This window comes from Polyergus mexicanus, unplaced genomic scaffold (genome assembly GCF_030449975.1).
Source record: "Polyergus mexicanus isolate NDT 795.1 unplaced genomic scaffold, iyPolMexi1.0 SCAF_4, whole genome shotgun sequence".
NCBI classification, from domain to species: Eukaryota; Metazoa; Arthropoda; class Insecta; order Hymenoptera; family Formicidae; genus Polyergus; species Polyergus mexicanus.
Window position 1 is genome coordinate 6,553,402 of NW_027223324.1, and position 123,816 is coordinate 6,677,217.

The 123,816-nt window shown below is 32.4% G+C and overlaps 11 protein-coding genes across 25 annotated transcripts; 8 read left to right on the top strand and 3 right to left on the bottom strand.

Moving 5' to 3' along the window:
• The first annotated feature begins 2,741 nt into the window (after positions 1 to 2,741).
• Positions 2,742 to 14,566, top strand: LOC138932517 (uncharacterized). 2 transcript variants are annotated; one of them, XM_070294429.1, is made up of 6 exons: positions 2,742 to 2,807; positions 3,814 to 3,846; positions 4,092 to 4,243; positions 5,464 to 5,670; positions 5,822 to 6,199; positions 14,502 to 14,566. In XM_070294429.1, exons 3-6 carry the CDS (start codon positions 4,139 to 4,141, stop codon positions 14,511 to 14,513), a joined length of 702 nt encoding a protein of 233 aa, XP_070150530.1. In that variant the 5' UTR covers positions 2,742 to 2,807; positions 3,814 to 3,846; positions 4,092 to 4,138; the 3' UTR covers positions 14,514 to 14,566. The 2 variants fall into 2 exon arrangements, with proteins under 2 accessions (XP_070150530.1, XP_070150529.1); XM_070294428.1 differs by lacking the exon at positions 14,502 to 14,566 and adding an exon at positions 11,501 to 11,911.
• Positions 14,567 to 18,543: 3,977 nt separating this feature from the next.
• Positions 18,544 to 23,876, top strand: LOC138932743 (uncharacterized). Its single transcript, XM_070294867.1, has 4 exons — positions 18,544 to 18,621; positions 21,507 to 21,743; positions 23,427 to 23,569; positions 23,789 to 23,876. Exons 1-4 carry the CDS (start codon positions 18,544 to 18,546, stop codon positions 23,874 to 23,876), a joined length of 546 nt encoding a protein of 181 aa, XP_070150968.1.
• A 13,611-nt stretch (positions 23,877 to 37,487) lies between these two features.
• Positions 37,488 to 50,772, top strand: LOC138932840 (uncharacterized abhydrolase domain-containing protein DDB_G0269086). The gene is made up of 3 exons (XM_070295031.1): positions 37,488 to 37,583; positions 45,640 to 45,842; positions 48,648 to 50,772. The coding sequence occupies exons 1-3, from the start codon at positions 37,562 to 37,564 to the stop codon at positions 50,625 to 50,627; spliced, it is 2,205 nt and encodes a 734-aa protein (XP_070151132.1). The 5' UTR covers positions 37,488 to 37,561; the 3' UTR covers positions 50,628 to 50,772.
• A 2,190-nt stretch (positions 50,773 to 52,962) lies between these two features.
• Positions 52,963 to 54,650, top strand: LOC138932744 (uncharacterized). The gene is made up of 3 exons (XM_070294868.1): positions 52,963 to 53,168; positions 53,725 to 53,987; positions 54,570 to 54,650. The coding sequence occupies exons 2-3, from the start codon at positions 53,742 to 53,744 to the stop codon at positions 54,648 to 54,650; spliced, it is 327 nt and encodes a 108-aa protein (XP_070150969.1). The 5' UTR covers positions 52,963 to 53,168; positions 53,725 to 53,741.
• A 328-nt stretch (positions 54,651 to 54,978) lies between these two features.
• Positions 54,979 to 58,524, bottom strand: LOC138932442 (tropomyosin-1). The gene is made up of 6 exons (XM_070294305.1): positions 57,712 to 58,524; positions 57,555 to 57,619; positions 57,400 to 57,458; positions 56,700 to 56,867; positions 56,151 to 56,354; positions 54,979 to 55,548 (listed from the first exon to the last, which is right to left on the bottom strand). The coding sequence occupies exons 2-6, from the start codon at positions 57,580 to 57,582 to the stop codon at positions 55,240 to 55,242; spliced, it is 768 nt and encodes a 255-aa protein (XP_070150406.1). The 5' UTR covers positions 57,583 to 57,619; positions 57,712 to 58,524; the 3' UTR covers positions 54,979 to 55,239.
• Positions 58,525 to 63,815: 5,291 nt separating this feature from the next.
• LOC138932185 (antifreeze protein Maxi) lies at positions 63,816 to 66,509 on the top strand. Its single transcript, XM_070293765.1, has 2 exons — positions 63,816 to 64,107; positions 65,569 to 66,509. Exons 1-2 carry the CDS (start codon positions 63,846 to 63,848, stop codon positions 66,225 to 66,227), a joined length of 921 nt encoding a protein of 306 aa, XP_070149866.1. The 5' UTR covers positions 63,816 to 63,845; the 3' UTR covers positions 66,228 to 66,509.
• Positions 66,510 to 66,679: 170 nt separating this feature from the next.
• LOC138932183 (probable cytochrome P450 6a20) lies at positions 66,680 to 86,642 on the bottom strand. Of its 2 annotated transcripts, none has more exons than XM_070293763.1 (8): positions 86,557 to 86,642; positions 79,143 to 79,332; positions 77,055 to 77,424; positions 72,515 to 72,852; positions 70,633 to 70,863; positions 70,259 to 70,510; positions 67,493 to 67,723; positions 66,680 to 67,396 (listed from the first exon to the last, which is right to left on the bottom strand). In XM_070293763.1, the coding sequence occupies exons 2-7, from the start codon at positions 79,309 to 79,311 to the stop codon at positions 67,560 to 67,562; spliced, it is 1,524 nt and encodes a 507-aa protein (XP_070149864.1). In that variant the 5' UTR covers positions 79,312 to 79,332; positions 86,557 to 86,642; the 3' UTR covers positions 66,680 to 67,396; positions 67,493 to 67,559. The 2 variants fall into 2 exon arrangements, with proteins under 2 accessions (XP_070149864.1, XP_070149865.1); XM_070293764.1 differs by lacking the exon at positions 86,557 to 86,642 and adding an exon at positions 80,808 to 80,826.
• Positions 86,643 to 89,512: 2,870 nt separating this feature from the next.
• On the top strand, positions 89,513 to 101,823 carry Ref1 (RNA and export factor binding protein 1). 10 transcript variants are annotated; one of them, XM_070294022.1, is made up of 8 exons: positions 89,513 to 89,679; positions 90,082 to 90,169; positions 97,808 to 97,917; positions 98,478 to 99,069; positions 99,604 to 99,741; positions 100,011 to 100,158; positions 100,435 to 100,575; positions 100,918 to 101,823. In XM_070294022.1, the coding sequence occupies exons 4-8, from the start codon at positions 98,863 to 98,865 to the stop codon at positions 101,028 to 101,030; spliced, it is 747 nt and encodes a 248-aa protein (XP_070150123.1). In that variant the 5' UTR covers positions 89,513 to 89,679; positions 90,082 to 90,169; positions 97,808 to 97,917; positions 98,478 to 98,862; the 3' UTR covers positions 101,031 to 101,823. The 10 variants fall into 10 exon arrangements, with proteins under 10 accessions (XP_070150123.1, XP_070150120.1, XP_070150125.1 ...); XM_070294019.1 differs by having other exon boundaries at positions 97,808 to 97,898; XM_070294024.1 differs by having other exon boundaries at positions 90,082 to 90,149; positions 97,808 to 97,898.
• Positions 101,824 to 102,086: 263 nt separating this feature from the next.
• LOC138932462 (ubiquitin-conjugating enzyme E2 S) lies at positions 102,087 to 104,773 on the bottom strand. Its single transcript, XM_070294340.1, has 5 exons — positions 104,177 to 104,773; positions 103,850 to 103,991; positions 102,882 to 103,072; positions 102,689 to 102,817; positions 102,087 to 102,615 (listed from the first exon to the last, which is right to left on the bottom strand). Exons 1-5 carry the CDS (start codon positions 104,195 to 104,197, stop codon positions 102,463 to 102,465), a joined length of 636 nt encoding a protein of 211 aa, XP_070150441.1. The 5' UTR covers positions 104,198 to 104,773; the 3' UTR covers positions 102,087 to 102,462.
• On the top strand, positions 104,492 to 107,030 carry Arl6ip1 (ADP-ribosylation factor-like 6 interacting protein 1). Of its 4 annotated transcripts, none has more exons than XM_070294343.1 (5): positions 104,492 to 104,858; positions 105,016 to 105,165; positions 105,613 to 105,856; positions 106,467 to 106,551; positions 106,624 to 107,030. In XM_070294343.1, exons 2-5 carry the CDS (start codon positions 105,041 to 105,043, stop codon positions 106,722 to 106,724), a joined length of 555 nt encoding a protein of 184 aa, XP_070150444.1. In that variant the 5' UTR covers positions 104,492 to 104,858; positions 105,016 to 105,040; the 3' UTR covers positions 106,725 to 107,030. The 4 variants fall into 4 exon arrangements, with proteins under 4 accessions (XP_070150444.1, XP_070150445.1, XP_070150442.1 ...); XM_070294344.1 differs by having other exon boundaries at positions 104,493 to 104,858; positions 105,032 to 105,165; positions 105,613 to 105,763; positions 106,624 to 107,029; XM_070294341.1 differs by having other exon boundaries at positions 104,493 to 104,858; positions 105,032 to 105,165; positions 106,624 to 107,026.
• Positions 107,031 to 111,494: 4,464 nt separating this feature from the next.
• On the top strand, positions 111,495 to 112,694 carry LOC138932749 (uncharacterized). The gene has a single exon (XM_070294879.1). It carries the CDS (start codon positions 111,495 to 111,497, stop codon positions 112,692 to 112,694), a length of 1,200 nt encoding a protein of 399 aa, XP_070150980.1.
• The last annotated feature ends 11,122 nt before the right edge of the window (positions 112,695 to 123,816 follow it).

The window sequence follows — 123,816 nt, forward strand, 5'->3', positions numbered from 1 at the left end:
GTAGTAATAACATCACGTTCACATAAAATCTCAATCGCGAGAAAGCGAAAGTGTTCGCGAAGAATCTAGGCAATGCGAACAACCTGATGGATGATTTGATACAGGCGCGAATTTGACGCTTGCGTTATTTAATGTGATTTAACAACAAAAAATCAAATAGTTCATCCTCTCGCGCGAAAGGCAATTTAAATTTGCTTTTATTTTGAATCACAATAAAGAAATCTTGAGCCTATATCAAAATTAAACTTTAAATTATGTAAATATATATTTCTTCGTTATTCTCAATTTTCAAAATAAACCTAAAATATGCTTTCTTTAAAATAAAACTTTAATATTTATATAATTATTTTAATATGATACTCTTGCAGATTAAACTTTTTTACATTCTTACTACCAGTCTATCGTATTCTTAATGTATTTTTTCCACTTTATTCTAACTTTACACAGTAACGCTTTCTATATTGATGTTGTTTCAATGTATGTATATCTGAATAAGCTTACCATAATTATCAAACGTCGTTGACAACGACAGAGAGTCTATGACTGGGAATGGAGTGGATTTTGTCACATACTTGCTCCTTTCTACATTTTTATTATTGCTATATAATGTACTTTTATTTTTATGAATTTTGTCATAAACAAAACTTACCCTGCACATAACTATAAAATAAAATAAAATTACATACTATCCTTTTTGAACACAATATTACAAAATATTATCAAACTGCAAAGTTAATATGAGTTCAACTATATTAAACGTAAACTTTGCGAAATTAAATTAAAGTTTAAATATTAAAAGAAGCATAATTTGAAAAAATTTGTATAAAACCGGGTAGGCGGGTCAAACCGGGTACCTCTGTTTTTTCGTAATAAATGCTGCTAATCTATGGCTAGTTGTAAATTGATGCCATTATTATTTTAAAACAAACCGTATCCCTGTGCACACGATATTTTTTTTTTAATAAAAGTTCAAAGTATTTAGCCCATAAAAGATCAATATCGAGGCAAGAATCGAGTCGTCGTGCATTTTTTCTATATAGAGCATCTGTTTTGGTAAGTGCATTGCTGTACATATTAGAGAGTATATCATATTAGTTTTGATCGGTACTTTGTACGCCGGAATATGTAACCGTCGTATTTGTTACTTCTGTTGGGGCAAAACCAGGTACTCATATAATAAAAAAAGAAAGAACTTGTTATCTTGATCTTGTGTCCCTACAGAAAGCAACTGGAAACAAAAACTAACGCTCAAAGAAAGAAACCACTAAAAAAAAGGTTTTTGAGATCCCTAAAGTTAAAAAGTTAAATAAGGAAATCTTGCAGCAATGTCGAACAAAAGGATATCTTTATTTTTATCAATAGAATACATCTTTATATTGTATTTTGCTTAAAATAAATCTAGATTTTGTAATTACATAATGTTTTGCATATTTTCAAATGGATACCGTGTTCGATCCTACCGGTAGGACAAAACTTTGACTTCTCCACAAAATCTTGTTATTCTTGGTAACTAAAATTTTTTTTTTTTCAACAACTAACCTTATTTTTTCATAATTTAAAGTTCACTAAAGACTACTAACGGTCGGCAAATTTTTTTTTACTCTCAGATTTTTTATAGGAAAACAAATCCAAAAAAGTATCCTACTTTCCCCTACTCTGAAAACTTTGATTATGTAAGATGTAAGTAATTGATGCTTATGCAACGGTTGTAAAATCTCACAATTTTACTTTTTTTACATCCGTGAAATGGTACGTTTAGGAATTCTTAAATGCATTAATTCGAGTAAAACGAATAGAGAGATATATTTTTAACGATCTTTGCTTTACTTGATTTTCTTTCTTCGATAGCCTTTTCAGCCATTTTTTGTATAGAAAAAATTCTTCGATATAGTGATTGTAAAGCACAAATAAGTAGTAGAATAAAAATAATTATAAATAAATTTTTTTTGTAATGTAAGACAGATGCAAGGCTTGCGATTGTTAAGCATTCATCAGAATGACGTCACAATTTTGGGTTGCGCGTCATTTGGTGACATATAATTCTAATATATATATATGTAATAATCATCTAAAGTCTAAAGGCTTTACTTGTTTTATTCTAAAAAATATCCAAAGAAATCTAACAACATGTAGAACAAAATTAAATACATTTTTGCTCGTTTTACATATCATATTAATGATAATAATAATAATAAATTTTTATTGAATACAATATACAGGGTGTCTCTTAAAAACCGTCCATTAACAATAATTACATACAATTTTTCCTTATCAAAAAATGAATCGGAAAGTCCTGAATCATTTTTTTCACAACTTAACACTTAATAAAGGAGTAATTATTGAGTAAAGTTAGGCCAATCAGCGCCGATCTTTAGCCGCGCATCCGGCTAATAATTACTTTTTTATTAACTGTTATAGAAAAAAATGATTCAAGATTTTTTGGCTCATTTTTTGGTAAGGAATAACGCTATGTACTTAGTGGGTGGTCTTTAAATAACACTCAATATATGTATAGATAGTCTATACATATATAAAAAAGCGTCTTTTTCTCGATCAGCGTAGCAGGCAATTTTTTATGTAAAGTGCGCAATCTATAAAATGTTTGTCAATCCGATCAATTCCTATGATCAGAATATTGATGAAAAATATTGATAAAAAATATTGCAAATATGCAAAATCTATGAAAGATAATTTAATAACGCGTCAATTCGATATGTAGAATTATATTGAATTATATGTAAAATGAAACACTATTCCATAATGTCAACATTTTCGGAGGAAGGAGGAGTTACAAATAAATGCGCCAGGTACAAATAAAAGTATCACGTAGGACTTTCATTGTGATGAAAAGAAAGGTGAATGAAAGGATGCGATCGCACGAACAAATTCACTCGACCATTACAGATGCGACGAAATTAAACTTGTCCATATAATAACATAGCATCATTGATAATAAATTGTTTATTTGCTGTTCGAAAATTAGTTTCAAGAGAATGGCTCCTTTCAATTCCTTTCATTAGTGGTAACTATTTTACTACATATTTATTTTTAAAGTTGAATATATTTCTGCAATAACTATAAAATAATGCGTAGCGTTAAAGAGCATTTAACATTATTTAAAAAAAGTTTTAATAATATATTTTAATATTTATTATTATATTAATTACGTATCTACTATTTAGCGTTATCAAATTGTTTTTTTCTGTTTGTAAAAAGTTCAATTTAAATACAAAGAGAATTCAATTTGAAATAATACCTTACGCTTTACATCCGAAAGTTTTTTGCCAAATAGCATACTTTATTTTACTATTGTAAAATAATGTGGTCATAGAGAAATAATTGAACAATAATAATCCCAATATCATTTTCGTGCTTCTCATAACTATCTACTCGCCGTTATATGAAAGTCGAGAGATGACGATTGCACTAGCTTATCTCGAGAACATAATTAGAACAAAGCTAAAAGAAAATGGTGATTGTGACGATAGATGCTAATTACTAAATAAAATCGTTCAATTCGCGCCATATATATAAATCTTTTTAATAAACCAAAAAAAAAAGGAAGATTAAATACTCTGTTATAACGATTTGCGCAATTTCTTGCTATTATAGTTTCATATAAATTTAAAAAATGTTACAATTATGAGAATCAAGGCATGATTTACTAAAATATTGTACGAGTCTATCTATTACTATAGCTTATAGCTTGTATATCAGTCGTGCGTATCCCTATTACGCAATGTACGCGAGTCTTTCTCAACTAATAGAAAGATACATTGATATACCTATATGTGTGCTAAAATATGGTTACAGCGACCTGATGAAAATGCCTCGGCCATTTTGTATGTATGTATAACTCTATGTACATATATACTACTATACATATATATATTTTCCTATAGCGCACCAATTTTCAGATATAATATAAATCTTAATATGTATAATTAGTATGATAATAATGATAAAATCGTTTACAAAACTTTTAGAAAATTCTTTGAAGAAAAGAGAAAAAATATTAAGATGATTCGAGCGAATATACCATATACTGCGATTGAAAAGATGTTTTTTATGAAATATGCTTTATGTTACAGATCGAAACAGTCATATTAAAAGGATGTGCGTGACAATATAATTGTAGATGTCAAATGAAACGTTCATCGTTATGATGATAATTAAACAAGGATATTGGTATCGATTGCTATTGGCAATCACGATTTTGTCGGGGCATGTTAAAGCAGAAAAGGTTAAATACTTAGATAATTATAAACAATCTTTTTTTAATATGTAACATTTTCCAAAGTTATAATATCGCATAATCTATTGTTATATTAATAATCGACAATTGTTATAAATATCGCAATTTGCAATATGCAATATATTATCATCAAAAATATGTATATATGAAATATCCCAGTAAGCAATTTGATAACAAATTGTTGCCAAATTGGCATCAAATTCGCTCAAAACTTGGTAACAAATCCAGTGCCATCTGTGTCCGCATTAAGCTTTTGTTTTGGTGACAAAGCTTGTTGACATAACCTGACAGCAAATTGACGGCAAAAACCGAGCAAAGCTTGACATGATTTGACGTCAAATTGATGGCAAAAATCGAGCAAGATCTGCGCAAGACAATCTGATAGCAGATTGTCAGCAAAAACCGTACAAATTCTGCAGCTTTTGGCCATTCATATAAACGTATAAATTTAAATAGATTTAAAGCCTTAACCCTAAGTAACAAAATGATGATAAGTTTTGGTCATAAAATGACCATTAGATAATTAGACATTATATAAAATCATATATTAATATGTTAAAACATATAGGTAAATTCAAATAACTTAATTTATAAAATTAAAGATCTTTTTGGACAGAAATTGTTTGAATAAGTGAAAATCGAACAATTTCTGTCCGATTTGCAAAAAATCAATTCAATATCTGAATTTCCTGTATAAGAATTGTGTCAAAAATTGAACTGATAGAAATATATATATTATAATATTATTAGCATTTTGTAGGCTTTATATACACTCATAACAAGAATTTGAATACGGGTATAGATAATGAATAACGCGCCGCATAGCGATAAGCGACTGAATTATTTTATAATACTTTGTAATAAGCTGCAGATTTTGTTCGGTTTTTGCTGCCAATTTGCCATCAGATTGCGCACTCTAGATCCTGCTCAGTTTTTGCCGACAATTTGATGTCAGTCATGTCAGCAAGCTTTGCTCGGTTTCTGCCGCCAATTTGCTGTGTAGTTATGTTAGCAAGCTTTGCTTGATTCTTGCCGGCAATCTGCCAGCTTAATCGGTAATAACAACTCTTGTACCAAATTTGTAGCCTTTTTGCTGACAATAATTTGTAGCAAGCACTTGGCAATATCTGTTAGAACAGACCTGGCTGACTGGGATATTATGATCGGGGTTACAATTAGCAAATTTTGTGTTTAATTGATAAAAATAGTCGTTGCAGCAAAAGCGGCAGATTTTTCGAGAGCAAGTGCTACCAGCATTAGGTGGTAAAATTCCAGAGGAAGCTTTCAAACCGGATCGCTTGGCATTGAATCGATTGAACAAAGAAGGTATTACTGTACCTGATGGTATCATCTTAGATGCTCGGCATGTTCATAAACATCCTCATTTTGATCAAAGAACGCCGGAAGTAATTAAGGCATGTTTATATATACATTATTAATTATAGAATGACATTTGTTTCTTTCAAATACTTTGAATTATTACCTCTAATTATTTTATTAAACTTTAATGTAAATTTCACACATACTTTTTATAGCTAATGATTTATTGATTCTAATCTAATCAAGGTCTATCTAACATCAGACGGTCGATATGTACCGCCGGAAGGTCGACCTCACTATAATCATCCGAAAACAGTCGATACAACTTACATTATACGAAAACCGTTTATGCACTCAAATTACGAAACGTCGAACAATTTCGAAAACATTAAACTCCGAAGTTATCCAAAGCCACAGATTTATTCGAATTATAGACAATTTGTACCGATTGTACCACCCGTCAAACCAGGCATTTATAAGCCTATTGTAACACCTTTAATATTGCCGGCTGATAAGGATTTATTTGATTTATCAAAATGGAGAATGGGATATGATTGGGACACCATATATGAACCATTTGATGATTACTTTGTTAATAACATCGCGCTCTTCAATTCACATCAGGTAAATGTCTTATATTATACTAATAGCTATTTTTATCGTATTACTATCTTATCTTCTATAAAAAAAGTATCGATCCTGTGTGTGTGAGTCAAATTTAACGTTTTAATATAGTTTTAATATAGATGTAAAATTTATATACATACATATATATACGTGTATATATGTATTTATATACATACATATACAGGGTGTTCTAGACCACCAGTACGCCCCTTTTCCTTAAAAAATTAAGCATTTTAGAGAAAAATGTTTTAAACAAAAATTGTATGGTTTTGAGAGGAACATAAAATGCTGTCATTAGTTTGACCTTGGATGGCATCGTTAAGGGCAAGTCAAGGACACCTTTAATTTCTTAAATGGAATCTCCTATTTTTTATTACATATTCTTATAGCTTACCTCGAGAGCTTTCCAAAACACTGTAATAAAGTACTTTTTTATTAAGTATTTTTTGAGTTATTTTATATTTTAATCTGACATATTTTGATATAAAAAATTAAATATCTTGTAAAATATTTAATTTTCGATAATTTTATCGTAATACTTTTATGTACAGAATAATGAGACAAATCAATCAGTACAAAAAAAAAACAAATAATAATTGTTTAAAAAAGTACATTGTAAATAATTTTCTTAAAAACAATTATTTTTTATACTAATTGATTTGTATCATTATTCTGTACATGAAAGTATTACGATAAGATTATCGAAAACTGAATATTTTACAAGATATTTAATTTTTTATATCAAAATATGTCAGATTAAAATACAAAATAACTCAAAAAGTACTTAATAAAAAAGTACTTTATTATAGTGTTTTAGAAAGCTCTCGACATAAGCTATAAGAATATGCAATAAAAAATAGGGGTTCCATTTAAGAAATTAAAGTTGACTTTCACATGACCTTCAAATGATTTTCCAAGGTCAAATCATTGTCACCGTCTTATGGCCCCCTTGAAGCCACACAACTTTTGTTTGAAACATTTTTCTCTTCCGGGCTTGGTTTTTGAGATATTCGACTGGATGGATTAAAATGGGCTACCTAGTATATATATGTGTGCGTGCGTGCGTGCGTGTGTGTGTGTGTCTATATATATATAGTTTAGTTTGAGTGGCAATTTTTAGTGAGACACCCTGCGCGCGCGCGTGTGTGTGTGTGTATACAGGGTGTCTCACCAAAAATGGCCACTCCCTTTTATCTTTTAAACTAAAAGAAATAGATCTAACAAATATATGTATATCAAATTAAATGGTTCAAACTAAACTCTATCATGAGCATAATGGTTGCTTTCAAAAGCTATCTGTGTTAACGAACGAAGAGGTATGGATAATTTTTTTATAATAATGTGAATATTTTGATATGATAAAAGTTATAGCACTGTTTGAAACGAATACAATGATGTATAATATAATGTAAATATTTTACATATTATACAAGTTTTATCGAAATTTATTGAAATATCGCGGGCGTCGTCTACTTTTTCACTTTCTGCCTTGCGTTATAGTCAACTTCTGGCTCGTGCATTCATCATCTCAGTCCTTGACATCTTGACAGATGTGTGGTGACTATGTTTGTTGTCTTTTCAATCCACTGATGGGCTCCCTCACAGTGTCCCGCCATTTGTCCCGACTGGCTGTGGTCCTTGTTGCCTCTTCCATACTTGTATTAAGAAGTTGCTTCACGGTGTCGATCCACCGGGTCGGTAAGCGTCCTCTTCTTTGTTTCCCCTCCGGCTTACCTTGGGCTATCAGGTGTCCGAAAAACTTCAGAATTCGGCCGTACACGGAGCTGGATAATCTCTGGGGAAGGTCTATCTCAGCTAGAATCGATGCGTTTGTTCTTTTTGCCGTCCATGGAATGCAGAGCATCCTTCGCCAACACCACATCTCAAATGCGTCTACACGTCGTCTGTCGGCTGCCCGCAATGTCCATGTCTCGGATGCGTAATTGAAGACCGAAAAAACCAGCGCTCCAACCAGATTGACCTTAGTGCGGTGCGTGATGTTGTGGCTCTTCCATACCTTGGTTAACTGGGACATAGCCGTTGTTTCCAGCTGGATGCACCTACGGATTTCTGTCCCGCAGTCCCCTTGGTTATCCACCATCGCCCCCAGAAATACGAACTTACTCACCACCTCGAATCCACCGATATGCAGGGTATCTGGGAGATTGTCATGTTCCCGATCGATTATCATTACTTTTGTTTTGGCATTGTTTAGACGTAGGCCGTACCTCAGACTAAGATCCCTGAGTTTGTCCACAAATGTGACAAGCTCCTTTTTGCTCTTGGCAATTAGCAACGTATCATCCGCATATCTGAGGTTTGATATTCTTTCTCCACCCACAACTACGCCACCACCCCAGTCCTCCAACACCTGTCTCATTATGTGCTCGCTATAGATGTTATATAGCAAGGGTGACAGTATGCAGCCCTGTCTCACCCCTTTCTTGACCGGGCTCTCACCTGAGATGTTATTGTCAAGTCTTATAATGGCTGTATTGTTTTCGTACAGGTTTTCTATCAGATGGATGAGGTGAGGCGGAACGCCCATCTCCCCTAAAATCGACTACAGTAGGTGCCATTTAACGTTGTCGAATGCTTTCTCGTAATCTATGAAGCACAAGAACATCGGCACGTAGTGCTCTCGGGCCTTTTCGATCAATTGTCGCAAGTTCAAAATTTGCTCTCGTGTGCCCCTTCCAGTGACGAAACCGGCCTGTTTTGGAGCTATCTGTTGGTTCGTAAACGTCTGCAGCCGATCATGTATGACATAGAGTATGATTTTGCTGGCATGCGTAATGAGCGCTATTAGGCGATAGTTCTCGCACCTGTTCGTTGGACCCTTCTTGTGGAGTGGAATTATCATTGAGGTAGTCCAGTCCCTGGGCCACATGGCACATCTGTCAACCGGAAGGTGTTGGTGGAGATCCACACTCGGTTTTTTTCGTCTTCCTTCGTTCGTTGTGTTTCCAATAAGGCGGCCGTGGTCGCATCTCTGAAACAGGTTCACAAGTCCGCCGACGTGGATAGCCCTTCCATACTCATTGATGTAATTTTCTCATCCAGTCTAACCGCGAAAGCTTCCCGGTCAGCAATCGATGGTAATCTCTCCTCTTGCAGCTCTTCTGCAGACCTTTGTCTTTACCTGGAGCTTACATGTCAATAACCTGTGATCTGTACCACAGTCGGCTCCCGGGAGAGTCTTCGTCGAACGTATGGTCGATCTTCACCGACTGCAGATTAAAATGTAGTCAATTCGGTTTTTGGTACGCATGTCTGGCGAACGCCATGCATACATCTTTTTTATGTGTTGTTGGAAGACTGTGTTTGCTATCGTAAAGTTGTTGTCAATGCAAAACTGAATGAGTCTTTCACCTCTCTCGTTCTGGTCCCCGATTCCGCATTTTCCAACTACATTTCGAATGTGGGAACCAAGGTCAGTGCGTCCCACTTTAGCATTCTAATCGCCCATGATTATAGTGATTTCTCGACTAGGTATCTCGTCTATGACAGTCTGCAGAGAATTGTAGAAGTTGTCTAGTTCGTCCTCGGATGTCGGTGCGTACACTTGGATGAGATTCAGCGTACACGGTGCTGCCTTGATGCCTAAGGAAATTATGCGATCGCTGGCCGCGTTGTAGCCAAGAACGGAACTAACTATTGTATTGGAAATTATAAATGCTACTCCATTGCGACTTGCGCCGTCTGGGCCAGAAAAGATTGTGTAGTTATCACTCCGAAAATGACCCTTACCACGCCAGTGTGTCTCAGAGATCCCTGCAACTCTCACCCCACATCTTGACAGCTCCCTCTTCACTATCTCCACCTTTCCTACTTGTAAAAGTCCTCGCACATTCCAGGTCGCCATTCGGGACACGATTCGCCCTCTATATACATTGCGCGCTTTGGTCGCACATTTCGCATGTGATGCCCAGCGGTCCACATCCACATGCCCGATAGCCAATTTCCCACTGTCCACCCCGGACGTGGGACAGCGCCGATCGTCAGTCGGATCGCCAGACATACTACCTCCTTTGGTCAACAAATTCATAGTGTTCATGGGATTAGTAGTGCAGTAGATTCCCCTGCCTTTCTGCACCGCAGCACCTCAACCGTTTAGACTGTTCTAGTCGCGCTTGAGACTTTTTATATCTAGGCCATTCCGTGAAGCTTCTTCCTCTGCCCTAGTACAATACTGGTGGAGCTGCTGCCCACCACCAGGTTTCACCATATCTGGCTACCCTTGCTTAGTTTAGCCTGCAGGTCAATGCAGTTTTCCGGGGTGTGGCACAAGGAGCCATAAGCAAGAGTTTGGTTCCATACGAAGTCCAGTTACCTTGAGCCATCTCACAAATATGGGACGTGACCGCTCTTAGTTAAAGGTGATAAACCCATCTCGTGCATTAGAGATTGACATATATCATGCTGTCATTTGATCATAATATTTAATTCAAAGTTGGTCGTATCGCAGGGCCAAAAATGAAAAAGTAGACGTCGCCCGCGATATTTCCAGTTGATAAAACACGTATAATATATAAAATATTTACATTTTATCATAAATTGTTGTATTCATTTCAAACAGTGCTACAACTTTTATCACATCGAAATATTCACATTATTATAAAAAATTATGCATACCTCTCTGTTTGTTAATATAGATAGCTTTTGAAAGCAACTTTATGCAATAGAGTCCGATTTGAACCATTTAATTTGATATATATATATATGTTATGGTCTATCTCTTTTAGTTCAAAAGATAAAAGGCGGTGGCCATTTTTGGTTGGACCTGCATATACAGAATGTTTCAGGACTCTTGTTACAAACTTTGAAAGATGATAAGACTCAGTAAAAACATCGTTTTTTATTCAGCAACTGCTGTTCTCTGAGGCGTCCTTAAATGATAGGGAGAGGGGGACCTGTTGCATGGCCTGCACGTTTTCCTCAACCCTCTTGATTTTTATCTCTGGAGACATGTCAAAAGTACTGTGTAATCACCTCCACTCCTCGTTGACAGGAAAGAACTGATTAAACTGCCCAAGTCTGTGCCCTTCACCGTTAGGTTGCCTATCGGCAGGTGCCAGGATTCCAGAACACGTAGCTCCTTAAGGTCGGAGGACAGGGATTGTTTAATAAAAAACGATATTTTCATTGAGTTGTATCACCCTTCTTAAAGTTTATAACAGGGGCCCTAAAATATCTGGTATATATATTGTACATATAATATATAATGTGTACATAATGTGTGTGCGTATCAGCAATTGTTGCGTATTATTAATAAACTAGTGACACATTGTTTACTAGATTATAGAGGATTATCAAGGATTTCTCAATGAATTTCATAAACGATCGTCGAGGCACGTGAATTCAAAAAGTAGCAACATGAATCAACAATATAGCCAAATCCGGAAGTACCAGGATTCGAAACTATCACCAATATTTTACCATAAAGTCAGCTCGAATATCGCCAATTCTCATAATTCTGGCTACAGTCGCAAGTATATCGTAAACTAGGTTTTCTTGTCACGGAAGGAAAGAAAAATTTGTCGATATTGAAACCAAATGTTAAGCTAATCTGGCTCATTGGCCTTCGTTTCATATCTATATGTATCCATTATTTCAAAAGCAAAAAAAAACGTGAGTTTTAAATCATAAATTTGAACCAAATTAAGAGATATAAATACATAAAATTTAAAATTATAATTAAAGTACAACTCTTTGAATTTATCTAAAACAATTACTGAACATCAAATTGACTCTATGCTTAGTAAGCACAGATTTTTAGAATATAAAAATGTATAAAAATTAATTGAAACAATTTACTCTATACTAATTAACAATCTATCCATAAAGCAATATAATAAATATTACAGTATGATACGAGTTATCTCGTGCGCTTGCTTATCTGTGCGTGCGATTGATATATACATTGTACATGACTTATCATCTCTACATATTCATTAATTGATGAGATTTTATAACATTATTCAAAGATCAATTATATACAAACAGAAAGAATATCTTTGAATCTTGTGGGTTATCCGTAATACATCTTTGATGTAGATGCTTTATTTCTCTCGCAAATTTCTCTTTCTCTTTATGTGTAAACGTTTTGCATGAGCAAATCGCTAGATCTTATTTTCTACGATATGTAATTTGCAAAGACATATGGCAACGGCGTTTGATTAATCGCGTCATGATGTTATTTCCAACTCAACAAGTGATTTCGCAACTTCACGGCACTGTGTACTATCTATTTAGATTTTTACATGCAGTGCAATGTAATCTATATCAATGTGTTTGTCTGTATGTTACTCCTTTAATGAAGCAACCGATTTGAATTACGACATATTGTAAAATTGCGATCATTGAACGATGCTGCGTCGATTTTCTCCCATACGACACGAACATAGAAAAAGCGCTTATTACCATGCGAGCTATATGGTATATGTAAAAAGAATCCGTGCAATCATGAGTAAATTAAGCTGTTATAATTTGTCAATTATTTGATCAACTGCTGTCGTAAGCAAGTTATGGCGATTATAAGTTGACAAACATAATTTGTAACATATGTCCATCTTTGTTTGGCTATTATCTATTTCGCAAAATAAAAGATTGTAAAGAGAATTATATAATAAAACGAAGAGAGAGAGAGAGAGAGAGAGAGAGAGAGAGAGAGAGAGAAAGAGAGAAAGAGAATGGAAAGGGGAGGGGGAGGGAGAATCAAGTAATATTAAGAAACGCGAATGTTTTTGTCGAGCAATATCATCTTATTTTAATTTATACTAATTGCGATGTAACACTTCTATTCATGTATATATTTTATTAGATAGATTTCTTATATTTGTTTCTCTAAGGGCCAATTTCACCAAGTCCGGTTAGATGAACCGATTAAAATTAGCAGGGTCGCCAACAGAAAATAAAGGTGAAGGGAAATCATCGCATTTATTTTATTTCTGTTAACCACCTTATTAATTTTAACCGTCGGTTCATTTAACCGGACTTGGTGAAATTGGCACTAGAGTTACAAAGGAGTAACCATTTCAACATATATGTATAATAAAAAAAAATACAAAAAGATACCTTAGAACTGGACTTAATATTACCGTACACACACACACACACACACACACACACACGCGCGCGCGCACATCTCCTCAACACAACATATAAGGAAGATACGCAGTTTAGGGAGCACACAGGGATCATTGAGATCATCCTTTTTTCACTCAGTTTCACTTGCTGAAATCAAAAATCATAGTCAAAATAGTCTTGGTATTCAGGAAAAATTTAGACATATTGTAAATAGAAAAAAGCAACGGTTGATTTTATCATTTTCTCGAGACATCTCAGCAAATTTCTTTTATCGTGTTTTTATTAAAATTATGGTTTTTATTTGTATTAAAGAATAAATTAGAGTTCTTTCTTTTTTTATTTTAGAGGGCTTGTTTTTTTATAGTGGCGGAAAAGGAGAGAAATAAAGAGTATTGCATATATGCATATATCTCATACAATACGAAGATTTTTTTTTTTCAAATACTCAAAGTGGAAATAATTGTTTCGTCTTTATCATTGTCAACTATTCCTCCTCCTTCCTCCCCCCATTCCTCAGCGTATTAAACATGAATAATAAATATGAGAGAATCTGGATATTGATTTTAGTTAATACTCACGAAGATCCCTAAAAATTTGTTATCAAACTATTGTATTAAGCCCATATATCTTTCTCATTGCATAGAATTAGGATATTAAAATTAAAACATTTTTCTAAGTATTTTTCTAAATTCTATTGATATAATTAAATTTCTTCTTTTTTGATATAATTAAAAGTATCTAAATTCATAGATATTTATAGTGAACTAGGTGAAATCTATTCGTTAGATATTGCAATCCAAAATCATTCACTTACAAAAAGATCGTTTATAGTTGGAACTATGATAATATAATATTTTAAACAAAATTACAAAACTGATACATTCATTTTTGAAACATTTTGTTACTATTTAACACATTTTCAGTAACATTTGTCTTTTCTACACTAAATATAGCTCTTAACCATAATTAATATACAACGTATTATTTTTTTTAATTTTATATCATTAACATTTAAAGTGTCTTTTGAATTGATACTACGAGGGCGGGCTAAAAAGTACACACGCTCGGTTATTTCAAGTACGAAAAGAGGTATCTAAAAAAAAAAAAATGTATGAATTACAAATCTATATATTTCTTTTAAAACATATAAACGCATATAATTAGCTACGACTATACGACTTCAAAATCAAATCCGTAATCTTTGTTACAGGAACATGCTTAGGCATAGTTTAGGATGGGCTACTCGGATCATCCATAGAGGCTTCACATTTTTTCGTGAGCAACCAATCAGCCCTAGTATCTGGGCTTACATTCTGGAGACGTGCTGGGCATGTCGTGTCTCCGTGGCAGTCAGCACTTCATCCATTAAGTAAGATTTCAATATCGCTCTGGAGTCGTATAAATAGTGGTCTAGTTTCTACCGAAGTATTAATTCGCGTCTAGTGCGGCGTAGAACCAAATTTAAGTCGATGGAAACACGACTGACTGCGTTCATTTCACTCCCATTTCGATCGAAGCTTTGTCGGAGTGGCAGCGAATTGACACGAAATTTAGTTGGTGGAAACGGTTGAGACTAAATGGTGCCAACTTTTATTTTTCATTATTTTATAACCATCAATATATAATCGATATATAATCTATATATCGATGTTCGTAACAGTTATCGTTTGTTCGTATTAATCATCAAAACGGAAAATTAACAAAAAGATTGTCAAGGCTTATGTTTATTTACATTCACAAGCAAAAGTTAAGTTGGATCTACTGAAATATCGATCTTTCTCGCTTCTATTCTATTTCCAGTGGAAACAGTACGTTAAATTCGATGCGCACCGAAACAGAATCGGATTGACGACTTCGGTGGAAACTAGACCAGTGTTAAAGTGGAATAAGGTGTGAGGTATGAATAGCTTAGTGGTAAGAGCAGTTTCCCGGAAAGCGAAACACTCGAGTTCGATTCCCGATTCGGCCACTCATATTTCGCATATTTTTTCAGATCCGCAAATATTGTTTTCTAATAATTATTTGTCGGGTTGGAAGAGTATGTAAATGTTCTATACAGATACGACAGTGCCGCTGCCAGGCAAAAGATGGATGCTTGGTTTGTTTGCCTTCTGCCGCCTTAACCCCCCCCCCCCCCCCCTTGTCGCTTATGTAAGAAACATTTATTTGTAGGGCCTATTATTCTGATCCATAGTATTCCATTTCATAGATGCTCTATAATATATAGTATGATAGGATTGTTCATGCATTGGTAACAGTTCAGCATACTTACCGACTCAGAAAGACGTCTCGCGGTCATTGATATGACCAATAAGATAGAATACGATGAGTCAAAGAGAAATAGAAGTATTGTATCAGACGGCTTGTATGAAAAGTGTGCATAAACATATTTCAATTATACTTAACAAAAGAGGAAAGAGTTCTTAATTATATAACCACCTTCCAACATAATAGCTTTTACTATAAAATATTATATATTTAATGCAAAAGTAAAAACCACGATTTTAATAAAAATATGAGAAAAATTTGTTGGTATGGCTCGAGAAAATAATAAAATCAACCATTGCTTTTTTTTTGTTTAAAATGTCTCTCAAAATTTTTCCTGGATACGAAAATTATTTTAACTATGATTTTTGATTTCAGCAAGTGAAACTGAGTAAAAAAAAGGTAAACCCAACAATCTCTACGTACTCCCCTAATTGCTTAAAATGCATACCCTTCTTTACAACTAAGTCCCCTTAATATTCACTTTATCCAACTTAAATCTAACTTAATATCTACTTTTATCCAACCGCACGCGATCCTTCTCTGGGATCTTTGTTTCCTTCAGAGCTATTTGTATTGATAAACGATTCTTTACACTAACTACAAATTTTTATTTTTTATCCTGTCATGCCATTTAAATCCTTCTTTTATCATTCCATTCTCTCTCTCTCTCTCTCTCTTTCTCCACTCCTTTACCTCCAGTAAACTTCCTTTCCACCCACCTTCCCTTACCTTTTCCAAAAATAATTATTTTTAAGAAAAAGTATGTAATTATTTACAATGCATTTTTTAAAACAATTATTTGTTTTTTTTTATACTAATTGATTTGTCTCATTATTCTGTACATAAAAGTATTATGATAAGATTATCGAAAACTAAATATTTCACGAGATATTTTATTTTTTTATATCAAAATATGTCAAATTAAGATATAAAATAATTCAAAAAATACTTTATTATAGTGTTTTGAAAAGTTCTCAAGATAAGCTACAAGAATATGCAATAAAAAGGGGGGTTCCATTTAAGAAAACATCGATCACATTGACCTCACCTTGAAAAAGTCAAATCCATATTTTTATTATGTGGCCTCCTCCGAACCCTATAACTTTCGTTTGAAACATTTTTTTCGATACAGCTTACGTGAACTTACTTAAGTGAACACTTCACTTTCATTAATATAAGCTACGCTCCTTCAACGATATTATATTATAATTAACGATAATAGTCGGGTAATTATTAGAGAGTTACCTCATTATGTAATTACAACGGTCCGGAAAATTACAATTTATAGAAACAGAGAAGCGCCACAAGAAAATATTGTAAAAACGCGTTAACATTTCTTTGATGATGGCAAAATTTAATGACGTACAGAAAAAAATGGAATTTTCTGATTAATATTACAGATCTTTTAAAGAGAGTTTCTATTTTGTTAGCATTGAAAAATAGGCAATTTTTTGAAATTTTTAGGAAAGGAATTAATAAAGATAAAATAATAAAATTTCATATCTACAAAAATATATCTTTATTGAATAAAAGAAAATCGCCTTGTTATTTGGAGTTAAAGAAGGAGGGGGAGAGGGAAGGGGCAAGCAGCCCGGTAAGATGAATAGACGGTGGAATTTCCAGAGCCTCCAAAAATTATCTGAAACAAAAAAATCGACTAGTTTTATAATCTGTAGATGTTGGCGCATAAAGTAGACTAGAATAAAAAAAATATAAAAACTTTTGAGTGAGTTATGATTACTCAAAGGTCATTCTTTGTAGAAAAAATGTTATTCTTTCTTTGAATAATCATAACTCACTTGAAATTTTTTATATATTTTTTATTGTAGTCTACTTTATGCGCAAACATCTACAGATTATAAAATTGGTCGATTTTTTTGTTTCGAATAATTTTTGGAGGCTCTGAAAATTCCACCGTCTGCTCATCTCACCGAACTGCTTGCCCCCCTCCTTCTACAGCTCCCAATAACATGACGATTTTTTTTTATTCAATAAAGATATATTTTTGTGGATACCAAAGTTTACCATTCTATCTTTATTAGTTTCTTTCCTAAAAATTTCGAAAAATTGCCTATTTTTCAAGGCTAACAAGGTAAAAACCTCCCTTAAGCTTGCAATTTATGTTGTACAACATCCTGCATTTTTCTCTATTAAATTATAAACCGTGACATATATCTAAATGTGCAAGATATTCTAAATCGCTCAGAAAGATTAAAGAGACTATCTTTTATATTCTAATATATTATATTATAAAAGTATTTTTTTCAATATATATGTGTATAAGATAGATTTGATTCACGTTTCCATCATAAATTTTATTTTTGCAAAAAATTTATGTAAATTGCATGTAAAATATAATAAATAATAATTGTATGTAAAAAATATATCTCTCTCTCTTGTGACAGTAGTGCTGTTTCTTTTTCTTTTACTATAAAGTCTATACACACACTATTTAATATGCATTAAATATTGCAATATTCCATCGTATTATATTTTGTTGATACTTTTAGTATTTTTAATTAATATTGAAATCTGTTTTTTGCAAAAAAACATTGGAGTGTTTTTGATATGTGAAGAATTATCAAGAGATATGTATAATAGATAAAACATCAGGTTTTTATCTTTTTAGCGAGATAAAAGATTTATTTTCTTTCATAGCAACATTATCATCAGCATCTTATGTCAAAGAAAAGAGTTGTTAGACAAAACTTTGTTTTATGCATCTGTATAATGCATTACATTGTATCGAGTTGCACTAATATTCATCAGCGATGCACGCGATGTCGACAATCATCTAAATTTCTGTTTTAAGATATAATTAGCTAATGCACAGATATATCTCATAATGGAAGGGGCTTGATATCTCGTATTATGTGTAGTTTAGACTTTCTCTTGCTCTATGTGACATAATTTCTCATACACCTAGCACAGCATCACGGCTGAAACTTGGTCCAGTTTCGTTTATATTCAAACTCGGTACGGTCATGTCAAGAAATCGCTGTATCCTTCCCGTATTTTTGCTCGCCACTATACTGGCAGTGTCCTATTCGGCCATCGTACAGGTATATATAAATAACAATTTTACTAGGCCAAAATAACTTTTTGTTGTAAACTATTTAAATAATATAGGATATCCGAAATTTAAGATATATATATTGATTTATTGAATTTTGACGTTTTTTATGTTAATCAGTCTTTTTACTTAGATTCTGCATTTCTTCTCTTTCTCTTCCTCTTTTTTGGAATTTAATGAAATATTGTGTATGCATTATAACAATAAAAAGAGTCGCAGATCAACTCTGAAACAAATTCATTTCACAGAGACTGCATTATAAAATATCATTTAGCCTTGATATTAAATTTAAAAATTATTATGCCTTACAAATGTTTAAATTTAAAAAATTAGATGCTATTGTTTAATAAATAAGTATTTTTTCTTTTGTAGACACATTAATCTATCGCTAAAGAATTGTATTGCATGCTATGTGTAAAATAAACTATCAATTTGTGAAGTGTGATATTTAATAGGATATTAAGTGTAATATACTTCTGCAATATATCAAGATTCACAAAGATAGATTTAAAAATAAATAATAAACATTTTTTTATTAACTAGGGCATATACAGGGTATTATATCAGTACCCCTGCTAAAAATTTTGAAGAGTAGTAGAACTCAATGAAAGCATGGTTTTTTTTAAGCAACCGCTGTCCTCCGATGCGTCTTTAAGGAGCTACGCGTCCTGAAATCCTGGCGCCTGTTAGTAAGCAACTCAACAATGAAGGACCAACAATATTACAAAAAATGTTCAAAGTTTCTTCCTCTTAAGGAAGAATGTCCCTACAGATAAAATTCAAGAAAATTGAGGTCAGGAGAACGTGCACGCCAAGCAATAGGTTCCCTTCTTCCTCTTCATATTTTCTCAAAGTAGCTCCTTAAGGACGCGTCGGAAGGTAAGGATTGCCGAATAAAAAACGATGCTTTCACTAAGTCCTACCACCTCTCAAAGTTTGTAACAGAGAAACTGAAACCTCGTGAAACATGTATGTATGTATATATATGTATGTATGTATGTATGTATGTACATTGTCCGACAATAATTCGTTCCGTTTCCCTAACGAGGTGAATATATGAGGAGATATGCTACGTTCACCATATGAGTATTAATGAGATATTAAGAGAATATATTTCACAAAGAGGTATGGTAGTAATAATTTGCAGGTCACAAGTATTAATTTTGTGTCTTTAAATGTCTTCGAAAATGCGCGTTTGAATTTGTAGGATATCTCTCCGCGAAATATATTTTCCTGTTAACTCCTGGTAATTCAGAATCGAATTTTTGAGCGCTCTAAGACACATTACCGCTAGTGAACGCCATTACTGTACAACCTCTTCGTAAAATACATTATTCTCCTACAAACTCAGACTCGAATTTTCAAGGATATTTAATTGACACAAAATTAATACTCGTAATCTGCATTACTACTAACATACCTCATTGCGAAATATATTCTTCTAATATCTCATTAATACAGTGAACGTAGCATAGGTATTCCTATTCCTACGTTCACTTCGTTAGAGGAACGGAACAAATCATTATCGGACAGTACATATCATAGACATAGTATATCTAGACTAGAATCGTATATAATCAGAGAAGCGACAATGGCGTTCCGCTTGCTGATTGGCTGACCGCTACGAGCCCGTTACACTTAACGACCGCAACGCTCACATATCATTTCATCTTTGTTGTTCACCAAAAGTTAAACAAAGACAGATAATGCTCGCGAGCATTGCGGTCGTTAAGTGAACGCGTCCTATGTTGGCGATTAGTTTGCACGTAGAGAGAGAGAGAGAGAGAGAGAGAGAGAGAGAGAGAGAGAGAGAGAGAGAGAGAGAGAGAGAGAGAGAGAGAGAGAGAGAGAGAGTGGATCCTACGTGCAGACTAATCGCAATCGGCGTATCGTAAGTGAGAGAAAAGTATATTTGTAATGTCATTTTCTAAAAAAAACCATTTTGAATATCTCTGAAACATTTTTAAGACATTTTATATTACACATAGACAGCTGCGGGACCAACATGGCGATTATGGGAAGCATAGAGGGGGTAGCGATGTCGCTTTTCTGATTATATAGGACTATAGGACTCTAGTCTAGAGTGGTTGCCTTTATTTAAAATTTAAAGAGTAAAGATACACATAGAAAAGGACATACTCTGTTTCGTGCTCCTTGCGTTCTCTCTCGCTCGCACATAGCATAACGCTCTCTTTTGTCAAGCTACGTGCGAGCGAGAGAGAACGCAAGGGGTACGAAACAGAGTATGTCCTTTTCTACGTGCATCTCGGCTCCCACTCCTCAACACTCGGTCTAGATATACTATATATATGGTACGTATATATTGTATAAAAAACCATATGTAAAATATATATCTCTGAGAGATGCCTTGTATCGTCAGATTAAGTTAAAGTTGTATTGAATCGATTTATTTCATAATATGAAAAAAGTGGCAGTATAAAAATAATATGAAAAAACGTCCTTGGCTTTGAATTAATCAAGATAACATTTCGTGAAGGTTGGTTACACTCTGTTGGACTCCAAACTTTTTCTGGACTATAGAAGAAAGCAAATTATGAATGATCCGATACCTTTTCTCTTTCTCTCTCTCTCTCTCTCTCTCTCTCTCTCTCTCTCTCTCTCTCTCTCTCTCTCTCTCTTTCTCTCTCTTTCGCTCGCTTTCTCTCTCTCCATCTTGGAAAAGATTACTTTTTATATTATTATATGCGTTTTTATATTACAATATATACGTTTCATCGACCTAACTTTGTATTTAAATTATCAATGTTAAATGCTTCCATAATTATATTTTTTACATCTCATGTTATTGTGTTTTGTTTTGTTTGTTTTTCAATAATGTTAATAATATTGCTTCAATTTTTATAAATGAATTAGGAACAAGTTCCAGTGGATAACTATTACGATGAGTATCAAAATTTTCAACCGGTAGTGGGATTTCGTCGACCCATTATCGTAAAAGAAGAGTCGAAGAAAGAACAAGACTTAAGTAAAATTCCTGGAATTCCTGGGGTGGATTATCCCATTTATCATACAGTGCCGCTTACGAGTTTCTCTTGCGCATATGTTCCGATCATACCAGGAATGTATGCAAACGTGGAAACTGGTTGTCAGGTACATACTTATACATATATACTATATATATTAACACAAATTTTATATAAAAATAAAATTAGAAAAGAGACAGAAAGAATCACAGTAGTAAAATTAACTATACAGAGTGAGGCATTTAAAACAGATCACCCGAATAACTCCCATAGTTTTGGAGATAGGAGAAAATTTTCGAAATAAAAGTTGTATGGTATCGAGGGGGAAATCTTGTGGAAATGAACATTTTTTTTTAGATAGAGGCGCTTAGGAGATTTGAAGGTCATCTTCATTTTTTTAAATAGAATTACCCTTATTTTTTTTATACAAATTGATTCCTCGCAATATTTGGCACAAAAAATTCTAATAGTAAGATAGCCAAAAAGTGAATAGTTTACGAAATATTTTGTACTTTTCGGCTTGTCTTAGATGCTTCACCCTGGATATATATGTTTATTTAAAAAGTTTTTAATAATTCTTGCTCGAAAAATGTTTACAAAAGAACGAGATATTAAGAGCAATAAATGAATAATAAAGCAATTACATTCATTTCAATAATAATAGTATAGGAATGAAGCTTGTCTATGTCAATTGCGTATTCTCATACAATTGTTTTTAAACTTTAAAAATCCTTTTTGGCTCTTTTTTTTCTATATAAAAGTTGAGTTGTGAAAATGTAGATATATACGCTATTATAATAATATTTAGAATAAATTAAACAAATTTTATACATATTGAAGATAATTTTTCATAACACATTGATCTCTCCTCTTCCTCCTACCCTTTTTTTACACCGTATATACTTCTAACGATATATTTACAAAGTGATTATTATATATTGCGTACTTTATGTCGTATTCTGTATAAAACTGATAACGCTGCTTGCAAAGTAAGGAAAAATTATTTTACTAAGTTCGACGTAGCGTGAGCGGACAAAGTAGAGCGGATTTATTATGTAAGAGAACGGACTGGCATTATTAAAACTTCAAGGCAACGCGAGAGTAAAGACCAATCTTGTCTTGGTGAAAGACAAACTCTACGAGAGAACAGTCTCGGCAAATTGTTATCGTAATTGAGTTTGACTCAGATTCTCTCAATGTATCGAATATATGTTCAATATAATATTGCCTTTGCTCGACAATCTTTAACATTTTGAACAAGGTATTTTGCACTTCTGATAAATTATATTATTTTTTATATATTTGCATTTAATATACTATATTAAACTTGAAAACGATAATTGTCATAAAAATATGACCAAATAAGCTATTGCTAAATTTTACATGAACGATAAAATGCAATAAATGTATATAAATGTCGTTACGTGACTGAAATGTTCCGTTATGCATTGCAACTTGATTTCCAGAGCGTTAAACTTTCCTTTTCAAGAATGTCATTCACTTCCTTTATATTTCCTTAAGACTGATTTCTTTTTACCGTGTTTCGTATTGTTTTCAATATTTTTACCAAACTTGCAAATTTGTGTTTTGCATTAATTTCTTAATTATCATATTTATATAAAACATAGGAATGCATTTATTATCTTTTGATTTGACTAATTTATACCGAATAATTTTTTGTATATTTGTATTATAGAAATCAAGATTATAATTGCTAAAAAAAGAAAACACAGTTATTAAATCTATCAAAGTTTCTGTAAGACTAATTATGCTGTTTTTAATTTTGTGTATCAAATTGATATTGTTATAGGCATATCACATTTGTCATGACGGACGTGAAGGACACCAAGGTGCCTCTTTCTTATGCACCAACGGAACACTTTTTAACCAGCATGAATTTGCATGCGATTGGTGGTACAATGTTAATTGTGCCAATGCACCATCATTTTATAGGTAAATCTTTCGAAAATATTCAATTTGAAATAATTTCACCACACAGAGATATATATTAATAAAATATGTTAAAACATATTTTACAATAATAATAATGATTTGTTAATTATCAGAAATTTGTTAATCTACTAAATATAAAATCTGATAATAAAAAGCGCGACGTTATATTGTATATTACGTACATAATCTATGTTTTCTTTTCCTCTTTCATATTTGCAGACTTAATGCAGATCCATTAAAAAATCCATATGTACCAAAGGAAACAAAGGACGAAATTCGAAGAAGATTGAAGATTGTCGTATTTTAAATATAATTAGCTAGTTAATTAGACTTATATAATTTCCCATTTTTACACAAATGTAGTTAAGTATAATTGTTTCATTAAGTTTTTAGCCATATATAAAAAAAAATAATTTAATTTCTTTACGATTGAGAATCAACAAATCATGTTTTTTAATGATACAATTAATTTCCCACTTTAATTTCGCAATTCTCGACATATTAATTCTTCAATTTCCACGTCAATGTCGATCGCAATTATCGCAGGGACACAAGATATAAGGAGAGAATACAACAAAATTTTGAGAAAAGTATGGCAAAAGTGAGATTGATGCGTGAGATTAATCGAAAGAGTCATTAGCTTTCTTTTCTCTCCTTTTCAAAAAATATACAAGATTTCCTCGATTTTTTTTCCTACTAAAAAAATTCGGCATGAAAAAACAAAATAACGTAAAAAACAATATAAGGAAATAATATAAAAAAGAATAAATAATAAAGAACAAATTTTTTTCCATGAAACTTTGTTTTCGAAAAAATCACTTCTATTAAGCTGGATCAAATTAGCAGAATCAAATTGGACCTATCAGATTATTTAGTAGCCAGTTTCAGTTTTTGAAAGATACTTTATTCTTGAGACTGATAGGGATTAGGGATAGTTTTCGAAGGAATGGCGGGGGTACAAAATCTGAAACTTTACATTTTGACGATACAAATTATGTTGCGTCGAGCGTACAAGTAGCGATTGGTTCTGCTCGTGGTAAAAGGTACTTTACTTTTGAGCTCAATAGAGCTGAGTTCAATTGCGGGTTGTTTTAAGCAGAAGGGATAAATATATTAAGTTTATTTGGATGGTACAAATTAGTAAAAATTCAGCCCTTTCGATTTCTAGTCTTATTTTTATCTTTTCGTTTTGTTTTAGTTTGGTCTTGCTAGTTTAATTTGAAGGTAGCAACGCCACAACTTTTTTAAAAATGGCACGAGGTACAAAATTATTATTAGTAGTACAAATTAGTACAAAATGGGCACTAAATAATTTGATAAATCCAATTTGATTCTTCTGATTTAGTCCTACTAGCTTAATAAAGGCGAAAAAACCTTGACTTTAACAATCGGAAAATTAGTAATATTATATTTTTGGATAAAAGCATCAACGGCATGCGTCATTTGTCATTTATTACAATGGCAGAGGCTATAAAAAAAAAAAAAAAAAAAAAAAAAAAAAAAAAAAAAAAAAATGCATTTAAAAAAGCAATAAGAAATTGTTTGTTTTATTCTTTAGATATTATGATTACAACTATCGAGATATACAGGGTGTACAAAAAGTATCGAAACCCCTTGATATCTCGGAAAACACGCACTTTAGAAAAAAATGTTTTATACAAAAGTTGTAGAGTTTTATGTGGCGCATTACATAGCGATATTATTATGACCTTGAATAGCGTTATCAAAGTCACGTGAAGGTCACCTTTAATTTCTTAAATAAACCTCAATTTTTCTTTATATATTCTTGTAGTTCACCTCGAGAGCTTTTCAAAACACTATAATAAAGTATTTTTCATTAAATATTTTTCAAGTTATTTTATATCTTGGTCTGACATTTTTTGATATAAAAAATAAAATATGTCGTAAAACATTCAATTTTCAATAATCTTACTGTAATAGTTTTATGTACAAAATAATGAGACAAATCAATTGGTGTAAAAAAAACAAATAATTGTTTAAAAAAGTACATTGTAAATAATTACATACTTTTTTTTAAAAATAATTATTTTTTTTATGCCAATTAATTCGTCTCACTATTCTGTACATAAAAGTATTATGATAAGATTATCGAAAACTAAATATTTCACGAGATATTTTACTTTTTTATATCAAAATATGTCAGACTAAAATATAAAATAACTCGAAAAATACTCAATAAATAAATAGTTTATTACAGTGTTTTGAGAAGCTCTCGAGGTAAGGTACAAGAATATGCAAAGAAAAATAGAAGTTGCCATTTAAGAAATTAAAAATGACCTTTATGTGACCTTGACAATGCTATTGAAGGTCATAATAATATTGCTATATAATGCGCTACATAAAATCCTACAATTTTTGTACGAAACATTTTTTTTGAAAATGCGTATTTTCCGAGATATTAAAGGCTTTCGACACTTTTGTACACCCTGTATATGTATGTATATCATAGTTGCTATCAAGAATTATCTGTGTTGCGCGTTCACTTAAATATAATATCGGTAGTCCGTAATATGCATCTAATTATTGAATCTTTGCTATCGACACGAGAAACTTTCGATGAAATTTCAACAGACATTTTTTGACTTTTGTATGGCACTTGTCTTGTTGGCAATGATCATGTCTCACACATGTAAATATCTGATTGCCGTTAATTATATGGCGAGGAAGATGAAAGTCGTACATAACAATTTGAAACGAGTATTGTTCGCAGATGGTATTATGTGAATGAAAAAAGTGCGGCGAATATTGTATTTTTCTTTTTTTCCGCAAGATAAATTGTATGATTATCAAAAGGCGCAGTTAAGCATATGATTACGATAAAAAATAATTTTAATAGTATTTTTGTAAATTTTGAGTAAATTTAAGTAATTTTATTATAATTTAGAACTGAGTAATTAAAATTTTGTTATGAAGAGTATCATGCATAGTATAATTTCATTAAGTAACGCATGATTGTATATTTTCGCTAAGCAATAGATATTATAAGAATTTAATTAAAGATATATAAATATATCATAATTAAATATTAAAAATGTTAAGGAAGAGAAACTTGGTCGCAAACTCTTGCGAAAATCAGAAAGAACGTTGGCGTCTAGTGAGAAGTAAAATCAAGGACGTTACCTGGTTCGCTTTCGTTATCGAAAGGCTGTGAACATGTAGCGAGACAGTTGCACGTGGCGGATACGAATTGCTCTTTCCTCTAGTCTAGGATGTTTGAAGCTAACAATGAAGTAGATAACGACAGATAGGTCAGTCACATGACGCACTGTCTTGCACGGAACTGATTACAGTTCCGTATTTTATTTATACACATCTACTTTACAAAATTTCTGTTTATATTTTTCATAAACTTCTGACTTTTTTTTTAAATATTTGTATTACTCGTAGCTGTGTGATGTTAAAGTTCAAAACTATATTAAATTGTCCCTTTATAGTTTTGAACTTTAACATCACACAACTATAAGTAATATAAATATTGAAAAAAAAATTAGAAGTTTATGAAAAATATAAATAGAAATTTTGTAAGGTAGATGTGTATAAATAAAATAAAAATATAATACGTTACAAAAAAAGGACAATTCTATAATTTGTTACTCTTAGTTAATGCGCGATATTTACTACTAGCATTTTTCTAATTAAAAATTCAATTATACGATGCATACAAAGATGCAGTCACATCAAATTGCATAATCATGCGTATTATGTGTATTATGAGTATGCGCATATGATAATCGTACTATTATGCATGTTTATCATGATTACGTTTCACTTACAACGTAACAACCGCTTTTATTATTCATCTTGGGATGGTTGCATCGTAGAGAAAATTATTGTCGTCTTCAATAATAATACTTCATTATAATATTATATATATTACATACACACATGCACAAAAAAAGAGAGGGAGAGGGAGAGGGAGAGGGAGAGAGAGAGAGAGAGAGAGAGAGAAATAAAATAAAAAGAAGAAAAAGGAAGAAGAAAAGAAGGAGGAAAAGAAGAAAAGAAGAAGAAAAAAGAAAAAAAAGAAAAAAAACAACAATCATTAGAGCCAACAATATAAACTTGTATATAAAGTGCATAATTACTGTAATAATAGTATACTAGATAAAAATTTTATCAGGAATTGATGTCCAGACATAGTAACGCAGCGAGAATCTTTTTAAAAAATATTAATACATTAAAACAAAAATTATAGTTTTCGCATAGCTTAATTAAACAAAATTTCACGTACAGATCTATACAAGATACATACAAGATAAAGAATATGCTTTTTTTCATACTTTTCAGTAATTTCAATACAACTAAAAAAGTGAGTTTTGAAACATTCTGCCCAGATAGTTGTGCACAGCTTGATTTCCTAACAACCTGCAATACATCCATAATAAGAGATGCTAATAATAAAGTCACACATGAGCTAACAATAAAGTTTAATTGTACAAATACAAGAATAGTTTATGACTAGACATCGGTTTTTTATATAACTGCATATTTTTTTAGAAAGCAGATTGGGAAGTAAAATCAAAATAGAAATTTGTTTTATCGAAGAAGCATCTTAAAAATGTATATTTGATTGTGCATATTGTGCATATTTGCATATTTCGTGCATATTTGCATATCTTTTTGCATATTTTAAAATATTTTATATATTTTAAACAATTTTATGTAGTTTATATTATAAAGTTGGTAGTTCCTTTTTATTTTCTAGTTCATTTTCTACTTACAAGATAATTTTTTTGTCAGATAAAAGTCACAAATTTACAATCTTCAGTTTTGAGAAACTATTGTATTATTGTTTATTGTGATTTAAATTATAATTCTCTTAAATACTATTTTATTAAAAAAATTATAATTTATTTTGTATAATTTGTAATGTTTTTCTCATACACTTTTTTATAAATATATACATTTTTAAAGTGATTGTATTAATTAAAGTAATTTTAAAGTAATTTTAAAGTAATTGTATCAATACACACGTGGAACATTTTTTGTTGTTGTTAAAAAAGAATATGTTGGTTAAAATGTTTGTATTAAATATTTAATACATTCATATATTAATTAAATTTATTATGTTACTGTTGTATAATTGAACTCAAATGTTGAATTATTAAAACAATTGAAAAAAGTGTACAATTAACACAATGTCCACATATTTTTAATTTTACACGATAGATATGTTCCGTATTATTAATGACAAGATTTATCTATTAAAATTTACAGAAAAAAAATATTGATTTCGTTCTATAATAAGAGTGAGAATGATTGCAGACTATCAGTAACTTTTTTCTAAATTTCATTATTAATAGTATTGAGAGAGAGAGAGAGAGAGAGAGAGATTTCACATAAAATTTATTTCAGATTACTACAAAGTTTGCATTCATTTTATGTTGAAATATTAGCATAGTATTAATGTCACCATTTAACATATATTATGTGTATATTTATATATATATATATATATATATATATATATATATATAATATTAATAAATATGTATATATTATCATATATGTATAAATACCGAGTGGGCCAAAAGTCTGAATAGAGTCGAATATCTTGTAAACAATGCAATTTTGAAAAGAAAGTTTTAGATAAAATTGTAAGGTTTATAAAGACGAATTGAACAATAATATCTATTTTATTTTATTTTTGGTGGCGTTATCAAGGGCAGATCAAGATCAACTTATTTTTTTTTAATGAAACGCCTTATTTTTTATTGCAGTTTTGTAGCTAATTTCGAGAGATTTCCAAAACACTATAATAAAGTATTTTTTCATTAAGTACTTTTTAAGTTATTTTATATTTTAATCTGACTTGTTTTGATATAAGAAATTAAATATCTCGTAAAATATTTAGTTTTCGATAATCTTACCGTAATACTTCTATGTACAAAATAATGAGACAAATCAATTAGTATAAAAAATAATTGTTTTTAAGAAAATTATTTACAATGTATTTTTTTAAACAATTATTTGTTTTGTTTTTGCACTAATTGATTTGTCTCATTATTCTGTACATAAAAGTATTATTACGATAAGATTATCGAAAACTAAATATTTTACGAGATATTTAATTTTTTATATCAAAACATGTCAGATTAAAATATAAAATAACTCGAAAAGCACTTAATAAAAAAATACTTTATTACAATGTTTTGAACAGCTCTCGAGCTAAGCTACAAGAATATGTAATGAAAAATAAGAGGTTCCATTTAAAAAACGGAAGTTGACCTTCAAATGATCTTGAAAATGACCTTTAATGTCAAATCCAAAGTCACTATTAGATAGCCTTCTTTGTTCCCTACAACTTTTATTGGAGTCGTTTTCCTTCAAACGTTGATCCTGAAAAGTTATGAGGATGGAACTTTTAAAATGGGATAACCTGTATATTACATATATTATCTATCAAATTATAAAAATTTGTGTGGATCATTTGAGACATGCAATAAGTAGACATGTAGAAATAGACATGTTGAATTTAACATAAACTCTCTCTCTCTCTCTCTCTCTCTCTCTCTCTCTCTCTCTCTCTTTTTGACTGTGTATAAGTAAAATAATGAAGAAACATTTAAAAATGTATTTACTCAGTTTCAGGGAATAAATACAACCCAATAAGCAGACAAAATTTTTAAAAACGTTCTTAAAAATTTTTTAAAAACATTTTTTAGATAATGGGATAAGTCCTCTTTTAATCATTAAAAAAATGTTTATATTAGCGGTTGCTATTTCAAATGAATATTTCATGTAAAATTAATAATTAATAAACATTAAATAAATATTATTTTTACAATCAATTGTACAATGTATAATTAATGAATAATAAATGTCAATAATACATTAAAAAAATATTGTCTGCTCATTGAATAGTAACATAGATAAGCATTATAAAAGACATTTTTTTATAAGAACATATTTTTACATGTACTTTTCATATATAATGCATATTATTTTACATACATTTTGCATTAAAAATGCATATTTATATATGTTGCAATATAAACATATTGCAACATATATAATAATATTATAAATAACCTAAATCTTAATTATAAATTATTTTTTCTAATAATAAATTTCTGCATAAAAAACCCGATGTCTATTTATGACAAATATAAAGTAACTCTTAAACATGCGATTCACTTTTATTTCTATCACTCATTGTACAAATCATAGTTAATGACTTAAGATGCAATTATTAGTTAATACGTTAAAAGTAGCATGAAAAGTATCAATTTTTTCAATGTTTTTCTATTTGTAGAACGAAACATCTTTCAGAATGTAATTAGAAAGTTGCTTATAAAATATGTTTGGCTCATTTATGTAAATAAACTCGTGCACGGCTTCCTTCGATCCTCGTCATTTATGATTGTTTCGGTTAAAATGTTTGTTTACACATATTATCGGATTGATTGATAAAGCATTAATCAAGTTGTGAAAATGTATTTGTTGCGCGAATAATACAATATCCAGACAATTCCATCGTGCCATTTCCGGTTATATGTATATTGCACAAATGCAGTTGCCTGACATGCATGAAGTGATACTCGCTAAGCGTCATGCTTGAATAATGAGATGACGTGTATTACGATAAGTATGGTTTGTGCAATGACATCAAAGTAATCTCCAATTTAATATTTACTTTCTCTCTCTTTTTTAAGTTCGAGTACAAGAAATTAAAATATATGATTAAACAGTAAACGATTAATAAGATTAATATATAATATTTTATAAGATAGATTATACGAATTGAAACTATCAAAATATGAACGATTTATCAAAGCGTATTAATAATTAAACAACATCAAATTAAAAAAGAATCTTATAGTTCATTATATATTAAAATCATATGGCCTGTTGTATTGAAAGACATTCCATACAGCACCGCAAGATTGCAATAACATCGCAGCAACATTTTTCTGCAAGATTGCAATATTGCAGAAACATTGCGAAATGTTGCTGCAACGTTGTTATGATATTGCAGCAACAGTAAAATGTCCGCCTACAGAAATGTTGCAATATAATATTGCAGCAACATAGCAATATAATATATATGCAATAATGCTTTATGTATATTTATCGACATAATATCCTTAACATATGAAAAAAATAATAAGAAATTAGGCCTATAAGAGTCAGGATCTAGCGTGTATATAGTTTTTCTGTATTATAATAATAACGAAATTATAAAATGTAAATTTTTCAATACACATTCGACTTCCTTCAGTGACAGAGAATATCTAAGAGAAATAAGAAAAAACTCAATTTGCAATTGCGTAAATTCACAATTTCTTTGTATCCGAAATATTCTGATATCCGGATGTAAAAAGATTGTGGTGAATTTACGCATACAACGAGTTTTTTCACATCTCTCTTGTCTTTATATAATCTCAAAATTTATTTATTAAGATCTGAAGTATCTTGCATATTAGAAAATTATTATCAAATTTTTGATTTTATATAAGAATGGAAACTATTAAAAGAATTCTTAGTCCAATGTCTCAGTCCCCTGTGTTGGGGTCACATCATACGTCTTAAACTAACAAAAATAGTTATTATATCTTTTTAATCTTACTTGCCGCTCTTTGTAAACTTTATATAATCATCGTGACTAAAAATTAAATGCGGAATAGATAGAACAACATGCGCTGCATAGTGGTAAACGAATGAACTAGCGATTATTGAATACCTTTTTTATATTATTTTCGGAATGTTGTTGTAACATTGCTAAAGTTATATTGTAAAATAATGTCTTTGCAATATTTCTGCAACATTAAACTGCAATATGCAATATTACAATGTTGCAGCAATGTTGTTGCAAGCTTCAGTGCTGTATGGGATACATATATGACTCGCAAAAACATAACATTTCGGTATACTTTTGCTTTCTCAATTTAGGACAACTACTTTAATTAACATCGACTCAGGACAAAGATCAAAATACACGAGACAAGAATATCATTATTATATATTAGACAATAATAAAAGTTTAGAATAATTATAGATTTTTTCAGAAGAAAATATTATAATATACACATAAAATATTAGAGTGTACTTAACTAACATATGTTCACAAAAATTAATTCGATTTTGGCTAGCTTTCTCACACATCTAACAGATTTGCATTCTCAAAGAAACCATAACGTTTCGTCAATCAAATTTTTCATATCTTTGCGTTTCACGATTATCTAGAGCAAAACAATTTAATAAAGTTACAATCTCCGCTTCGTAATACAAAATAATACAAATACATAATAATACGAGTTTAAAATTTGTTTCGATAAAATTTGATTTGTGCGTATGTGAATTTTAAATTTAAAGGCAAGCTAATAATAAAAAACATTGTCATTCAATAAATAGAAAGGTAAATCTAGAAAAATTGAAAATAATTAATATACTTTAATTCAGATAATGAGAAACATTATATCATTGACACTATTTTATCTACAAGATAATTATCGATAATAAAATTGGTGAAATATTTGGTTAGTCGACGATTGCATTTTTCTGCCATTTTGTAATTACCCGATTATTACCCGATAAACTAGAGCAGGGTTTCATTATAAGCGCATTATACGCTCGTTTGTGGTTAATAAACAGCGTGAGATTGCAATGCAAAAGCGCGTGTTGATATCACCAGCATTCGGTATGCCACAGTTTCGTAAAAAACAAGATCAGACAACCAATATACTGATAGGGTGTTCCAGGTGTAATTAATGAAACATTCGGATTTTATAAGAAATTGAATTTGGAAAAAAAAGTTTTTATGAATATAGGTCCGGAAAGGCTTTGTAAAAAAATTATAGCTAATAAATTTCGTAAAATCATGTTTTTTTGATGATTTTTAAAAATAACTTCAAAATAAATAACTTTCATTCATTTGTAAAAAATAACAAAATAAATCTGATGAGTAATTAAATAACAAACTAAATTATATCAATTTCATTTAATTCTGATAAAGCATTCAAAAGAAAATAAGCTCAAAACGAAACAAGCAGAAACTTGAAAAAACCATCATTCAATATTCTTTGTATAAACACTACATTTGTAGTGCAAACATTGCAAATGCAAATATAAAAACTTATTAAATTTTGATTATAACTAATTACCAGGGTTGGGAAAGTTACTTTATAAAAGTAACTCGTTACCGTTACCGTTATTTTTTCTAAAAAGTAACTCATTACCGTTACTCGTTACCAATTTTAAAAAGTAACTCGTTACCGTTACAGTTACTAAAAAGTAACGAGTCGTTACAATTTCCGTTACTTTTTTACAATACAAACTAATAAATTATTTTGCATAAGAAAAACTTTTAAAAAATTGTAAGCAAGATTTCATTCAAGGTTTATTACAAAATAAATGATTAAATTTTATCGAAATTCTTTATTAACTTTTAATAAAATTTGTTGCTCCATAGTATCATCATTTAAATGCCCTCTTTGTGGTGTTAATACAGAGCCACCGATGCTAAACATTCTTTCTACAGATGCACTGCTTGGTAGAGCTGTATTATATTTAATAAAAAGTTTCTTAAGTTTTGGATAGTCGTTTAACATTTCTATATTACAATTATTTGATTTTAAAAACCGTTGCAATTCTTCTTGTTCAGAGTCATTTTGCACCGTTTTTTGCTCAAAAATGAAAAAATCATCATGATCGTCAGATTCTCCAGCTTTTGAAGAATTTTCAGTTGATCGGATTCCCAATAAATCCTCCAAGTAATTTTCAGCACGTTTTCTTTTTTCTCCGGTTAACCAGTTTAACTTAAATTTTGGATGTAAACATGCTGCTATTATTAATTCTTCTGTTTCAAATATTGTACGAAATCTAAAATCAAATATAGTAAATTAAGCGACATTGTTTGTTTTATTGAAATTAATACTTTTGAATCAATAGTTTAAAATAAAATAATATTTTTCAATTAAATCCTTATTTAAAATTAAATAACATATGTATTAATCAAATTAATAAGTTACCTTTTATTTAAACCTTGCTGAATAGCTTCAACTAATGAATGGCAATCTATAAGGTCAGATTTATTGAGATTTTCTAATTTTCGTTGCAAAGTACTTAGAACTGGTAGTAAATGAGAGCTCTGCTTTTCCGAAAAGATAAAGCTCTCATTGGATATCGCGCGTCGCGTCATCGCACTGGTCTGCAAGAGCCATAAGTTGATCAATCACATTCAAGCATTTTTACAACATAATAAGAATGCTAATTGGTCGATTTGCTTACGGCTTTACGGTTAAGATAAAAATTTTATCACGCACAATAGCAAGAATAATATCTTAAATAAATCAAAAAATTTGAAAAAAGTAACGATAAAAGTAACTGTTAAATTCGTTACTCGTTACCGAAAAATGTAACGAAGTTACTTTTTCCGTTACAAATAAAATTTGTAACGCCATTACCGTTACAGTTACTGAAAAAAAGTAACTGTAACGGTAACGGCGTTACAAGTAACGCGTTACTTCCCAACCCTGCTAATTACTTACAGAAAGTTTATTAGCTATAACTTTTTAACGAAGCGTTTCCGGACCTATGTTTATAATTTTATAAGAAGTTTTTTGTTTCAAATTCAATTTCTTATAATACTCTGAAAATTCATTGACCTGACTTGGAACACCGTGTATATACAAATCAATTGGTGCAAAAAAAAACAAATAAGTGTTTAAAAAAATACATTGTAAATAATTTTCTTAAAAACAATTATTTTTTATACTAATTGATTTGTGTCATTATTTTGTACATAAAAGTATTACGGAAAGATTATCGAAAACTAAATATTTTACAAGATATTTAATTTTTTATATCAAAATATGTCAGATTAAAATACAAAATAACTCAAAAAGTACTTAATGAAAAAATACTTTATTATAATGTTTTGGAAAGCTCTCGAGATAAGCTGCAAGAATATGTAATGAAAAATAGGGGTTCTATTTAAGAAATTAAAGGTGTCCTTGACTTCACTTTAACAATGCCATCCAAGGTCAAACCAATGACACTATCTTATGTTCCCCTCAAAACCATACAATTTTTATTCAAAACGTTTTTCTCTAAAATGCTTAGTTTTTGAAAGAAAAGGGGTGTACGGGTGATCTAGGACACCCTGTATATGTCGTATATAGTCTGACCCCACCTCTAGATTTCGGAAACGGCTTTAAATATGGCAAAATGTTTTAGACAAAAGTTGTATGGTTTCGAGGGGGACATAAGGTGGTATCATTAACTTGACTTTGAATAATTGCGTGAAGGTCACATAAAGGTCACCTTTAATTTTTTAAACAGAACCGCGTTCTTTTTATTACATATTCTTGTAGCTTATCTCGCTTTCCAAAACGCTATAATAAAGTATTTTTTTATTAAGTACTTTTTGAGTTATTTTATATTTTAATCTGATATATTTTGATATAAAAATTAAAATATCTCGTAAAGTATTTAGTTTTTGAAAATCTTACCGTAATACTTTTATGTTCAGAATAATGAGACAAATCAATTAGTATAAAAAATAATTGTTTTTAAGAAAAAGTATTTAATTATTTACAATGTATTTTATGAACAATATTATTTGTTTTTTTCTTTACACTAATTAATTTGTCTCATTATTGTGTACATAAAAGTATTACATTAAGATTATTGAAAACTAAATATTTTACGAGATGTTTTAATTTTTATATCAAAATTTGTCAGATTATAAAATATAAAATAACTCAAAAAGTACTTAATAAAAAAATACTTTATTATATTGTTTTGAAAAGCTCTCGAGATAAGCTACAAGAATATATAATAAAAAGTTAGCAGTTTCATTACAAAAATTGAAGATGATATTCACGTGACTTTCACGCAACTATTCAAGGTCAAATTAATGACATCACCTTATGTCCCCCTCGAAACCATACAACTTTTGTCTGAAACATTTTTTCATATTTAAAGCCGTTTTCGAGATCCAGAGATGGGATCAGACTTTAGAGATGCTTTGTGTATTATATAATATCTAGATCGAATACCGGCACATTCAAATAACATTATAATAATAATTTTTACTCTTGGAAATTTTTATTCCTTTTGAAAGTTTCTTGTTTATAATCTCACTTTAAAATATCTAAAATTTACACGAATAGGAGGCATTGATATTAAGAAATATAAAGATATGTTCAAAATTTTTCTTTTTTGGCCTAGAGTTATATCTTTTACTGTACATATGCATATACATATAATCTTGTATACCTGTAAAAAAAATTAATATAAATTTATTCATGACGAATCAAAAAGGGCTTGGAAAACTATATATTTATTTAATATATATCCAGTTTGTTTTGCTCCAGTCAATTATTTTTTCCACGGCAGTTTATAGCGAGTAGAGCAATTGCATTTGTATAATGGTCTTTCGTATGTGTTTATTGTTAGTCATACCAGCTCGCGTGTGCACGTGCATCACGCAAATTTAATATATACAACGTAACTTAACAATATAAATTTACATATAACATATGATGTGCGTTATGAGAAAAAAGTCTATCGATAAATGCGGATGCGGATGCACAGTGCAACTGTAATATTGCGCTCGGCATTGGGCCAGTTTAAAAATCAAACAAAGAGAATCGGGAAATTACATCTCTACGATAAATGTGTACTATCTTATTTTTTACTCTACCTATTGGTTCTTACTAGCGATATACTGTCAATAATCGACATTTATTGCTACATCCTGCATCTCATTAAAATAACGATCAAGTTTTCCAATTGTGTGTGTGGGTTAGATAATTGAAGCTGACGAAAATGAAGAAGTTCCATGCCAAGCTTACATATATGCCTAATGTGCACTTGAGTGCACAATATGCCATGGAAAAGTAGCGGATAGAAGAAAACCCCACCTAATCCGGATTACAGGCGCGGCCTTTCTCCTCGGTCTATAAAGCCACTAGAAATTCACATTTACTCAACATTCGCACAGCGCTCCGTCACTTTGCTTTCGCTATGTGGCTGCTTATTTTTACAGGTGAGTGCGATACATTATGTTTTAACAGAAAAAGAACAAATTTTTTTTCACAGACTATTTCTCTGTAAAAGTGCTTACGACTCATTGTTTTCATTGTTTTTTTTTTCATCCTCTCTATGGACAATATGTTACGGAGTGTACGTGCGACGATATTTCACGAGTGTGCTTCTTAGCCTAACAAAACGCGTATGTGAATCTTGTGGGGGAAAAAAAAAAAAAAGAAACCGATTTTGCTATTAAATGGGAGTTTTCGCGAAAAGTTTGGAAAAATGAATTTTGGATTCTTCTACTGCACGATATAAATATTTTTTTTTATATACTAAAAGGACAAGAAAATTACGCCCTTTTTACTTTTACATCGTTTGATAAAAACTATATACGCATATGTGTGTGTATTCTTAGTGTGTTATAAATATTTAAGTAGGAATAAACATTCTTACAGAAATTTTACATAAGATCGCTTATGTACACACACACACACACAGCACATACATGTGCATATTACGCGCGCGCGTATGTGTGTGAGTGTTTAGTTCTCTCTTAAATATTTTATACATTTTATATAATGAGATGTATATAAAAATATATAAACTGTTAGAATTTGCTAACTTTGCTATAGCTCTAACAAAGATTATCCATTACATCAATTAATTATAAGCATAGTTGTAATGTATTAAAAGCCATGTTAACAATTGATGCTTTGCGTATTCTACTTGATACAAAAAATCTATAGATAAAAAAAGAAAATAATACATTAATACAAAAAAAATTTATGAAAGTGGATATCGACGCTTCCCTATTCGATAGGAAAGTCAATTCGTTTTCAAAAGTTGTAGATGAACATTTTAATTAACTATAATGAAAGGCAAGGATGTATAAGCTGTCATAAATCACCAATTGTATTGACTTGGAAAGTCAATACAATTGTACCTTCCAATTGTACTTCCGGTATTAGATTTATTATACTTTGCGTAAAGCTAGTACTATGCTTCATATGGTAAAGTTTATTTAGGGGTGCATCTATGTTTTATCACATTTTAATATTGCAAAATTTATAATTTATAAAAACAGTGAAATTATTCTATAATAATCAATGAAACTTTTTACAATATTTATATACATATAGAAGTTTGCGTTAAAAAATACACATCATCATTCTTTTCTGTGAATATATCACCGATGGCAATGTTTATGTATTAAATGAATTAGAAAGTTGCTCTTTTCACATATGTTTACATAGAAGCTGCATACTGTAAGCTTTCAATCTCTACTCGATATTTTTTGCTACGAAGTTCCATTCTCTTTTATGAGTTTTTTCGTAGTTTCTTCATAACACCACTACAAAACATCACTCTCATAATGTATGGTTATCGGATTTTCTCATCTTTGAAAGAAATCTACGTAATGATCGTGCGAGAAACCGGAAGCTTTCTCTTTCTCTCTCTCTCTCTCTTTGCCTAATTTCCTTCTCGTTATGCTGATACGAAAACTCAAATCTGTATATCTTTTATGATCTTTTGCTTCGCGAAGCATCAAATTAAGAAATGCGTTTTTTTTAGAATATCGCCTGTTATATCGTTATCTTGCACGTCTCATGTACATATGATACGCATCTTTGATTGGTATCATGCTAATACATTCTTGATTTTATCAATATAGGTCGTATTTTTAAAAATAAAATCTTTAATAATTTAAATTTTTTTGGAACTTATTAGGAGTTATATACGTACAATATATACAATATATAAATATAAATATATATACAGGGTGTTACAAAGCGCCCGTATCAGCAGTCTTTTGAGAAAACAACGCATTTTCGTGAAAAATACTTCATGCAAAAGTTGTAGAGCTCTAAGCGGCGCATTATATAATAATATTGTGACCTTGAAGCACCGTCAAGGTCATATAAAAATCACTTTGAATTTTTTAAAAGGTATCCCCTATTTTTCGTTACATATTCTTGTAGCTTACCTCAAGAGCTTTCCAAAACACTATAATAAAGTATTTTTTCATTAAGTACTTTTTGAGTTATTTTATATTTTAATCTGACATATTTTGATATAAAAAATAAAATATTTCGTAAGATATTTAGTTTTCGAAATATTTAATTTTAGTTTTCTTACTGTTTTCTTACCTAATTGTTTAAAAAAATACATTGTAAATAATTTTCTTAAAAACAATTATTTTTGATTTGTCTCATTATTCTGTACATAAAAGTATTACGGTAAGATTATCGAAAACTAAATATTTTACGGGATATTTAATTTTTTATATCAAAATATGTCAGATTAAAATATAAAATAACTCAAAAAGTACTTAATGAAAAAATACTTTATTATAGTGTTTTGAAAAGCTCTCGAGCTGCAAGAATATGTAATGAGAAATAAGCTACAAGAATATGTAATGAAAAATAAGGGGTCCCATTTAAAAAATTTAAAGTGATTTTTATATGATCTTGACGGTGCTTCAAGGTCATAATATTATTATATAATGCGCCGCTTAGAGCTCTACAACTTTTGCATGAAACATTTTTCACGAAAATCCACTGTTCCCTCAAAAAACTGCTGATCGGGCGTTCTGTTACACCCTGTATACATATTGTATGCACATCATATAAAAAAGTTTACCTCACTCTTCATCTGAACAATGAGAAACACATTGATAGATATTACTAAACATATTTCATAGGACAGATAGTAATGGAATATGATTTAATATTTAATCTAACAAAGATAGATATATATTATATATACTTTTTATTTAATCTAACAAAGATAGATATATACTATATATACTTTTTTCAATACATTAATCTTGTTAACTGCTTTATATAATTTTTATACCTATGTAATTATGCAATTGTTCTCATTATTTACAGAGATTATTTGTTTACTTTGAGAACAAAATTATTTGTGATATAGATCACAGGTATGCGTATGGCGCGATCAAGATAAAAAATCTCACGTTTTATATCGCTGTCGATTGAGAAATCCGCGTCAAATGTACTGTGCAAACGACTGGTATCGCCTTTCTAACCAATACACAGTTCGAAACTGTGGCTATAGCAAGCAGCTTGCAAACCGAAAGTAATAGAAAGGAAGATACCTCTGTACGCATATACGTAAATGAGTGTAAATTTTATTAACCGTGAAAATATATTTATTGTTTCGCGTCGTTGTTTTGTGTCAGGATGATTTATGCATGTAAACATCTAGATATTGAAATTATAGATGTATATTTGCCACATATATGTATATATGTATCATTCGAGCGAGCAAGTATGGGTACGATAACCCGTACTCAAGGCGGAAGTCTACGCGCAGCTAGAACGAAAGCTAGAACGGAAAGTGAAAACTGTTAGTAATAGTATATACGACAATATATGCTGCTGTAATGCATACCATCTTTTTAGAATATTTCAATCAAGGCTCCTTTACAACATTTTTAATTTCTAAGCATGCTTTTGTTTTTGTTCTCTCTCTCTCTCTCTCTCTCTCTCTCTCTCTCTCTCTCTTTCTCTCTCTCTCATCCAATCTTATAAAACAGTTAGAGAGAGAAATACAATCTTATAGTAAAATATAAAACTTTTATTAGGTCTGAAAATTTTTTTATATTTTATTTTGTGAATCAATAAAGGCTATTATTGATACATTTAAACATTTCGAATAATACGAAATTGTGAGTAGAAATGGAGAATATATTAGGTGTACAACTTAGCTTCCGCCGTTTTTTTTCCGAAATTTGCTTCTGAATCATTCCCATGTCTTTGAGGCGTTTTGAAATTGCTTGTTAAGTCACTCCCAATAATCGTGCCAATTCTTTTTGACTTTGACTCGAGTCTTCATTAAGTAATGCTTCCAATTCTGCATCTTCGAAAACCTTCTCTCTTCCACCGCTATGCCGGTCTTCGACGTGAAAATCACCGTTCTTGAAGCGTTGAAACCACTCGCGATACGTTCTTTCACTAATAGCGGCTTCACCATAAGTATTTGAGAGCATTCGATGAGCCTCAGCCGCAGATTTCTTTATATTGAAGCAGAAAATTAAAACCTCCCGCAAATGACGAGAATTTGGCTCGTAAACTGACATTTTCAATCGAGAATAACTTTATGATGCAGACACAAATCGACTAATGTTTCTATGAGGTTATGTTGACAGATGCCCAAGTTTATTGCATGACGTCTATGATCTATTTATTTCGACCACAACTTACCGCTAAAGCCATCTATAGGAAAACGGCGGAAGCAAAGTTGTACACCTAATATATAGACAAGAAATGAAAATTTGATGATTATACATTATATTTGATAAATATAATGTATAATATATTTCTCACACTTCTACCCCACCTCTCCTTCCCCTTACCGTGTGTGTGATATCTCGAATCTTATTAGATATTACTTTATAATATCTATTGTAAAATCATAATTTTATTAAAACTTTTTCCCTAGTCATCTATTTGCAAACAAGATTAAAAAGAGTGAATGCTATTTTAAAATATTAATTTGCAAAGGAATTTTATCTAGAATTTTTCTTACCATAATAAAACCAAAATATTATACGATCTTGAGAAATCTCGATTCAATTGTATAGAAAAGATTATCCGAGAATAAAAGGTTGATGAGATATGAGAGATCTCGCATTGTTTCAATTGCATTACTAATTTCATTTTTAATCGTTCGACGTAGCTCGATAAGATTGACTTTAATGTCATAGTTTTGAAAGACGGCTTGTGTTTGCGTAATGTTGATCAAGCTTTTGTTTGATGATAATTATACAGGGTGAGTCATCTAATTTGACGATCTTAAATAAATCATAAAATACTTGCTATATGAAAAAATTGTTCAAACAAAAGTTGCATGGTATGAAGGGGGTTATTACATAATACATCAACTTTTTTTATAATTGGAGATGTTTTTACAGATTTAAAGGTCAAATTAGTTTTCTTAAACAGAACCACCCTAATTTTTTTATATAAATCGATTCCTCGCAATATTAGGCGTAAAAAGTTATAAGAATAAAATAGCTAAAAATTGAATACTTTACAAGATATTTTATACTTTAATTTGATATAATTTTACATAAATTGTAAAATAACTTGTAAAATATTCATTTTTCTTACCTATACTTTTATGCACAAAATAATGAGAGGAATCAATCGGTGTAAAAAAAAACACTGTTGTTTTTAGAAAAAATTTGAATTTGAACGAGCAGTTACATATTTTTTCTTAAACACAATTATGTGTTTTTTTACACCAATTGATTCCTTTTATTATTTCGTGCATAAAAATATTGAAGTAAAATAATCGAGAAATAAATATTGGTAATAATCATTATTCTTAGATACAATTATTATTTAAATACAATGGAATATATAAATTATGAATAAAGAGAAAGAGAGGAAAGAAGAGCAAAAGAGAGTAATCAAGAGAGAAAAATAAGAAAAGAAAAAAAAAGACACAGAAAGTTCTAACTTTGTAGATTGCTTTATATATTCTTCTCGTGTGCATAATGAGAACTTTAGACTTCACTTCCGATGTTAGGCAAATATAATAGTTTGAAACGCAAAGGAGGTCAAATAATTAATATTTTTATGTGGGAGCACAATCGAGAGAGAGAGAGAGAGAGAGAGAGAGAGAGAGAGTTTGTTAATTAGAAAATATCTTTTTTTTTTCTCAACACATTCTTATGTATCAATCTTACGATGTAACAAGAGATCTGATTAGAGCTATGTCACAGTTTGTTGATTATAAAGCTAAAAAAATGTTTTTGTAACAGATTTAACATATTTAAAAGATATAATAGCAATACTAATATAATATTCTTATTTAAAAGATATAACAGCAATAATAATATAAAAATCTATGATTTATATAAATTATTAGAGAAATTAATGTAGAATTTGTTGATTTTTGATATTGAACACATTTTTATATTTCAATTCTCATTAAAAGTAATCTCGTTCATTTAATTTAAAACACAGTAAGACAATATCGTCTTGTTATTTATTTCCACAAGTTTTTAAAAATTATATAATTTATTATAATATAATATAATATTATAAAAGTTATTATAATTTATAATTATCAAAAACATATATATATATATATATATATATATATATAACGTATACACATTAATTTTATTGGTATAATAAATAGATATCTAACAATTTATTTGAGAGAGCACAATAATAGCATATAAATAGAAATGGTAGAGTAATAATAATACCCCGAGTAACATTAGATAAAAGATCTCACAAAAAACCTTTATACAAGTACGCACATTGTACATATACATATTATATTCTAATTTTTAAAAAATTTGGTTACAGGATATAATAAAAATAATAAACAATATATATATATACGGAAAAATAGGGTATTTTTTATATTGAATAAGTTGCAAACCGCAATGACTATAATAAACATTTTCGCAGCAGAGATGCATACTCCACGAAGCGTTAATTAGGTAAGATTTGTTAATCGCGCGGGCGCGCGCTCGCGGAATGACGGATATTACTTAACCGCACCTTCCACCTAAGGACGCGTACGTAGTATTACTCAACGCAGGAAAAATTACTCACATCCGCGGAATCTCATAAACTAACAAAGGAAGGAAAGCTGACCGGACTCTGCATGCACACTTTCCTCTGTTAAGTAATTTCAAAAGGATCTGCACGATCGCGTCCAAACATAGTAATTACGAGAGAATAAGAGCGATACGGACGCAAGAGATGTTCTTCTCTCTAATTATATTATTACATTTTTTTATAATAAAATCTGAAAAATGTTGGTCTCCCTTTTTATAATAAAAATTTTATATTATTTTATATTATATTGGTTGAAACTTTGTATTCTTTTACGTCACAAATTAAACGTCTTTTTAATTAAGTATTAAATTTTCTGATAAATTAATCAAAAATTTGCATAGGTTTTAATAAAGATCTTGAATCGGCATTGAAGATAAAAAAATAATTCAAATTTCATTATATTTCAAAAAAACTTTTATGATCTTTTACTTTTAAATCAAAATCGAACGGATTAAGGGAGAAGTACATATTGATAATCTTACTGTAACGCAATGAATTTTGAAATACGTTTATCAATTAAAATAATTAGAAAAGTTTGTTTAGACTAAACATGGAAAACACTTTTATTATTTGATCCCTTACTTAACCCTTTATAAATTTTACGCATTTGTAAGCAAACATTTATTTTTGCGCTAGTGATTTACATAATTTCAATTTAAGATCGTTCTTGTACAGGAAGATTGGGAGAGAAATTTTCAGATTGCTTGTTGTTTTATTACAAGCTTATAAATTCAGTATGTGTACACGAAATAACGATGTGTATCGAGCTTAAAATCTGGCAAACCTGTTATCATCAGTCATTTCTCATGATTTTTATTGTCAGACAACGAAGAAAGCGTTACAAACCAAAAGGTATACACACATAATATGCTAAATATAATGCGTTTCAATTTGCAATCAAACCGTTTATAAATTTAGCATATTGATCTTTATTTCTTTCGGCGCTTGAAAGTAAAATCCATGGGAAGAGTTTCTTGAGTGCACGTTCGATTGTAACTTTCTCTTTCTCTCTCTCTCTCTCTCTCTCTCTCTCTCTCTCTCTCTCCGCATTGCTTTCTCAGCTCTATTCTGAGCATTCGCAGTCAAGCAGAACGATATAAAAGTCATTTCCACATTCAATTATTCAACGACCATATTCAAATCCCAAAATAATATTTGAATAGAATTCGACATCTCTTATGCAATAAACGATGGGAGAATTTTTAATAAATATGGAATAATCGCGCTCTATACATATTACGCGCAAACGAGAAATGTCAATAAAGAATATATATTTTTTGGTACAAAACACATTTGTGTTAAAGAGAAAAAAAAATTAATTTGAATAAAGTAATTTTTTAAATTAAATAAGATATTTTTAAAATAAAAAAAGACGCTTTTATATATTCCGCCACTGCTTGTTCCCTTTTCCCCTTTATCCTATTTTTCACTCTTTTTATACGTTATGATATTTAAAATGGACAGGTCTCTTGACGGTCTCCGTTGGTGAAGAAACCGTCGCTGATGTCGCTAAGAAGACGGTATCGTCATCAGCCAACATCGATGACATTGTCTTGCTAGAGATCGACATCAAAGATCCTGTTAAAAGATCACCAGTTTCTGATAGCGCCATTTACGAATCTTCATCCAGCGAATTTGTTATTCGGCATGGTGATGATTCTAAACAGGTATGAAATAAAATGATACTATATCCGTTAAATTTTGACCTCTAATCTCTCTCCGTTGAATGTTCAGCATCAGACATTTCATCGAGTAATTCAGCGTCATTATTGTCGGTCAACCATGACTATTGATCGCTTATTATCCATTAACGTGTTGACTAACTAGCCATGAACGGATTATTTTTCTATGGTACCTGAAACGAATGCCAGCGCACAGAGTAGAACGCCTAGATCCGCCTTCAAGATCTAGGCGTTCTGACGCAATGTGCGATAGTAGTCATGGCTCGACTTACTTTCGCTACTTCTACGAGGATTTCCATTTCACCAGTGTACTTTGAAAGTAGCGAGAGATTGTACATTCCATGCTACAAGACTCATAAAACGTCAAACACCTCTCTATTCCGTATCAAACTCTTTGTGTGATCTTTTCTCAGAAGAAATTAAGCTCATATAAACTTGAAATATATATTAAAACAATTATATTACCGATTTATGTTATACTTACAAACATTTTGCAATGCATTTGAAATTAAGAATGAAAATAAATAGAGTGGAGATATATATTTCAGAAAAATCTAATATACATTTAAAGTTTATCGAGTAAGAGTAATATTTTGGAATATTGGATAAAGATATAACAAAAGAATATATATACTTTATAGCACGCAATATTACTTTTTTATAAAAATATACACTAGATGATAGCATTTACCAGTTTCGATAAAATGTCTATTCAATCGTTTACCAATTTTTTCAATATATATATATATATATATATACAGGGTGTCCCAGATCATTTGGGACAATACTTGTGTGCAGATAGAGCGGACCAAACTGAGTCGAAAAGTCTTGTATCATTTTTTTTTTATAACGCTTAATAAAGGAGTTATTATTGAGTAAAGTCTGGCCAATCAGCGCCAATCTTCTTTCGGTGAGCCGCGCGCTTAATAGTTGCGGCAGTGCACACTTCACGGCGCGCGGCTCACCGACGTGCGCCTGGCTAAAGATTGGCGCTAATTGACCAGACTTTGCTCAATAATAACTCCTTTATTAAACATTATAAAAAAAAATGAAACATGACTTTTCGACTCAGTTTGTTCTGCTCTATCTGCACACGAATATTGTTCCAAATGATCTGGGACACCCTGTATACAGGGTGTAACAAAGCGCCCGTATCAGCAGTTTTTCGAGGAAATAATGCATTTTCGTGAAAAATGTTTCATGCAAAGGTTGTAGAGCTCTAAGTGGCGCATTATATAATAATATTAGTATGACCTTGAATAGCACCGTCAAGGTCATATAAAAATCATTTTGAATTTTTTAAATGGAACCTCCTATTTTTCATTACATATTCTTATAGCTTTCCTCAAGAGCTTTCCAAAACGCTATAATAAAGTATTTTTTCATTAAATACTTTTTGAGCTATTTTATATTTTAATCTGACATATTTTGATATAAAAAATAAAATATTTCGTAAAATAGTTAGTTTTCAATAATCTTACTGCAACACTTTTATATACAGAATAATGAGACAAATCAATTAATATAAAAAAATAATTATTTTTAAGAAAATTATTTACAATGTATTTTTTTAAACAATTATTTGTTTTTTTTTGCACCAATCATATTAAAGAATTTTACAACAGTTGTGCAAAGCTGCTTTTTCTGCTGAACGCAGCCATTGTTTACTAAATTGATGTAATGGATAATATATCGACATTTCGGACTGTTTATTATATCGACATTTATTCATGTTTTGCGTTATCTAATACACCTTGAAGTATCTTTCTTTAGATTTATGAAATACATTTTTGTTTATTATTCTAACTTCTAACAATATTTAAAATCTCTTTGTCTATATACTATATACTAAGATACTTCAAGGTGTGTTAGACAACGCAAAACATGAATAAATGTCGATATAATAAATAGTCCGCGAAATGTCGATACATTGTGCATTATATCAATTTGGTAAACAATGTTAAATTAATACATTCGTAGATTTTCATATATAGAGATAATATTCTGTTATATTACGATTTAAAAGACATATATCTTTAAATACTTCCTACGCGCTCGCTCGTGATCGCTTGGCAATGCCGTACACTCGAATGCAATCGCTCGCTTGCATAACTCGGCAAGTTTACACGCCTTCTAATCGCTTTGACCTGACAGTACTGGTACAGCCACACCCACTTATAGCCTATATAGAGTGTAGATTTCCAATTTCATCAAGCCGCGAACGATTAATATCTTTACCGTGGCCTTGCGTTAGCAAAGCGTTATGAGTCGAGGCGTTACAGTTTACTTTCGTGACCATAACTTTTTTATGGATTATTGGTTCATCTGTTGCACCAATATGCAAGCAAATATTCTTTCACGGAGCGATAACCTTCGATGACTCGCTTGCCGTCTGTTTGTAAAATCAAGTTCAATAGAATCAGATTCAACCAAACGACAGTACTTATCTCTGATTGCTGTTTTCTTGGGTTTGTGTCACTTTTGATTTATTTGCAACTCTTACTTATCTTTAGTTAAAATTACAATATTTAGGAAAATCCAATCAAAATGATGATTGCTATGTTAAATGACGGCTATGTTACATAAAATATCTATCTTGTTTATCTATATTCTGCTTAATTCTGCTTAATTTTAAATTTTGTATAATATAATTTGTCTATTCAATATTACTTCATAACTTGTGCGTGGCTACCTGCTGACTTTACATCACTAATTGAAAGCTTATATACCATTCGTATTATTATTTTACATAAACGTTCCACCAAAATAAAAAAGCTTTGTAAATTTCAGCTGTCGCCCGAATATTTAGCTGTTTTGCGACAATTTACCGGAAGTGAACCGCAGCCGTACACAAGCTCAAATAATGTGGCTCAGCGCAGACCTCTTCCAGCTTATGCCAAACAGCAGCAGGCGCTGCAACAGGCATATTACAATTACCGTAAGCCTGCCGTGGTTCCTCCCAGACCGAGAGCTCAGTTGCATTCTCAAGCATTGGCTCAAGTCGAAGCCGTAGCGCAAACTCAGGCACACGTCGATGCGCAGAATCGTGCTGCGGCATTGCAGCAGGCGCGCAGTCCGTCCGGAGCATCCACATATCAAGTAGAGTCTTACACCTCACCGAAATTGGGTACTTTTGAGCAGGAGTTGCTGCAATTGGTATCCGCCAATCAGGCTCAGGAGTTTAATTTGATTCCGGCGCAACCTAAAAGCGACTATTTGCAACAAGGATATATTAAATCGACGTCGGTAGCATCGGCATCTCAATTACCCGAGCAATACCATATTGAGACTAGTCCGCCCCCTCGTTATCCACCACAGCAGCGAGTTGCAGCGACATATCAATCGATCGAACAACCAGTTCAGCTTCAGTACCAAACAGCGCAAGCGGTAAATTACGCAGCAAAGGGCGTTCAAGATCGACCTTTCAGACCGTCTCCGCAATACGATTATGTGGATAACGGTGCTCAGCTGAAAGCTCATCAAGCGCAAGTTCAAGACGAAGCTGAGGCGAATGCCAGGGCTCAGGCCCACGCCGAGGCGCAGGCCTTAGCTTTTCAGAAGATCGCCCAGGCGTCGTATCAAAAACATCACGACGCCGCTCTAGAGCAGATCAGGATCGACCACGAGAGGTACAAACAGCAAACCGCTTTGGAGCAAATTCAACAAGGAGATCATGTCAGTGAGGCTGGACAAGCTCATATCGAGGGTCGGCTGCATCCAAAGGATCCAGAAGCCGCTTATAGAGCCAAATTGAAGGCACAGGCGGCTGCCGAAGCCGCTGAAGCCAGAAGACTTCAAACAGATGCTGAATATAAGGCTCACGCCGATGCCATACGTCAAGTCGAAGCTCAGCAACAGGCCCATGTGAGAGCCCAGGAGAAGGCCCATCATGATGCTTTAAATTTTGAGAGAAATCAATTGCGTGCTCAGGCTCAAGCGCAGGCGCTGGCACAGGCTCAGGCCGAGGCTTTGTATAAAGTTTATCAACAATCGCGCGCCAAAGCTAACAGCGAGATTCTGGCGGTTGCCAAAGCCCAAGCCGAGGCTAAGAAAATAGATCCCGATGGCACGCCAGTCGTTCAATACCTTCTACCTAATACTCCCAAACTTCCATCACCCAATAATTATTTTACCAATGATGACGTAAACAAGTATCAGGTTTCCGGCTCCACTTATGCTCCTAGATCAGTGACTAAGCCAGAATCTACTACTACATCCACCAACGGCGATTCTAACGTTGAAGAACAAGTTTACGTCCAACCTGTTATCAATCAACCTCGGCAAGTGCACAAGCTGAAGGTTGCACCGACTCAATCCTCTATCTACATTTCTCAGTCGGGTCTCTTGAAAAAGTCACCCGTTAAATCTCTTACCATCGAAGAGATTATCGATCATGAACAATTAAACAATCCTCAAGTTGTACGTACACCTTCATTTAAGGATCAACAGCCGCTGAATCAAGAAGAATTGTCCGCCTTTATTAATGCCGGTTATAGTGTTACTCCAATACCTCAAACAGTTAAATCGACACAGCAAAGCTACGTGCCGGAAAATGTCTCTGCCATGTACTATTTGAAGAAACAACGGCCAGTAGCCAGGCCGGAATATGTTACGTATGAAGAGGTCGTACAGCGACCTCGAAGACCCACTAGGAAGAATACATCTGATTTCAAACAGGATAATATCAATGCTAGCGAAAAGGTTACTTACTTGGTACCCTTGGAGCCCAGTTTTGGTACAAGGCAGCCGTCACTTAAGAGTAACGAGTAATAGTCGCATAGACATTCTCATTGTCAAAAAGTGATGACAAAACATTAGAAACTCTTTTTGCACAAAATTATTTTTTTTTCAAATTTATTTGTTTTGCGTCACGTATAATATTATGATTTTGTCTTTCTGTCTCAAACTTATAAATAGTAAATATGTACATGAGAGGTTAGTCAAAAAGATAATTCTATAAGAGTATTCTCTAAATTTTTTCTTTCTCTTTAATTTTTATAGTTGTTTTTTATAGTTTATGTTGTTTGGGCGGTTGTACGGACAAGTCTATTTTTGTCAATTGCTGATTTTAATATTTTCTTCATTACTCTTTGCGATTAATAATTTTTTTCCAAACCTATTTTTCAATATTGTACGGTTCAGTCAATGAACTTGGTAAAAAAAAGAAAACATTCTATGTGTACTTTGTATATAATTTTGATCCTGAGCGCTAATTTATCATTAGATATTTCCTGGATAGCAGATTTGTAAAATATATTATGAATAATTTATATTAAATTAACTACTAGCATCTCGTGCTAAAAAGTTGAAGAATGGAAAGCAGGTTTTTGTAAAATGCTGATTTTGCCTATTTTACTGAAAAGTAATATAAATTATTATAAAATTGCATTGATTACAGCAATTTTTTCAAAAAAGTCAATGTAGCATACATATGACAATAAATAGCATATAATTGGAAGAATTTTGTAATGAATATTACGCAAGCTTATGATAGATTTACTTGTGTGCGACAGTATTGAATGGAATAATTTTATTAATTTATATTCTTTTGTACATAGTAGAATTTTAGCTAATAAAAATGTTCAAAAATTTTGCTTCCTGGTACACGTGATATTCGTCATATTTTTGATTTTGTCTCTTCTATTTTATGTCTCTTCAAATATTTATTAATACGAAAGTGTACGGAGTGCTAGTTGCAACGAGAGAAATATCTTTTTATTAAAATTTCTTATATTGTCTAAATAAAAAATATGAGACTAAAGGCTAATTTAATAAAATTTATTTTTATTATTTTGTCATAATATAATTTAAATAATGTTGCATGATGTTGATAAGATTTACAATCTTATTTGTTATTCATATTACCACAAGCGTATCATATCAATTTACTCATTATCATTATTACAATCATTAAAATCTAACTAAAAAAAAATAGACAAAAAAAAAGATAATATCAATAATTTCAAAAAAATATTTCAAAGTACGATTGTGTGTACATTAAAGGGTCATGTTAAAGCGTATAATAAATATAGCATGCCCTTTATCCTGTTATATGAAAAGATATGATTTTTGTTATCATTGTTTAACATTTAATGACCTTATTCATTAAGCACGTTGATCATGTGCAAGTTCACCAATCCATACCGATTGCTAGCAAAGCTCTTGCACTTGCAAGAATTTATGTCGTAATTTTAGTTTATAAGAAAACCATCTTTTCAATCTACTAATATTATTATGGAATTGAGAATATTAGCAAATTTTAATTTGCGTCACAGCTTTAACAATAATTTTACGACAAGTATCTTTTGTTAAGAAGAAAGAGAAAAAAGAGATTGAACAGAGTGCCTGTGAAATGTTTCAAAAACGATAAAAAATTACGTTTTGTAAATAGTTTTGCTAATTTTGCTCATCTTGCTAATCTTGATAAAAATAAGTCTACATTTAGTAATAATTAAGTTATTGGATATTGAATATAAGCTATATTTGACTATATTCTTTGATAAAAAAAATATTTATTTTTCTCTTGTTTCAAATTCAATGGACTTATTTTAACCTGTAATAGGAAGTAAATATTGAATGATTTTCTAAAACTTGTTTGCGTTGAAATCGACAAGGGTAACTGCTCTGTTACTTGTAAGGTCATAACATTGACCTCAATAATACAAGTTCCATTCTCTTATTTCTCTATTTCAATTATAAAATTTATTTCAATTAAGAAAATTGTTATGCTGGTAATACAAGCAATAAAAGCACGAACATCTAATGTTGATGAAAAATAGCAAAATCAATATGATTTTAAATACGATAAATTTTACGAGATATATAAAATTCTTTTTTTCTATATTTCTTTTAAATTATTTGTGATATCGCTTCAATATTTAAAATTTATTCAATAATCAAATAAAAATTAATATTTAATGCATTGAATTTTACATTATAATGTAAATTTATAAATAAAAATTGGTATAAATATACTATATATCTATAAATTGATGAATGCTATAATATAAATACTATACTTGCTCGATATTTGATTAAAATAGCGATTGAAAAGATAGTCGTCCTTGACTCAGTTCAACGAAAGAATAATGACCTTGTTTGAAGGTAAACATGAAAAAAGCAGTCGATACAAGTCTCTGTGCTAGTGAATGATCAAGAGATATCGCATTTAATTTGAACTTGTACTCCAAGAAGCCTGGTCGACGACGATGTATATAAGCTTTGCTGCCACGGATTTTGAACTCAGTTAGATAGCACGAAATAAAAGCGCCATTGTTGCAAAATATTATAAATTTCTATAACGTTTGAAAGGTGAATTGTATATTTAAAACGTTATAAAATCTGACGACTTTTACATTCATAGTGCTTGTGGTGCAATATGTGTGAAAAATATGTGTTACAAATAATGTTATAATTGAATTACTTATAATTAAATCAATAAATTTTATATTTATATAAGTAATATTTGCAGTATAATATCTTAAAACATTAAAATGGCACTGCTTTAAAATGCGTGAAAATCAGTTTATAGATTCTGTAGCACATGAAAAAAACATGCAATTCTTGCATGAGGACAGTGTTCAGATTAAATTAAAGTACAATAACGCAGCAAATTAAAAGCGTTGAGAATGAAAACCATTACAATTTTTATTTTTATTATGACATATAATGTTACATATAACGATACATTTTGTCAAAGCTTATATTTTATTTGTCCAATACTATAATCTATAATGCAAAGAAAGCCTACATTGTCAATGTGTGATAAAGAAATCGAGCCGTATTTTAACAGAGATATTTATTTCAATAATAATCATTATTACTCAGATTGTATATTCTTTTAAGTAAAAACATTCTAATTTTACAGAAAAGTGTCAGGAAAAAATGCCGACTATCAGTATGAATGTTATTATCCTGTTCAGTTTAATGTCAACTTGCGTGGCTACGCCGATCTTTTTTGTATCGCCTGAAAGTGCGATACAAGATACAGTGCTAACCCATCCAGCTGTCTTAATTAATTCTGCAATGGAAGACAGTTTGCCCAGTCAATTACGAAATGATTTTTATAAAAAACCGAACGTTGCTACTGGTCTCGCCAAGGAATCCTGGTTTATCGATAAAGAAATGCAGGTACAATATTTTCATTATTTATCCTGTCAGGTAAAATTTAACGAGTATTTATTTTCAATCATTTGAAGCTATTTGTTTATTTCATTAGATTAAAAACTTTCGAGATACAATTACTTCAAATGTTAAATTTTTAATGTTACATATGAATTTCGTCAGCATTTCGTAGTGATATTGATACTATTTATAATATTCAATTATTTAATAATATGAAAAAACTATATGAACTATGTGCGCGGATGTATGCACGTATTGTATGTGTACGTGCGTGCCTGTGTACAAGAATTTGTGTGCATTAATGTTATAGTATTATATATACTATAATATTATGATAAATAAATAAACAAAAATAAAATATATAATTTAAGAAACTTTATATATATTACACAATTCTCTCCAGAACTATAAAAAACTTACTTTATTATACATTTTATTGAATTATTCTTTACCTTTTATTATATAATATTAAATAAAAAACAAAATTACTCTCTTTACATGCTCTAATTGTCTGATTTTTTAATAAATCTAAATTAAATGGTAAATAAAGTTCTCGTAGCTTTCTATAATATTTACATGCTTTTACAGGTAATTGATCGAGAAACAGACAAAATTTCCAGAGAAAAAATCTACAGCATACTACATAATGCTGGACTAGCTCGCAAATAATATTGCGACAATAAATAAGAATTACATAATTTTATCCCCAGTCAGTAAACATTTCAATTAAGACTGTACAATAAAATTAAATTAAATAAAAAAATAATTTTCTGTGAATTGTTTCCAATACTTGGAAATTTTGAGAATATATATTTACTCGCTTGCGATTTCTTGCAGTTTCTTTTTTACATATGTACAATTAGATAAGCGATAAGAACTAAACAGAACTATTTATACGCGTATACGTAAAATAATTTTTGTTTTATAATAAACAATGCAATATCTTTTAACTATATAAATTTACATAAAAGTTAGTAATTAGCTTACACTTTGTTAATATGTGGTATCCTTTTCATTTATTGTATACTCATGTACAGGTTATCAAACATGATTTGTCAAGTTAGTGTACACGTGCAATCTCCTAAAACTATACGATCTGCATTTCTTCCTCAATCATTTATTATAAAGGATATGTATAAACGTGAAATCTGTATATTTGTAAAAAAAAAGTCGTTCAAAATTGTTAAAGTGTAAGCATGATCTTATTAGTATTAATCGTGATCATATTAATTTGATAAGTCTTCCTGCATGTCTTATCTCAAGAAGTAGCTCGCATCGCAGTTGAGTGTGTCATCCGCAATCTCCTAAGATTCGCCAATCTCCTTTTGTTTCTAGCGTTCACTTTCGCTTCGTGCGCAGAAGCGTTAGCTTTGGCCGCTGCACGACTCGTGTTCGCGAGATCCTGCCGAGCACTTCGTAATTGATTTGACAATTCATCCACTCGTCTTCTGGCCGCTTCTAGTAGTTCTTCTTTCTCTCGTAGCGATCTTTGCACTCCGCTCGCAGCCGCCTGAGCATTTGCCGCGTTTGATTTGGCTGTACGCACTGCATTCGTCAATGTCTTCAACTGTAGTTTCAAAATATAACGCATAGCATTTATAAACTGTATAACATAAAGAAAAAGAGAAATTTTCAGAACAATTTTCATCTTTTTGCACATTTAACAAACTCAAGGCCAGCTTTTTTTAAATTGTCAATAAGCGGTTTCATTTCTATATACAATATGTATGTATATATATATATATATATATATATATATATATATATATATATAATTATACATAAATACATACATAAATAAATAAATAAAATAATCTGTAACATTGGAGAAAAGAACTACCATTTCTTTCCATATTTTGATAAAGTGTTAGAAGTAGTTTTCAGTTTTTCTTGAAATCTTCGACAAGGATATAAAGATATGTAAGACATACGAAAGAGTATAGAAAAAATAAAACAAATTATAAAAAAGATCAATAGAGTCAATATTTAAATAAAAATATAAAAAATATTCAAAGACGAACCGTCATAAATCAAGTCTTGTTAAATTTTGATCTAAATAATTCAAAATAAAACGTGAAATATCTTTTTAGATTGCAATTTACATATTCGGGACACATTCGTCTTGTTATTATCAGTCAACTTGTGACTTCACCTCGGTTATTAATGTACCTGATCTTGTGACTGCCGCGCTGCCTGGATCGCAGCATTGACGTTAGCTTGCGCTTGTTGCAAAGAAGACGTTTCTTCCTGAACCACCGATTGTGCTTCCTTTATTTCTTCTAGCAGCTGTTCGACCATCGCCTCTTTACCTGATAAGGCCGCTTCAGCGGCTTTAGCAGCTTGAACCGCCTTCTCCGCCAGTTGCGTCTTTACCTATAAGTATACGATGGCATATTTGCTGAACAAAATATTAATCTTAACATGCAAATATATACAAAGACAGTTAACGAGGCAAATCATTCTCGTGCTGCTAATTCTACAGTTTTACGCGACACATTCCATTAGCAATAACATGCGCACAGATCCTAATCTGACACAGATAATTATATGTCAGAATATTGGAGAGAGAGAGGAACTTTTTTATTACTATGTATGCACATATATATGTATGTGTGTGTGCGCATGTGTATGTACATATGTGTAAATTCTGCTATTAATAAATTTTTTTCAAAAAATATGTATTATATAAATAAAAGGCAAGAAAACATTTTTGAGTACTTGACGCGCTGCTTGTTGACCAGCGATATTCTGTGCTTCAGACGCGGCTTTTGCTTCTTGCGCCGCTTTCTGCGCGATGTTGCTTGCGTTTTCAACGGTCTTTTTCTGAGCATTAGATAAAGCGCTACGACAATTTCCACTTTCAGTATGACGCATGTCTACTCGATTCTGTAATTGTTTATCATATATTTATAATATAATACAAGATAAAAAATAAGATAAAAAATATTCTTTTAGTAAAGTTTTTTTATATGATAATTAAGATTTACGCGCGCGCGCGCGCGCGTTTGTGTGTGTGTGTGTGTGTGTGTGAATGTTTGTTAAATTAAAGAAAATTTACACTATACGTGCGCCGGTAAATGTAAATCGCAAATAAACATAAATGTGCTAAACTTATAGTTAAAAATTGCCACGAATGGCTGTAAATAGTTCATTATATTTGTGTTCCAAAAACTGAAAAGATAGAGCTCTACATAAATATTTACAAATTTATTTTATACATCTTGTGATGATGAAAATATTTGTTAATTTCTAATTCAAAAATAAAATAATAATTAATAATCGTAAATTTATAATCGATCAATATTGGCGACATAATGATAGGTTATTAATAATATTTAGATGTTTCAGAGAGGAGAAATTAAAACTGTTCAAATCTGATGTTATTAAAATTTTTGAATAAGAATGAATTAAAACTTACCTCATTAATCGGGACTTTGTGAATCCGGCCACAATCGGATTCTACAAGTATCAGCATGACTAAAAAGCAGCATATTGGTTATAATTGAAATATAAATTATTTGACACGTAAAATCTTGATACGAATATTTAATTAAATATATAAGTTGCACTCACTGATATAAAAAATATGGGATACGTCCATTCTGAGGAATAAATTTAAATAAGCACGTTGTTTCTTTCTGTGGAAAAAAATTATAACAAACCATAATAAGTTTGTATCGACCAAATGCTTTTTATCTATTATATATTTGACAACAAAAACAGTTAATACTTTCTTCGAGATATTTAGGCTGCATTCGGGAAGCACGCTATTGGCGCAAATTATCGTCGGAGATCGTTCGAGGAGACGCTTTTTGGCGTTATGAAATCGATGATGACGTCATTCTAAAAAGCGGCGTGACGTCATTATTCGAGCTATTATTCTCGAGGTGAGGCACGAGATGCTATTAGCACTTAGCACTGATTGGCGCTTATTCTCTCCTCGAACATGCTCGAACACTTGATTGCGCAGGCATAACCCCCCCAAAAAAACGAAAACAAGAACGAAAACATTTATTGCTTTATATTTGCACCAACATCGGCCATGTTGCGAATTTTATTCGGCTGCGTTTGAGGAGCTTACTATCGCTATCGTGCTATTGGCTCCCCGAACAAAGTTTGTAGCGTTTGCGTTTATAGCGTTAATAGCGTCTCCTCGAATGCAGCCTTTAATACAATTAAGTGAAGTTATACAATATCATATATGGCCCGCTCTTTTCCTCATTTGTATAAAAAAATGAAAACTTGATAATATAATACAAATATTTTCTAAAAACATCTTTTGTCAAACACAATTATATACTTTTTTGATACTTTCGAATGTGTAAAAACATTTAATAAATAAAATCTATTTAATAATCTTATATAAACAGACGATAGATAGAAAATGTGACGACTCTTTTTACAGTTTTATATAATTGACATTTCCTTAATTCCACGAGAAATCGTACAGATAGAACTCATTGTTCAATCGGACGAACGCCTTTATATATCTACGATTTTAGATATATTGCAATGTCTCGCAATTATAAATAACTATACAGAGTTCAAATGTAGATAAATCTTTTTCGAAATAGAATTTACGGTAGAAAGTAATCGCGATTTTTCATCAGATTCAGCTTTTTATTTGTAGATATAAAAGTAACATCTTATTTTTTAAAATTTACATGTTGTAAATTTAAAAAAAAAATTATAGAAAATTATATACATATACATACATACTAAAACAATAAACATAATTCATGATATTTTGACTGATTATAATGGACCTTTTTCCCGTGTAACTATTTCTTCTTTTTTAAATAATTTTATTATTTTAATTCTTGAAGAATTAGTGGAATAATATCGTGATGTCCATGCAGCATTCCGCTCTACTTCAGCTAACCTTATATAATAAAATAATTTCAAGTACTATATCATCCAACTCATTTGTTATGCAGATGCAATCTCAATACATGCGCGATATGTTGGTATATGTATTTTCTGTATGATATTATTCCAGATGATTTTCATATATCTCTCTCTTCCTACAATATTATATATTTGCTCATAGCTTTTATTTACGCGCATTTGCATTTCTATTTGTCATATACAGGGTGCCCAGTAAAGATTGTGCCAACGCTTGTGAGCAGATAGAGTACAGTAAACTGAACAGAAAAATCCTGTAAAATTTTTTTTTTATAACGCTTAATTAAGGAGTTATTATCGAGTAAAGTCTGATCAAATCAACGCCGATTTTAAGCCGGACGTACGTCGGTGAGCCGCCTGCTTGGGGCGCGTTCCACTTAACTTTATTGATTTTATTGTTGATAATAATATTTGTTATAATATATAATTGGCATAATATGAAAAAAATGGTTCAATAATTAAAGTAATAATTAAATTTGTTTCTCTTAAATCAATGGAAAGCGCTAATAGGAAGAGAGAGAGAGAGAGAGAGAGAGAGAGAGAGAGAGAGAGAGAGAGAGAGAGAGAGAGAGAGAGAGAGAGAGAGAGAGAGAGAGAGAGAGAGAGAGAGAGAGAGAGAGAGAATAAAACATAATAGGTAGAAAATAATATTAGCAGAGTGCTATTTTAAAGGTCTTACAATCCCTTCCGTAGATTAGTTGAACCAGACAAGACTATAAGAGGTCTGATGAACGAGTAACTGGTATCAGTTCTCAGCTTTCTTTGCGCAAGGACAACTCCTATTCTCTAAGCGATTGACTGTCTATCTTAGTGTGTGTCTATATGTCAAGTAAGTACAGACATTCTTTGTCATTAGTTTCGAAAATACTTGCTTTCGTGATTTGTTCGAAAGTATGAAATCAAAACAAATTTTAAAAATAATTCCTGAATAGCAGAAATCTTGCTTTAAAATATATACAGAATGTATCTGAAATGATGCACTAAACTTTAGGAGCGTATTTTAGAGGTCAAAATAAGACTTTTTTTTCTTATAAACATGGGTCTGCAAATGAACCCCCCTCCGAGCTTGGCAAATTATCGTTTTCATAATATATGTTTTTATTTTTTCATTTTAGTGGCTTACTTTACTTCATAATTTACTATACCAAATTTCAACCTTCTACCATTCTTTTTCTGAAATATAGCCAATTTTTAATTTTTTCCCCAAACTTTAGGGGTCTCTAGCTCGGGAGAGGGTTCATTTGCGTACCTATGTTTAGAGGAAAAAAGTCTTATTTTGTCCTCTAGAATATGCTAAAGTTTAGTGCATCATTTCAGATACACCCTGTATATAGTAAAAACAAACAATTTAAAATTTAGACAAGGTAAATCGGTGATAAGGAAAATGAGAAAAAAATTATGACTAGTTGGAAAAAACAATAGGTAAGGCGCGATAAAACATCGTTCTTAATGAAAATATTTTTTTATATGTAAGAAAATAGTTTTGCAATAAAAATATTTTGATCTGTAAAATTTGATGCTTTGAAACTTTGAAAACTATAAAAAGAACTATAATCATTTAGAGATATTTGGTAATATCAAAAAATATTTATAAATATTTGAAACAATTTTATAATTATGATTTTAAAATATATATAATTTTATTCTAATACACATACACACATACACATTTTTTTATTTTATATTTTTATAAGATGTTTTTGGAGATCATTTATATTTTTCACTTTTAAAATTAGAACTGTTTATTTTATAAATTACAATGCAACACTGCAATATTTTTAATTTTAGAATATTTAAGATCGGTCTGTGGACATACATAAATCATTTATTTCCACATTGAGCAAAAATCAATTGCGTTATATAATTCATTTCGCAAGTTACTCTTTACAATAATTTACACTTCTTAAGGATGTATATGTTATATATCAAAACATTGACAAAAGCATGAAAATTTTGTAGACTGTGCTACTATTTCTTCTGAATATGTGTGCAAAACCTGCACAGTTTCATTGAACACAATTCTCTTAACGGTTGGGAAATTATTTAAGTTTAAAGTTTGTATTGATTCTTATAAAAAAGCGCGTATTGTAGCACTCATTGACAAATTTGACAAGGAAGAAACATTGTCAGCAAAATAAAAATTTTCACATATATCAAGAAAACTCTAAAAAATATTTGTGCTTAATTTGTGATCCACTTACTCACATTTAAAAGTTGTTTACTAAAAATTGTACCATAGAGGAATATTTATTGTAACCCGAAATCTTTCTGTAAATTATTCGTTTTTTTGTTTCTTGCAATTGATTTCAGGTATTTACGTTCAAAAGTTTTCGTCATAAATTAGGAAAAATCTTAATTACAACTATTTTATTTTACGAAAACATTAAAAACCTTATTATTTTGTATTTCAAACAATATAAACGTAAGAAATATGTTCTTTTTAAATTTGGACAGCTTTTTGTATTGTACAGCTTTTTACTATTGCAGTATCATTTCGTTTCGTAGTCTAATCTTGACATAAATAATTCATATTAGTGTAATAAAACCAATAATAATAAATCAATTTTATTATTGATTTGCTATGCATTATTAATAAATTTTATCCACCTAATTATAAACATATCTTTGCTGTTGCTTTGTATATTTAAATAAATAGCTGTAAAAAATATTACATATTGATATTCTTCAAATTTATGGTTTCCTTGTTACTTTTTTAAAATTAATCGCATCTTTAATAATAAATAAAAGTTTTTTTTTATACAATTCAAAGTGAGAGAGTTATTTTTAGCTGCCATTAAAAAGTTTACATACAATTCAGAGATATTACCTTATAATTTGAATAATTAAATTTTTTATAACATGTGTAATGTAATTCCATAGAAATTGTATGAGAAACGTCATATAAATCATATAAATCGTCATATAACGTTATATAAATCACACACATGAATCAATTTTACATTTTTGTTAATAATCAAAATAAGAGAACGTAGATTGATATAAAATATAGTTAATGTAATCAATTTGTTTGTGCGGAGAAGAATTAAGTTTTTATACGTTTCAAACTTTACTCGCTCGAAAATGTAAAAAACCCAGTGTGTTTCTTAATTTATGCAAAATCATATATCGTATAATGATATAACTAGAATCTGTCAAAAATGCCTTGTTACAAAGACAAAAATGAAAATTGACAATATTGGGAGAAATTATTTTATTATATATCTATTAATTACATTTTGTTGTTTACATAATTATTTTAAATTAATATCGGAGAAAATAAAGAAAATGCCCATTAGTTATACATATATATATATAGATATATATATATATATATATATATATATATATATATATATATATATATTTATATTGTTATATATAAAATGTTATATAAATATAATATTCAAATATAATATTATATTTTTTATTATATATATATATATATATATTGTTTATATAAAATATGTATGTGTGTGATCAAAACGTAAATTTAAAATTTAGATTATAATCGTATTTGCAAGCAACTTCAATTATGGTTTTATAGCTATCTATTATCTATATAGTGTTGTATCGCTTACGTTAGGTCAGATCTCATATAAGATAAAAATCTCATAATATACAAATGACGTACACGAGCGCTTTTCAGAGCGAAACGAAACCGGGTTTTCGATTTTAAGTGATCGTGATGTATAATTGCGACACTTGGAAAGGTGGTGCCTGCGTCATAAGCACGTGTATATACATACAAGTTATTCTAATCATTCATGCATCGGCATTTCTATTTTTAATTTTTTTTATTAAATAATATATGATGTAAAGAGATTAAATTCCAAGATACAGTCGTGTAAATGATCATCTCGTATCAGTTTAATCTCTTATCCACTGTGTATCGATCGGTATGATATATCGATCTCTTTCGTGATTTTCTTTAAGTTTTTATGCGTCACTTTCTCTGGCCGCTTAATCAAAGCAATATTGCAGTACGATCAATTATTATGCAACATGATACCGTATCATCGCCGCGGCACAATAGTTTTCTTTTTTCACGCCTGAATTGATTTATACTCAACCAATCAGTCTCATCGTGCAGTCATGCGCATCGTTGACGGAACTGGAAAGAAATTTTCGTGATAGAAACAAGCCAGGCAGAGAAAAAGCAATTACGAAACTGAATCAACATAAATAATAAAACCTGAAATGCATCGCCGCACTTTAGAGATTTCCAACATTTTTCGATATACGATGTAGTAATTTCATTCTCTCTTCTTGAAAAAAAGAAAAGAATGAATTTTTCTTAAAGAAATAATTAATATACAAAAATATAGTAAGAACGTAGTTCAATATTTATACAAATCTCATCCAAAATTTATTCACATATGCATTGATGTAGTCATGCAAACGCTCAACTAATTTTAAAATTGAGTCCGCAAATCGATTCCATTGATATTGCGCTATGTTATATTTTTTTAACGTAATCGAATATGTAAATGAATATTGATTATTGTGATCAATTGACAAATTCGCTTCTACGTATGTAGACCGCACGTCAATGAGAGAAAAAATATCAAAAGAAATAATTGCGGGACACGAAAGGAAATTCAGTATCATCTTGCATATCCGCTGTTATACGTCTAAAAAATAAATTATAAACTCGAATATTATTCTTATTTTTTTTCATAGTTATAATATAAAGATTTATACTGAAGCAATATAAGAATCGTTCGCTATGTGAATTCTTTTACATATTTTATGTTTTATAGAATTCATTTACCTGTATAGAACTTTAAGTCAATGCAAAAAGATTTTAAAATTAAATAATTAAATAATTATATCGCAATTTACATTTTTTATAAAATTGATTAATCAATTTTAACTTTGTTTTAGCTTTGTTTTAACTTTCTATTAATTTTTGGCTTTTACAGATATTTATTAATCGCAAGAAAAATTCAATACTTCAACATGAAGATCCTGTTGGTGTTCCTGGTTTGTGTGACTCTCACGTATTGCAGCAAAGCTAAAAAGCAGATTCACGATCAACAAATAGTTGATAATTATGAGTTTGAATATGTGGATCACGGTGCACCCGCATTAGGATTGATTGAGTCAAATTCTCATTATGTCGAAACAGTACCCGTCGCGACAGTAGCTGCGAGTGGTCATCGCTCAAGTCTTATTCGGCCTGGTTATAGTGTGGGTGGACCTTTAGCCAGTATAGCTAAAGGTTAGATATGTTAAACTTGGCAATCATTCTTTTTTTTTCATCCCGCGCGATAATGTCGATACGAGCAATAAGTAATTGTAATACTCGTAAATAGAGATAATATAGCATTGCGCGGTGTACAATATTATATACATACAGGGTGATTCTGAAGGTTACGACAAACTTCAGGAGCGTATAGAGGGGTCCGAACATAGTAACTTTGACTAGGAACTCGCATGTTCTCTGAAGTAATCCTGAATTGATATAAACCTTTGAATGAAAGGAACTATATTATGAACCACGAACTTATGTATAAGAACAGAACACATGAAGTTTATAATTGATTACGTAATGATGCCGCTCATTACGTGGCGCTAGCAGGATATCTTGGCCAGCTTATTTCAACTTACCCTAATATACGCAAATATTAATGTACGCATATTTCATTCTCAAATACAATTAATCGAAACGCGGATTCTGAATTTTGAAATTGAAGCGGACAAAGTATTCTACTAGCGCCACGTAGTAGCCGACATCATTATTTTGCCACCATTCAGTATAGGTGGTATAGGAGAGAGTTAGAGCCGTGTTGTGGACAACATTCCAATGAGAGAAATAATCTTAATTTGTACAAAATTTAATAATTAATCAAAGGTTATATGGACACAATAATATTGTATAGTATTACAAAAAGTGTTCAAAGTTCATCACAATGCAAGCATTCATCAAACGAAACTTTGGCGCACTTTATTAAATACTCCAGGCATATCCCGGATCACATTGAATGCTGCAAGTGTTTCTGGATCGTTCACCGGTGTCTCGTAAACGAAGCTTTTAATATGCTCCCAAAAGAAGAATCTCTTTTGCTCCTTCAAGAAGCATCAAGATCACGATGGTATATACAAGTCTTGAAACTCCAATGGTGGGGCAAAGTCGCTTAATAAAGCAGTTTTTAGTTTTCTAATGATCGCTAGAGTCGCTGCAATAGGATAACCGCTATGACGAGAGACGTCGGCGGTCGGGGGGTGGAGGGGGGGATATCTCTCTAACTCTATTTTCGAAAGGGGAGAAAAAAAGACAGCGAGATATTCCCCCGATCTCCGGCGTCTCTCGTCATAGCGGTTATCCTACCGCAACGACTCTAGCGGCCATTAGAGAACTAAAAACTGTTTCATTAAGCGACCATATCCCCACTACTGAAATTGTGACCTGTTTCAAGACCTGTATGTACGACTGTGGTTAAGATAGGCTTGTACCGATTACTTCAAAAAACATGGAATCCTAGTCAAAAGTTGCTATATTCCGACTCCTTTATACGCTTCTAAAGTTTGCCAGTAATTTTTAGAATCTCTCTCTCTCTCTCTCTCTCTCTCTCTCTCTCTCTCTATATATATATATATATATATATATATATATATATATATATATATAAAGTGAGCGCGTTTCATACTCCATTTACGTGTACGGATACCTTGGTTATAGGAGCCGCTGATCAGGCTCACACGCAGTTGAATCAGCAACCATCAGCGGCTGGACAGGCGGCATATGTAGCCAAGAATACGCTAGCTCAAGCGGCAGCGCAATCCGCGGCGACAGCCGCTGCAGCTTTGGCCGGCAAACAGATTATCGTAATGGGTCTGGAACAACAGTCGAGGGACGCACAAGTCGCGGTAGACGGTGAGAAGCAACAACTTCAACAGGCCCAACGTGCGGCCACAGCCGCAAGAAATGCGGCGCAACAAGCAATGCATCAAGTGCAAGTGATAACCACAGCGTTAAATGCGGCGCAAGCGACCGCCGAACATGCTGCACAAGCGGCATCGGAAGCTGCGGCCGAGCTGGCCGCGCAAACGACAATGGTGGGCCAAGCTAAAGCACGTGCTGAAACGATAGCTGAACAACTCGCGGCGGCGCGCTTAGATTTTGACACAACGCAGGCGGCGGCGCAAAAGGCTGCCAATGCCGCCCAAGCCGCGCAGAGCAATGCAGCGGCTGCAGCCGCGCACGCGGCCAACACCGCGGCTGCGACTGCGACCGCAAATCATCCGGTCTCTTTGCACGCCGTCCCCGCCGACGAGCCTCTCAGTCTGGCCAACACCTTGCCCATAGACGCATTAAGTTATAAGGGTTATCACCTTTAAAGGCCATCCCCGCTTCGCGCCTCTTCCTTTGCAATTCATCCCTTTGCATGTGTACTGCGTCACTTACTCATTGATATGGCGGCGCTATACACAAAGATGCCTGGGTCTCTTTTGCTCCTTTCTAATCAGTCAGGCTCAGCGATTGTGCGCATTATCATCATTTGTGCGTTTACTTGCCAGACTGCAGAATAAAATATTGTTGCCATCCTAAACTGTACGTTATTCTCTTTCTTTCCCGAGAAATGTCTAAACTTATTCTTCAGTCGTTTCGCGCGCACAAACTTTCTGGTGTATATACATATTACGTTAATTTTTCCTTAATAAAAATTTAATGAAAAATGCCTGATTGTGTAGATCATTATTTAACATCGAGGATTGATATGTTTTAGCAAAGTAAGATACTGAAATGATTAAATATATAGATGATATAATACTGTATCAGTTGTTCAAAATATCAGTCAATTAAACGCTACTTTATTTCATCGCGAATAAATTTTATGCAATCCGATCAGATGTGTATAGACACCCACATATGTGTGTCTTGTATCGTGTGTGTACTTAATATATAGCTAGTGTGTAATGTATTATAAAATATAACATACACATGTGAAAAAACAACACATTTTCGAAAATTGTCTAATTAAAAAAGATAATTCAAATATGATCAATTTATCGCAGCTTATTTATAAAACAATTAGATGAATGAACAATTAAGTATATTAACAAGTTCAAAAAAGTATATTTTTAATTAATTATCATTAATAATATGTTTCAAATATACAGGGTTGGAAAATTACTTTATAAAAGTAACTCGTTACCGTCACTCAAAAAATAACGAGTCATTACTTTTTTTATGTATAAACTTTACATACAATTTTTTTAATACAAAATCAAATAAACACTAAAAATTTTTAAACATTGTCGTATAAAGTAGAAAGAAACAAGATACCAAAATGAGGTTTCAGTAATTTTCATGTAATACTGCATTCCAACATCCTTATCAATATGCTCCTTTTAAAAATTATATCGAGTAAATTCGAAAAAGTAACGATAAAAATAACTGTTAAATTCGTTATCCATTATCGAAAAATGTAACAAAGTTACTTTTTCCATTACAAAGAAAATTTGTAACGCCGTTACCATTACAAGTAACGCGTTACTTCCCAACTCTGCAAATGTACAATATTGAATTGCAATTTGATATAATAGTAAAGCATATATGTATAAACAACAAAAATAAACTATAATACAAAAAACAGGCTTACACTTTGATTCAGCAATATTTTTTGGACGGATCAAACAGAAATTTCACTTCAACTCAAAAATGTTATTTTATCGCGGCTCGATGATAAGATGGACACCGCCTTTGACTGTAAGTACAATGGGCGCTTCATCAAAAGTAAGCGGAATCGGAGTTCGAGGATGAAGTTTAAACTTGTACTTTGACAAAAGACTTACGAGTCCAATTTTTGTTTGCATGTAGCCAAATCTAGTACCTAAGAATTAATGATGTTGAGACATTGGCAGCGACGAAATAGCTTATAATCTAGGATTTTTAAATTGTATCACAGATATTTTGGTACAATCTAATAAAAAGATTACTGATTCGTACACGAATATTATAAATGCATATAAAACTATACATAAGATCAATATGTTATTTTAATTAAATATCTCTCATAAATGTATTTGCGAAAGATTATATCACAATGCAGACTTGAAAGTAATATACACATGTATATGGCATTTCGAATAAAATGTGTTATTGCATTAAAATAAATATGACACACTAAAATATTTTAATAGAACAATTGATAGATTCAATAAAAAATATTAAAATAATCAAATCAAATATTGAAAAAAGACCATTTTTAAATATTTTTTATTATCGCAAGAAATATCTACTATAAATATATAAAAAAAACATTTAATACAATTGTAAATTTTTGAAAATATAAATATTAAAATATCCAATCGCATTGCTAATTTATATCTCAAATTACCATAAAAAGTTTATATAAAAAAATTGTACATTTAAAAGATTGATAATGATTACAAGTACACAAATAGGCTTAAGAGGATGTCGAACTGTGCTTTTTTACTGACAGAATGCAAATATTAGTTATTATGCAAAATCTTTTTGTTGATTATAGATATCAACAAATCATTTTCCATAATTAAAGTATACATAATAACGGAGTGCGGAGTTTACGATTTCATATGAAAAGTGAAAAAAAATATATAGACGGAGTCGCAATCTTACATGACAAGGACAGACATAACCATACTATCTTTGTCTCTTTCATGTGTGTGAGAGTAATATACATGTAAGCACTAACATTATTGCAATATCTTTTTTCTCTCGATCATACGCTCTGTCCCTTTCTAATCACTCGTTCGCTATGTACTACGTATCGCTTAGCTTCATGCTCCTCGCATATTCACTTACGCATTCACTCGCGCTTCTCTCTCTCTTTCTCTCTCTCTCTCTCTCTCTCTCTCTCTCTCTTTCTGCTCGTTTATTATTGTATTCTTTTATTCTCATTATTATATTCTTTTATTTGTTCAACTTTTATTCTTTCTATTTTCGTCTCCCTACATGAAAATAAATAAATAAATTTATTTATTTCGTCTCCCTACATGAAAATAAATAAATTTATTTATTTACCTAACTTAGAAAGATAAAGTGTTTGGAAGTGTAGCAAGAGCCCTCGATTCGAAATCCCGCAAAATAATATCCACAATAATAGGAGAAAGAGAGGAGCCCATGGGTGTGCCAAAAGTCTGTTTGTAAATTTTCCCGTTGAAAGTGAAAACTGTGGAGTTCACAACCAGTGTATTGGAGAGATTTATTTCTATTACAAAAAATAACGATTTACGTTTGGCTTACATTTGTCTTGACAATTTAAAGCGTTTCATAAAGATACAAAAAGACTTATTGCCTCAATCATATCATAATAACGTAGTATATAAAATTGATTGCAAAAACTGCAATGCTTCTTATGTTGGCCAAACGAAGAGATTGTTAGAGACCCGTATAAAGAAACATCGAAATCATATAAACAAAGCTCGTTTCCAGAATTCTGTGATATCGGAGCATCGAATCAATGAAAATCATGATTTTGATTGAGACAATATACTTGGGTTTTGGACAATGAGCCTTGTTATACGAGAAGACTTATTTCCAAAATGTTATTTATAAAAAGACAGAAATCAGGTTTAAACTTGCAAAGCGACACTGAATTACTGGACCCCTCATAGTTGCCGATCATTGACAAGCTCGGTAAGATTTAAAGTTTACCGCCTTTAATCTTAATTTTATGCCTGTTGTTTGCCTCATTGATCTTTGTTTTCGTTTGTGTTTGTCTCCCGTGCCTACTTAACAGTTAGAGTTTGACTGCGGAGCGTCACTGTCATACAAGGTCCGTACATGATTCTGGCGTCTGGCGTGGGCTTTCCTTAGATGAGTCGCTTTTGGCTAATGAAGATAGTTATACAGGTTTGTTTTTCATTATCCCACCACTGTTTAAATTTTCAGGCGTTTGTCTGACTTAAAAAATTTCTTTCCGCAAGTTCTTAGGAAAACTTTATATGGTGGATAATGAATTAACTCACGGACCGTACCTTTGGAGGGCTCTCAAACAGTTTTGATCATTTTTGCCTTTTTTGACTTTTTAATTTTTTGTATCTCCGTTTTTACTTGCTGACTGCTAATTTTAAAACGGTTTTGACCGTATTTTATTGTTTATTTTTACCATTGAAGAAAGTCCAGTGGACAGAAACGTTTGAATTTTATTGGAGTTATATTGTTACTATTCGCGTTGCGAGTTTATATATTTGTGATTGCGCTTTATCCGCTATTTTAATTAAAACCTGCACCTTTTATTTTATGTTTATAAGTTTATATTTATTTGATGTTTATGTGCTCCTTAAGCCTATTTGTGTACTTGTTTTGATTTCATAGGAGCTTCGTCATTATATTGATAATGATTATTAATAATAATATGTAAATTAAATAAGATTATTCTTACCAATACAAACTCGTGGTCCTTCCCCAAATGGCAAATAAGCATAAGGATGTCTAGCTGCTATCTTATCCGCGTTGAATCGTTCAGGATCAAATTTATCTGGATGCGGATATATCGACGGATCCCGATGCAATCCGAATACCGGTATAGTAATTAACGTCCCTTCTGTCACATGAATATTTGTTGTTGAAAGATCTAATTCCTTGGTGCAGACGCGATTTAAGACAGGTACAGGCGGATATTTTCTCATAGTCTCTGCAATATGTAAAAAAATTATTTTTTCTAAAATATTACAGTTATTATCAAATATTATATATATATATATATATATATATATATATATATATATATGCATAAAACTTATATATTGTACTTGCCATTTACTACTTTATGAAGATATATCATTTCATTCACAGCATTATAAGTTAGTCCCCCATGCTGTTTTAACATTTCGTCAATTTCCTGACGAATTTTATCCTGTATACCATGATGTTGAGCTAATTCGTATAGACAATATGTCGCCGTTGTCGAGGAAGTTTCAAAGCCAGCCAAGAAGAAAACATAAGCTTGTGCAGCTGCTTCCAACATGGTAAGTTTATTCACAGTTGCTAAGTTTAAATAAGATATTATTATTTCAGAGTAATCTTAGGCAGAAATACTTAAGAAGAAAATTCTAAAGCTGTTTTTATATAATGTACATATAGGGGAAAGCTGGGTAAAACCGGGTAGGCGGGTCAAACCGGGCACCTCTGTTTTTTTTGTAATAAGTGCTGCTATTTATGGCTAACATGTGTTATTATTTATAGATTGGCGCCATCATTATTTTAAAATAAACAGTGCATACGATATTTCTTTTTTAGTGGAAGTTCAAAGTTTTCAGCCCCAAAAAGATCGATATCGAGGGAAGAATCGAGTCGTCGTACACCTTTTCTATATAGAGCATCTGTTTCGGTAAATGCAGCATTGCATTTTGTGCATATTAGAGAATATATCATATTAGTTTTGATCAGCACTTTGTACACCGGACTATACAACCGTCGTATTTGTTATTTTCCTTGTGCTGGGGCAAAACCGAGTACTTACACATCTCATGTAATGAAAAGAGGAAGAACTGTTATCCTGACTTTGTCTCTCTACAAAAAAACAATTAGAAACGAAAACTAACAGTCAGAAAAAGAAACCACTAAAAAAAAGATTTTTGAGACCCCTAAAGTTAAAAAGTTAAATAAGGAAGTTCTGCAGTAATGTCGAACAAGAGGATATCTTTATTTGTGATTTTTGTCAATAGAATACATCTTTATATGCTATTTTGATTAAAATAAATCTAGATTTTGTAATTACACGATTTTTTGCATATTTTTAAATGAATACCCAGTTTGACCCTATCAGTAGGACAAAACCGGGTACTTTGACTTCTCCACAAAATCTTGTTTTTCTTAGTAACCAAAAATTTTTTTTTCAGCAACTAGCCTTATTTTCTCATAGTTTAAAGTTTACTAAAGATTACTAACGGTCGGCAAAATTTTTTTAACTCGCAGATTTTTTTTAGGAAGACAAATCCAAAAAAGTACCCGGTTTTACCCTGCTTTCCCCTATAATCAGTATCTTTATAAATAAATCTACGCACGTATATATTAAATATATTCGTATATGTGTGTTATGTATGCATATATAGGGTGTTACTTAAAGATCGTCCATACAGTACATAGCACTATTCCTTACTAAAAAATTAGTCGGAAAGTTTTGAATCATTTTTTTCTATAAGACTTAATAAATGAGTAATTATTGAGTAAAGTCAAACCAATCACCGTCGATTTTTAACCGGGTGCACGTCAGTGAGCCTGGTAGGTGTGTGCTTTAGAGAAAAAAATGATTCAGAACTGTTCGACTCATTTTTTGATAAGGAATAACGCTATGTATCTAGTGGGCGGTCTTTAAGTGACATCCAACTCAGTAAACACAAAATAAAAGTAACTTAACATCAATATTATAATTTCTCACACAACTTCTCATATAACTACTGCAATGTAACATACCTTGTACATAACAGTTATATTGTTGAGTGGGAAATTATAATATTGATGTTATGTTACTTTTATTTTGTGTTTACTGGGAATACACATATATATTTGTATGCATATTATCATTTTTATAACTATGTAACTCTGTTTCTAAAGGCGTAAAGAAAATAGTTGTGTGGGAAGGTGTGTATAAGAGTAAAAGCAGTTAATTTTAAATCAACATTAAATACTTATTTACAAGATATATCGTTAACATCTTTCTCATCGTCAGCTTCGACATAGCCCTTCTCCATGAGTTGTATGAGGAGATTCATAAAATCATGCCTGACAACATTATGAGTTTGTCTATATTCCACGTTATCTCGAAACATTTTCATAAAGAATTTAGTGACACCCCGATCCGTGAAGGGAATGGAAAAGAAATCCATAACTTGGGGTGCAAACATTAACAGAGCGTTCCAAAAGGGCCTCTCCTCAAAGATTTTTTTCCCCCAATATCGAAATTCGTTATTTGGCTCCTCTATGCAGTTAGATTTAATTCCAAAAGCCGTTGACATAATAATATCCGTCGAATATCTAATATTTTTAATATTATTTTAATTAATCTTTCTTAATTAAACATGTATCAAAGTTACATGTTTAGTTGAAATTAAATGAAGGATATAATTATGTGCACCATATGTAAGATATGTATGTATACAGTGTTCATTTGAAAACTTTCCACCCTATTTATTTTGTAATTGACTAATTTTTGCGAAAAATGTTTCATACAAAAGTTTTATGACTTCAAGAGGAACATAAGATAGTGCCATTGGTTTGACCTTGGATAGTCGTTTGAAGATCATGTGAAGGTCACCTTCAATTTCTTAAGTGAAAAACCCCCATTTTTCATTACATATTCTTGTAACTTATCTCAAGAGCTTTTCAAAACACTATATTAAAATTCTTTCCTATATTAAGCATTTTCCAAGTTATGAGGCTTGAAAAATACAGTACCGCCAGTATTAGTATTATCTGAAAGTGATTTTTACGTGACCTTAACAATGCTTTAAAGCTTCACTAACATTGCTGCTTAATACACCATTTAAGATGTTACAATTTTTATTTAAAACATTTTTCCTAAATTTCGAAAATAAGCATTTTTGAAGGTGACCTTCACATGATCTTCAAACGACTATCCAAGATTGAATCAATGGCACCATTTTATGCTCCCCTCGAAGTCATAAAACTTTTTTATGTGAAACATTTTTCGCAAAAATTAGTCGATCACAAAATAAACAGGGTGAAAAATGTTCAAATAAACACCCTGTATATAATGCACATTTTCTTTTCCGAAATTTTATTTGTCAATAACTCTTTTTATTTCCAAATTGTTCCAGTTATTGTTCAATTAATCGAAAACTATAGATGTCTCAACAGTTTTATTCAGCAAAAATTGATTCTAAATCTAAATCAATCGCAAAATTTGTAATAAAAATAACATTTATCCTATAGGTTTGTTCTTTATAGCTGAATTTTCTGCACTAGTGTATACATATACACTAGTGACACCAAAACGTTCTTTATTGCAATGCAACACAGTACAAACCCGTGCTTTATTGCAGTGCAATGAAATTTAATGTAACAGTTTATTCATTGCACTAACAAGGGAACCTCGCAAACCCGAAAGTTCTGATTTTTATGACACTTTATAAACATGTAGAGAAAGTCAATAGATAAATTTAGAAATTTTCAGATGCCGTCCAAAAACGGTTCTAAAGGGTTAAAACATCCCTTATATGTAGAGCTTTTACTTTTCTCGATATATCTCAAAAACTATTCCAGATATTAAAAAATGTTTTATACAAAAGTTTCATGGTAAAAATAACTCTATTTAACTATATTAATACAAATTTCAAAAAAAAAATTTTAAAAAGAATTTTTCAAAATTCTTTAAAAAAAAATAATTATTTAAAATTTTTATTAATGTGGTTAAATAGGGCTGCTTTTATCATAAACCTTTGTATAAAACATTTTTTGATATCTCAAATAGTTTTTGAGATATATTGAGAAAAGTAAAAAGCCGTTCCACATATGAGAGGTGCTTTCACCCTTTAGAACCGTTTTTGGGCAGCAACTGAAAATTTCTGAATTTATCTATTGACCCTCTTTAACTTCTTATAAGTTAGCGGAATAAAATGAGCAGAATCAATTCTAATTAATATTTTTATTTATTGCTCATTTGTTGCTAAAAGTTGCCAAAAAAAAATTTGTTGCTCCTTTTTAAAAAAAATGATGTTCCGCTAAAAAAAGATTAAGTTAGCAGGACAATATATGTATAGCAACAAAATTGTACATAACAATAATATAAGAATTTGTTGCTCTCGAAATATATAAGTTTCAAATTCGTTGCTTGCAAAATAAGTATAAATAATGTCAGAAAATCACACAGCGTGCAAGTTACAAGAGTAAACTATCAGAAAAAAATTTGTTGCTTACTTAAATTTGGTACTGATATATTGTCTGAATTTGTTGCTCTCAAAGTATGCAAGTTCCTAATTTGTTGCTTGCAAAATAAGTATAAATAATGCCGGAAAGCCGCATACCATGCAAACTTACAAAAATAAACTAACAGAAAATAATTTGTTGCTTGCTTAAATTTGATACTGATATATTGTCTGAATTTGTTGCTCTTGAAATATACAAATTCCAAATTTGTTGTTTGTAAAATAAGTATAAATAAGTTTGCACGCTGTGTGGTTTTCCAGCATATAATTATTTTGCAAGAAACAAATTCGGAACTTGCATATTTCGAGAGCAACAAATTCAGACAATACGTCAGTATCAAATTTAAGCGAGCAACAAATGTTTTTTTTTATGGTTTACTCTTGTAAGTTTGCACGCTGTGCGGCTTTCCGGCATTATTTATATTTATTTTGCAAGCAACCAACTCGGAACTTGCATATTTTGAGAGCAACAAATTCAGATAATATATCAGTATCAAATTTAAGCGAGCAACAAATTTCTTTTTGATGAAGATTTACTGTTGTAAGTTTGCACGCTGTGCGGCTTTTCGCCATTATTTATATTTATTTTGCAAGCAACGAATTTGAAACTTGTATATTTCGAAAGCAACAAATTAGCAACAAATTCTTATATTATTGTTATGTACAATTTTGTTGCTATATATATATTGTCCCGCTAACTTATACCCGTATTCATAGTTCTTCCTTATTTTAAGGACGGAGGAAGCCTCCATGAAGGATTCCTTGAATCTGCAAGGCCACCTTGTTTCATAGATGGACCTCGAATCTCCCTTTCAGAAGGAAGGAATATTTTAGGGATTTTTAGTGACCGACTGGAGCCAGCACAGTTTTATGCTGCCTGCAACTAATTTCATATAATACATATGAAAACTTTTTCGTATCTTCAAAAAATTCCACGGGATTTTCCCAATCGCGAATGTATCTTTTCGGAATCCGATTCTCTGGATTTTCGTCTTCAAATCCATCGTCAGAATCATTTAAAAATTCATTGTCCATTATCCCCTTTTCCTTTATAGTTTGAGAACGCGACAACAAATAACCACAAAACCACTAATGTAACGAAACTAACTTTTGGAGGTTATATTTGGTTATATTCTGCGTATCGTCTGTTAAAAAGGTCGCATCACTCCTCAAGGAAGCTCGTGACCTTCCTTGAGATAAGGGAGCCAATAAGATTCCTTGTTCGGTCAAGGAAAGTTTATGAAACGTGGAACGAGGAATCCTTATTCCTCAAGGACGGACTATGAATACGGGTATTAATCTTCCTTTAGCGGAACATCTTTTTTTTTTTTAAACTTATAGAGCAACAAATTTTTTTCTTTAGCAACTTTTTAGCAACAAATGAGCAACAAATAAAAATATTAATTAGAATTGATTCTCGTTTTGTTCCGCTAACTTATAAGACGTCCCTCTTTATATGTCTGTAAAATTTTATCAAAATTAGAATTTTCGTGTTTATGAGGTTTCTTTGTGAGTCTTGAGGAAGAACAAGTCATGCAAGAACCGGATAAGTTGATAGCAGTGGAGATTTAATTTTATAAATAGTAATAAAAAGTAACTATAACTTATTATAAATGTTAAAGTAATCTATTAAATATTAAAATAAGCTATTTAATATTAAAGTAATTAGCAATTCTCTTAAAATTAAATTATAAATACTGAAATTGTACTTTAATCTGAATTTGAGAAAATCAAGTAATAGGTTAACCTGTATCAAATTTGAAGAAAATTCTGTATCTTTGTAAAAGCTAATTTTGTATATAAAAGTTTTTTCATGCTGTTATGTAACATAAAATTATATTTATTGTTAATAATAAATTATAATAATTAAAATAATAATAATAATAATACTATTATGTCATTGATATTAATAATATTATATTATTATTATTATTATTATTATTATTTTATTATTATATTATTATTAATATTATATTATTTATATAATTAATATTATATTATATGATATTTTCTAATAATTTGTTTAATATTATGTGGTGCGCCATGTGGATCACTGCATTGAATGGCACTAAAACGTTCTTTATACTTGTTTACACTAGCTTGTCCTCGCTTGCACTAATTCTGTTCAACTCAGTGCAGCTATAAAGAACAAACCTTCGAACAAGCTACTTATGTTTTTGCTGTATATTTGTAATTTTAATTTGCATTTCTTTCCAAATTACGGGGCACTTACCTATTATCCAAAAATTTTTCTTTAAATGATGCTCACTTTTACTTATAAAAATGGCTTACCTTGCAAATATATCTTTTATCTCAATGCAATCTCTCATCTGAGCTTTGCTCTCTAAATTTTTCGCAAACTCTTCGCCGCATTCCTTCAGAATCATGAACATCTGCTTTATTTTTCCTGAAGTAAAAGTGGGTGTCAACTTTACACGTAAATTTCGCCATTTTTTCCCAGGCAATAAAAACAAATGGCCAGACAGTGGATCAATCTTCTCATTACAAAACATCCCACGATCATGGAAACTCCCGAATTCTTTGGCCAAAACTATTCGAATAAGATCGAGATCGGCGATTACCAGATTTGGCTTGAAAAATGTATACATCCCAAATACACGATGATCCTTATATTTCATATAAGCATCACGGAAGAGTTCACCTATTGACAAATCTCATATTCAATTCAGCAACTTTTCAAGTAGAGATACAATAATATAGCAAAAATAATATAGCAAAATAAACTATTCATTGTATATGTGTGCGTGTATGCGTGGGTGCATGCGTGCGTGCGCGCGCGCATAAAAACTATAGATGTAGGAAGTATAAACTGCGCATATTATGGCTCCATTCTGATATTGACTGCCAGTACTGAAAATCTATAGTTTACATCACGTACGCGCGTATACTATAATAGATTTTCAATACTGACAGTGAATATCGGAACGCAATTCTTAAGTTATCTCTTAGCAATTCGTGCACTAAAATTAGAAAAAGAATACATGAGTACATTCAGCGCACAAAATAGTTGCGGATTTATGCGCTGAAAGGCTTATGATCTGAAGCGCTTCCACAACACGTTATGGCAGCGGACGCTATTTTTTCTAGCAAAAATTTTTATGTTACATCGATGCAACTGTTGTGAATTGTCATATATTGTCTGCGTTATTTTGGTTAAAATAAAACACGTGTCGATCAGATGTCGAGTAATATCGCACTGCAAAACGTTCAGCGGAAAAAAGCGCTGGGTGAGGAAGCGATCCCGCAACTGTTGTGTGCGCGTGCGTTGAATGCGGCCAATGTCTCGGAAGTATATTTATTTCTTTTTAATTAGAGATAAATATTCCCATAGTAACCGTAGTCTTATGTTTGATATATATTGTGTTTTACGTTTACTAATTAATTTCTTATTTCAAATATAATTTGAACTTTTCTAATTTTGATCAGGTTTTTATATTAATAAAGAATATCACACTCTCTTTTCGTATGTACAAGGTGTTAAAAAAAGATTCAGGACTTTAAAAGCAGATAGTATTCACGAAATGAAGGAAAAAAGTCCTAATAAACATGGGTCGAAAAATTAATATTGTCGGAGTTATAAACAATTCTTCAACGACGGATTACTTTGCCATTTCTTCGGCCAAAAAAAGAAATTGTTCTTGCAAAAAAAGAAAAAAAAGTTCTTTAAATTGCAAAGTTTACAGAAGGTTTTCTACATTTTGCTATTATTTCTATACACGTTTCACATCTTTGTACCATAAAATTTGAACAAATTCCCGGCTTTGTTCTAACTATTTGACAGGTATTTTGTACTCTCTGATGTAATTTGTCATAATGTTTGTTTTCATACCACACAAGAATACCAAAAGCGAATGAGTCATTTATAATCCCTAAAAACTTACCTTTTAAAAAAAGGTAAAAAAGGCGCCAAGTACACTCATCAGTTGTGAAAAATTGTTATATATAGTTATAAAATAGTGTTACTTTAAGTTAATCGGCACAAAATAGTGTTATTTTTAATTATTGAAAATAAAAACTTATAAAAATATTTTAATAAAAAAAGTTGTACAAATATATCCTACAAAAATAATGATATAAAAAATTGCGCCAAATAAAAATAAAAAATTATAAAAAATATTTTAACCGAGAACAATCATAAATTAGGAAATATATCAATTACAATTATTTTCTTTTATGAAAATGTTAAAAACCATATTATTTTGTGATATTTTAATTCTTTTTATAATCCAGAGATTTATTTATTTGATTTTTCAAAGAGTATAAACTTAAGATTTTTAAATTCTAACAATTATTTACTATTATTGTACAGCCAAAATATTTTTAAATGCATTATTATTAGTTTTATGTAAAGATACTCACCTATTGACACTTTTCCAGTCACATAAGCTGTCAAATTACCAGCTGGCACTGTAGGCTCGACATAAAAAACACCCTTTTTGCGCCAATAATTGAGCAATACATATTTATAATATATGTATACAACACTCAGAGTAATAATGAAAACCCCAAATAATTCCGCGAGTAACATCACGAGTTGATATACTCTTATCTAAAATATAACAATAAATAATTTCAGTGTTGAAAACCAAATTTACAAAAATGTTACACATTCAATTTTAAACTTTTTGTATGCATGTAACATTTGTACCATTTAAAACACCATCAAATGATAACATTGAATTTAAAAAAGCAAAAAATCGTATATGATAAGATCATGAAAATAAGAAAAATAAAGTATTGACATGTAAAAATTTATCAAAATGGCGCAAAAGACCACAATTTTCGACAGCATTTATATGCATAATTCTTTTTCTGAATACACATATGTAGTTGTCTTTCTATTATATCTACAAAACATCTGTCTCTTTCTCTCTCTCTCACCGTCTCACTTCCCTTTCTCTCCCCCTCGCTCCCCCTTTCCCTCACCCTCTCTCTCTATTTCTTTCTCTCTCTTCTCCTCTCCCTCTTTTTTTTAACAGATTTACAATTGAAAGTGAAGCAAATATGAAGAAGATATCGGCAGTGGCCGGGAGCACCACGGACAGACTAGAATCTACAGGGTCTATAGGTTCGTTTACGAGTGGAAATAGAATATCAGAAGTGAATGGATCATCGACTATTGACGTAAAAATAGATCGGCTGATAAAAATTGTAAAAGAAATAAAAGATGAAACGGCATGTAAGAAGAAAATTTAAATGATGGTCGAGGAAATAGTTCGAGAAGAATTGGGAAATGTTAAGCAGGAACTGCTAGAAGAGTTGAGAAGCATAATACAGAGAAGTATGTGGATCAACAGGAGAAATACAAAGGAGCTATAATGAAGCAGCTAAAGAGAAAAAGAAAGAGAATGTTATAATTATCAAACCCAACATTCAACAAGAGAATAAAGTTACAAAAAAATTGATAAAAGAAAAGGTAGATATCAAAAACATGGCGATGCGAATAACGAAGGTAAAAAAAGGAAGCGAGGTAACAGTGATCATGGGTTATAAAACTGGAGAAGAAATGACAAAGTTGAAAGTCACAGTGCAGGATAAACTGGGAGAAAATTTCAAAGTTACGGAATCACCGCAGATGAAGCCTAAAATAAAAATTATCAATATCAGCGAAGAAGAAATAAGATTGAATGATGATGACTTAATAACTACAAGCAAGAAGCAAAATAGAGTTGATGCAATAAATGATGGATTTTAAATACGAATAGTGAAGAGAATAGTTAAAGAAAGGAGAAATGATAACAATCAACTTAGAAGAAAAAAAAGAAGAAGGTTTGATAATAATTGAAGTAGATGAAAAAATGCATGAATTGACGTTAAAAAAAGAGAAACTAAATGTGAAAATGTCCTATATTCAATCACATTAATGTTAAAAGATGTTTTAAATACTAGGGATACTATCGTATTGCAAAAAATTGTACGCGAGATGAAATATGCCACAAATGTGCAGGAAATCATAAAGCGATTGAATGTATGGCGACAAAGAAAAAATGTGTAAATTGTATATTTAAAATTTGAACATACAACCTGAAGATAAGTGATGAACACGACGCCCTTAGCCCGGAATGTCCAACATTTAAAAGGGCGATACAAGAGGAGAAGAGGAGAGCCGGCTGGGAGGATGCGAAATAGCAACTACAGAAAAAAGCGGAAATAATATTGTATACAAACGCGCAAAGTTTGATGGCGCATTAAGATGAAATACAGCATCAGATTATGAAGAAAATAAATCCGGCATTTATAGCGTTATCAGAGAACAGATTGACTGCTGAAATTAAAGACAGTGAAGTGAACGTACCAGCTTATAGTATAATTAGATGTGATGCTGAAAATAGAAATACAGAAGGGTTTGTTTTATATATAAGGGATGATGTTAAATATGAAATAGTATTAATAAAAAAATTAGAATCAAATTGTTGGTGTGCTGCAATTGAGGCGAAAGAAAAATTGTATAGAGGAATAATAATGGTAATATATCATTCACCAGCATCGCATGGTGATTTCGTGAGATTTCTGGAGCATATAATAGAAGAGTTAGTAATACGGGAAGAATGTATGGTAATAGGAGACTTCAATATAGATATGACGTTAGATTCGTTTTATACGAAGAAGTTACAAACGACAATGTTGAGCTTAGGCATAAAACAATATGTAAATAAACCGACGAGAATTACGAAAGATAGTAAGACAATTATTGATTTAATTTTCGCTAATAATAAAATAGAAGTGCAAATAATACATAAACCTAAAATAACGGACCATGCGTGGCTAAAAGTTGAACTGAATGCGAATAAAATTGATAATAAATACAAAGAACTTAATGTTAGAAATTATAGGGAGTTTAATATAGATGAATTTATTAAATTAATGGAAAATAAATGGAAAAAAAGAAAAACCAAGATATTGGAGTTCGGTGTAAGAGCGAAGAAATTTGTTGATAGTATAATAAATGTATTGGACGCTACTGCAAGGTAGGAAAAATTTTAGAAGTCCGAAAGTATGGGAAGAGAAAAAGTGGTTTTTGGATAAAATAAGAGAAGTAGTAGCTAAAAGGAATGAAGCATATAGGAAGGCATTGTATGCTGACACGGAACAAAATTGGTTGCAATTTAAAATTGAAAGAAATACAGTAGTTAAATTAATTAGGGCAAAGAAGAATGAATATTATAAAAATATGATAGATCTTAATAAAGAAAATCCTACATCTATGTGGAAAACACTAAAAGAAATAATTAGACGCGAACCAGGAGGTAAGAGGGAAGTAGAGGATATGGATTTTGAAATATTAGACAAACACGAAGGATGCAATATAGCAGATAAATTTAATTTACATTATATACAAAATATTAATAGTATAGTGAAATCTATAAATGGGAGTAAGCCTGAGAGTGCGTGTAAAAGAATTATTTATGTTATTGAAAACGAGAGAATTATGGAAAATTTTGAGATGATTAGTATAGAGCATTTACAGGAAATTATTATGGGACTACCGAAAAAGAAAGATACAAAGGAGGAAATAATTAGCGATATATTAAAGGCAATATTTTGCGTAATAAAAGAGGAATCTGTTGATATAATAAATAACTCTTTGAAGGAAGGTTGCTGCCCAAAGGTTGAGAAACGTCTACGATAATGCAAACCGCTTCTGGAATAAAATATTTTTTAAATTTAAACCAACCAGCACACAAATAAAAATCGCCTCTGGGACAAAATGTTATTTTTTTAATAAGCAGAGCGCACATACAAACCGTTTTTGGTGGGAAATATTTCTTTCGACAACCAGTTCACGAATTGATCGCTTCTGGGATACATTCTTCAACCAAAACATATATGTAAAATGTTTTTGGTGAGAAATATTTCTTTTGACAACCAGTTCATGAATTGATCGCTTCTGGGATACATTCTTCAACCAAAGCGTACATGTAAAACGTTTTTGGTGGGAAATATTTCTATCGACAACCAGTTCACGAATTGATCGCTTCTGGGAAATATTCTTCAACCAAAGCGCACATGCAAAACGCATTTGGTGGAAAATATTTCTTTCAAGAACTACAATAGCTCACGAATTGATCGCCTCTGGCTAATTACTGTGACACAACTACTATTGCAAAATAAATATAATCAATTTTCAGTGAAATATACAAATAAGCAAAAGATTAATTATATTTTAATAAATTTGAAGTTACTATTACATATACACACATGTAGATAATATATAACACACATAGTATGCTCGGATAAAAAAGAGATGGACAGAGAAGAATGGACAAAGAGAGAAAAAAGATATGAGTGTAAATAAATAAATAAATAAATTTATTTATTTTCATGTAGGGAGACGAGAATAGAAAGAATAAAAGTTGAGCAAATAAAAAAATATAATAATGGGAATAAATGAATAAAAGAATATAATGATGAACTAGCTGAGAGAGAGAGAGAGAGAGAGAGAGAGAGAGAGAGAGAGAGAGAGAGAGAGAGAGAGAGAGAGAATATGGCGAGTGAACGCGTAAGTGAATATGTGAGAAGCATGAAAGCATGTAAGCGATATGTAATAGATAGCGAGCGAGCGATTAGAAAGAGACAGAGCGTATGATCAAGAGAGAAAAAATACTGCAATAATGTCAGTGTGTACATGTATATTACTCTCATACACATGAAAGAAACAAAGATGGTACAATTATGTTTGTCCTTGTCATATAACATTGCAGCTCCGTCTATCGCGACATCACGCAACTAATCTACTGCTCTGTTTTACTCTTGAGCCTCGATTTCGCACACACACATATGCACCAAAATTTTATTTTGCAAAATCTTTTTTATAAAGCTTCTAAACTTACTTCTCTAAGTTCACTTATACTCTTTGCTGAAATGCCGAGTGCGGAGTTTACTGATTAGGCACGTGTAGATTACAAATTTGTTATATTAAGTAAATGTTGACGCAGAAGCAGATAACAAAACTGTAATTTTCTCATTTTTTTTTCACTTTTCATATGAAATCGTGAACTCCGCACTCCGTTATTATGTATACTTTAATTATGGAAAAGGATTTGTTGATATCTATAATCAACAAAAAGATTTTGCAAAATAACTGATATTCGCATTCTGTCGGTAATCCGGCATCCTTTTAATATGTTACCAATATTTGAAAAAGTGTTAGAATTAGTAGTTAAAAAGTAAATTGAAATGTATTTGGAAGATAATTGTATTATAGAGAGAGAGAGAGAGAGAGAGAGAGAGAGAGAGAGAGAGAGAGAGAGAGAGAGAGAGAGAGAGAGAGAGAGCATCAATCGGGCTTTAAAAAACAGTATTCGTGTGAAACAGCGATTCAAACAGTCATTGATGAATGGGCATTGATAGTTAGTGAGGTAAAAATGATAGGGATAATTTTCATGGATCTGTTATAGCTCGAACAGGCTATACACGAATTATTAAATATATTATTCTAAATACATATTATTTTATATGATTGCTCAACGTGTAACGCGAATACAGATCACGTTACGAGCGTTGACCGAACAAAGCGCTGACAACGCGAGCCACGCGCTAAGCCCGAGCGACCGTGCAATCATTTCATTGCGAAAACGCGGAAATCAGGGCGAGCGGAAGAAGGACATTGCGAAAATGCAACGTAGAGTCCTACTTAAAAGCGAAATAAAAAGGAATAAAGAAATTGCGAAAGTGCAAGCAAAGAAATCCTACTTAGAACTTCTTAGCTTGCATCCGGATATTGCCAAAATCAAGCGACACGACACACAGCCTTGTCGCTAAACGACCCCCTCCCGGGTAGCCAAAGGGAGTTAATAAAAAGGCCCACCGCTAACGAACGGCGGGCAGTCTTTACGATTAATATTACGCGGACAATCTTGATCATTAATTAATAGTAGTCACAATAACTACCAAACAGGCAATCTTTATTCCTTTACGCGAGCAATATCTCTAACAACCGCGACTGTCAAAACGAGTATCAATAATTATTATAATATTGAATAGCCACGCAGTCGGCAGAAATATACACGAAGAAGCGAGAGGCGAGTCTCGAGACCGAAACTCGACTCTAGACACGCGCACTTCAAGATATCCGTTATCGCGATACGCGACGCGAGTGAAAGTGCGGGAACATTGTAATCAAGCCAAGTCACAAATAAAATAGATATTAATATATTTATTTAACTGCAAAGGTGTCATTTCTAATCAAATAAAGACAGTGAAGTTCTCGGGCGGAGCCCGAATTTCTAAATTCCTTCCGGCAAACGATCCCAACTACCGTGCCTCTCCGAAGGCACAACAGATCGTAAGCGAGCCTTTGAAACAATAAATAGAGGAAGCTTATTAGAGAAATTATATTAATTGGAATTAGAGGAATGGTTATAGAATGGTTAAGATCATATTTAAAGGATAGAACACAGCAGGTTCAATTTAATAATAAATGATTTAAATTAATGGCCATAGAATATGGAGTACCACAAGGATCTGTATTAGGAGCTTTGTTATTTATAGTATATATAAATGATATAATCAAAATCTGTCCAGAAGGATATAGTACAAAAATGTTTGCAGATGATACGTTAATATATGTAACTGGAAAAAATAGCGCGGAATTAGAGATCAAAATGAATATGGCATTTATTATAATAGAAGAGTGAATAAATATAAATAAGTTAAAAATGAATGCAGGGAAAACGAAATATATAATAGTCAGAAATATAAGAAAAGAACTACGAGGTAATATTATATTAAAATTGGATGGAACTGTGATAGAACATGTAAAAAAAATGAAATATCTAGCCATAATTATTGATAGTTTGCAATTTAAGGATCACTGTGATTATATGCTAAAGAAAATAGGGAAAAAAGAGCTTTTTGAATAGAATAGGTAATTACATATCGGCATACACTAGATGTATTGAACAATATAAGTCAATTATAGTGCCTCATTTTGAATATTGTGCGACGATGTTAATTGATATGGGAGAAACACAGATGAGTATATTGCAAAAGGCATAATCGGGCCTCATATGGGGATCATATTACAATATGATAAATATACCAAAGTGGAGCGTATGCTGCAAGCGCTGCAGCTTATGTCCATAAAACAGGGGCTATACTATAATGTATATTTTTATTTTTAAGATTTTAAGGAGCATGTTACAAGATCAATTAAGAAATAGATTAGAAATAGTGGGAAATGAGAGTAAAAGACAAACATGACAAGCTGGGGATATTGCAATAAAATATCGCAGAACAAGGAGTGCGCAAAAGAGTATGTTTTACGAAGGAGTATAAATGTATAACGCCTTGCCAGCTAAAATAAAGCGGAATGAAAGAATTGTGCGAATGTTAAAGGAGTATATTGTAATTAATGTAAACTAAATTTCTTTCTCTCTCTTTCTTTCTCTCTCTCTTTTTCTTTTTTTCTCTGTTAAACTATTTCAAGAATAAACTTTTTATTTTTTCTCGCAAATTTAATAAGTACTGCATTTTCTATTGCACATATATGTAAAAAATACATTGTATTTAATTTGAAGTCAGCTTTATTTACTTTAATAAATTTTTTAAAATATTATTTGAGTTTGTTTAAGATAATCAAAGCGTTAAAACTTGAAAATTTACAATAATTAATATACTCTGTTTTATATACTTTTTCTAATGGAAATAAACCAAACTTATATATAATCTATTATAAAAATGTGCAGTTTGTCTGAGATTCTATTCTAACTCAATGTTTCTTATGCAGTGATATATGTTAGATGATGTTACAATAATCCGTAATCGATATTACCTTTACTAAAAAGAAGCGTTTATCAATAATAATCTTTTTCCACCGTATGTATGACAATCGGTATTGTAGGACATATGTTAAGCATGTGCTGCTTATATCAATGTTTTCAAGAATACTGGAAGATATTGCATCGTGAATCACTATCTTATATATGAAATGAACGCTTGCAATGGTTGTTTAATTACAAAGTATAACAAGTTATATGTTCATGTTGTCGTTGCATGTGACGGAAATAAAAAGAGATAAGTACATACAATTTCTATATTTTGTTATATAAGTTAATAAAAGATGTGATGGTGACTTGACCATTTTTTTATGTTTTGCTTCTTATTACTAGTTTTGATCGAGAATCTTAGAAATAGATTAATTACACGCGTGTAAGAGTGTAGACGCTTGCGAATATAATATGCGTATATATAATCATGTTATTCTATTATTCTCTATCACAATTGTATTCTTTACTTATTTTGAATTAATAAATTTATAAACAGATTATTAAAAGCTAGATGTAATTACATATTATTGAGAAACATTTTTTTTCTCTATGTATATACATTTTTTATGCATTATATGTTTAGAATATACAATAATTTTTATAAATATATTATTTTTTTAAACGAAATGGGGAAAAGGCTAAGGAACCAGCACAGAAAATCAAGTGCGAATTTAGTTTATTAAGATATAAAATCTAGCGAACGTTTCGATCCATTTTTGGATCCTCTTTAGCGCAAAAAGAATATATACAAAGATATACACCCGTTACAATTGTTTACAAATCAATTAATGCAATTAACGCTATAAAGTTGTGCGGTACAAATGCAGAGCATGTCGAAGTCACGTTTAAAATTAAACTATACATGTCATCTGTAGGCTGTGTTCTTCAATGTTCGTAGTAAAGAAGTAAATACGGCAGCATAAAGCCTCCGTCAGTAAAGACAACCATTTCTTTAACGTATGCCATGGCAGAGAACATGCATATCTGAATAATTACAAAATTATTAGAGACCGAACCTACAAAGAACAATTAAAGAACTCACAAAGAGATGGATTCTTATTCCTCATTGTCACCAGATATCGCTTGTTACATGTCACAAATTAAAACGTAAATCACATGCTCAATATATACGAGTGCGAATGGTAATGATAAATTTAAAGAGCAAAACGAAAACACATGAATATAATGTCTGTGATGTGTCTAGAGTATTGTATATAAATATAGGAACCGAAGGTCATAATTTTGGGAGCATGTCTATCGTATTGACATACGCCTCATGCAGGCAATCCGTATCAGTTTGTAGATTTAAACTATTATTTTGTCTTTTTATAAAAACCATTTCAGATATCAAACGTTTATTATAATACGGTTCACTATCCAATATTTTAACATCGTTCCACTTAAAATCATGATCAAATTGTAATCTGTAGTCAATAATAACAGAATGAACAGAAGTATTACGTCGAATGTGATTACGATGTTCGTTGATTTTCGTTTTTAATTGTCTGCTCGTTTGACCGACATACGATGCATCACAATTATCATATTCGATTTTATAAACCACATTATTACATAATGGTTTAGGAACATGATCTTTGTGTATTTTGATGAAACGATGTAGTTTGTTTAGGCTAACGTAAGTCTGACGTCCAAATCCCTAGTTATACTCCTGAATCGCTCAGAGATTGATGGGACATATGGAATTGTAAAAAATTTTTTTCCCTCACTAGTGTCATCCTTATTATCAGAGAAATTATGACTATGTTTATTGTAATTACTAAATAAATACTTGAGTCTATCTCGAAGGGTCATAAATATAAAATCTAATGGGTAGTTATTGTCCAATACAATGTTAATGATAAAATTTAAATTTCTTTGATGACAACTAGAATGGGAGAGCAAAAAAGACCAGGCCTATAATAGTACCTCTTTTTTGGCACAAAGGATGCTGTGAAAGAAAGTTAAGGTACCTGCCAGAAAATGTAGGTTTGTGAAACCAATCAAAATTCAAACGGTTATTTTTTAGAATTATAGTGACGTCCAAGAAATCAAGTTTATCATTTTCACTTGTTTCCATCGTAAATTGTAATCTCGAGTGGAAAGAATTAAAAACACTCAGAATGTGTTCGAAAGCAGAAGATGGTGCAGCTAAAACTATGTCATCCACTTATCTTAAGTAAAAGGAAGGAGTAAAACATAACGTTGCTAACGCTTTCTCCTCAAGATCCTGTAGGACGACATCTGCTATGATGGGAGACAGCGGTGAACTCATCGGAATGCCGAATATTTGTTGATAAATGATTATATTATTTTTTATATTATCTTTTTCTTTGATCGGCAATACATAATCATATTTTTCTAACAATTTGTCTATAATGCATTAAAATAATACTTTAGATACTAGGTTTATAATTTATCTCTATAGTGCATTAAAATAATATTTTAAATATGTACTAAGTTTATACGATTTACAAAATAAAGAATCAAATTAAATAATCGCGATTTTATTACCAATAATTAGATAAAATACAATAATTGTTTTTATCAATAACTTTTTATTTTTTAAATCTAAATTATACATACATGTATATATAACTTTATAATTATTGTATATATATGTATATGCATATATATATTTAATTATAAAAATATTTCAGATTTAATGATATAAACTTTGTATACGTATAAATAGTACTCCTAGAACAATCAAGAAAATAAATATGCATCTGAAAATCATTAGCTTCCGAGTTATAAGGTATAATAAAGATACATATGTTATTATAAGGCACTTATCTCTTGTCAGACAATATTTAAATAATAGGTTTCATGAAAAATGGATTGGTCACGAAAAACCTATCTTGCGGCCCCCTTCCTCTCTCTCTCTCTCTCTCTCTCTCTCTCTCTCTCTCTCTCTAGATAAATTGAAACAACGAGTCTTAGAAGTGTAGAGACTCTGAGTGTCGAGAAACACACAAAGATTCCGTGCAAAGAGATTTATTTGTACAGCTTACGTATCGTAGAGTTCGGTTCGGTGATGCTTCGGCGATGTAACAGTGTCGGCGCTTGCAGAATCTTACAGTTTTTTTAAGTACACGCGTCACCACTTAGTTTTGGAATACGGCCTCGAGGTACTCTTTATCTCTCTTTTTATGGTCCGAAAGTAGGTGGTTTTTCGGTATTAGGTCGAGATGTCTTAATTGCATATTGCAACGACTTGCATATCTTGCATTTAATCGCGGTTTTGGGAGCGCGCGCAACAGCTTACAAAGTGCTGAATTTGCGCTGTGCTCCTTTTTTACTTTTATAGATCGTAATTACGTAATTATTCGATTTTGAGTTACGACAAAATTCAAAAAAAGTAACGATAAAAGTAACTGTTAAATCTGTTACTCGTTACCGAAAAATGTAACGAAATTACTTTTTTCGTTACAAACAAAATTTGTAACGCTATTACCGTTACAGTTTCCAAAAAAGTAACTATAACGGTAACAACGTTACAAATAACGCGTTACTTCTCAACCCTGTTAAAGACCATCAGCTCTGGGTAAATTTTTATGTTCTTTAAGAGGATGCTGGAGCGACGTGTGAACTCCAACAGGTTAGCACTCTCATCTAAGGGTAATTAAAAGTATCAGTATATTACCAACGCTTTATAATTATATTACCGATATCATTATGTAGACATGTAGAGTAATTGTCAAGGAATATTTGCATACTTTGGAAAGAGCAATAAAATACAAGTTTTTAATATTGTGTTAAATACATAGAGACAATATGTTATATATAAAGAAAATATGTTGGATTTCTATTCTATTTCTGTTCTATCGTCTCATAGAAGCAACGACTTTACACAGATATCTGTTTGTGTTGCATACATATTTTGAATTCAGATCTATAATATTGCTCATATTATTTCTTTTGATTTTATCATGATGTATATATACTATGTATATGTGTACACACACACACACACACACGCGCGCGCGTACACACAGTACACACGCACGCACGCGCGCACGCACGCACGCACGCATCCACGCATGCACGCATACACACAAAATACATTGTAAATAATTTTCTTAAAAACAATTATTTTTTATACTAATTGATTTGTCTCATTATTCTGTATATAAAAGTATTACGGTAAGATTATCGAAAACTAAATATTTTACAAGATATTTAATTTTTTATATCAAAATATTGGGTTGAGTAAAAAGTCATTGCGTATTTTTGCAACAGATGGCATTAGTTCAGTTTTGGCAGTACTAGAGTCATTCACACATATGTTTGTCATATATCGTTTAACAGCTGACGGTTCAAGCTTCATTCTAAAAAAAAATTGAGCGATTTGGTTGAGTTTTGAAGATTTTACAACAAGTTGAAGATGGAAGACCAAACTGTGCATTTTCGCCATATTTTACTGTTTTACTTCCGTAAAGGGAAGAATGCGCGTCAAGCTTGTGAAAAATTGTGTAAAGTTTACGGTGACGATGCTCTACAAGAACGTCAGTGCCAAAACTGGTTCAAGAAATTCCGCACTGGTGATTTTGGTCTCAAAGATGCTCCTCGGTCAGGAAGGCCCACCGAGGTTGATGACGACAAAATAAAGGCATTGATCAAGTTAAACCCACGTTACACGACACGAGAGATTGCAGAAACATTGAAGATCAGTCAAAAAAGTGTTCACGTCTACTTAAAGAAGCTGGGATACGTAAGCAAGCTCGATATTTGGATTCCTCATGAACTCAAAGAAGTTCATTTGACGGCGCGTATAAACATCTGCGATATGCTCATGAAACGTGAAGAAAACGATCCTTTTTTAAAACGAATGATAACTGGTGATAAGAAGTGGATTGTTTACAACAATGTGGAACGCAAATGGTCTTGGTTCCGACGTGATGATTCGCCTCAAACGACTTCAAAAGCAGAACTTCATCAGAAACAGGTTATGCTCTCAGTGTGGTGGGATTGGAAGGATGTGGTGTTTTTTGAGCTCCTACCAAGGAACCGAACAATCAATTCGGATGTGTACTGTCGGCAATTGGACAGTTTGAACGAATCTGTCATCCAAAAACGTCCGGAGCTCGTCAATCGTAAAGGAGTTGTGTTCCATCACGACAACGCGAGACCACATACATCTTTGGCGACCCGTCAACAATTATTGAAGCTTGGATGGGATGTATTGCCCCACCCAGCATACTCGCCTGGCCTTGCGCCGTCAGACTTCCACTTGTTTCGCTTTCTTCAAAACTCCTTGCGTGGAATAACGTTAAATTCAAATGAGGCGGTAAATCAGCACCTTGTTCAGTTTTTCGCCAATAAAGACAGATCCTTCTACGAATGGGGAATTATGAAGCTCACCGAAAGATGGCAAAAGGTCATCGAACAAAACGGAAAATATATCATTGATTGATCTTTGTTCTTTATATAAATAAATGACTTTGAAAAACATACAAAAAATACGCAATGACTTTTTACTCAACCCAATATATCAGATTAAAATATATAAAATAACTCAAAAAGTACTTAATGAAACAATACTTTATTATAGTATTTTGGAAAGCTCTCGACATAAGCTATAAGAATATACAATAAAAAATAGGAGGTTACATTTAAGAAATTAAAAGTGTCCTTGACTTGACCTTAACGATGCCATCCAAGGTCAAACCAATGACACCATCTTATGTTTCCCTCAAAACCATACAATTTTTGTTCAAAACGTTTTTCTCTAAAATGCTTAGTTTTTGAAAGAAAAAGGGTGTACAACACTCTTGGTCTAGGACACTCTGTATATATAGGGTGTATCCTGAAAAGTGGGAAGTATTGCAATGAGGGATTTAGAACACAAAAATAAAAGAAAAAGTTCATATAAACATATGTCCGCTATGACCATGTTTTCAAATTATAGCTTTTATTATTTTCCAATAGAGTTAAGATAGCATACTTGGATATCAGTTTGCTGTTTATACTGGGTGGCCCATTTTAATCCATCCAGTCGAATATCTCAAAAACCAAGTCGGAAGAGAAAAATGTTTCAAACAAAAATTGTGTGGTTTTAAGGGGGCCATAAGATGGTGACAATGATTTGATCTTGGAAAATCATTTGAAGATCATGTGAAGGTCAACTTTAAAATCTTAAACGGAAACCCCCAATTTTTATTTAGTATTCTTGTAGCTGACATCGAGAGCTTTCCAAAACACTATAATAAAGTATTTTTTTTATTAAGTACTTTTTGAGTTATTTTATATTTTAATCTGACATATTTTGATATAAAAAATAAATTATTTCGTAAAATATTCAGTTTTCGATAATTTTACCGTAATACTTCTATGTACAGAATAATAAGACAAATTAATTAGTGCCAAAAAAAAAAATTGTTTTAAAAAATACATTGTAAATAATTTTCTTAAAAACAATTTTTTTTTATACTAATTGATTTGTCTCATTATTCTGTACATAGATGTATTACGGTAAGATTATCGAAAACTAAATATTTTACGAGATATTTAATTTTTTATATGAAAATATGTCAGATTAAAATATAAAATAACTCAAAAAGTACTTAATAAAAAAATACTTTATTATAGTGTTTTGGAAAGCTCTCGATGTCAGCTACAAGAATACTAAATAAAAAATGGGGGTTTCCGTTTAAGATTTTAAAGTTGACCTTCACATGACCTTCAAACGATTTTCCAAGGTCAAATCATTGTCACCATCTTATGGCCCCCTTGAAGCCACACAACTTTTGTTTGAAACATTTTTCTCTTCCGGGCTTGGTTTTTGAGATATTCGACTGGATGGATTAAAATGGGCCACCCAGTATATAAGATTTAAAGGACTTAAGATCTTGTTAATTTGTACACATAAAGGCGTATTATTTGTGTTGTAAGTGATACGGTTCATATCTTGTCACGTCGCCGTATGCTATTAGGACGTGTGCTAAAGAGAAAATATGCGTTTCTTTTCCCGATAGCGCACATCATCGTATGTTTGATATTAATCAGTTTGTTTTGTTATTTCTATACAGCTTATATACCCTAAGATCCTCTGGTCTAAATCTTATCGTGAGATACTTGATTCTATCATTTGGGAAAAATATGCGTCTGTGATGTGAATATACCATATGTGAATATTGCACGTATGCTCTGTATGTTTGTACATGTATATGTGCGCGTTTTTTACATCGAATACTACTCTATCTTTTTACCAGTTGTTGCAAGAGCAAAGAAAATGTATAAGAAAAACACCTCCAAATATATAAACTTTATGATATCTCGATAGTTTATTCATACAAATCCGGTCAACACGTGAGCGACAGATTTGAGTGTGTTTCTGTGCGTTTTTCTTTATGCATGTTTTTTGTTCTCTGTTCGAACAAAAGTAATTTTTATGGACACCTCTCTCGACACCAGAAATATTTTTCGTTCAAAATAATATTTTCATTTGCTGTTAGGCAACGAGCATACGGGGAAATCCTTCAAGAAGCCTACTAGACATAAAGAAAAAAAACAAAATATCTTGATAATTTATACCTATATATATATATATACGTAGGTTGAAGATTAGCCTTTAATACGGATTGTTTTTTTTTCTTTATGTTTCTTATCCATCAACATGATCAACCACGGAGTATATTTTGTCAATTTGCAATTAATGCAATGAAATATATTATTATGCTTTTCTAAATGTTATGCATAACTCTTATATATGTACTTAATAGTTCTCTCTTCTTTCTTACAAAATTTTTATCTATAAGATGATATATTAGTAAATAACTATTCCAAAGTAATAATAGTTCTTTTTAGTTGAATTAGTGTACACTAATTCACTTTCTTCTGTTTCCTTCGAATATTTAAATATATATCTTTCATTTTCAGTGTACACTAGTGCAGAAAGTTCAGTTAAAAAGGACAAGCCTAATGTCTTTCATATTTGAAATGTAAAGAACTAACCACTGAATACCGTACTAGAACGCGCATGGCTTTGCTGATTGGTGACCAGAAATGTAGGACTGCGAGAGTTGTCCCTTCTCAGATCTGTTCTTGTCTATTTAATTACGTCGATCATGTGACCAGATGTACTATCCGTTCTAAAACTCATTATCATTGATTGATGTGCAGTTTTTTAAGATACACTTTATCATTTTTCATATTTATTTTAATTCTCTGCTTCTTAACGTTTTCAACTATCTAGCATAGAAATAAATATTCGTGTGGTATCAAAGATTGCGTGTGATTTGGTGTGATTACGTGGCAGGACGATGTTTTCAGTCATGGTAGTTCACGGTAAAAAGAGACAACTCTGAAAAACAACTCTGCAGCTATCCTTTAGTGGCCGCGGTATTAGTGGTGGGAGCATAGCCGTGCGCGTTCCAGTATGGTATATAGTTCAGTGGAACTAACAAATAAATGTTTGAGAGACATTCTTATTATAGCATTTAAAAATCTTTTATATTGTATTTAAATCTGTTGGCATGAGAAGAAAAAGAGAAAAAGAAAAAAATAATCCGATTTATCTAAGAGCTATCGCACATGAATTTGTAACTGTTAAAAGTTTATCCAGATAAATCCGCATAAATGCTTAACGCATATGCATAAAGAAGTTAACCAATCAATGTTTAATATACAGGATGCCATATTGCTACCTTCTTCATACTAGACGAATAATTGGTTAATTTTTGTGCTTGTGCATCTTACGTCTATACAAATTTGAATAAACCAATTATTAAATACATGCAGTTCATCCAATTATCTTCGTAAGTTATAGCGCCATATTAACTATATTAAGGCATAAGCGCTTACATCTGTCGTAGTCGGGGACGTAAAGTAAGACAGAGAAAAACATAAATCAAGAGTTCGTTGCCACCCGCGGACAAGAACGGACATGTCCTGACATGTTACGCATGTATCCTTTGTTTTTCAATTTTCAGACCTCTTCTTAAGAGGCTTTTTGTTATTCTGTATATTTATTATTCATTACATGTTACTCTCTACTTGTTGTTGGCCGGAATGTTCTGATCATTCTCTAGATCAGAAGTTGCCATTGAAAGAAAGAAAGAAAGAAAAAGAAGAAAAATATAAATCGTGAAAGGCTATTGGACAATAGCCTTAAGCGGCGTCTACAATAGAGATTTTAAGCCCTAAGCCTTAAGAAGTTGACTAATTACAGTCGAGTATTCTCCTCATACTTGACTGTGACTAGTCAATTTCTTAAGGCTTAGAACTTAAAATCTCTATTGTAGACGCCTCTTTACTTTACGTTCACAATTGGACAGATATCTCGTTCTCTTCAACTTAATTATTACGTTACGTCTTATGTTTGATTGTTTTATGATCGTCCTATGTTTATGGGCGCGTTCCACCTAATGCCCGCAACGCTTACGGTATCATTTGATCCTTGTCGTTCACCGAAAATTAAACAAAGGCCACGTTCAGCATATTTTCTCTTTAGCACACGTCCCAATAGCATATGGCGACGTGCGCTATCGGGACATTGTGTTTTTTTATTGTGCTATTGGGATATTGCGCGTTTTACTTTGTGCGCTATCGGGATGTGTGCTAAGGAGATGTGGGGTATCGAGAATTACGTTAATTTTTATATGTGCTATCGGGACGTAGGCTATCGAGAAAAAGGAATTAAAATAATGTGCGCTATCGGGACAATGTGTTTTTTTATTGTGTGCTATTGGGATAATAATGCGCGTTTTATTTTGTGCGCTATCGGGATGATGCGCCATTTACTTTGTACGCTATCGGAATGTGTGCTAAAGAGATGTAGGCTATCGGGAATAATGTTAAATTTTTTGTGTGTTATCGGGATGTGGGCTATCGCACCATGCGCTAACGGGACCCTCACGAACAAAAGCGAACCTGTACATGCACGCATGTGTTCGTTATCCTTCATAGCATCTAGTTTATTCTAGCGGTACCTTATCCAATTTTTCTCTTTTCAATAGGAAGAATGGAAGAGGGAGGGCGACATATACCGTACATCTCTCGGTTTTCCTCTAAGGGGGGGGGGGTGGCGATGTTGTATACCTCACGATATCTTTCGATTTTCCGTAAGGGGGAAGGGAGGGTAGGTGCCTTATGTCTAGACGCATCTCCAGTCTCGACGATCGCCATTTTGTCGGTTGTCGTCACGTCTGCTTTCCGTCAGACATCTTGCCCGCTTTCTCCCATGCACTATTTTTTGGCTCGTTCAACTTGCTTTAAATCGACAGAACTGACGGAACCAATCAAACTGCTGGCAACTGGTGCGAACCAATCAAAGTGCGGAGACCTCAATGCAAGAGGGCCACTCTCCACAAATATTACATCTAATCCTAATTTTAATAAGATTTCAGCTAGCCCAGCATACTAGGACCCTGTCTGGAAATGTGAAAGACCCAGGTTCGAGCCCAAGCATGTTCACGCCCCCGGAAAAAATAAAAAATAAAAAAAAATTTAAAAGCAAAAAATTTTTTTAAAATTTAAAAAATTTAAAAGGAAAATTGCCTTGTAAACGTCCATGAGTCTCCTCCACTCTTTTTTCCCGCAGACACCTTTGGAGGGAAGGGCACCAGATAGACACACAGCAGGGGGCTAGTGGCCGAGAAGTGGCGATTTGTTTTGACGCACCATAGTTGACCGCCGTAGAGTTAGCAGAGAAATTAAATATTTTCTAATTATTTTATATTATATAATTTAGGAATCGTTTGGGGAAGTTTAGGAAAATCATTTTAACATTTAGGAAACAATATTTTTTTTGTAATAATAAAAATTTATCGAGCGTCAAGTTAGCAGATCTTAATTATGTTTAATAAATATTATGAACGGAATCGATTAGAAATCATTTGGGAATAACATATTCATTAATATTTTTATTTGGGAAAGTCGCATTTTTGTAATTTAAATAAATTTGTGTATTCAAAAAAATGCATTATGCGTTATGCACGCGGCATAAAGGATTCAACCAATCAGAGTCTTTTAATTCTAAAATGAAAGACTCAATAAAATATTTTCATGTGCGCTGGTTCTTAAGAGCAAGCAAAATGAACAAGATTCAACTCTATAACATTATATTACGTATGACGTCGTCGGAATTGACGACGTAGATTTTATTATTTTACTGAATTTTTATAATTTTTTTATAAACATACCTATAATACTTAATGGCTTCATGCCTGTAACATTGGTAAGAAATTTCAAATAAATATTTTTGTAACATTTTAATAGAAAACATAGAATTTATAATAAATTAAGAATAAATTTCAGGACCACGTGCTACGTGTTTGGAATCTAAGTTGCAATGAATCGAGAAATTAGACAAGGCAGTGGAACATTGAGAATTACGGAAAATAAGAATGTAAGACATGCCAAGGATAGTAAGTGCACGATATACATCTTTGTTCTTTAAATGATTTTATTTTCTTCCATTATGCACAATAAAGACTTTTATTTAAACAAATATTTACACGTACACGCACACATAGAAAAAAAACATTATAGCTCTATCCCAGTAAGCAATTTGATAACAAATTGTTGCCAAATTGGCATCAAATTTGCTCAAAACTTGGTAACAAATCCAGTGCCATCTGTGTCCGCATTAAGCTTGTGTTTTGGTGACAAAGCTTGTTGACATAACCTGACAGCAAATTGACGGCAAAAATCGAGCAAAGCTTGACATGATTTGACGTCAAATTGATCGCAAAAATCGAGCAAAATCTGCGCAAGGCAATCTGATAGCAGATTGTCAACAAAAATCGAATAAATTCTGCAGCTTTTGGCCATTCATATAAAAGCATATATTTAAATAGATTTAAAGCCTTAACCCTAAGTAACAAAATGATGATAAGTTTTGGATTATGTTTATTTACATTCACAAGCAAAAGTTAAGTTGGCTCTACTGAAATATCAATCTTTCTCGCTTCTATTCTACTTTCAGTGGAAACAATACGTTAAATTCAATACGCACCGAAACAGAATCGGATTGACGACTTCGGTGGAAACTAAACCTGTGATCTTGGCGCAAAGAGTTTAAATCCTCTAATTTCTCTCATTGTGTCGTTAGAGGGTATTACTATCGCCATGTAGCAAATTTGTCCACGCAGTTTCTCTCATCACATATCATTCATAATCTACGGCCGTCAATGCTCAGCAGAGCAGACCAGCAGACCGGAGTACCCAGATTGCTCTGCGGCGCTGGTTCTTGGTTTCGTTTTCGTTTTACCGCTTGCTTCGCCGCCATCACGAAAAACGACAGTTAGAGAGGTTGGTTTACCTCAGTGCTTCTCTTACGCGGTAGTTACGTCCCATTGCGAATCGTACAAATGAAGATGGTGGATAAGATAGAAATGAGTCTGGACGACATCATCAAACAGACTAAGGGGTCTAGGGCACGAGGCGGCGGTAGACGCGGCAGAGGCGCCGGCAATTCGCCCCGTCGAGGAGCACGTAGGGCGCAAAGGGTCGGCGGTGGCGTCATGCGAGGACGCAATCGTGGCGGTATTGCACGTAGCTCCTTGCCATACACGAGGGTAAGAAAATTATAAGCACACACTTCATCGAGCATTTCATGGAGCTTTCCTCTACTGAATTTTCCCGGAATATATGTAACGCGCGTATATGTGCACACGCGCGCGTATGATATGTCCAACTTATATATTAGTACGCACGCGTGTGTATATGCGTATGTACACGCGTATGTACACGTATGCGTCGGTTACGTGTATATATATATGAAATTGAATAGTTTTCAAAATGCCCATTTTTATACAGATTCACTTAACATTGTATTGAATCGGCTTGCTGAATAAACTCTACAAATACTCGCGAGCGTGTGCGAATCCACTTTTTATAGCAAAACTTTTTTAATTATTATTTTATACACAACATGTTTCTCTCTCTCTCTCTTGCAAGTTTTGGCATTTTCTTTATAATCAAACATCCAATATTGATAAAAAAAGAAACATTTTATTAGGAATTATATAGAACTTTTTCTACTTTAAAGAGAATATAATTTATAGGAGCAACTTCTCTCTCTTTAATAAAATTTATACTTTATTGTATAGGGTGATGTAAACAGCGCTTGGAAACATGATATGTTTGATGGTGTAAAAAAGGTTGGTCGTGGTATAATAGGCAATGCAGGAACAACCAAACTTTTGGTGTCAAATCTTGATTTTGGTGTATCAGATTCAGACATACAGGTACTAAAAGATATTATACATACAGTAGTTTTTGTTTTTTCAGTATCCTAAATAAAATTACAAACCAAACATGATTGATTTATATAAAATCTATATAATTTATTTACCCATGTACAGATTTGCAAAAAAGATATTGATAATAATTATTTTACCGATATGAACATTTGGTGCTCAATATATTAATTTTCAAAGCTATAGATTTAATTAATATATTTTCATATAGAAAATTTCATGCAGGGAATTCTAATTGTGTTAATAATATGTTTTAGGAATTATTTAGTGAATTTGGACCGTTAAAATCAGCAGCAGTACATTATGATAGATCAGGTCGTTCTCTAGGTTCTGCAGATGTCATATTTGAAAGACGAGCAGATGCTATCAAAGCAATGAAACAATATCATGGAGTACCTCTAGATGGTATGCATCTAAATATGCACAATTGTGTTCAGTCTTTAAACTTTTTTTAATTATAAAATTGCATGTATATTTAAATATCGATATCTCTTAATTGTCTAGTTTTTTCCAGTTCATATCTTGCAACATATGCATTGAGCATTATTTATTTGATTATTTTCAAAAGTTGTGCAATACATGGGGCAACATTAGAGAAAATGTTGCAGAGATTATTGTGAACTATGATTTGCATGAATATGTTTTGCATTCGTTATTCCAATGTATAATGTATGTCGACAGGTCGGGAAATGAACATACAAGTCGCGACTTCTGAATTACCAGTCACTTCTGTTCGGGGTGGTTCAAGACCAAGTGGTACTAGTTATACACAGAGACCTCAGACCCGTTTCAGAGGGAATCGTGGCACAGGATCAATCAGAGGTAATTTGTTAATGCAATTTAATTATGCAATTAATTTATCTAAAAGTAAAATTGAAAGCGCATTCATTATCTGAAAATTATTCCTTGTTATACATGAGTTATAAAGTTATTATTTAAAATATATTTAGTGGTTTTTAATCATATATTATATGATTAAAGACTACTAAATATATTTTAAATAACTTTACAACACACATTTATATCAAGGAATAATTTTCAGATATATATATATATCTGAAAATTATATATGTATATATATATATATATATATATACACAATATATATGTATATCTATGTGTGTGTGTGTGTGTATATATATATATGATTTTATGAAATTTAAGGTCGTGGGAGTGGTCGGCGTGGAGGTAGAGGAGGCACTCGACAAGCGACAAAGACACCTACAGCTGAGGAATTAGATGCGGAATTAGAAGCATATGTGAAGGAAGTCAAGTAACAATGTCACAAAACTCTCTTTACTCTATTCAGATTTTGTTCAAATTGACTTAACACAATACACATTGTTGCCCTTATTTTCATGAAGCATACAATACAATTATATCAAGATATATATGTATATATATATATATATATACATATATGTCGCTCTCTCTCTCTTTCTAGTAAAATGCAAAGAAATTCTCATTAATTTTTAGTTTTTATTTTTGACGATTCTTTCGAAAATTGGTATTAATTTTACAAAATCTCTGCAAATATCATTCATAGACGTTCATAGATTTTTTTTATGTGATACAATAAGAAAGTTAAAAAAAACAAACTTATAATTGTAAAGACTGTATGGATTTGTATGTACTATCGTGCGTGTGTGTTCATCAGATGAAAAATACAATGAGATGCATCTCGAAAAGTTGTTGTTTATCAAAGTACAGAATGTGCTTCTAGCCCTCACAATCTGATTCTATTCTAAGTGTCAAATATCAAAAACTTGTTTACTATACCCATTTAGGGTAGTGGCTGATCTTAGAATACGAACGACGAGAAAAGATATTTTTGTAACCCACATTTGGTGGATTGTTTCTTTAATATATAAATAGGCATTATATAACTGTGCTTAGTGCATAATTTATAGTGGATTAAGGCTGTGACGTGTACTATTAACTATCACATACCGATAATATATTTAATTACAGTGATGGATATGTAAGAAAATGTAAACATTTTTAATCGTGCAGCATACAAATTGCAATCAAGTGGTGCAAGACTGAAGAAAAACTAATGAAAGATACTCTTAATAAAAAAAGATTATTTTTGAAGTAAAAAAGTTTTTATTACCTACCTAAAGAGGAGAATTCTAAACATGTGATTCTTTTGACACTATCTTACTTATTGTTATATTCTATAATTTGAAATGTATAGACATCTCAAGATTTAACTTAAAAATATACGCGCCATTTTCAATTAAAAAAAATATTTAAATAGTAGAAAAAACGTGGATAAAATGTAAATACATATACATACATATACATACACATTTATTTCACAATTGTTAAAAAATACCAACACTCGAGATATATCATGCGAAGACACATTTTATTTTACTTAATCATATTATATCATTTTGTACATATGTAAAAATATTTGCTAACAGCATAGAGAACAGGCTATTACTATAATTCAGCCCGCAATTATAGAGATTGCTACAGAATTGTACTTCATCTTCCACAAAATGTAGGAGATCAATTTTTCTTTTTCTCCTTGTGTTTTTGCATACTAGAAATATCAAATTCTCTATATATTTAATAATAAGATCAGTCATGTTTAGATAATAAAATTTTACTATGCAATAATAATTGTATACAATACGAGGCAACATTACCCCATATACCAATATTTTCAATTACAAAAGACAGATAAATAATGATTTATTTTTATAATCTTTTCAGTGTTCTCTTCCTGTCTTTTAACATTTTTTTCTTTTCCGCTGTTAATTTCTTATCACCTGCATGTTTTTTTGGAAGGGGTCCTCCGCTTTCCGAAGAAGCACAACTTTCCAGACCCACTTTACTACCTTTTCCACCTCCCTAAAGAAATCAAATAATCTCATATCAGTGAAATTAAAGAAAGCCTTATCAATTTTCAAGATAAAATATTTACCTGTGCATGTATCTCAGTCATCATTTTCGCTCGCTCTGAATATTCGTCGTGACTTTCTAAAAGCAATTTGCCAGCTTCCTCGTTTAAAGCAGATTCAGGATTTGGCACTATTAGCAAACATTTTACAGTCTACGAATAAAATATACAAATAATAAGCAAATATTTGCAATATGATCTAATCATAATCACATACCAGTAATATATGTTGTATTCCGAGATCTGGTTTCCAATCCTTTTTTAAAGTATTGACGCATATCTCGCCATTTTTTGCTACATTGGGATGAAAAATCTTTGTGAGGAAATAAGCCTTTGGTGGTCCTTGCGGGAAGTCTTTCCCAAGAGCTAATTTAACTCTAAAGAAACCACCAGCGTACGGAGTCCCAGCTATTAGAAGAAGAGAAATGTGTCCAGATATATTAATCTTATTTATAGGGTAATACTAAAAGTTATTTATAAACTTCAGGAGCATATAGAGAGGTCAAAATATAGCAACTTTCAAGTAGGCACTCATGTTCTCCAAAGTAACTCTGAATCGGTACAAGTCTTTGAATGTAAGAAATTACATTATGGACAACATAGCAATGAAAGAAATAATCCTAATTTGTACAAAATTTAATACTGTACAGTATTACAAAAGGTGTTTGAAGTAGCGACCACTATATTCAATGCAGGCATTGTTGAACTCTGGCGCATTCTCTCAAATACTACAGGCATCTCCCGGATCATGTCAAATACTGTAAGTATTCTGGCTACAAATGTTTTTGGATTGTCCACTGGTGTCTTGTAAATGAGACTTTTAATATGCCCCCAAAAGAAGTAATCAAGCGATGTCAAATCAGATTTGTATTGACTCAGGATTACTTTGGAGAGTATGGATTCCTATTCAAACATTGCTATATCTTCCTCTATATTGCTCTTAAAGTTTGTTAATAATCTTTAGGACCCCTCTGCATATATCATATTTGTTCATCAATTATAACTGAGACTTGCACAAGCACACAATTCAATATGAATGAATGAGATGTGGATTAGATTGAATTTATTTAGATTATATTAGGTTATGGCCGATAAAAGGATGCTTCGAGAATCTATCAACCATAATCGGACGATAATCAAGGACCGAGAATGTACGAGAATCCAAGAAAGGTCGATCAATCTTACATGGGCCTTCGATGACAGCTTGAATATCGGTGACGTCTGCCTCGTTCAAAATGACACGAATACCCTCGGGTGGTTGCGCGATCAATTCTGCCATCTCCTTGGCCACCCGGCGGATAATTTGCGGTGACAAATTTTCCACATTCTGCAAGAACGTACGATTCGCGGTATCGGTCTCACATGCAGTACGAACATTTTAGCACGAAGCGTGCGCATTATAAAGCGTAGATGGTAGGTAGGTAGGTAGGTAAACAAGACGTCGCACGACGTATTGCCGCCGCGATGAATAAATGCGTTTTCGCTTTACAGTAACTAATAACGGATACTCACGGAGCTTACGGCGGCAGCCATAATCGCCGAAAGCTTGTAGCGTAATCTTGGCCAGGCCTCGCGTGCAACCACACGTTCTCTTTCTAACTTTCGAGCGCGTAGTGTAAGGTGTAAGGTAGGAAAACGCTTAACGTCACAACATTAGCACGGCATCGTCCGCAATAACCAACATTTTAAACTGACAGCTGACAGCCAATCGCGTACCAGATTCGACCGTACTCTCGAAGCTAGAAGTCGATTGTTGTTCTTCCCCTTCCTCTTCTTTGCCACCCAGCAATTTATCGTCATTCTCTCTCTCTCTCTCTCTCTCTCTCTCTCTCTCTATGCTCCCTGGATTCGACCCGTCCTCTAACGTTTTGCACTTGTTTTTTTTGACGCATCACGCACGCACGGATTGTCGGCGTTGCTGATCCCAAAAAAGTAAATCTAGCTATCTTTCGATAAAATTACGCGCATCTTGAGATGATGGTACGTGGATAGGCTCTACGAATTTCCAGCGAAACAAAATTCTTTTTCTTACAATCTTTGACGACTTGAAACTCTACGTGTCGCAGCTTTGCGGCGTACTGCATCCTGCATCTTTTCCTTCCCCCTCTTCAAATTGCTGTAGTGAAGTAAGCTTAAACGCTGCTGTTATATTACGAATTTTCACACAATGACGGATGATGGAACGATCGAAAAGGTAAACTAGCTTTAATTAATTGTATCTACTTTATTATATGATTGAGAATTGCGATTGACAAATGCAAAAATATCTATAATCTCTAAGTAACACATTTTTATACTTGATATGTAATAAAAAATCAATGACAATAAGACTCAATTTTGCCTGCTGATAGTGCGATGTTATCTTAGGAAAAGCACATGAAACAACTAAAACGTAAGATGGAATGCTGGCGAGAAATAATACTGCCCTTGAATTCCATTCTGCTATGGGAACGTAGCTGGCACCCTGGGCTGATTGTCGGACTTGTAACAATAATATTCTGGTAAATTAAATAATTTTTATACAATCGAAAACTATATCTTTCTTTTTGAAATTCACCAAAATTATTGATTATTCTTTTCGTTATATATTTTTTATCCAATCCAAATTTGAAATTGATTTTTCCTCAACGAAAACCACTTAAGGTACTTTGAGACAGATTTCTAACAATTACAAAAAAAAAAAGAAAAACGACGACAATGTACTCTTTTATTAATTTTATATAAGTAGATTTTAGAATATATGATAATTTAATTTATAATTTTTAGCTATAAAAAAAATATACAATATTAGAAATTTTTCAGAAAGTTATAAAAAATTATGATAATTTTTGATATGAGGAAAAATTATATATATTTCTAAATTAGCCAAAGATATACTAGATTATATAAAGAGGTTTTGAGATATCCTATATAGACTTGTTAAAATAGTAATATTTCTCCTATTACAGTATAATATGGATTCTAGAACCAACTCTACTGACGATGATATCTATATGTCTGTTAATATTTGCTCTTGTTGATTATCTTGCGCCGATTTTGACCTCAATCTTGTGCAACGTACAGAGTTGGACAGGACAGAAGGAAAAGAAGCTGATTGAGGTCTGTCAAAATCTCTCGACCACTATATTACAAATACAAAGCACATGGACGACCATCTCGAAAATTCGATATGATCGTCCTAATATCGTAAGTGTGCGTCATCTTTAATTTACTCTATATGTCCAGTGAATCATGGAAATATAACCAATATAGATGATTTCTTTAAAAATAAAGATTTAGACATCTACAACACTTGGAAATAGTTTCTCTTTGATAGATTGCATAGTTTTTGAGAAAAAACTATATGTATTTCAACATTGATTATATATCTAATAATCACATTTGTAAAAGTACATTTGTAGGGTAGTGTTCTTTGTAATAATTGATAGATCTGCTACATCTTACTATAATTGCTCGTGTACTAGAACTATATAAATATATTTGCACAATTATTAGATATTGTTCCGTATCAAGAGATCAATGTCTACTATCGTATGAGATATATCATATAAAAAACTTCTAAAACTACATAAAAACTTGTTATTTGTCAAATGTATATTAGAATTAATATATGATTAATGAAATGCAAAATATATTTTTATTTTTTTTTATCACAATTATGTAATAAAAGAAAGAGTTTTTACTGTTTTCTAGTTTCACGAAAAATTAATTTGCCGATACTACGAGATTAACTGGATGTATTATATATAGATTGCATTTAAAAACTAAGAAATTATTTTAGCTTTTTTTATTCTCAACACAGTATTACAGTGCAACAATCCTCTGTCTTATTCTCTTTGCATGGATTGGTAACACAGTCAACAATTTGTTTCTACTTTACATTATAGGTAATAATACAAAAAATGCATTTTTTTTTTTGACATTGCATTTGATATTATACCATGTAAAATCTGTTTCAGTGAATGCAATCCTTCTCACTCCAGGATTCAGACACAAAGGACGAGCGCGTTGGGCTATGAGATATGCATATAATCATTTAATTTACCGTCATCTATCATAATTATCGTTTTACATATATGTGCCCATCAAAATATACATTGTGTATACATTATGCCTTTAATCCACCCTTGATATTTAATTCATTCATATTATACTGCAAAACCATCGAGTTTCAATCTTACGAGTTTACATGTATATCTCCTGTATATCTCCTGTATTAATTTAATTCTATCAAGAATAATCAAAGTTCTCATTCTCTAACTAAGTAAAAGAAATCGATATAATACACAATACGCCAAAAAAAATACAATTATCTTTATCATTCTAAATATAAGAATTAATCTCTTGTTTGCCATATGGATTTTGTATCTTGCATAATAGAGTTATATTCATTAGTCTATTATATTGTTTTGTCACTTGTGAGAATTAATAAAAGACTTATGTTTTACCAGATTAATTTAAGTTTTACTTAGAATTGTATAATTGGGACAGGGTGTCCCATTTTAATATCCTCAGGCAAATATCTCAAAAACCAAGCCCGGAAGAAAAAAATGTTTCAGACAAAAGTTGTTTGGTTTCGAGGGGGCCATAAGATGGTGACAATAATTTGACCTTGGAAAATCATTTGAAGGTCATGTGAAGGTCAACTTTAAAATCTTAAATGGAAACCCCCATTTTTTATTTAGTATTCTTGTAGCTGACATCGAGAGCTTTCCAAAACACTATAATAAAGTATTTTTTTATTAAGTACTTTTTGAGTTATTTTATATTTTAATCTGACATATTTTGATATAAAAAATTAAATATCTCGTAAAATATTTAGTTTTTGATAATCTTACCGTAATACTTCTATGTACAGAATAATGAAACCAATAATGGTACCATCTTATGGCCCCCTCGAAACCAAACAACTTTTGTCTGAAACATTTTTCTCTTCCGGGCTTGGTTTTTGAGATATTTGCCTGAGGAGATTAAAATGGAACACCCTGCATATTATAATTATGATTTATTGTTATTTTCTACAGTATGTAAAATATATCTTTGGTATTAAGGCTCCTGAGTAGTCGCCGCGATCATATTGGAATGATGACATTAGAAGCGAGAAATGACACGCTGAGAATTCTTGCGTGCCATTTTTAAATAGAAAGATATTTTAAAGAAACAAGACTACAGATTGCTTTAATATACTCATAAAATTGTCCGAAAACTAAGCTTTTCCTTTGACAATTAATAAATAACTGTAAAAGGAGTGTCAAAGTAAGCCTAGTCATACGGGGAAACATGTAGTTTGACAGCTGTCGAAAGAAGTGGAAAATGTTTTTTTTACATAATACTTGTTGAAACGTGGCAACGAAGAAAAAAAAACGTCAAAAAGACGCTAAAAATGCCCATGGGTGTGACAACGAACATACAATTAGAACAATTGGCGAAACGTATGCGTATACCGTACTTTAGAGGGGTTTTCATGCGTGATTCGTTACCGATCGGTGGTATATATCGAAACGAGAGCGGCATCGTGAATTTGGATAACACCAAAGGACCGGGTACTCATTGGTAGCGTACGCAAAGAGGGGAAATCGCGCTATATATTTCGACAGTTTTGGTAATCTTTGACCGCCGAATGAATTGGTGCGATATTTCGGATGGAATGTAACGAAGATCGAGTACAATCGCACGTCCTTTCAAACTTACGATCAAAGCATCTGCGGACAATTGTGTCTTCGATTTCTTCAAACGGTCGATGATCGATATGAATTTAAAGCCTGACAATTCACCGTCGCGACTCAGTATTCGTTAAACACCCAGTAAGCAATTTGATAACAAATTGTTGCCAAATTGGCATCAAATTCGCTCAAAACTTGGTAACAAATCCAGTGCCATCTGTGTCCGCATTAAGCTTGTGTTTTGGTGACAAAGCTTGTTGACATAACCTGACAGCAAATTGACGGCAAAAACCGAGCAAAGCTTGACATGATTTGACGTCAAATTGATGGCAAAAATCGAGCAAGATCTGCGCAAGACAATCTGATAGCAGATTGTCAGCAAAAACCGAACAAATTCTGCAGCTTTTGGCCATTCATATAAAAGTATATATTTAAATAGATTTAAAGCCTTAACTCTAAGTAACAAAATGATGATAAGTTTTGGTCATAAAATGACCATTAGATAATTAGACATTATATAAAATCATATATTAATATGTTAAAACATATAGGTAAATTCAAATAACTTAATTTATAAAATTAAAGATCTTTTTGGACACAAATTGTTTGAATAAGTGAAAATCGAACAATTTCTGTCCGATTTGCAAAAAATCAATTCAATATCTGAATTTCCTGTATAAGAATTGTGTCAAAAATTGAACTGATAGAAATATATATATTATAATATTATTAGCATTTTGTAGGCTTTATATACACTCATGACAAGAATTTGAATACGGGTATAGATAATGAATAACGCGCCGCATAGCGATAAGCGACTGAACTATTTTATAATACTTTGTAATAAGCTGCAGAGTTTGTTCGGTTTTTGCTGCCAATTTGCCATCAGATTGCGCACTCTAGATCCTGCTCAGTTTTTGCCGACAATTTGATGTCAGTCATGTCAGCAAGCTTTGCTCGGTTTCTGCCGCCAATTTGCTGTGTAGTTATGTTAGCAAGCTTTGCTTGATTCTTGCCGGCAATCTGCCAGCTTAATCGGTAATAACAAACTCTTGTACCAAATTTGTAGCCTTTTTGCTGACAATAATTTGTAGCAAGCACTTGGCAATATCTGTTAGAACAGACCTGGCTGACTGGGCAGTTTTGCCGACATGTCCCAGACAGCACAAAACATCCTCAGGATCATCCTGAATATGTCCAGGACGGTTCAGGACATTTGTAGGATGTTTTAAGATATTATTATAAATATATTTATAAAAATTTAATATGCATACATAATTATTTTTAGTTGCGTCGGCTATTTAATATAATTTAGAAATCTTAAGTATTATAATAAGTATTAATGTCCTATAAATGTCCACTGGATAATCCCTGGATGTCTGTAGGATATATCTGCCCTGTCTATTATATTGGATGTCTTTTGGATTTCCAGAGGACATATATATGTGTAATTAATTGTTAACATTAATTTCGTTTAATATTAATAATTGAATTTGATGCGCACATTTTCATATATCCAAAATTATTATTTATTTAATATTTCATGAGAAATGTTACTGTTCGCAACATTCCAAAAACTTTACAAACAATAGTATTCAACCGCTAGTTCGGTGGTTTACCGCTATGCGACACGCGAACGCGAACTCGTATTTGAGATTTGGTCATGAGAATTATATAAAGCTTGCAAAGAGCAACTGACAGGAAATTACAAATGTAATTATTTTCTATCAGTTCAATTTCTGATGCAATTCCAACATAGGGAATTCAGATATTGAATTGTTTAGAAAATATTACACTACTCAAACCCGAGAGCCAAACCTAAAATATTCATGTATAGCACGAAAGCCTCAAATATTAAAGAACGGTGAACTATTTTTAATATTAGATTTTTAATATTGGCAGTAAATAACAAAACATAATTTTAATTTATATTTAAATTTTAAAATTTGCTCCTTGAAAGATACGAAAAATATCCCTAACATATCCTATAAAAATCCTTAGGATGTTCCACAGGATCTCCCTGGATTCTCCAGAGGTTAATATACGGCTATCATTTACTCTTCCTCAGGACATCCAGATGATATCTGAGGATTACAATGGGATATCCTGAGAATATCCTACATGTATGTCCTGGATGCCCTTTGGACGTCCTAAGGACATCCTTGTGCTATCTGGGGTCTATGACATTCACGCTGACCGGGAAGAGTAGCGTCCTCGCGGCACACTACCATCCAGCCATAGATTTGAGCGACGGTGATTACGAGCTCGGTCTAACGAATTTTGAGACTTATCATACGATATCGAACGTGAATTCCTCGAATGATAAATTTTATTTCGATGAGGATGACACGGAAATTACGATTCCCGAGGGATTGTACGAGATACACGCAATACACGAATTTTTGAAACGTGCAATTTCACGGAAACGCCCGCGACGCGTAGTTCGCTCCGGCAATCGTGTCAACAAACGCGGTGGTATCACGGTGATATCGCGAGAGGAGACCGTTCGAGCGAACGGTGACGAAGACGAGGCTGTAGAATACCTGATAGTGCTCCGTGCTAATTACAATACGATGAATAGCGAGATCAAGTGCGCTTTCAGAGTAAACTTTAACAAACCCAACAACATTGGATCGTTGCTGGGATTCTCGTCGAAGCGTATATTGCAGCCGGAACAATGGCACCAATCGGACATACCGATTAATATCATCAACGTAAACATTATCCGCATAGAGTGTAACGTGACCGCTGGTGCGTACAGCAATGGCAAACGCATTCATACGATACATGAATTTTCACCGAGCGTGCCGCCAGGATATAAGATATCGGAAACGCCGGCGCAGATCATTTACCTGCCGATCATCGCGCGGAGCATTACGGATCTAACGATACGCGTTGCGGATCAAGACGGACGATTGCTCGATTTTCGAAGAGAAGAGATCACCATCAGATTGCACGTACGGCGGCGACAAAATTAGCTCGCGATACATGAGATGCTCGTGTTGAGCGGAGTGAAAGACGCGAGAGATAACGCGACAACAACGACAACAACGTCAACATTCGCTAATATCCAATTATCCGGTTGCACCAAGAAAAAGAAACTCAACGCGTCAAATGTTGAATTTTTGCAATCTTTGGGATTCGCGGTGCGAAATATCTGAGAAAACATGACCGATATCCTTAACATCGAAGGCGAGCCGGTGTTTGACGATCGTATCGTCAAGATCGAGACTCACACGTACAACCTGTACGCCAATACGACGTTTGAGTATAGCGACGAGATACGAATACCCATACAACAACAGGATCTGTATACGTTGCCGTATGAGAGTTTTCTATACATCGAGGGAAAACTAAAGATAAACAAACCAGCTGAAGGGTTTGATGTGGTACTGGGAAATAATTGCGTCGCGTTCATGTTCGATGAGATTCGATACGAACTCGACGGTGTGGAGATTGATCGTAGCAGAAATGTGGGAATAACCAGCACACTCAAGAACTGTGTAACGATATCATCCAATAGAACCGTGATTATGAGGAACGCCGGCTGGGATGCGCATACTAACACGAATGGATACTTTATTTTTTGCGTACCGCTCTACATGTTATTGGGATTTTGCGAGGATTACAGGCGCGTGGTGATTAACGCTCGTCACGAATTGATCTTAATACGATCGCGCAACGACAAAAATTGCCTGATTAGAAATTTGGTGTTGGAGCCTGTGATCGACATATTCAAGATACAATGGCGAATGCCGCACGTCGTATTGAACGAGATTAACAAGTTGTCGATGCTGCGCGCCTTAGAAAGCGGACAATACCTCAGTATGGGTTTTCGCTCGTGGGATCTGTATGAATTTCCGCTATTGCAGCGTACAACCAAACATTTGTGGCCCATTAAGACCACGACTCAGCTGGAGAAGCCGCGATACGTTGTCTTCGTTCTGCAGACAGGTCAGAAGAACGTCATGTCCGAGGATACGAGTCGATTCGACGACTGCAAATTGACCAACGTAAAACTCTATCTGAAATCGGAATGTTATCCGTACGACGATATGAATCTGGATTTCGATAAAAACAGATGGTCGATTTTGTACGACACGTATCAACGTTTCTGCAAAAATTATTACGGATACGAGTATCTCGAGCCGAGTCTCAGCGTCACGCAATTTTTACGTAACAGTCCGTTCGTGATCATCGATTGCTCTCGACAAAACGAATGGGTCAAAAGCGCAACCGTGGATGTGAGATTGGAATTCGAGTGTAAGGAGAACGTGCCGCTGAATACCACAGCGTACTGCCTCATCATACACGATCGCGTGATTCAGTACAACCCGTTGACCAATGTTGTGCGCAAAATCACCTAAGTATGGGGGAATGAGACGATATAAAATCTATAATACATCAGGATCAATCGTAGTCTTCTTCTCGACGTGCTGATATAAAAAGGAAAATGTTATGTCCGTACCAACGTTCGTGGATCTACAAGGATTCTTTGTCGGAATGAAATTTGTCGTAAAGGAGGTGGCGGTGCTGAGAAAGGGGACCGTTTTGGCGCATTACATTTTTACATACCCCCTACCATGGAATCTCCTCACAACATCCGATAAATCGTGCGCTTCCTGGCTGATCGCGAATCACCATGGATTACGATGGGAAGACGGAAACATGCCGTACAGCATGGCTTGATTACATCAGCCGTGCTTGGTACAGAAGAAGATAACGAGACGTCGACTCTCGTGTACGTCAAGGGATGTCAGAAACGAGAATGGCTGGCATATTTGCTTGAGAATCTTGCGAGAGAAAATTTAATCATCGAGACTTTGGATGCTGATTACGAAGATATTGAATCTTTAAATAATCTAGATGTTACTAATACGATGCGGAAAACATGTTAAGAATTGCGCATTACAGAATGTATTAAAAATATTTAGCTGGTGGTCGCAACGCCAAAAAAAATTGCAATATTTTTATAAATAAAATGTGTAAACGTATTTAATGTTTTTTATTTCTTATTCTCCCCACTCCTTTCCTCGCGAGTCGTTTTTAAGAATTCTTTTTAACGTTGACCGTTTCCCCTTCTCCTAAATTTTCAGAGCATTGATCTCCCACCACATCATACTTTTGAAAAATAAGTGTCACGTATATTCGATTAATTTTTATACGATCAGTGTCGTGTCAACTGCTAGTACCAACGGTCCACTTGTCATCACCGAGAGATAAAATGTACTCCGCTGAAGGAACCACCAGCAACGGTTGCAAACGCGTGAATTACTACGTTCCACGAGACGAAATTAAGCCATGCAAGAAACCACGAGATGAAATTAAGCCGTACAAGAAAACACTTGATTTGTAAGTATCACAAATGTTTCATACATATATATATATATTTTTTTTCATATATGTTTTTTCCATGCTATTTCATATTTTTTGTATTTTTCAGATGCGGTAAACCTCGCTGTATACCAGTATTTTGGTACGCAGATTTGCTTTGACGCGCACTGCTTATAAATACTTGGATATCGGAATCAGCGTTGGAATAACATCTTACGTGGAACTACATCTGGGCGATAACGAGGCAACCAAATCGTTTTGTCTATCGATACATGGGAATCGCTAATGCTGAAACGAGCGGACGTTGAACAACTTGTGCAAACGCCCGATCATACACCAATATGGATTAACGATTTAACAATTGAGATTATTAAAATAAGTGATGCGAGTGTTGTCAAACTTACGTTGCGCGATTCTTGCTTGTACATGAAACCGTCAACTATATTTTTCTTATTCGAACTCGAACACTGTGTTGATCACGAATATTTGAAGCTGTGTGAGAATCTAGAAGCCGTAAATGAGAGTTTCGATCAATTTGTCCGGAGTTTGCAAAGTAATATGTTTGGCGCCGAGAGAGATTCTGCGGTCAAAATCTTGCGTGAAGTCTATGATAAAACATCTATCATAGATTGCGAATTATTAGCTTATGCTGTGGATGAAATTTTGTCTGAAACCTTGAGACGGGGTGATGTATGGTAATATAAATAAATAAATAAATGTGTTAAAAAATGAAAAAAATGATTATGTATTTCTTTCGCTTCCCTTCCATGCATGTCCTCCGTACAAACTGCACGCGCGATCTTAAGGTACGATGCCGTAATGCGTGGGAGAAGGACAGCGCGAGGAGTTCACATGAGCGTGGAAGAGGGAATAGCGTTCGTAAGACGGCGGGTATGAGGGAGACAGCGCGAGGTGTTCGCATGGATGTGGGAAAAGGACAGCGCGAGGAGTTCACATGATCGTGAAAGAGGGATAGCGTTCGTAAGACGGTGGGTATGAGGGAGATAGCGCGAGGCGATCGCATGCACACATGTGGGAGAAGGACAGCGCGAGGCGTGCGAGAAGGATAGCGCGAGGCATGCACGCGGATGATACAGCGTTCGCAAGGCGGTGTGAGAGAGATAGCGCGAGGCATGCACGCGTGTAGGAGAAGGATAGCATGAGGCGTCTGTAAAGTGTGGGAGAGGGATAGCGCGAGGAGTTCGCATAAGCGTGGGAGAGGGAATGTTACGCACAATAGTGCGCGAGCGACTTTTCCTGGAAAAAATGAAGAGACCACCGCGATGGTTCTATTTTGTTTATAATAAATTATAGCAGCCGGACATCGGCGCTAATCTTATCATCTTTCTACGAAATTCAATAATGCCGCACGTGCAATAGTGCAGAGTGAGACGATATTTGTTTATAATGTTTATAAATTCTCGAGCAGCCGGACATCGGCACTCGCCCTTTGTAATACACCGCGCTGTTTATGCTTCCGCGATAAGCTCCCCCGCCCGCGTGACGTCATTACCCTGCGCCATCAAAATCCCCCTCCGCCCGCGTGACGTCATGCCCCCTCGCCCGCGCGGTTTCCCCTCGCCCGCGCGGTTTCCCCTCGCCCCGTATACCCCTCGGAGGACCAGAGTTAGAACCCGCATAGTAATACTACTTAAAATAATTCATACATGCTCTTATGTGTGCAGGATTATTCATGTAATACATGCAGTTTTAAAAAACAATTTAATCTATTAAGAAATAGTAAGAATTGTATGTAGAATATATTTCTAAAATATATTTATGTATCTCTTCTTCACCGATATTGTAAAATATCATATTCTTCTCTCTAGTATAAGTCGCAGTCATCATTAGTTAGTTTTATAGAATTCTATTTTTGCTAGAATTGTCTGCTTTTAATTTCAAACATAATTGTGAAATAATTATTTTGGACGTTGTAAGCTAGTAATAAATTTTTCTTCCTGTCTTCTGGATTTTTTTTCTATTAGATCTTGAATATGTATAAAAGCATAATCATATATATATTGATGCGTATAAGCATAATTGTATTACCAGCACTTTTGTATAAGTAAATCAAATTAAACCGAATAGAAAAATTCTCTTGTATTATGTGATTTTCCCAATAATTTCTGTGCACTAAAACACACTGAAATTAATAATCCAGCAATCAATAATTAATTAATAATCAAGTTTAATTATGTATGCGTCTAACAACCGTGTAAAAATGGAATGTTTTTTTTCGCCGCATACTTATACTCGCACGGATTAGTCAATTTTTAAAATTAATTTCTCATTAATTATGGCAAATAGGTAGAAAACTTCCCTACTCGGTCTAACCCGTAGTGTACAGTGGGACCCGTGACACAGTTATTACCGAACATACAGCATATTCATATAAACAAATATATATAGATCTAACTTTTATTTTGTCAAATACTTTTAAGTATTCACATTTTTACAAATTTTATTTAATTATATAATTTTTCCATTAATATTGTTTAAGTGATAATTTAATATTGATACAGAGCTATATATTTTAGAATTCTGCGTTAATAAATGATGCTACTTTGCCCATCATTGTAATATGAGAACCTTGTACGTAATGTATTTTCATTGCACCTTTAGTAACCTAAAAATAATTTCTCTTGTAAAAAATATCATAAAAATGATAAAATATGTTACTCTTTAATCAAAAGTTTATGTAAACCATAATCCTCTTCAGGAAAAGTAATAGGCGTAAATATAGGTTTTAACAATATTATAGATGATTTTAAAGGTGGCAATATATATATAAAGATATATCATAATTTTGTATAGCCATTAGATGATGGTAAACTGTTGTACATAAGAATTTTTGATTTTCAACATTTAATACATTAATCTTCTCCGAAAAGTGAGCAGTAAATAGTTCTAATTTTTCCTCCCATATACTGCACTTATTCAGCTCTAACACAGACTGTAAATAATATATATATTGTGTATTTTATGTAAATAATAATAAAATGGTAATCTACATTTAAAATTGAGACTGTATTTTCACATGTTTGTACTCTTATTACTTAATTAGTTTTTCTCTATTTTTGATCTACGTAAGTCAAATTATTTTATTTTTTAATTATTAGCAATAATTTGTAATCAAGGATTACTGTTTCAATTTGATATCTATTTTACATATGCTCAAAAAATAAACATTATATTTCAATCATTGTAAATATTGTATAATTCTTATATGGTATATTATCATTATTATCATTCTTTCTTATTCATTGAAAACCATTTAATCAAGTCTTTCAAAGCTCCTATAATTTGTATTATATATAAATAAGATATTACTTTATATAAGCTAAAAGGTATTTTATCATATAAAAATGCATATAAGACTTTCAGAACCATATTTAAATATTTTAATAAATAATTTTCTATACTTTTTCATATATATTGTATATCCCAGATAGCAAAATGCTAGCAGTATGCGCGCAGATGGGCAGCAAATTTAATCAGAATTTCATGTCAAAACCATAGCCATCTGTGACCACATTAAGCTCAGGTTTTGTCGGCAGAGCCTGCTGACAGGCAATATGAGCAGATTGGCAGCAGAAATCACGCAGAGCCTGCGCGCAATCTGACTGCAGATTGACAGCAGAAATCGAGCAATTTCTAGAAAAAAGAAAACGTGCTGAAAATTACTTGGAGGATTTATTGGGAATCCGATCAACTGAAAATTCTTCAAAAGCTGGAAAATCTGACGATCACGATGATTTTTTCATTTTTGAGCAAAAAACGGTGCAAAATGAATCTGAACAAGAAGAATTGCAACGGTTTTTCCAAAATTCTATCCAAAACTTAAAAAACTTTTTATTAAATATAATACAGCTCTACCAAGCAGTGCATCTGTAGAAAAAATGTTTAGCATCGGTGGCTCTGTATTAACACCACAAAGAGGGCATTTAAATGATGATACTACGGAGCAACAAATTTTATTAAAAATTAATAAAGAATTTCGATAAAATTTAATCATTTATTTTGTAATAAACCTTGAATGAAATCTTGCTTACAATTTTTTAAAAGTTTTTCTTATGCAAAATAATTTATTAGTTTGTATTGTAAAAAAGTAACGAAAATTGTAACGACTCGTTACTTTTTAGTAACTGTAACGGTAACGAGTTACTTTTTAAAATTAGTAACGAGTAACGGTAACGAGTTACTTTTTAGAAAAAATAACGGTAACGGTAACGAGTTACTTTTATAAAGTAACTTTCCCAACCCTGATACATTCTTGCAGCTTAAACAAGAAGCCAGTGGATGGCCGCGAATGCGGGGAAAACGACGACGATGCTAAAGAACGATATCTGAGGGAGTACGAGAAAACCGAAGGTATCGTTCTTGATAAACGTAACGTCACTCGGAATCCCGGTTTACGTTCTGTCGCGAAGCTGTGCTTAAATTCTTTTTGGGGAAAATTCGGCCAGCGATCCAATTTACCAAATACCGAAGTCGTGAGAACGCCTCAGCGTTTTGCGACATTGATGACGAGTGCTGAGCACGAGATAACCGGCATATTACCCGTAAACGACGAGGTAATATATGTTTCGTGGCGATTGCGACAAGACGCTGTCGTTCCCTCACCGATAACGAATGTTGTAATAGCTGCATATACGACGCATTTAAAATTATACTCTTATTTAGAGCGATTAGATCGTCGCGTTATGTATTATGATACGGATTCATGTATTTACGTGAACAGCGGTGATCCGAAAGAGTATGAACCACGTACGGGAAATTTTCTAGGCGATATGACGGACGAGCTTGAAAGCTACGGCCGCGGTAGCTATATCGAGACGTTCGTATCTGGTGGCCCTAAATTTTATACGTACATTGTTCATGCACCGGACGGACGAACACACGAATGCTGCAAAGTGAAGGGCATAACCTTAAATTTTGAAAACTCTCAACTAATCAATTTTATTAGTATTAGAAATTGGATGTTAGCTAAAGAAAGGGTACGGGAAAATGAAGAAAATGAGGAAGAATCGGCTGGAACTTCGATAAACTTACGGTTTAGAGCAATTTTGCGTACTGTGTTTCACGAGCTGGTAACACGCTATGAAACTAAAGTGTGTGCTCCTGTATTGCTGAAACGTAAATTTATCAATAGTCATTGTTCGTTACCATACGGCTATGTAGCAGAACGATAATTTTTCTTCTCTGTTTTCTCAACTCTCGTTTTTAAAGTTGCAATATAACGAATTCGCTTATTTTCCCTCGTGCTAAGAGATAATCTTTTTTGCTACGCAATATAGTTATATTTAATTGTAAATAAGAATTTTTATTGTACAAATATTTTTATGTAAAATAATTTTTTATTGTACAATTTGTATTCTTATGTAAGAAATAATATTGTATTCTTATGTAAATATTGTATTCTTATGTAAGAAATAATATTGTATTCTTATGTAAATATTGTATTTTTATGTAAGAAATATAAATAAATATAAATAAAACTGTTTTTAAAATAATGCTACGTAAAAACATTTTCTCTTTTCCTGTCCTTTCTTCCCGGCCTTCTTCCGTGACGTCATAGTCTCCGTCCTAAGACTCCGTGTCAAACAGTCTCAGGTACCCGTATTTCATGACCCTTTCTATCCTCTCCAGCGATGACGTTACCGAACGTCTACCTGCCTAGTGCACCTCGGCCGCCCGGTCAACCCTACCCGTACATGACGCACGTGTTCAGCCCTGACGTATCAGTTACTTTATTCTAGCAGTACCTTATCCGATTTTCTATTTTCACAAAGAGGACGGAGGAGAGGATGAAATATACCGTACATTTCTCGGTTTTTCTGTAGGGGTGGTGAAGCGGAGATGCGTATACCGCACGATATCTCCATCCTCGGTAGTCGCCATCTTGCCGATACTTATACACGTGTTGTTTTAGCTCGTTTTTCCAACCCGCTTTTTTAAATCGACGGAACCGTCGGAACCAATCGGAGGACTGGGCACTATGGGGAGAACCAATCGGACCGCCAGGACCCCTATCTTAGCGCTGGACTACTCTCCATAAATACTACGTTTAACTTCTATTCTAATAAGTTTTCAGCTAGCTTAGTATACTAGGACCCTGTTTGGAGAGGCGGAGGACCCAGGTTCGAGCCCGAGCATGTTCACGCGATCGAAAAAATAAAAAAAATTAAAAATTAAAAAAATTAAAAATAAAAAAATTTAAAGGGAAAATTGCCTCGTAGACGTCCACGAGTCCCCTCCACTCTTTTTTTCCACAGACACCCTTAGGGGGGAGGGCTCCAGACCGTCACAGCAGGGGGTCGGCGCCAGTGGCCGAGGAGTGGGGGTTTGTTTTGACGCCCCGTAGTGCCCAATATCTACTTGCAAAGGAACGTACAGTACAGTACAAGATAGATTTTTTTCGTTGTTGTCGTCTTTGTTTCGGGAGGGGGGTGGAGGGGAAAGAGAGACCGCTTCATCCTAGTAGAATTTCGAGGATAGGAGCCGACGGCGATTTCCGTTCTCGCGCGCGACAAATCGGAAGCGGCGAGGCGAGACGCGGTGTCTTTTTTTCTCGCGTCGATTGATCAGCGGCACACAAAAAGAGTCCGGAATATTCCTGGGTTACCAGGAACTCGGCGCACCCCGACGAAATCCTTAACCCTCCCGATTTTCTTTTTCCCGCTCGTCACACGGGGACGGAGAACGAGGGCAGCCGACCGAATCGAATGGAAACTCGTTTCTTGGGAATAGCCTATCGGAAATTTTCGGAAGGAATTGGTCCTCCTGTGTGCGATCTGACCAACGAGCTCTATCCAACTTGTGCTGGAATCGGTCTAGCCTGGATTGCGCCTCCGGCCGGCGAACGACGCTACGGCGGACGGGGATGTCCACGGAGAAACGGAATTTCATAAGCCGAATCTCTTAATCCCATCGCCCATCCGATTTCGCGTATCATCGGACCGCGGCCGGCAAACCGCCGATATTTCGGATATTTCCACGTCGAACGCGAGTATCGCTTTTCGATTTATTTTTGTTTTGCATCGTTTCTTGTAAACGCTCGCTCGGAAAAATCGTTCGTAAAATTCATTTCCCTTAGCGTATCGGAGATTTAAAAATCTCCCTATTATACAATAGAAGCTTTGCAAAGTAACGGGGAAATGGCACGCAAATGAGAAATGCTCAAAGATCAATCGTAATACGCAACCTACAGGCTTTCAATTGGAATTAGCGCGAGACGACGAAACGATCGTTAAATGAATGTCAAATGTTCTGTTTTCAGTTCCTCTGGTGAACATCAGTGTCGTGGAAGGAAGGCCCGCCGAATTACCGTGCGACATCACTCCTCCCGGCGAAGACACGCTGCACGTGGTTTTCTGGTTTAAAGACGAAGCCGGAGCACCGCTGTATACATAAGTTTACAATTTTGTTCTTGTCGCGGAATGTCGATGAAATTAGCATTTGCGAAATTGCTATTAACAAATTGCGACCTCGGCTAAACGACGAATGTTTGCAGAAATAACTCTTAGGTACGGCCCTAATAAAATCTCGATAAATATCCTTCTCCCCTTGTATATATTCTTGAGAAATATTACGATCGAATCGAATAAACTAGAGAGTAAAAGGGGAGACGAAAAATCAAGTGATATGTATTTCACACATCTTTGAGATATTATTAGAGAACTCAGTGCAATTTCGCGTCAATACACTGTCTATTGTATTGGCTTGTTTATTTCAAAGACCAAAGTCTTCATACATCGCGCGATTTGTCACGGATATCGTCGAAATAAACGCCGATAAAAAGCAGGAATTCGCGCTTTGATTTATCGTCTTACCGAACGATACGTCGCGTATAGCACGTTTCCCGTGTCGCGAAAAAATTTCAGGCACTTCAGGAATCTACGATTTTCGCGACTAATATGTCGTAAAACCGGTCCGCGAGCGACTCTCTCTTTTCTATTACGGTGGCAAAACGGGTGCGAATCCGACTCGCCTCCCGTTATTAAACGTACATCACCTCGTGCTTGCTCGCCCCCGACCGAAATTCTTCTCTACGTTCCATATCCCCCCGATGTGTTTTCCCTTACGTATAAACGGCGCTCGAATTATTACACGGGGCATCCCCTCGCGTACGATCTCTTTTTCTACCGTTTGCCTTCGGAAACGGAAGGAGCGAAAGAGAATTATTTGCGCGCTGGTTACAAGCGTAACTTTCAGCAATTTCCAAATTTTACAGTCAGAGGTCTGTGCTTATATAATACTTAGATGGCGATCAGAAGGAAATTTAACGACGTGGAAAATTCGCTCAATTAATATAAGCTCACTATTGATATTGTCGTATTTTGTTTGTCAGGATGAGGAGAAGAGGGTGGAGGAGGAAACGCATTTCGAAATGTGGGAATCGCTTCGCGGTCCATGCTGCCATTATGGCTCCCCGATATTTTTCGATCCTCGCAAATTGAAGACAAACAGTGCGTTCCGAACGAAACGCAAATAGAAATCGGGAACGCTTAACCCGTTCGCGGCAATGAATACATATATGTATGCTGTCTCACTGCACTTTTCCCTATCGACCGTGCACGCGTATTCTCTATGTTTTCCGCATTTTTTAATCCGATCACGAAAGAGAGAGGATTCTCCCGCGAATCCTTATAGACGCGTTCTTTTCTGTGATTTACAATCAAATGTGTAAACAAACATCGCTCTGTAATAAAGAGATCCGCAAAAGAGTTGAAGAAAAAACTTAAAAAGGATATCTTTTTTTGTGTCTCTCTCTCTCTCTCTCTCTCTCTCTCTATTTTTTAATAAATATGCTCTCTTCAACTGAATCGGTAAAAATATCAATAATTATAGCAGTGACAAGATTTTACCAAAAATCAATAACTATTACAATAATCTTCGTTAAAAACACTTTGTTTCTCTAACTCGTGTTTTATTGATGATAGCAGTAAAGTTTTTCGTACAACTAGTATTCAAATACCAAATTATATGCATATTACACTTCTTTATTCTTAAAATGTGATAAATCTAGAAACAAATAAATAGAACCCTTGAAGTTAAATTCAAATATTTCTTTAACAGATTATATATTGCTGTATATCAGTGCTGGGATTTACTTGCACATTTTGGCCCGATTTCGTGACTCACGCCTATTGCCCCCCACTTACCGCTCGTGCGTTAGCAACGAGTCGCCAGATACGCGTAACTAAGGAACGCGACGCTTTGTCTCAGGAGCGTCCGTATATAAGAATGCCCAAATATAATAATAAGACAATACTTTTAATTCTAAGAATTTTCGCGCTGTATTTAGAAAAGTATCATCTTATTATTACATTCTTACATATAAACGCTCCTGAGACGAAATGTCGCGGTCCTTAGTTACGCATATCTAGCGACTTGTTGCTAACGCACGAGCGGTGAGTGGGGGGCAATAGGCGTGAGCCACGGAATCGGGCCGAAATGTACAAGTAAATCCCAGCACTGCCCTACATGAAAATAAATACATTTATTTATTTATTTTTATTTTATAAAGCATAAATGAGATATACAACAATAAGTAATTTTCTTTTTCTATTTAACTATAATTAAATACAACACATGTACATACAAAAATACACATAATTAATTACTTTTTCTATTTATAATACACAATATCTCATTTATATTCTATAAAATAAATTAATGATTAAACTAATAATTATTATCATGTAGGAAGACGAAAATAAAAAGAATAAAAGTCGAATAAATAAGAGAATATACTAATGGAAATAAAAGAATACAATAAAAAGGACGAGCAAAGGAAGAGAGAGAGAGAGAGAGAGAGAGAGAGAGAGAGAGAGAGTAGAGAGCAGAGAGCAGCGTGAATGAACGTGTAAACGAATGTGCGAGGAGCATGATATATATATATATATATATATATATATATATATACAGGGTGACCCATTTTAACTTAGGCAGCCAAATAACTCGAAAAATAAGCACACTACGAAAAAATGTTTAGAATCAAAATTTTGTCATTTCGAGGGGGACGTACAATGACGTTAAAATGAGCCCCCCCACCCCTTCCCCTGGGCGGTGAGGGGGGGCAAGTTTGAAATCTTAAATGGGAACCCCTATTTTTTATTGCATATTCAGTACTCTGCGTTGATACCACTGCTT

Coding starts and splice junctions, on each gene's coding strand:
- LOC138932442 (XM_070294305.1), bottom strand. CDS start 57,582: ATGGACGTATCCCATATTTTTTATATCA. Junction 56,868..57,399: donor ACAAAGTCCCGATTAATGAG/GTAAGTTTTAAT, acceptor AAACAATTACAG/AATCGAGTAGACATGCGTCA. Junction 55,549..56,150: donor CGCGGCAGTCACAAGATCAG/GTACATTAATAA, acceptor TTGAAACTACAG/TTGAAGACATTGACGAATGC.
- LOC138932517 (XM_070294428.1), top strand. CDS start 4,139: ATGTCAAATGAAACGTTCATCGTTATGATGATAATTAAACAAGGATAT. Junction 4,244..5,463: donor GGCATGTTAAAGCAGAAAAG/GTTAAATACTTA, acceptor TGATAAAAATAG/TCGTTGCAGCAAAAGCGGCA. Junction 5,671..5,821: donor GAACGCCGGAAGTAATTAAG/GCATGTTTATAT, acceptor AATCTAATCAAG/GTCTATCTAACATCAGACGG.
- LOC138932183 (XM_070293763.1), bottom strand. CDS start 79,311: ATGTTACTCGCGGAATTATTTGGGGTTTTCATTATTACTCTGAGTGTT. Junction 77,425..79,142: donor GACTGGAAAAGTGTCAATAG/GTGAGTATCTTT, acceptor ATTTGTCAATAG/GTGAACTCTTCCGTGATGCT. Junction 67,724..70,258: donor AGGACCACGAGTTTGTATTG/GTAAGAATAATC, acceptor ATTAATTCTTAG/GTACTAGATTTGGCTACATG.
- LOC138932185 (XM_070293765.1), top strand. CDS start 63,846: ATGAAGATCCTGTTGGTGTTCCTGGTTTGTGTGACTCTCACGTATTGC. Junction 64,108..65,568: donor TTTAGCCAGTATAGCTAAAG/GTTAGATATGTT, acceptor CCTTGGTTATAG/GAGCCGCTGATCAGGCTCAC.
- LOC138932462 (XM_070294340.1), bottom strand. CDS start 104,197: ATGGCTGCCGCCGTAAGCTCC. Junction 103,073..103,849: donor AGCTGTCATCGAAGGCCCAT/GTAAGATTGATC, acceptor TTCTTCTAATAG/CTGGGACTCCGTACGCTGGT. Junction 102,616..102,688: donor TGACTGAGATACATGCACAG/GTAAATATTTTA, acceptor TGATTTCTTTAG/GGAGGTGGAAAAGGTAGTAA.
- Ref1 (XM_070294021.1), top strand. CDS start 98,863: ATGAAGATGGTGGATAAGATAGAAATGAGTCTGGACGACATCATCAAA. Junction 99,070..99,603: donor GCTCCTTGCCATACACGAGG/GTAAGAAAATTA, acceptor TTTATTGTATAG/GGTGATGTAAACAGCGCTTG. Junction 100,159..100,434: donor TCATGGAGTACCTCTAGATG/GTATGCATCTAA, acceptor GTATGTCGACAG/GTCGGGAAATGAACATACAA.
- Arl6ip1 (XM_070294341.1), top strand. CDS start 104,832: ATGACGGATGATGGAACGATCGAAAAG. Junction 104,859..105,031: donor ATGATGGAACGATCGAAAAG/GTAAACTAGCTT, acceptor ATGTTATCTTAG/GAAAAGCACATGAAACAACT. Junction 106,552..106,623: donor GTTTCTACTTTACATTATAG/GTAATAATACAA, acceptor AATCTGTTTCAG/TGAATGCAATCCTTCTCACT.
- LOC138932749 (XM_070294879.1), top strand. CDS start 111,495: ATGACCGATATCCTTAACATCGAAGGCGAGCCGGTGTTTGACGATCGT.
- LOC138932743 (XM_070294867.1), top strand. CDS start 18,544: ATGTCAAGAAATCGCTGTATCCTTCCCGTATTTTTGCTCGCCACTATA. Junction 18,622..21,506: donor CCTATTCGGCCATCGTACAG/GTATATATAAAT, acceptor TAAATGAATTAG/GAACAAGTTCCAGTGGATAA. Junction 21,744..23,426: donor ACGTGGAAACTGGTTGTCAG/GTACATACTTAT, acceptor ATATTGTTATAG/GCATATCACATTTGTCATGA.
- LOC138932840 (XM_070295031.1), top strand. CDS start 37,562: ATGTGGCTGCTTATTTTTACAG. Junction 37,584..45,639: donor GTGGCTGCTTATTTTTACAG/GTGAGTGCGATA, acceptor TAAAATGGACAG/GTCTCTTGACGGTCTCCGTT. Junction 45,843..48,647: donor ATGGTGATGATTCTAAACAG/GTATGAAATAAA, acceptor TGTAAATTTCAG/CTGTCGCCCGAATATTTAGC.
- LOC138932744 (XM_070294868.1), top strand. CDS start 53,742: ATGCCGACTATCAGTATGAATGTTATTATCCTGTTCAGTTTAATGTCA. Junction 53,988..54,569: donor TTATCGATAAAGAAATGCAG/GTACAATATTTT, acceptor ATGCTTTTACAG/GTAATTGATCGAGAAACAGA.